Raw genomic sequence first — 112,074 nt, forward strand, 5'->3', positions numbered from 1 at the left:
CACAGACTCACTCAATCAATCACTGGCTCACACCCACAATAACCTGAGGCTTTAAAGAAGGCTCTCATAGTCATATAGTCATAAGATATGTTGCCACATGTTGCTAGTGCTGATGGCACTAATGATTTAAGCAGTAATGATTTAAAGACATCATTTTTCTTTTTTTAATATGGAAATGTATACTCCGCTCTTAATTTCTTCGGTATTATGCTGTCATCTGAAAACTGACAGGTTTAGTCAGGTAGTTTCCATATGCTGTAGAACCGGTAAAGCAGGTGAAGTGTGAAGTATGCTTTCACTCTAATTTTTCTTTCTGTTTATTTATTATAAATTAATTATACATTTACAGTATAATTCACCTCAATTTTGTCATTTTTAAAGCATCATAATAATGATGAGTTGTTTACAATGACAAGAGGGTGTGGCCTAGGTTATGGCAAATACGGTTTTTTTTTCAGTTTAGTCTTTTATCTGCTTATGAGATACATGGTGGTTGTTCAGCCTGGATACATTCATTAGCTAACACAATTTGAAATGTAAGTTCTTTTGCATTAATTGTATTACGGTAATATGATGTGAGGTCCAGTTACCAGCGTGACACTAAAACAAGTTGTAGTAATGGCTACTTTTTACTTGAACACGTCAGAGCCCATACTTTACTTTAACTTGGGTGAAAGAGTCTTTTTAAACACGAGTATCTGTACTTCTACTTGAGTGAAAGATGTGTGTACTTTTACCATCTCTGCAGCTGAGTTTATAAAAATGTAGGCCGAAAATTAGTATTTATTTACCGGGGTGAAAAAAACTTGACCAGCGTGGCTTTGAGGTAAGTCATGATGACCCATTTGTAATATTTCAAATAGGCTCTCTTGTGTATTATAACAATTGTCCATCAACCTATACAAAGCCCACAACAATAAGGCAACCAGTAGATAAGGCAATAGTCTTTCACTTTGTTGTGTTTTGTCGTGCTGTCATGCAAGCTATGTATACAAATGTTTTAACCAAATTTGACTATCTAGAAATATGATTTTTGGAGTACTGCTGTGTCATATTTTCGAATCTTCTTAAGATTGCACCCCTGTCTTATTTTTTAAATAAGTGTTTCAATTGTGACAATTCTGGAGAAAATGGGCCTGCTAGGGAAGGTCATTCCCTTGCAGGTCAATAAATAAAGATTAAAAATGAATGAATAGACAAATTAATAGACACATCTTTGCTGAAATTTATTTTGTAGTTATTGTTGTTAACAAAGAGCTTTATTTGCTCTGACTTAGGATTGCAAGTGTCTTGGGACAAGTGAGGGAGTAAGTGGGGAAACCTGGCTGTGGTTTGTTCTCATGGATGAGGTGTTGAGACAGAGGCATTCCAACAAACCCCCTGTCCTCATTGCCTCCATCCCTGAAGACACACCAGAGCCAAGTTCAGCAGTGGATGACCAAGATGAGGAGGAGCAGTGCCAGCACCAGCCAAGAGAAAAGGAGACAGACAGGATGTGCTGATCGAGCTAATAGGGAGGACATGAAGTTTCAGAGAGAGACAGAGGAGAGGAGATCACAGAAGAGAAGGGAGAGAATGGACAGATTGTTTTCTCTTCTTGAGAGATTAGTAGAGAAATACAATTTTGGTTATATAAATTAAACTTTGTAAATGAAACAAAATGGTTCTATACATTATTTACATTTTTAATGCAAGTTATAATTTGTAAATGAAAAAAAAAATCTGTGCATTGTTTGGTTTTAGTATGCAATTTATAATTAGTAAATTAAACTAAAATTGTTCTATACATTACTTGCAGTACTTTTTACAAGATTAGTAATGTTTAAAACAAAATCAAATTTTAAATTTAGAGTACATAACACAGATTGGAAGAAAAGATTTTCTGTAGACTTTTATTGAGCAGAGCAGGAGATCCTGGTGGTGCTGCTGGATCGGGACAGGCTCCACAATAGAGACCCTGGCAAGGCCTCTGCCGGTGTAACGCTTCTCATCCGACAGCACTCAAATCACAGGCGAACACGGAGAACTGCCTTTCATGCGTTGTTTACTGTAACACAACAATGAGAAACACATCCTCTGGCGACAGTGGGCATTTACACATATACACAGAAATGAGAGATTCATCTGTGTTTGATTAGAAAAGATGGCATCAGCATGCAACGCACATGTTGAGCAAATTGCATCTAAACTTCACAAAGTTTATCACACACAATCAACATCAGTTTACATATTGTTACATAACGTCCACAAACTTGAATCTTAATAATATTTGTGAAATTAACAAATATTTAATTACAAAAACACTAATTTCCCCGGAGCACATTTTACCTACCACCTCTTCAGCATCAGATAAACTTCTCTGCTGGGGGTGGGGGTGTGGTCTCACAGGTGAAAAGCCAAATGACCCACTAATTACTTATGTCACCACAAGGGGTCACCAAACAATTATTAAATGAACAAACCAGTAATTTTGGTGAAAGACAGGTGTTTGACTGTATATTTCCACTGTCCACTGCATTGTCTAACAACAGATATTGGTTCAACATTTATAGCAATCAACTATACCGTCCCATTTTACCGTCTCGATGCGTCCTTTGAAGGCCGCGCAGGGATAGAATTGGGACATAGCTATGGCCATGCATTTCCACTACTACTTTAAATATTGCCAGTCTATCACTGCTTTACTGAGCGTTTTTTCATTGCTTTTTCATTGTCTTCTTGTTATGACCATTTTGCTTGCCTTATTGGATTACCGTTTTTGCTCGGTTTGCCTGGTTGGACTGATGACTTGTCTGTTTACCCTGCCTGCCTTATTGACTACGTCTCTGTCTAGTCAGTGTATTGGATTTGTTGGCTGAGTTTAATAAAAATGACAGCATTTGGATTCTATTTTGCCTCAATGTCAAGTCCCTCACAACCGTCTCATTTAGCGTCATCAAACCCGAAATGAAGCTCTAGCGCAAGTTCTGCCGGGAAGACTCAATTGTTACGTAACTTATTACCTTCTCATCTATCCAATCACATCCTAATACTTTTGGTATAAAAGGTTGGTACTTACACACGTCTGAGTTCGCAGATGCTGTCGCTCCATTCACCTCCACCCTCCCCACCACCTCCAAGATGGGACCTTCCCTTCATCTTCCCTAACACCACACCAAGACGGGTCCTTCCCTCCATCCTCCACATAACACCAAGATGTCTTTCTCCTCCATCCACCCCACCACCACCAGATGGCCCCTTCCCTTACTTCACAGGGGGTCGGCTGCGCCCCTGCCTTCGTCTTCAGGCAGGATATGCAGAGTCCGAAACCTAGGATTGCAAGCTACGGACGGGGCCTACGCCAAAGAACTTGATTGCTTGCTGAGCTCTTAATAAATGTTAATAGTCACAGTATTTATTCTCCCGAGTCTTTCTGGTAGAACTATAGTTTAATTCAGTTTGATTTTGTGAACTGGCTCGATCGGTTCCCAACGAATCGGCTCAAAAAATAGCCTCGATATACATAAATAAAAATTAAAAATACAGTAAATAGTAAATTAGTAAATAAACCTTGACAGCATTGTATTTTACATATAGACTTTTCAAATATTGCGTTAAAAACTATCAATGCAGTATTACTGTAGTTACTTTCTGTGTCATGATTTTTAGAAAAATATTGTTCTAGAACTAAAAATATATCTAAAACAACAAGTCCTAAAAGTCAAATCAAACCAAACAAGGTCTTAATTTCTGAAATTACGTATCTGAAATGAAGTCTGACTACACTCTTTGTACAGTGTTGTAAACTGATTCAGAATGCTGACATAAATATATTTGTACATTACTCACATAACTTAAAAAGGTCACCTAATTCCCATAACATTCTTTGAACTCACAAAACCAGCTTCCATTTTCTAGAAACTATTCGAGCCTTAGGTTTTACATACATGATTCTGTAAATGTCCCTTAAGAGAAGATAAATAAATCCTATAAATATGCAATATTAAATGTCGAGGGGTGTAACAAATTACTGAAACTATACTTAAGTAAAAGCATCCGTATTGTGAAAAAGTGTGAAAAAATGTGTGAAAGTAAAATGTAACATTTAATTGTACTTAAGTATTCAAAAGTGGAAAAAAAAATGCTTTAATAGAATCAAATAGAATTTCCTGAAGTATGATGCACCTGTTTACCTGCAATTTCCTCAATGTCCTAACTACCTAGATCTGAAACCAATATCCTGAAATGTGAATTTGTTAAATTCTGAAACATTCGTTCTTTTTTTTAAATGCTGTGACGCTTGAACATAACTGATTAATGCTTGATCACCAATCGTGTTTTAATCAAGTCCTTCTTTAAAAGTTATTAAAACTTGTTGTTTTGGGTTAAATCAATTGTGGTGACTCAAGAGACATATCATTATAGGGTGAATAGAGTTACAATAATGTAAGTATTTAGTTTCAGCAGGAATTTAGAGTTTTTGCACACAAAACAAGTATTTAAAAGTTTTTGGTTTATGTGTTAAGTTATGAATTATGTATCGACCAGACTGAAAAAAGACCAGTACTGTGGCAAAGATAAAGGATGCAGAAGGGCAAGTAGGACAGGTTTCTGTCATCTCTTAAATGCCAAAGTTGTTGATATACTAGCAACACAGTTCCTTCTATTGAAATCATTAAAAGTTATATAAACCCTCTTCCCCCCTCCCCCATACAGTACAGTATAGTACAGTATAAATACTGACACTAACTGTGGATATCATTTGTTCCAAAAACTACAGGAGGGAATTCAGAAACATCATTTTTTGTTGTTGGACATTTTGGTAAGATTAATTTTCTCATAACAAATCAGAGCTCAGACCTTCTGCTTAATCAATATTAATGGTGTCTTTCAAGTTATCTCAAAAGATATTGCTATTGGTGTCACAGTTGTTAGCAGTGTTTAAGATTCTTTATTAATCTTTTTTTTCTACTTTAAAGAACACTTGTGACAACACTACAACAAAAAGGATGGGGAAACCCGTCCCATTATATGTTGTAACACTGCTGTTACTTCTTGCCAGTAAGTCAGAAATATTATTTTTATAAATGTTATAAATAAATGTACATTTATTTAAAAATAAAAATGTTAATATTAAATTCTCTCTGGTGAATAATAATATCAATAAAAAATCAATGATGATTGTTAATTATAACAATTGTTTGTTAATATAATTGTTGAAAAATATGTATAGGCTAACATTATAAATAAAATAAAATATCCTCTTTATAATGTAATTTAGAAAGTTACATTTGTTGTTAAGAAGTTTGATTTTAAAATTGAATTGTTAAAAAACATCATTATGCACTTTTAATAAGAATGTTCTGAAACAAAATTGTCTGTTTTCTTGCAGGTGAAATGACTAAGGCACAAGGTAAAGACAATATAATAATTAGTGGTACTTGTAAAGCAAATGATCCCTTCCTCTTCTTTTTCCTCCATAAAAATTTTGGCATCAAACCAGTCCAACACTGTTTTTTTTGTTTTGTTTTTTTACACCCATGAATAATATCTCAAATTGTTTGGCTTATTGAAGATAATTATTCTATGACTTTTATAAGCACTTTTTTTTTTTTTTTTTGCTGTTTCAGTTGTGTTTGATTAGGGTTGGAGCTAAACTCTGCATGGCAGTGGGTCCCCATGAGCAGGGTTGAAGAACTCTGCACTATACACTATTCTCTTAAACACTATGTACTCCTCCATGGAGTGTATGAATGTTATAAGGTTATTTTGTCATTCAACATCGGAGTCCTGTAGCCCTTCCCCCTCAACTACGTAATTAAAGCTGCAACAGTTGAGTTCATGAGGTGTCCAATATTCCACACTTCGTTTTTTCGGTTAATTAAGAGCATCATCCTAGCATTTAAAGTGTAGTTTTTCTATTTGGAATTTTTACTGTGAACTCTCTACTCAAACTATTTATACTACAAAACATCATAGAATAGTGCATAAGTATGAGAATCGGGATGCATCTATAGGGCCACAACTTTGGCCACTCCACTCATAATTGCAGTTTAATCTATTTTTTTTATTGACCATTTATATTATATTATATTGACCCACTTTATATTAGGTGTCTTTAACTATGTACTAATAATTAAATGAATGATTTGATACAATGCACTTATTGTGTACATACATGTTTTTACATTGTACTTACATTTAAAAAATCCTGCATGTAATTAGAGCTGTAATTGATTTTGGAAATGACAGCTATAATTACACTGTTGAGGCTTCCCTTACACCTTAAGCCAACCTTTTGAACCTAACCGTACCACTAAACCTGTCCCTAACTGTAACAAGGTTCGCACCGTTCTCTCACGTCCCTTGACCTCGCCCTGCTCGCCACGCTAACATTACCCTTATCACATGTTAAGGGCACCCTTAGCTCTGTTTTGAGTTGCACTTTTTTTTACAGTACGTGCACTTACGTGTACTTACAGTGTACTTGCCTAAGAAAGTACTGGGTAATAAAAGGTGACTACATGGGTTAAGGTTAGATTTAGGGGTAGGTTCAGGGTTAGTACCTAGTTATTACTTACTATAACAAAAACATACTATGTGCTTGGGGAACAGGGCTGTAAAATAAAGTGCTACCCATTAGTTTACAGTCCTGTTCCCCATGTACATACCATGTACTTGTTATAGTAATTACAATAAATGGGTAATAACAAGATATTAACCCTAAAGTGCTTCCCTGTTTTGCAATAGATTTAAAAGGCGCTTACTTCCATCCTTCCTCAACAAAGGAAGTTCCTGTGGTTTTCTTTTGGGGGCAAAGAATACCATTATCGGGTGCTTCCATCCGGTCTAGCTCTATCACCCCGCATGTTCACAAAGTGTGTAGATGCAGCTCTGGCCTGCCAGGCTGCAGGGCTACGCATTCTAAACTACATCGATGACTGGCTGATTCTGGCAGAATCAGAGCAGTTAGCGGTTCGGCATCGAGATGTCGTCCTCGCTCAAATGAAGAAATTGGGGTTGAGACTCAATGCCAAGAAGAGTGTGCTTTCTCCATTACAGAGAACCACTTTCCTTGGTGTGGTATGGGATTCAGTCACGATGCGAGCCACACTACTGCCCGTTCGTGTAGCTGCTGTCCTCACAACCACAAAAGAGTTGAAGCTAGGCCAGTCACGCACTGTGAAACAGTTCGAGAAACTGTTGGGCCTCATGACAGCAGCGTCCAATGTGAAACCCTTTGGCCTACTGTACATGAGACCCTTGCAGTGGTGGCTCAGAACCAGAGGGTGCTCCCCGAGGGGAAACCCACTTCGTACGATCAAGATCATGCGGCGGTGTCTCCGTGCCTTGGTTATATGGAGGAAATACTGGTTCTTTTTCCAGGTTCCGGTGTTGGGAGCTCTTTGCCATCGAGTTGCTATCTCGACAGGTGCTTCCCTCACCGGCTGGGGAGCGGTAATGGGAGGCCGCTCATCCCAGGGCCTGTGGAGGAGTCATCATCTTTTTTGGCACATAAATTGCCTGGAGATGATGGTCAGGTCCATGGAGGGGAACAGGAGCAAGGGGGAATGGCTTAAGCGGCGGCCAGGGCGAAACAGACAGTCCATCGGGCGGCCAGGGCGAAGCAGACAGTCCATCGAGTGGCCAGGGCGGAGACGACCCCTCGGGCGGCCACGGCGGTGAAGACCCCTCGGGCGGCCACGGCGGTGAAGATCCCTCGGGCGGCCACGGCGGAGACGACCAGGGTGAAGACGACCACTCGGGCGGCCATGGCGGTGAAGACCAAGGCGGGACAGGGACAGACCCTGGCTCAGGAACAGTCACAGACACCAGCGGCTCAGGAACTTAAACAGACACCAGCGGCTCAGGAACTGCAACAGACACCGCCGGCTCAGGAACTGCAACAGACACCGCCGGCTCAGGAACTGCTACAGTCACCACCGGCTCAGGAACTGCAACAGACACCACCGGCTCAGGAACTGCAACAGACACCACTGGCTCAGGAACTGCAACAGACACCACTGGCTCAGGAACAGCAACAGACACCGGCTCAGGAACAGCAACAGACACCGGCTCAGGAACAGCAACAGACACCGGCTCAGGAACAGCAACAGACAAGGCGGCCATCTTCTCCAAAGACCCTGGATCGGCAGACGCGCTGCGAACCGTCTCTGGATCGGCAGACCCGCAGGGGCACTGGGGTGGCGCCGGGAGGGCGAGACGCTGGGGTGGCGCCGGGAGGGCGAGACGCTGGGGCGGGGCCGGCAGGGCGAGCAGCTCGGGCGGGGCCGGGAGGGCGAGCAGCTCGGGCGGGGCCGGGAGGGCGAGCAGCTCGGGCGGGGCCGGGAGGGCGAGCAGCTCGGGCGGGGCCGGGAGGGCGAGCAGCTCGGGCGGGGCCGGGAGGGCGAGCAGCTTGGGCACAACCTCCGGGACGACAGCGGACTGCACGGGCACGGCCTCCGGGACGACAGCGGGCTGGTCGGAGGGGACGGCCTCCGGGACGACAGCGGGCTGGTCGGAGGGGACAGCCTCTGGGACGACAGCGGGCTGGTCGGAGGGGACGGCCTCCGGGACGACAGCGGACTGCTCGGAGGGGACGGTCTCCAGTTCTTGCCGAACGGTGAACGCCTGCTTTCTCCTCCTCCTCCGTTTATGATGGCAAGACGGTAGGATCGAGCTTACCGCCTCTGGGGGCTCTACGATCTCAGGAAAAGGCATGGCGGCCATCTTGTCTGGGACCACAGGCGTAGCTGGTGTATCCCACTGGCTACGATGCTGTAGATATAGGGTGAACCCCCAAAAGTCCAATATCTCCAGCCCCTTCATCTCCCACCGAGGCAAAGGCTCATCAAGGCAGTCATTAAAAAAATCTTTCAGTGCCGCCTCATTATAGCCCATGCCCCTAGAGAGAGTCCAAAAGGTCTGAGACAGACAACCCACCGACTGACCCTGCTGACGTAGGGACATTAAATTCTTGAGTCCTCCCCTCCTCTCCTTTTCAGTGGTGGGGGGAAGGATACGAAAACCCGTACTGCTGGATCTATACATGGTGGAATCCTTCTGTCACGACCAGTGTTGGGGGTAACGCGTTACAAGTAACGTGCGTTACGTAATAATATTACTTTCTGGAGTAACGAGTAAAGTAATGCATTACTTTAAAAATTTACACATTAATATTTCAGTTACTTTTTTAAAAAAGTAATGCGAGTTACTTTTCAGTTTAATTGATTTGCATAAAAAAAAAAAGTACTGAATTAAAATGAACGTAGTCACTGTAGGCTACGTGCGCGGGAACAGACGTTAGTCAGAAACGGAGATGGCGGGCCAGGGCGTTACATTGACGCGATGGAAGTATTCTCATTATTTCGAAATAGTAGAAGAAAAGGAGAAGGGAATAATTGTTAAGTGTAGATTATGTGTTGGTGAAAAGCTTTTGTCAACTGCAAAAAACACCACTTCAAATTTAAAAAAACATCTGCATGCAAAGCACAGCACTACGGAGTTGGAAGAGAGAGAGCCGAATGATACCTGCACCCCGCCTCAAGCTAAACAACAGAAGCTTGATTTCAGTTCACGATCACCAGCACCAGGTAAAACAATTAGTTCCACTGAACTCAACAGATTGGTTGCTGCGTTTATTGTTGAGGAAATGCAGCCGCTGTCCATTGTGGAGGCGCCCACATTTCGCAATATCATCAGCAAAATCTCCGTGACAGGCAAAAGGCCGGGAGCCGTGCTGCCCGATCGCAAAACTTTTACGAGCTTTTTGGACAAGGCATATATGGAAATGGAGACAGAACTGAAGAAAACTTTTGCCGACCTGGAATATGTTTCCACCACTGCAGATCTATGGACTGCTCAGAATAAAAGTTTTCTGGGAATTACTGTACACTGGATCGATCCTGCTACTCTGCAGCGCAAAAAAGCTGCAATCGCCTGCAGACGATTTCGTGGGAGACACACGTACGATGCCATCGCAGCGGAGTTAGAGCAAATTCACAGCTCATATGCTCTCTGTGGTAAGATAACTGCCACTGTCACGGACAATGGCTCTAACTTTGTAAAAGCATTCAGAATGTTTCAAGCTGATGATGAAAATGAAACGGAGAATGATGAAGACGAGGTCATATTTACGGACTTGCAAGAAGCTTTACGAGATGACATTGAGACCAGCGAAAGGTATGTTCTCCCTCCACATCACCGATGTGCGTCGCACACCCTTAACCTTATATGCACAAACGACATAGTTAAATTTTTGACGGCGAAGGCAGATTGCAAAGCAGTGTACAGAAGTGCAACTGGAAAATGTTCAGCCTTGTGGTCAAAAGTTAGTCGATCAACTGTGGCATCAGAGAGCTTGGAGGAATTCAGCAAACGAAAGTTGCTGGTCCCTTCAACTACAAGGTGGAACTCGTTTCATGATGCGCTTAGCAGAGTCACAGACATGCCCTTAGTGGACCTCAATCAACTTTGCACTCGCCTGGACATCAGATGCATTACGGAGAGAGAGTATCAGTTCCTTAAAGAATACTGCAAGGTTCTGAAGCCTGTCTGTATGGCACTGGATATACTTCAAGGTGAAGATGATTGTTTCTATGGTACCCTTCAACCTACCCTCGAAATCCTGATGGCCAAAATCTTGACACTGAAAGAGGGCCTCTCTCACATGATGGCTGACCTCCCAGACCTCATAGTTCAGGTAATTCTGTTCAAAATGGTCTTATTATAATTTTTTTAATTTTATTATTGTAGTTTTATTTTATGTCAAGTCAAGTCACTTTTATTTCTATAGCACTTTATACAATATAGATTGTTTCAAAGCAGGTTTACATGGATAACAGGAAAATAATGATTACATAATGAAAACAGAATTCAATTTAGCAGTAAAGCAGCTCTAAAAAGAAAATAGTAAACAGTCATTAGTAGTCAGTTCAAATCAGTTCAGTGTTTATTTCGTTTGCTTCAGTAATAGTTCAGTGTTTATTTCGTTTGCTTCAGTAATAGTTCAGTGTTTATTTCGTTTGCTTCAGTAATAGTTCAGTGTTTATTTCGTTTGCTTCAGTAATAGTTCAGTGTTTATTTCGTTTGCTTCAGTAATAGTTCAGTGTTTATTTCGTTTGCTTCAGTAATAGTTCAGTGTTTATTTCGTTTGCTTCAGTAATAGTGTAGTTCATCAACTTTGAAATGAGTTCACTATAGCTATAAAGCAGTTCTGGGGGGGGAAAAAACAGTTCAGTTCTCATTCAATAGTGTCAGTGCATTCAAGTCAATATGTTTACGTATCTGTTGTTAAGTTTAATTTAATTAAGTACGTTTAACTTACTTTTTTCCTGACATAAATTTTATTATTCTGGTATGAATTCATGTCTATTAGTTTATAAACTGTGTAACTTATCTAAAATTCTCTTGCAGGCTATTAAGACACGGTTTAGCTCCATCCTTGACAGCGATGAAGCTTTGATTGCTGCAGTAACCCTGCCAAAATTCAAGCTGCGGTGGCTGAGGGATGAAACAAGAAAAGACAACATCAAGATGATTCTGGCAGCACAGTGTCGTGCTCTCACCATTGAGATACCACAGAAAGAGCCACTGCAGTCTCCTGAAAGCAGAGACCATGAAGATGACTTCTTTGCATTTCCTGAAGAGGAGAATCAACATGACGAACAAGCAATTACTGTGGACATGGAGATATGTGAATACCTGAAATCAGCTAATATGGGAAATTTGCATGATTTCCCCAGGATTTTGAAGATCTTCTTAAAAGCCAACACAGCAACACCTTCCAGTGCACCAGTTGAGAGGCTGTTTAGTATTGGAAGTCTCATCCTCACCCCAAAAAGAAACCGTCTCACAGACCAGCGTTTTGAGAAACTACTCCTGCTGCGCTACAATCGTTACTTTGAAAATAAAACCAAGATGAAAGAGTGAACTCTTAGTATTAGTATTAGTCTTACTAATACTACTCTTAGTATTAAGTATTAAGAACTCTTAGTATTAAGATGACATTACATTAAGACAATACTTTTTTGCATTGCATTGCAGAAGTGATCTGTACTTTTTTTTTTGCATAAAACAAATTTAGTTTTGAGGACACTAATTTGAAAACTCAAGAGTTTTGGTCTACTTATACATTGGCCATGTGAAATCTTTCACAGCTGACAGATTTATGTTTAATTGGTGATGTTGTTTGTTCTCAATCATCATATTTTTCTCTAATAAGTCATTAAAACATTTTAAATGTTTAAGATATGTCTTTTGCCCAACTTATTTCATAATGGCAATTTGCTAGCCTATATTACACTCATTATTACAATGGATAGTGAATTTACTTTATGCAGTCCATAGTCTACCCACACTAAAAGTACAAAAGTAACAAACACATTACTTTCTATACAATAATCTGTAACGTTTATTGATCTTTTATATATAGCATGCATAGCTCTGGGATCAGGAAGTTCTCAGAATATAATATTATTCTATATTATTATTCAATATAAATGTGTTTTTAAAAGAAAATTAAGGTGTAGGATATATAGGCTGTTGTTGAATATATTACTGCTTTAAAGTACAATAACTTCTCAGTAAAAAAAAAACACCTGTAAGACCTGAGAGAGATCAAGCCTCAGCCAGGTAAGAAAAAGTAACTGAAAAGTAACGCAAAAGTAACGTAACGCATTACTTTCCATAAAAAGTAACTAAGTAACGCAATTAGTTACTTTTTTGGGGAGTAACTAAATATTGTAATGCATTACTTTTTAAAGTAACTTTCCCCAACACTGGTCACGACACACACACAAATGGGTGATAGTCCAAGCGCAGTTTATTAATGGGTAATCCGTACTCACAATACCAGGAACAGGCAAAGGTCAAGGTCCATGAAAGCAGTCCAAAAACACGAAATAAACACTTAAACAAACCGAGAACAGACTCTGGGAAGCGGGTGACAAATACAAGGATTCCACACCAAGTAATCAAACAGACAGGGTATAAATAGACAGACACTAACAAGGTGAGTGGGAACAGCTGAGTGTGATGATGACTAATGAGTCCAGTGATGGGGATTGTAGTCCAACAGTGACTGACACCTGTGGGGGAAGAGGACCTCTAGTGGACATACACAAACCCGACACTGTGACAGCCAGAGCCGGCCCGAGCCTTTTGGGGGCCCTAAGCAGAATTTGATTTTGGGGGCCCCTCCTACCACGCGGAGTCACCTGTGCTTGACGATTACTGACACAAATGTCACGCTATAATGCTACATTATAAATACAGTGAGGTTATGTGTTAATACAAAATAAATACTTAATAAAAAATAGATACTTAAATAAAAAGTTGTAACTTTTACTTTACTCTTTTACTAACTCATTGAAACTTCTGAAAACAAACTCTCACAAAACATAAATAAATTATTTGCAAATGTACAATAAATGTGCAATCTTCAACTACAAAATAAAACCAAAATAGACAAACATGGATATAATCAGAATGTTACAAAAAAAATAGATAGCTACTTAAATAATGAAAGTGCATACATTTTTCACTTTTGTTTTTAAAATGTTTAACTTTTACTTTACTCTTTTACTAACTCTCTCAATTATTTACATCATTTAAAATAATGACAAAACTGAGAAATCAGAAACATAATAACAGCAACAACAATGACAATATTATTGACGGTGTAACTGTCCTCAAAATATTTTTTTTTATATATAGATTATTATTGTAACAGACTTTGTTGGATTGTACATGCATCATGACAGAATCCAACAAAGTCTGTTACAATAATAATGATGTACTGGCGCTAGTTGTATATGTGTGCATGCAATGTATTTTTCCCCTCGGGGCTTGCCGTAGATGCGCACTTGGTACTGGAGTGTCGCGGGGTTTTGGAGTTAGTGATCTGATGTGTGGAATATAATAAAGTGGAGAAGACTTCAAACTGCTATCGTTTATTCTTTTCTTATTTCTGTTAGTGTTAGGTGAACCCTATACGAACGCTCGGTCACATTATTAAGATTATTAAAACCATATTAATAAAGTTGAAGTCTATTTTCATCACAGAAGTTTCCCCACCCACGAATTGTCTATGCACGCGAGGTGTCTAAATTATGCGCTTGACTCAAACGCTGGCAGACACAGCAGCAGTTGTAGGCAGGTATATTGATCATAAAATTAGAATTCGCTTGTCATGAATTATTCATTCATTCATTTATGTTACTTGTTTAAGTTATCTAATATGTGTAAAAAAATAAATTAAAAATAAAAACTCGATTGGGGGCCCCCTGGTGGCCAGGGGGCCCCATGCAGCCGCTTAGTTCGCTTATGCCTCGGGCCGGCCCTGGGTGGAGCACATTTGGGGGGTTTATGACCAGACACAAGTGGATCTCTTCGTGTCTCAGGATACGACGCATGGTCCACTTTGGTTTTCCCTCACACACCCAGCTCCCTTGGGGCTGGACGTTGTGGTATGGACATGGCCGAGGCTACGTCTGTACATCTTTCCCCGATTACTCTGCTCCCAGGAGTTCTGGACCCGGACCCGGTGTCTCTCCTCGACGGCTCTCCCTTGGAGATTCCAGTCAGGAGGGACCTTCGGTCTCAAGTGGATTGGGCGATCTTCACCCAGCCCAGAGATTTGGATCCCGTGGGTTTGGCCTCTGAGGGGGCCCAACTCATTGTCTTTGGTCTCTCCCGATTAGTACAGTGCTGGAGTTTCTGCTGGTTCGTTTTTCCGCAGGGTTATCCCCTTCCACACTGAAGGTGTATGTGGCGGCCTTAGTGCCTACCATGTCCCTTTTGGTGGTATTTCCCTAAGGGGGGGGAAACCTTTGGTTGTTTCCTCCGTGGTGCTTTTAGACCAGGACAGGAGTATGGCGGCTTGGAAGCCTTATTATATATGTAGATATCCCTGTAGGATGTGGTATGCGGCAGGCTGGTCCTCTCCGCTCACATTCGTAAGGTTTTGCAACTTCGACCTGGGCGCTTCCCCAGGTTCTCAAATGCTCTTGTCTTAGTTGCACAGTATTCACACAGACAGGTTCTGTTTCGTATGGCGTATTTGGTATTCTCGTTCCCAGAGTGTCATCGACGCATCGCAAGTTCCCTCGAAAGGGAACATCTCAGGTTACGACTGTAACTCTAGTTCCCTGAGAAGGGAACGAGACGATGCGTCACTTTGCCATACTTCCTACATCCCTGTGATCGACTTGCTTCGGCCCTTTTTGAAGCTAGCGCGGTTCTCAACCGGATGTCCTTTATCCTTTCCTGGTCGTCACGTCACCCACCCGTGACGCCCACTCTCGCCATTGGACTAGTTGACATAGGTGCTTCAGACGCAATCATGCAGAAGCGTTTCCAGAGCGTCATCGACGCATCGTCTCGTTCCCTTCTCAGGGAACTAGGGTTACAGTCGTAACCTGAGACGTACTCTAGGTTATTACGTGTGGAAGTTTTTTGTCCAATAATTAGAATCTCTGTTTTTTCAGAATTTAGTAGTAGGAAATTACTAGTCATCCAATTTTTTATATCAGCTATGCATTCCGTTAATTTTGTGAATTGGTAGGTTTCGTTAGGTTTTGAAGAAATATAGAGCTGAGTATCGTCGGCATAACAGTGAAAGCTAATTCCATGTTTTCTGATGATATCTCCTAATGGTAGCATGTACAGAGTGAACAGCAGCGGTCCTAATACTGAGCCTTGTTTTGGCTTTATAGTTATTATTTTATGTTATTTTCCAGCTAAAGTTAGTTTTGATTGATTCACTTCCGTCGAAAGGATAATTTGTTATTAAATTAGGGGCCGCTAAGACGTCACCATTCTCTCTCTACACAGACTTTAAACGCGAACCTGTGATAAACACTGATGGCGCTCACGTGCGCATCAAGAATTAATTCTATAGTTATGTGCGTTTGAATATATGTGCGCATGTTTGTAATTCTCTACAAATCAAGCCTTAAACTACTTGTCCTGCCTATAAATTTGATACATAATTTTATTTTATTTTATCACTACGGGGGAGATACGCAAATTTTCCACAATGCTTTATCTGTAGAGTGGTAAAGGGATCCTCCATAGGGAGAGGCTAGTTGGCACTTCAGCACTGCGTTGTCATCGTGTCCAGGTGACGGTCCTTCATCAGATCTGGATACGGCCTGGATCCGGCAGGCTGCGGGAAAACCTCAGGATAAACAATGACACTAAAATTAGCGTAGATGCCATTCTTCTTATGATGTAACGAGTACATCAAGATTTAAGAGAAGTGCTCCCAGTTCCGGCTGACCTAATCTATGCAGCCTAACATTGAGTTATAGAAGTCCATAATGCATTATGTGAATGCTAGGTCAAAGAGATGTGTCTTTAATCTAGCTTTGAACTGACAGAGTGTGTCTGCTTCCTGGACAATGGTAGGAAGACTGTTCCAAAGTTTTGGTGCTAAATAGGAAAAGGATCTACCGCCAGCAGTCGATTTTGATATTCTAGCTATTATTAACTGGCCGTAATTTTGAGATCGCAATAGACGTGAAGGACTATAATGCGTTAAGAGCTCTCTCAAGTACAGCAGAGCTAAACCATTTAGTGCTTTGTAAGTAATCAGCAATATTTTAAAATGTATACGATATTTAATAGGCAGCCAATGCAGTGTTGACAGAATGGGGCTAATATGGTCATACTTCCTGGTTCTGGTAAGAACTCGAGCTGCTGCGTTTTGAACTAGCTGTAGTTTGTTTGTTAAGCGTGCAGGGCAACCACCCAGTAGAGCAGGGGTGGGCAATTAATTTGCCCAAGGGGCCACATGAGAAACTGGGGCGGTTATAGAGGGCCGGACTCAGTTCTGCCCAATATATTACATCTCTCTCAAAAAAGAAAAACAGTAAATGAAATTAATTAAATTAACACAACACACAATTATATAACTATTTAATTAACATTCACAAAAACTTTCTTTTTTTAGCTGACATATTTAAGGGCTAACGGTAAACTCGCATTTCTTGAACGCTGTCCTGCATGAGCGCGAATACAGTTGAGTGAAGGTGCATGTCACACACACTGTGACTGACGTAAATAAAATAAACAAAATCAGTTGCCTTGACAGCAGTCCATAACTTTTGGCACTCTAGCGGTTATTAAACAGAACTGCATGCGTATTGCGGAAGATCATTGCAGCCGGAACTACTTCTCTCATGTCTATGACGAGTCACTCAGGGACAGTGTTACTCTGCAGCGGTGCCGACTCGACCGGCCTAAAATAGTCCGAATATAAACACTGATTATAGGTGTACCATAGTGATTCAGGATAAGACACAAACACGGTTTGGAACATTGATTCATGATGTATACACTCAATATCTAATTTTTTATATATTGAGAAAAAAAAAAAATTACGGACTCCAGCTTTTATTTACCAATTACATTACGTGGGCCGGTCAAGGATAGCCAGAGGGCCTGATGTGGCCCGGGGGCCGTACAATGCCCAGGTCTGCAGTAGAGCATTACAATAATCTAGCCTTGAGGTCATGAACGCATGAACTAATTGTTCCGCATTTGTCAATGAGAGCATATGGCGTAATTTAGATATATTTTTAAGATGGAAAAATGCGGTTTTACAGATACTAGACACGTGACTTTCAAATGAAAGATTGGTATCAAAGAGCACACCCAGGTTCCTAACCGACGACGAAGACTTAACAGAGCAGCCATCAGGTGTTAGACGGTACTCTAGGTTATTACGTGTGGAAGTTTTTTGTCCAATAATTAGAATCTCTGTTTTTTCTGAATTTAGTAGTAGGAAATTCCTAGTCATCCAATTTTTTTATATCACCTATGCATTCCGTTAATTTTGTGAATTGGTAGGTTTCGTTAGGTTTTGAAGAAATATACAGCTGAGTATCGTCGGCATAACAGTGAAAGCTAATTCCATGTTTCCTAATGATATCTCCTAATGGTAGCATGTACGAACACCACTAACCACTCGGTGAGTTTAACAATTTTGTAAACGAACATTATTGGCTGTTTTAATGACATTTTCGGACATGACCATTGACTCCAATGTTAAATGGGTCCATGGCCAATTCTATTATAGTCAAAAACTCGAGAGAGGAACCATTGTCAAAAAAATTTTGTCCACCAAAATTTCTTGTTCATCCAAAACAAACTACAATATAGACTCAAGGTGTTAAATACCGGAATTATCCTTTAAGGGCCTGAGTGTGCTCGTTGTGCCACGGCGTTGGACTATGTTCTTTAATCTTCTTTAAGCGCAACGGAGCAACTGTGTCTAAAGTGCTGGAAAAGACAGAGTTAAAAGTTTCTGTTGCAATATCAAGTTCTTCTAAGCTATCCGGGATGCTGAGATGATGAAACTGATTAGGAAGATTATTGATAAAGCAATCTTTAGTGGCAGAAGTGATAGGTCTAATATATTTATAACACGGAGTCGGCTTTGCAGCCTTGGCTAAATGTAATTTACATGAGACTAGATAATGATCTGAGATGTCATCGCTCTGCTGCAGTATTTCAACGGCATCAACATCTATTCCATGTGATAGTATTAGATCTAGAGTATTATTACAGCAATGAGTAGGTCCTGACACGTGTTGTCTAACTCCAATTGAGTTTACAATGTCTTTAAATGCCAATCCCAATGCATCTTTTTCATTATCTATGTGTATATTAAAATCACCAACAATAGGCCCTATGCACAGCTGCACTACTTCCTGAACTTGTGCAGGCTCCTTTGTTTCCTGTCTGCCAGGATTGGCCAAACTGATTAATCCAGGTGTGTCTGATTATTGTTGTTGTCTGGCAGACAGGAAACAAATGAGCCTGCACAAGTTCAGGAAGTAGTGCAGCGGTGCATAGGGCCTATTAGTACTTCATCTGCAGCCAATACTAATTCTGATAGAAAGTCCGCAAATTCTTTGATAAACTCTGTATGGTGCCCTGGTGGCCTGTATACAGTAGCCAGCACAAATCTCAAATGTGATTTATCGTTTACACTATATATTTTTACATTGAGCACCAACACTTCAAAAGAATTATATTTAAAGCTAGATTTCTTAGTGGTTTTGAAAATATTACTATAAATTACAGCAACACCTCCTCCTTTGCGTTTCAGACGAGGTTCATGTTTATAACCGTAATCTTGTGGGGTTGACTCATTTAAAGCAATGTAATCGTTTGGTTTTAGCCAGGTTTCTGTCAAACACAGCACATCTAGGTTATAATCTGTAAACATATCATTAACTATTAGCGCTTTTGAAGTAAGAGATCGAATATTCAGCAACCCAAGCTTTATCATTTGCTCATTTGTATTATATCTGTTTTTTATTTGTTGAACATCAATTACATTTTTAACCTTAGATGGGTTTGAAAGTTTTTTGGATTTCCAAGTTCGGGGAACAGACACAGTCTCTATATGATGATATCTAGGTGAAAGAGTCTCTATGTGATGGGATTTATCTGACCTTGGTGACGTGAGGCCGCTAGCAGACGGTCGGTTAAGCCAGTCTGCCTGCTTCCTGACCTGAGGCCCAGATTGTCATGTTTTATCTCTAAGACTATGAGCCAAATTACTAGAGAGAAGAGCAGCGCCATCCCAGGAGGGATGAATACCATCTCTTTTCAACAGGTCAGGTTTGCCCCAAAAACTTTTCCAATTGTCTATGAATTCTATATTATTTCGTGGACACCACCCAGACAGCCAGCCATTGAGTGAACACAATCTACTAACTATCTCATCACTCCTGCGAACAGGAAGGGGGCCAGAGCAAATTACAGTGCTTGACATCGTACTTGCAAGTTCACACACCTCTTTAATATTAATTTTGGTGATCTCCGACTGGCGTAGTCGAACATCATTAGTGCCGACGTGAATAATAATCTTAGAGAATTTACGTTTAGCATTAGCCAGCACTTTTAAATTTGCTTTGATGTCAGGCGCTCTGGCTCCCGGCAAACATGTGACTATGGTGGCTGGTGTCTCTATTTTCACGTTCCGTGTGATCGAATCACCAATAACCAGGGCACAATCAGAATAATTCTCAGTGGGTGTTTCACTGAGCGGGGCAAATCGATTTGTTATCGATTTGGAACGGAAAAGTGTTTTTTTGATCCGCGACTAGAGCGATCTCTCACTTCAGCCAGAACCGACTCATGTAAAGAGTTTACTAGGCTAGGCGTACCCAAAATACTATCTAAAGCTCTAGCAATCTTCTTACTATTCTCGATTAAAGTTTGGATGCGTGTCTCTAGTTCTGAAATCTTCTCCGTCAGCCTGACTGTCTCCTTGCATTCATCACATATAAATCCTATATTGCCGACAGAGAAGGCTATGGTAAACATGTGACATGAAGTGCAGGTGACAATAACAGGACAAGACATTACTCACCGTGTTTGTTGACTGATTCTTACTCACCTGGGCTTTTATGAACTCAAAGGCGCGGGCGCGCGAGAGAAAATAAATAACTGAGCGTACGGGTGGTGCGTTAAAAGGCTAGCGAGTTGGCGTGTTGTGCTGACAATAACGGAAGCTAGCAATGTCAGGTTAATCTGAGATGTTGGGTAAGCTGTATACTGAATATCTCATAAATGTATAGCATTGACTATGTGCAGCAGAACAAGCAGTGCCCTAGGCTGTCAGTCAGTAACTTGTGTGCGCGTGATGCGCAGTGGTCACACTTTGTGGTTTGTCAGAGCTGTGCGCTTTTATTGACTTGCGGAGTTTAATTCTCACACTTTAATAGTATAACTCCTACCTTAATATAACAACCTGTGTTACTATGAGGAATGATCACCTCAAAATGTAGATCTGTATGCAGGTACATCTGAATTAAATATATCTCTCACTTTTGCTCAAGTGCAACCAAAACCCTCAGTGTGCCAGTGGTGCCATGGTTGCCGACCCCTGCACTATACTAACATTCCACAATGTGAAAATTTATTTTCCTAGTGCCAGCTAATTTCCTGCCATTTGGGAATGGAGACGTAGTAAACCCCATTTCGGATGATGGAAGCTCAGAAGCCCTTTTCTTGCAGCAGCCTTTCAAATACTTTGGACGCGAATACAATCAGATCTATGTAAGCATTGGAATTTTTCTTTTTGGTTGAAGATGTTCTTTCATTTATTACATCAATTAATTATGTATCAATATCTCTTCAGTCAAGAGAGTTTTCTCCTGTTTAAGTGTACAAATGGATGTTTTTTAAGTGCCCCTATTATGCTATTTTAAAGGTTCCTAATTTTGTTTTGGAGGTCTCCTACAACAGGTTTACATGCATTAAAAGTAAAAAAAAAAAAAAAAAAACAGTTTAATTTTCTCATAATATTCATTGCACATCACCACATTTTTCAATGATTCTCAGACGACTCGATGGATGAATCTGTCTCTCCAAATCCCTCCTTTCCGAGAGCTTACTCTGCTCTGATTGGTCAGATGGCCTGTTGTGATTAATCTACTGCGTACAGCGCCTGTCGGAAGCTACACGCCCATTACCATAAGTGAACGTCAGCTCTGTCCAGAGGCTTCCTAAAGCTCAGCGATTAAACTGTAAAGACAGTAATGATTACATTAATTTTACCATATCAATCTGAGCGCGAGTCCAATGATGAAACATTGGAAGAACTAGTTATTCATCCCGAAACGCCATCAGGACGTTTCTCAGTGATACGCTACTCAGTTTGAGGTATAGTATGAGATGTTGCAACTGTAATTCTTCACCATCAGCATTAACAAGTGTATGTCCATCAACAAACCGATGTGTATATTTCTAATTTATTGCAGTGTACATGTGGGAACTATATCAATAACGGTGCATATGTTCGCCCAGCACTAACGTGAATGACTAATGTAACACATGTTTGTAAAACAAATCTTGCTCCATCTTTTATTTTTACTCAATGTAGTAAGAATGACATACAATCTGCATTAATAGGGAGTTTTAGGTAATAGTGGCCTATAGCTGCTTAGCAGAACTATTTCAGTAAGACAGTAAAAATGTAAGTTAGCCTGTTTGCCAGAAACTTACACAATATAAAACACAACACAAAACTAATAATTTTTTAACACATAGAACATATATACATTTAGAAAATATATACATTGATAATTATTCATACTTACAGGTTGTGATTCTGAGGAGCTGAATAAACTAGGTACTGACGAATATTTCAAGAGCGAGCGTTTTGCGAATCCAACGTTGAATTCAGAGAACTCAGAAATTTGAGAAGCAGTCGTCAGTAAAATTACATGTCTGAGGACTGGTCAAGTTGTTTGCGGACGGACAACGTACAACATGGGAGGGCATTATGCAAATGTATCTTCTAGTGACGTAGAACCATAAAGCAGTAGGATTCGAATGAAAATCGACTCTTATTGGCGGTTCAGAGTCGATTCTTTCTTACAATAACTTTATTTATCGTGCACTTTTGACTTTACAACTTTGCAGATCGTTTACATTCACAAACAGCTACTGTATATTACACACTGCATGAAAGGGAATATTCGAAAAACCATAGTAGGAGCACTTTAAATGTCTGTAAAATGAGTGATACTATTAAATGGTTGCAGATAATTCTACAGCAATTTGATCTGCATTTTAGGTGAACAACAATGGCCACTTGACATTTACTCAACCTCTATCTGCCTACGTCCCTTATCTGAACGCTGGAATAGACATCATTGCTCCTCTGTGGACTGACCTTTACAATGTAAATGGTGGAACGATCTCCTATAGAGAGGATACAAGCAGTGCTGTACTGGCACAAGTCACTGAAGCCGTTCACCAATATTTCCCCAACGTGCCGTTTACCGCTTCATCAGCCTTTGTGGCTACCTGGGACAGTGTGCCGTACATCACTGGTGGAGGGGTAAGACCTAATGTTTGATTTTTGATGAATGCTCTGTGTGCTCTATGCTCTCAATTGTTCAATGTTTGTTTTTTGTTTGATCATTGAAGTCGGTGACTTTCCAAGTGGTTTTAGCCTCCAATGGTGAACGCTCTTTCATCCTGATCAACTATGGTGATATTGCGGAAACAGGACAAGTTTGGCTGGTGAGTGGAATGAAGATACTAGCACATTTTACAAATAGCAGAAATTAATGACTAGATATTACTTATGGTCCAATTCATACCTTACTGATAAGCAAGAGATGGTTTATTTTGGAATAGGATTTGGTTGCAGTTTAAAATACTCTTTTTTACTTTTACAGGCTGGTTATGACACAGTGGACTCTGTCAATTCTTTCACAATTCCAGCAGCCAGTGCCCCAGAACTCTCGTCCAGCAGTAATATCAATGTGAATGGTCGCTGGTCTTTCCGTGTTGATGGATTGCCAATCTGTAAGCCAAACAGTTGCCTGTTTGTCAAGTCACCTTCATTTGTATAGTGCTTTTAACAATATAGATTGTTTCAAAGCAGCTTTACAGTGATAATAGGAAATTAAAGTAACCGAGATTGTTTGACTTTACAGCAGCTCTAGAATAAAGTTATTGTCCAGCTAAAGTTAGTTTTGATTGATTCACTTCCGTTGCAAAGATCACTAGTTATTAACTTAGGGGCCGCTAACACTACACCGCTCTAACAGAAAACTCTTAACACGCTCCGGCCCGCTCACCCGCACAAAACAGTGCCTGGTGGCTCGAGAAAGCAAACCCTGAAATAGGTTCCAAGGTGCAAGCCTTGAAAATTTTGTAAAAAAGGTTATCTCTGCGCAAACTTCAAAAACGCAAACCTGTGTAAACACTGGCAGCGTGCACATGCGTATTACGTGTTTAGTCTATAAGTATGCACGTTTGAATATATATATATATATATTTAATGTGCACAGGTGTGTAGTCTCTCCCTGCAAATTGACCTCAACAAACTACTTGTCTGGCCTCAAAAAATGATAATACAGAACTACTTTATCGCCTCCGCGTAGCCATGTGAACTGGAACTATTTTGACAACGTTTTATCTGTACAGAGGTAAAGGGAATTGAAGGAGGCCTTCACAGGGGAGAGACTAGTTGACACTTCAGGACTGCGTTGTCGTCGTGTCCAGGCGCATGTCCTTCATCAGATCTGGATACAGCCTAGATCCGGCAGACTGCGGTAAACCTCGGAATAAACAGAGAGACTAATATTAGGGTAGACGCCATCCTTCTTATGATGTAACGAGTACATCATGGTTTATGGAAAGTGTTCCCGGTCTCTCTGCAAATTTGTCTGGAAGTTTGTCTGCAACATGATCCTCAAGAATAATAACCAGTACCATTATTTATTTTAATTCCTTTAGAAGTACTAAACAATTCACTGGTGCTTATTTTCTTCTTAGTGCCAGCTAATTTCCTGCCATTTGGGGATGGAGACGTAGTAAACCCTGTTTCGGATGATGGAAGCTCTGAAGCCATTTACTTGCAGCAGCCTTTCAAATACTTTGGACGCATATACAATCAGATCTATGTAAGCATAAGACTTTTACTTTTTGGTTGAGGATGTTTTTCCATTTATTACATCATCAATTAATTATGCATCAATTTGATCTGCATTTTAGGTGAACAACAATGGTCACTTGACGTTTACTGAACCACTATATGCCTACGTCCCTTATCTGAACGCTGGAATAGACATCATTGCTCCTCTGTGGACTGACCTTAACAATGTAAATGGTGGAACGATCTCCTATAGAGAGGATACAAGCAGTGCTGTACTGGCACAAGTCACTGAAGCCGTTCACCAATATTTCCCCAACGTGCCGTTTACCGCTTCATCAGCCTTTGTGGCTACCTGGGACAGTGTGCCGTACATCACTGGTGGAGGGGTAAGACCTAATGTTTGATTTTTGATGAATGCTCTATGTGCTCTATGCTCTCGATTGTTCAATGTTTGTTTTTTGTTTGATCATTGAAGTCGGTGACTTTCCAAGTGGTTTTAGCCTCCAATGGTGAACGCTCTTTCATCCTGATCAACTATGGTGATATTGCGGAAACAGGACAAGTTTGGCTGGTGAGTGGAATGAAGATACTAGCACATTTTACAAATAGCAGAAATTAATGACTAGATATTACTTATGGTCCAATTCATACCTTACTGATAAGCAAGAGATGGTTTATTTTGGAATAGGATTTGGTTGCAGTTTAAAATACTCTTTTTTACTTTTACAGGCTGGTTATGACACAGTGGACTCTGTCAATTCTTTCACAATTCCAGCAGCCAGTGCCCCAGAACTCTCGTCCAGCAGTAATATCAATGTGAATGGTCGCTGGTCTTTCCGTGTTGATGGATTGCCAATCTGTAAGCCAAACAGTTGCCTGTTTGTCAAGTCACCTTCATTTGTATAGTGCTTTTAACAATATAGATTGTTTCAAAGCAGCTTTACAGTGATAATAGGAAATTAAAGTAACCGAGATTGTTTGACTTTACAGCAGCTCTAGAATAAAGTTATTGTCCAGCTAAAGTTAGTTTTGATTGATTCACTTTCGTTGCAAAGATCACTAGTTATTAACTTAGGGGCCGCTAACACTACACCGCTCTAACAGAAAACTCTTAACACGCTCCGGCCCGCTCACCCGCACAAAACAGTGCCTGGTGGCTCGAGAAAGCAAACCCTGAAATAGGTTCCAAGGTGCAAGCCTTGAAAATTTTGTAAAAAAGGTTATCTCTGCGCAAACTTCAAAAACGCAAACCTGTGTAAACACTGGCAGCGTGCACATGCGTATTACGTGTTTAGTCTATAAGTATGCACGTTTGAATATATATATATATATATTTAATGTGCACAGGTGTGTAGTCTCTCCCTGCAAATTGACCTCAACAAACTACTTGTCTGGCCTCAAAAAATGATAATACAGAACTACTTTATCGCCTCCGCGTAGCCATGTGAACTGGAACTATTTTGACAACGTTTTATCTGTACAGAGGTAAAGGGAATTGAAGGAGGCCTTCACAGGGGAGAGACTAGTTGACACTTCAGGACTGCGTTGTCGTCGTGTCCAGGCGCATGTCCTTCATCAGATCTGGATACAGCCTAGATCCGGCAGACTGCGGTAAACCTCGGAATAAACAGAGAGACTAATATTAGGGTAGACGCCATCCTTCTTATGATGTAACGAGTACATCATGGTTTATGGAAAGTGTTCCCGGTCTCTCTGCAAATTTGTCTGGAAGTTTGTCTGCAACATGATCCTCAAGAATAATAACCAGTACCATTATTTATTTTAATTCCTTTAGAAGTACTAAACAATTCACTGGTGCTTATTTTCTTCTTAGTGCCAGCTAATTTCCTGCCATTTGGGGATGGAGACGTAGTAAACCCTGTTTCGGATGATGGAAGCTCTGAAGCCATTTACTTGCAGCAGCCTTTCAAATACTTTGGACGCATATACAATCAGATCTATGTAAGCATAAGACTTTTACTTTTTGGTTGAGGATGTTTTTCCATTTATTACATCATCAATTAATTATGCATCAATTTGATCTGCATTTTAGGTGAACAACAATGGTCACTTGACGTTTACTGAACCACTATATGCCTACGTCCCTTATCTGAACGCTGGAATAGACATCATTGCTCCTCTGTGGACTGACCTTAACAATGTAAATGGTGGAACGATCTCCTATAGAGAGGATACAAGCAGTGCTGTACTGGCACAAGTCACTGAAGCCGTTCACCAATATTTCCCCAACGTGCCGTTTACCGCTTCATCAGCCTTTGTGGCTACCTGGGACAGTGTGCCGTACATCACTGGTGGAGGGGTAAGACCTAATGTTTGATTTTTGATGAATGCTCTATGTGCTCTATGCTCTCGATTGTTCAATGTTTGTTTTTTGTTTGATCATTGAAGTCGGTGACTTTCCAAGTGGTTTTAGCCTCCAATGGTGAACGCTCTTTCATCCTGATCAACTATGGTGATATTGCGGAAACAGGACAAGTTTGGCTGGTGAGTGGAATGAAGATACTAGCACATTTTACAAATAGCAAAAATGAATGACTAGATATTACTTATGGTCCAATTCATACCTTACTGATAAGCAAGAGATGGTTTATTTTGGAATAGGATTTGGTTGCAGTTTAAAATACTCTTTTTTACTTTTACAGGCTGGTTATGACACAGTGGACTCTGTCAATTCTTTCACAATTCCAGCAGCCAGTGCCCCAGAACTCTCGTCCAGCAGTAATATCAATGTGAATGGTCGCTGGTCTTTCCGTGTTGATGGATTGCCAATCTGTAAGCCAAACAGTTGCCTGTTTGTCAAGTCACCTTCATTTGTATAGCGCTTTTAACAATATAGATTGTTTCAAAGCAGCTTTACAGTGATAATAGGAAATTAAAGTAACCGAGATTGTTTGACTTTACAGCAGCTCTAGAATAAAGTTATTGTCCAGCTAAAGTTAGTTTTGATTGATTCACTTCCGTTGCAAAGATCACTAGTTATTAACTTAGGGGCCGCTAACACTACACCGCTCTAACAGAAAACTCTTAACACGCTCCGGCCCGCTCACCCGCACAAAACAGTGCCTGGTGGCTGGAGAACGCAAACCCTGAAATAGGTTCCAAGGTGCAAGCCTTGAAAATTTTGTAAAAAAGGTTATCTCTGCGCAAACTTCAAAAACGCAAACCTGTGTAAACACTGGCAGCGTGCACATGCGTATTACGTGTTTAGTCTATAAGTATGCACGTTTGAATATATATATATATATTTAATGTGCACAGGTGTGTAGTCTCTCCCTGCAAATTGACCTCAACAAACTACTTGTCTGGCCTCAAAAAATGATAATACAGAACTACTTTATCGCCTCCGCGTAGCCATGTGAACTGGAACTATTTTGACAACGTTTTATCTGTACAGAGGTAAAGGGAATTGAAGGAGGCCTTCACAGGGGAGAGACTAGTTGACACTTCAGGACTGCGTTGTCGTCGTGTCCAGGCGCATGTCCTTCATCAGATCTGGATACAGCCTAGATCCGGCAGACTGCGGTAAACCTCGGAATAAACAGAGAGACTAATATTAGGGTAGACGCCATCCTTCTTATGATGTAACGAGTACATCATGGTTAATGGAAAGTGTTCCCGGTCTCTCTGCAAATTTGTCTGGAAGTTTGTCTGCAACATGATCCTCAAGAATAATAACCAGTACCATTATTTATTTTAATTCCTTTAGAAGTACTAAACAATTCACTGGTGCTTATTTTCTTCTTAGTGCCAGCTAATTTCCTGCCATTTGGGGATGGAGACGTAGTAAACCCTGTTTCGGATGATGGAAGCTCTGAAGCCATTTACTTGCAGCAGCCTTTCAAATACTTTGGACGCATATACAATCAGATCTATGTAAGCATAAGACTTTTACTTTTTGGTTGAGGATGTTTTTCCATTTATTACATCATCAATTAATTATGCATCAATTTGATCTGCATTTTAGGTGAACAACAATGGTCACTTGACGTTTACTGAACCACTATATGCCTACGTCCCTTATCTGAACGCTGGAATAGACATCATTGCTCCTCTGTGGACTGACCTTAACAATGTAAATGGTGGAACGATCTCCTATAGAGAGGATACAAGCAGTGCTGTACTGGCACAAGTCACTGAAGCCGTTCACCAATATTTCCCCAACGTGCCGTTTACCGCTTCATCAGCCTTTGTGGCTACCTGGGACAGTGTGCCGTACATCACTGGTGGAGGGGTAAGACCTAATGTTTGATTTTTGATGAATGCTCTATGTGCTCTATGCTCTCGATTGTTCAATGTTTGTTTTTTGTTTGATCATTGAAGTCGGTGACTTTCCAAGTGGTTTTAGCCTCCAATGGTGAACGCTCTTTCATCCTGATCAACTATGGTGATATTGCGGAAACAGGACAAGTTTGGCTGGTGAGTGGAATGAAGATACTAGCACATTTTACAAATAGCAAAAATGAATGACTAGATATTACTTATGGTCCAATTCATACCTTACTGATAAGCAAGAGATGGTTTATTTTGGAATAGGATTTGGTTGCAGTTTAAAATACTCTTTTTTACTTTTACAGGCTGGTTATGACACAGTGGACTCTGTCAATTCTTTCACAATTCCAGCAGCCAGTGCCCCAGAACTCTCGTCCAGCAGTAATATCAATGTGAATGGTCGCTGGTCTTTCCGTGTTGATGGATTGCCAATCTGTAAGCCAAACAGTTGCCTGTTTGTCAAGTCACCTTCATTTGTATAGCGCTTTTAACAATATAGATTGTTTCAAAGCAGCTTTACAGTGATAATAGGAAATTAAAGTAACCGAGATTGTTTGACTTTACAGCAGCTCTAGAATAAAGTTATTGTCCAGCTAAAGTTAGTTTTGATTGATTCACTTCCGTTGCAAAGATCACTAGTTATTAACTTAGGGGCCGCTAACACTACACCGCTCTAACAGAAAACTCTTAACACGCTCCGGCCCGCTCACCCGCACAAAACAGTGCCTGGTGGCTCGAGAACGCAAACCCTGAAATAGTTTCCAAGGTGCAAGCCTTGAAAATTTTGTAAAAAAGGTTATCTCTGCGCAAACTTCAAAAACGCAAACCTGTGTAAACACTGGCAGCGTGCACATGCGTATTACGTGTTTAGTCTATAAGTATGCACGTTTGAATATATATATATATATTTAATGTGCACAGGTGTGTAGTCTCTCCCTGCAAATTGACCTCAACAAACTACTTGTCTGGCCTCAAAAAATGATAATACAGAACTACTTTATCGCCTCCGCGTAGCCATGTGAACTGGAACTATTTTGACAACGTTTTATCTGTACAGAGGTAAAGGGAATTGAAGGAGGCCTTCACAGGGGAGAGACTAGTTGACACTTCAGGACTGCGTTGTCGTCGTGTCCAGGCGCATGTCCTTCATCAGATCTGGATACAGCCTAGATCCGGCAGACTGCGGTAAACCTCGGAATAAACAGAGAGACTAATATTAGGGTAGACGCCATCCTTCTTATGATGTAACGAGTACATCATGGTTAATGGAAAGTGTTCCCGGTCTCTCTGCAAATTTGTCTGGAAGTTTGTCTGCAACATGATCCTCAAGAATAATAACCAGTACCATTATTTATTTTAATTCCTTTAGAAGTACTAAACAATTCACTGGTGCTTATTTTCTTCTTAGTGCCAGCTAATTTCCTGCCATTTGGGGATGGAGACGTAGTAAACCCTGTTTCGGATGATGGAAGCTCTGAAGCCATTTACTTGCAGCAGCCTTTCAAATACTTTGGACGCATATACAATCAGATCTATGTAAGCATAAGACTTTTACTTTTTGGTTGAGGATGTTTTTCCATTTATTACATCATCAATTAATTATGCATCAATTTGATCTGCATTTTAGGTGAACAACAATGGTCACTTGACGTTTACTGAACCACTATATGCCTACGTCCCTTATCTGAACGCTGGAATAGACATCATTGCTCCTCTGTGGACTGACCTTAACAATGTAAATGGTGGAACGATCTCCTATAGAGAGGATACAAGCAGTGCTGTACTGGCACAAGTCACTGAAGCCGTTCACCAATATTTCCCCAACGTGCCGTTTACCGCTTCATCAGCCTTTGTGGCTACCTGGGACAGTGTGCCGTACATCACTGGTGGAGGGGTAAGACCTAATGTTTGATTTTTGATGAATGCTCTATGTGCTCTATGCTCTCGATTGTTCAATGTTTGTTTTTTGTTTGATCATTGAAGTCGGTGACTTTCCAAGTGGTTTTAGCCTCCAATGGTGAACGCTCTTTCATCCTGATCAACTATGGTGATATTGCGGAAACAGGACAAGTTTGGCTGGTGAGTGGAATGAAGATACTAGCACATTTTACAAATAGCAAAAATGAATGACTAGATATTACTTATGGTCCAATTCATACCTTACTGATAAGCAAGAGATGGTTTATTTTGGAATAGGATTTGGTTGCAGTTTAAAATACTCTTTTTTACTTTTACAGGCTGGTTATGACACAGTGGACTCTGTCAATTCTTTCACAATTCCAGCAGCCAGTGCCCCAGAACTCTCGTCCAGCAGTAATATCAATGTGAATGGTCGCTGGTCTTTCCGTGTTGATGGATTGCCAATCTGTAAGCCAAACAGTTGCCTGTTTGTCAAGTCACCTTCATTTGTATAGCGCTTTTAACAATATAGATTGTTTCAAAGCAGCTTTACAGTGATAATAGGAAATTAAAGTAACCGAGATTGTTTGACTTTACAGCAGCTCTAGAATAAAGTTATTGTCCAGCTAAAGTTAGTTTTGATTGATTCACTTCCGTTGCAAAGATCACTAGTTATTAACTTAGGGGCCGCTAACACTACACCGCTCTAACAGAAAACTCTTAACACGCTCCGGCCCGCTCACCCGCACAAAACAGTGCCTGGTGGCTGGAGAACGCAAACCCTGAAATAGGTTCCAAGGTGCAAGCCTTGAAAATTTTGTAAAAAAGGTTATCTCTGCGCAAACTTCAAAAACGCAAACCTGTGTAAACACTGGCAGCGTGCACATGCGTATTACGTGTTTAGTCTATAAGTATGCACGTTTGAATATATATATATATATTTAATGTGCACAGGTGTGTAGTCTCTCCCTGCAAATTGACCTCAACAAACTACTTGTCTGGCCTCAAAAAATGATAATACAGAACTACTTTATCGCCTCCGCGTAGCCATGTGAACTGGAACTATTTTGACAACGTTTTATCTGTACAGAGGTAAAGGGAATTGAAGGAGGCCTTCACAGGGGAGAGACTAGTTGACACTTCAGGACTGCGTTGTCGTCGTGTCCAGGCGCATGTCCTTCATCAGATCTGGATACAGCCTAGATCCGGCAGACTGCGGTAAACCTCGGAATAAACAGAGAGACTAATATTAGGGTAGACGCCATCCTTCTTATGATGTAACGAGTACATCATGGTTTATGGAAAGTGTTCCCGGTCTCTCTGCAAATTTGTCTGGAAGTTTGTCTGCAACATGATCCTCAAGAATAATAACCAGTACCATTATTTATTTTAATTCCTTTAGAAGTACTAAACAATTCACTGGTGCTTATTTTCTTCTTAGTGCCAGCTAATTTCCTGCCATTTGGGGATGGAGACGTAGTAAACCCTGTTTCGGATGATGGAAGCTCTGAAGCCATTTACTTGCAGCAGCCTTTCAAATACTTTGGACGCATATACAATCAGATCTATGTAAGCATAAGACTTTTACTTTTTGGTTGAGGATGTTTTTCCATTTATTACATCATCAATTAATTATGCATCAATTTGATCTGCATTTTAGGTGAACAACAATGGTCACTTGACGTTTACTGAACCACTATATGCCTACGTCCCTTATCTGAACGCTGGAATAGACATCATTGCTCCTCTGTGGACTGACCTTAACAATGTAAATGGTGGAACGATCTCCTATAGAGAGGATACAAGCAGTGCTGTACTGGCACAAGTCACTGAAGCCGTTCACCAATATTTCCCCAACGTGCCGTTTACCGCTTCATCAGCCTTTGTGGCTACCTGGGACAGTGTGCCGTACATCACTGGTGGAGGGGTAAGACCTAATGTTTGATTTTTGATGAATGCTCTATGTGCTCTATGCTCTCGATTGTTCAATGTTTGTTTTTTGTTTGATCATTGAAGTCGGTGACTTTCCAAGTGGTTTTAGCCTCCAATGGTGAACGCTCTTTCATCCTGATCAACTATGGTGATATTGCGGAAACAGGACAAGTTTGGCTGGTGAGTGGAATGAAGATACTAGCACATTTTACAAATAGCAAAAATGAATGACTAGATATTACTTATGGTCCAATTCATACCTTACTGATAAGCAAGAGATGGTTTATTTTGGAATAGGATTTGGTTGCAGTTTAAAATACTCTTTTTTACTTTTACAGGCTGGTTATGACACAGTGGACTCTGTCAATTCTTTCACAATTCCAGCAGCCAGTGCCCCAGAACTCTCGTCCAGCAGTAATATCAATGTGAATGGTCGCTGGTCTTTCCGTGTTGATGGATTGCCAATCTGTAAGCCAAACAGTTGCCTGTTTGTCAAGTCACCTTCATTTGTATAGCGCTTTTAACAATATAGATTGTTTCAAAGCAGCTTTACAGTGATAATAGGAAATTAAAGTAACCGAGATTGTTTGACTTTACAGCAGCTCTAGAATAAAGTTATTGTCCAGCTAAAGTTAGTTTTGATTGATTCACTTCCGTTGCAAAGATCACTAGTTATTAACTTAGGGGCCGCTAACACTACACCGCTCTAACAGAAAACTCTTAACACGCTCCGGCCCGCTCACCCGCACAAAACAGTGCCTGGTGGCTGGAGAACGCAAACCCTGAAATAGGTTCCAAGGTGCAAGCCTTGAAAATTTTGTAAAAAAGGTTATCTCTGCGCAAACTTCAAAAACGCAAACCTGTGTAAACACTGGCAGCGTGCACATGCGTATTACGTGTTTAGTCTATAAGTATGCACGTTTGAATATATATATATATATTTAATGTGCACAGGTGTGTAGTCTCTCCCTGCAAATTGACCTCAACAAACTACTTGTCTGGCCTCAAAAAATGATAATACAGAACTACTTTATCGCCTCCGCGTAGCCATGTGAACTGGAACTATTTTGACAACGTTTTATCTGTACAGAGGTAAAGGGAATTGAAGGAGGCCTTCACAGGGGAGAGACTAGTTGACACTTCAGGACTGCGTTGTCGTCGTGTCCAGGCGCATGTCCTTCATCAGATCTGGATACAGCCTAGATCCGGCAGACTGCGGTAAACCTCGGAATAAACAGAGAGACTAATATTAGGGTAGACGCCATCCTTCTTATGATGTAACGAGTACATCATGGTTAATGGAAAGTGTTCCCGGTCTCTCTGCAAATTTGTCTGGAAGTTTGTCTGCAACATGATCCTCAAGAATAATAACCAGTACCATTATTTATTTTAATTCCTTTAGAAGTACTAAACAATTCACTGGTGCTTATTTTCTTCTTAGTGCCAGCTAATTTCCTGCCATTTGGGGATGGAGACGTAGTAAACCCTGTTTCGGATGATGGAAGCTCTGAAGCCATTTACTTGCAGCAGCCTTTCAAATACTTTGGACGCATATACAATCAGATCTATGTAAGCATAAGACTTTTACTTTTTGGTTGAGGATGTTTTTCCATTTATTACATCATCAATTAATTATGCATCAATTTGATCTGCATTTTAGGTGAACAACAATGGTCACTTGACGTTTACTGAACCACTATATGCCTACGTCCCTTATCTGAACGCTGGAATAGACATCATTGCTCCTCTGTGGACTGACCTTAACAATGTAAATGGTGGAACGATCTCCTATAGAGAGGATACAAGCAGTGCTGTACTGGCACAAGTCACTGAAGCCGTTCACCAATATTTCCCCAACGTGCCGTTTACCGCTTCATCAGCCTTTGTGGCTACCTGGGACAGTGTGCCGTACATCACTGGTGGAGGGGTAAGACCTAATGTTTGATTTTTGATGAATGCTCTATGTGCTCTATGCTCTCGATTGTTCAATGTTTGTTTTTTGTTTGATCATTGAAGTCGGTGACTTTCCAAGTGGTTTTAGCCTCCAATGGTGAACGCTCTTTCATCCTGATCAACTATGGTGATATTGCGGAAACAGGACAAGTTTGGCTGGTGAGTGGAATGAAGATACTAGCACATTTTACAAATAGCAAAAATGAATGACTAGATATTACTTATGGTCCAATTCATACCTTACTGATAAGCAAGAGATGGTTTATTTTGGAATAGGATTTGGTTGCAGTTTAAAATACTCTTTTTTACTTTTACAGGCTGGTTATGACACAGTGGACTCTGTCAATTCTTTCACAATTCCAGCAGCCAGTGCCCCAGAACTCTCGTCCAGCAGTAATATCAATGTGAATGGTCGCTGGTCTTTCCGTGTTGATGGATTGCCAATCTGTAAGCCAAACAGTTGCCTGTTTGTCAAGTCACCTTCATTTGTATAGCGCTTTTAACAATATAGATTGTTTCAAAGCAGCTTTACAGTGATAATAGGAAATTAAAGTAACCGAGATTGTTTGACTTTACAGCAGCTCTAGAATAAAGTTATTGTCCAGCTAAAGTTAGTTTTGATTGATTCACTTCCGTTGCAAAGATCACTAGTTATTAACTTAGGGGCCGCTAACACTACACCGCTCTAACAGAAAACTCTTAACACGCTCCGGCCCGCTCACCCGCACAAAACAGTGCCTGGTGGCTCGAGAACGCAAACCCTGAAATAGTTTCCAAGGTGCAAGCCTTGAAAATTTTGTAAAAAAGGTTATCTCTGCGCAAACTTCAAAAACGCAAACCTGTGTAAACACTGGCAGCGTGCACATGCGTATTACGTGTTTAGTCTATAAGTATGCACGTTTGAATATATATATATATTTAATGTGCACAGGTGTGTAGTCTCTCCCTGCAAATTGACCTCAACAAACTACTTGTCTGGCCTCAAAAAATGATAATACAGAACTACTTTATCGCCTCCGCGTAGCCATGTGAACTGGAACTATTTTGACAACGTTTTATCTGTACAGAGGTAAAGGGAATTGAAGGAGGCCTTCACAGGGGAGAGACTAGTTGACACTTCAGGACTGCGTTGTCGTCGTGTCCAGGCGCATGTCCTTCATCAGATCTGGATACAGCCTAGATCCGGCAGACTGCGGTAAACCTCGGAATAAACAGAGAGACTAATATTAGGGTAGACGCCATCCTTCTTATGATGTAACGAGTACATCATGGTTAATGGAAAGTGTTCCCGGTCTCTCTGCAAATTTGTCTGGAAGTTTGTCTGCAACATGATCCTCAAGAATAATAACCAGTACCATTATTTATTTTAATTCCTTTAGAAGTACTAAACAATTCACTGGTGCTTATTTTCTTCTTAGTGCCAGCTAATTTCCTGCCATTTGGGGATGGAGACGTAGTAAACCCTGTTTCGGATGATGGAAGCTCTGAAGCCATTTACTTGCAGCAGCCTTTCAAATACTTTGGACGCATATACAATCAGATCTATGTAAGCATAAGACTTTTACTTTTTGGTTGAGGATGTTTTTCCATTTATTACATCATCAATTAATTATGCATCAATTTGATCTGCATTTTAGGTGAACAACAATGGTCACTTGACGTTTACTGAACCACTATATGCCTACGTCCCTTATCTGAACGCTGGAATAGACATCATTGCTCCTCTGTGGACTGACCTTAACAATGTAAATGGTGGAACGATCTCCTATAGAGAGGATACAAGCAGTGCTGTACTGGCACAAGTCACTGAAGCCGTTCACCAATATTTCCCCAACGTGCCGTTTACCGCTTCATCAGCCTTTGTGGCTACCTGGGACAGTGTGCCGTACATCACTGGTGGAGGGGTAAGACCTAATGTTTGATTTTTGATGAATGCTCTATGTGCTCTATGCTCTCGATTGTTCAATGTTTGTTTTTTGTTTGATCATTGAAGTCGGTGACTTTCCAAGTGGTTTTAGCCTCCAATGGTGAACGCTCTTTCATCCTGATCAACTATGGTGATATTGCGGAAACAGGACAAGTTTGGCTGGTGAGTGGAATGAAGATACTAGCACATTTTACAAATAGCAAAAATGAATGACTAGATATTACTTATGGTCCAATTCATACCTTACTGATAAGCAAGAGATGGTTTATTTTGGAATAGGATTTGGTTGCAGTTTAAAATACTCTTTTTTACTTTTACAGGCTGGTTATGACACAGTGGACTCTGTCAATTCTTTCACAATTCCAGCAGCCAGTGCCCCAGAACTCTCGTCCAGCAGTAATATCAATGTGAATGGTCGCTGGTCTTTCCGTGTTGATGGATTGCCAATCTGTAAGCCAAACAGTTGCCTGTTTGTCAAGTCACCTTCATTTGTATAGCGCTTTTAACAATATAGATTGTTTCAAAGCAGCTTTACAGTGATAATAGGAAATTAAAGTAACCGAGATTGTTTGACTTTACAGCAGCTCTAGAATAAAGTTATTGTCCAGCTAAAGTTAGTTTTGATTGATTCACTTCCGTTGCAAAGATCACTAGTTATTAACTTAGGGGCCGCTAACACTACACCGCTCTAACAGAAAACTCTTAACACGCTCCGGCCCGCTCACCCGCACAAAACAGTGCCTGGTGGCTGGAGAACGCAAACCCTGAAATAGGTTCCAAGGTGCAAGCCTTGAAAATTTTGTAAAAAAGGTTATCTCTGCGCAAACTTCAAAAACGCAAACCTGTGTAAACACTGGCAGCGTGCACATGCGTATTACGTGTTTAGTCTATAAGTATGCACGTTTGAATATATATATATATATTTAATGTGCACAGGTGTGTAGTCTCTCCCTGCAAATTGACCTCAACAAACTACTTGTCTGGCCTCAAAAAATGATAATACAGAACTACTTTATCGCCTCCGCGTAGCCATGTGAACTGGAACTATTTTGACAACGTTTTATCTGTACAGAGGTAAAGGGAATTGAAGGAGGCCTTCACAGGGGAGAGACTAGTTGACACTTCAGGACTGCGTTGTCGTCGTGTCCAGGCGCATGTCCTTCATCAGATCTGGATACAGCCTAGATCCGGCAGACTGCGGTAAACCTCGGAATAAACAGAGAGACTAATATTAGGGTAGACGCCATCCTTCTTATGATGTAACGAGTACATCATGGTTTATGGAAAGTGTTCCCGGTCTCTCTGCAAATTTGTCTGGAAGTTTGTCTGCAACATGATCCTCAAGAATAATAACCAGTACCATTATTTATTTTAATTCCTTTAGAAGTACTAAACAATTCACTGGTGCTTATTTTCTTCTTAGTGCCAGCTAATTTCCTGCCATTTGGGGATGGAGACGTAGTAAACCCTGTTTCGGATGATGGAAGCTCTGAAGCCATTTACTTGCAGCAGCCTTTCAAATACTTTGGACGCATATACAATCAGATCTATGTAAGCATAAGACTTTTACTTTTTGGTTGAGGATGTTTTTCCATTTATTACATCATCAATTAATTATGCATCAATTTGATCTGCATTTTAGGTGAACAACAATGGTCACTTGACGTTTACTGAACCACTATATGCCTACGTCCCTTATCTGAACGCTGGAATAGACATCATTGCTCCTCTGTGGACTGACCTTAACAATGTAAATGGTGGAACGATCTCCTATAGAGAGGATACAAGCAGTGCTGTACTGGCACAAGTCACTGAAGCCGTTCACCAATATTTCCCCAACGTGCCGTTTACCGCTTCATCAGCCTTTGTGGCTACCTGGGACAGTGTGCCGTACATCACTGGTGGAGGGGTAAGACCTAATGTTTGATTTTTGATGAATGCTCTATGTGCTCTATGCTCTCGATTGTTCAATGTTTGTTTTTTGTTTGATCATTGAAGTCGGTGACTTTCCAAGTGGTTTTAGCCTCCAATGGTGAACGCTCTTTCATCCTGATCAACTATGGTGATATTGCGGAAACAGGACAAGTTTGGCTGGTGAGTGGAATGAAGATACTAGCACATTTTACAAATAGCAAAAATGAATGACTAGATATTACTTATGGTCCAATTCATACCTTACTGATAAGCAAGAGATGGTTTATTTTGGAATAGGATTTGGTTGCAGTTTAAAATACTCTTTTTTACTTTTACAGGCTGGTTATGACACAGTGGACTCTGTCAATTCTTTCACAATTCCAGCAGCCAGTGCCCCAGAACTCTCGTCCAGCAGTAATATCAATGTGAATGGTCGCTGGTCTTTCCGTGTTGATGGATTGCCAATCTGTAAGCCAAACAGTTGCCTGTTTGTCAAGTCACCTTCATTTGTATAGCGCTTTTAACAATATAGATTGTTTCAAAGCAGCTTTACAGTGATAATAGGAAATTAAAGTAACCGAGATTGTTTGACTTTACAGCAGCTCTAGAATAAAGTTATTGTCCAGCTAAAGTTAGTTTTGATTGATTCACTTCCGTTGCAAAGATCACTAGTTATTAACTTAGGGGCCGCTAACACTACACCGCTCTAACAGAAAACTCTTAACACGCTCCGGCCCGCTCACCCGCACAAAACAGTGCCTGGTGGCTGGAGAACGCAAACCCTGAAATAGGTTCCAAGGTGCAAGCCTTGAAAATTTTGTAAAAAAGGTTATCTCTGCGCAAACTTCAAAAACGCAAACCTGTGTAAACACTGGCAGCGTGCACATGCGTATTACGTGTTTAGTCTATAAGTATGCACGTTTGAATATATATATATATATTTAATGTGCACAGGTGTGTAGTCTCTCCCTGCAAATTGACCTCAACAAACTACTTGTCTGGCCTCAAAAAATGATAATACAGAACTACTTTATCGCCTCCGCGTAGCCATGTGAACTGGAACTATTTTGACAACGTTTTATCTGTACAGAGGTAAAGGGAATTGAAGGAGGCCTTCACAGGGGAGAGACTAGTTGACACTTCAGGACTGCGTTGTCGTCGTGTCCAGGCGCATGTCCTTCATCAGATCTGGATACAGCCTAGATCCGGCAGACTGCGGTAAACCTCGGAATAAACAGAGAGACTAATATTAGGGTAGACGCCATCCTTCTTATGATGTAACGAGTACATCATGGTTTATGGAAAGTGTTCCCGGTCTCTCTGCAAATTTGTCTGGAAGTTTGTCTGCAACATGATCCTCAAGAATAATAACCAGTACCATTATTTATTTTAATTCCTTTAGAAGTACTAAACAATTCACTGGTGCTTATTTTCTTCTTAGTGCCAGCTAATTTCCTGCCATTTGGGGATGGAGACGTAGTAAACCCTGTTTCGGATGATGGAAGCTCTGAAGCCATTTACTTGCAGCAGCCTTTCAAATACTTTGGACGCATATACAATCAGATCTATGTAAGCATAAGACTTTTACTTTTTGGTTGAGGATGTTTTTCCATTTATTACATCATCAATTAATTATGCATCAATTTGATCTGCATTTTAGGTGAACAACAATGGTCACTTGACGTTTACTGAACCACTATATGCCTACGTCCCTTATCTGAACGCTGGAATAGACATCATTGCTCCTCTGTGGACTGACCTTAACAATGTAAATGGTGGAACGATCTCCTATAGAGAGGATACAAGCAGTGCTGTACTGGCACAAGTCACTGAAGCCGTTCACCAATATTTCCCCAACGTGCCGTTTACCGCTTCATCAGCCTTTGTGGCTACCTGGGACAGTGTGCCGTACATCACTGGTGGAGGGGTAAGACCTAATGTTTGATTTTTGATGAATGCTCTATGTGCTCTATGCTCTCGATTGTTCAATGTTTGTTTTTTGTTTGATCATTGAAGTCGGTGACTTTCCAAGTGGTTTTAGCCTCCAATGGTGAACGCTCTTTCATCCTGATCAACTATGGTGATATTGCGGAAACAGGACAAGTTTGGCTGGTGAGTGGAATGAAGATACTAGCACATTTTACAAATAGCAGAAATTAATGACTAGATATTACTTATGGTCCAATTCATACCTTACTGATAAGCAAGAGATGGTTTATTTTGGAATAGGATTTGGTTGCAGTTTAAAATACTCTTTTTTACTTTTACAGGCTGGTTATGACACAGTGGACTCTGTCAATTCTTTCACAATTCCAGCAGCCAGTGCCCCAGAACTCTCGTCCAGCAGTAATATCAATGTGAATGGTCGCTGGTCTTTCCGTGTTGATGGATCGCCAAACTGTAAGCCAAACCGTTGCCTGTTTGTCAAGTCACCTTCATTTGTATAGCGCTTTTAACAATATAGATTGTTTCAAAGCAGCTTTACAGTGATAATAGGAAATTAAAGTAACCGAGATTGTTTGACTTCACAGCAGCTCTAGAATAAAGTTATTGTCCAGCTAAAGTTAGCTCTGATTGATTCACTTCCATTGCAAAGATCACTAGTTATTAACTTAGGGGCCGCTAACACTACACCGCTCTAACAGAAAACTCTTAACACGCTCCGGCCCGCTCACCCGCACAAAACAGTGCCTGGTGGCTCGAGAACGCAAACCCTGAAATAGGTTCCAAGGTGCAAGCCTTGAAAATTTTGTAAAAAAGGTTATCTCTGCGCAAACTTCAAAAACGCAAACCTGTGTAAACACTGGCAGCGTGCACATGCGTATTACGTGTTTAGTCTATAAGTATGCACGTTTGAATAAATATATATATTTAATGTGCACAGGTGTGTAGTCTCTCCCTGCAAATTGACCTCAACAAACTACTTGTCTGGCCTCAAAAAATGATAATACAGAACTATTTTATCGCCTCCGCGTAGCCATGTGAGCTGGAACTATTTTGACAACGTTTTATCTGTACAGAGGTAAAGGGAAGTGAAGGAGGCCTTCACAGGGGAGAGACTAGTTGACACTTCAGGACTGCGTTGTCGTCGTGTCCAGGCGCATGTCCTTCATCAGATCTGGATACGACGTAGATCCGGCAGACTGCGGTAAACCTCGGAATAAACAGAGAGACTAATATTAGCGTAGACGCCATCCTTCTTATGATGTAACGAGTACATCAGGGTTTATGGAAAGTGTTCCCGGTCTCTCTGCAAATTTGTCTGAAAGTTTGTCTGCAACTTGATCCTCAAAAATAATAATCAGTACCATTTTTTATTTTAATTCCTTTAGAAGTACTAAACAATTCACTGGTGCTTATTCTCTTCTTAGTGCCAGCTAATTTCCTGCCATTTGGGGATGGAGACGTAGTAAACCCTGTTTCGGATGATGGAAGCTCTGAAGCCATTTACTTGCAGCAGCCTTTCAAATACTTTGGACGCATATACAATCAGATCTATGTAAGCATAAGACTTTAACTTTTTGGTTGAGGATGTTTTTCCATTTATTACATCATCAATTAATTATGCATCAATTTGATCTGCATTTTAGGTGAACAACAATGGTCACTTGACGTTTACTGAACCGCTATTTGCCTACGTCCCTTATCTGAACGCTGGAATAGACATCATTGCTCCTCTGTGGACTGACCTTTACAATGTAAATGGTAGTACAATCTCCTATAGAGAGGATACAAGCAGTGCTGTACTGGCACAAGTCACAGATGCTGTTCACCAATATTTCCCCAACGTGCCTTTTACCGCTTCATCAGCCTTTGTGGCTACCTGGGACAGTGTGCCGTACATCACTGGTGGAGGGGTAAGACCTAATGTTTGATTTTTGATGAATGCTCTATGTGCTCTATGCTCTCAATTGTTCAATGTTTGTTTTTTGTTTGATCTTTGAAGTCGGTGACTTTCCAAGTGGTTTTAGCCTCCAATGGTGAACGCTCTTTCATCCTGATCAACTATGGTGATATTGCGGAAACAGGACAAGTTTGGCTGGTGAGTGGAATGAAGATACTAGCACATTTTACAAATAGCAGAAATTAATGACTAGATATTACTTATGGTCCAATTCATACCTTACTGATAAGCAAGAGATGGTTTATTTTGGAATAGGATTTGGTTGCAGTTTAAAATACTCTTTTTTACTTTTACAGGCTGGTTATGACACAGTGGACTCTGTCAATTCTTTCACAATTCCAGCAGCCAGTGCCCCAGAACTCTCGTCCAGCAGTAATATCAATGTGAATGGTCGCTGGTCTTTCCGTGTTGATGGATCGCCAATCTGTAAGCCAAACCGTTGCCTGTTTGTCAAGTCACCTTCATTTGTATAGCGCTTTTAACAATATAGATTGTTTCAAAGCAGATTTACAGTGATAATAGGAAATTAAAGTAACCGAGATTGTTTGACTTCACAGCAGCTCTAGAATAAAGTTATTGTCCAGCTAAAGTTAGCTCTGATTGATTCACTTCCATTGCAAAGATCACTAGTTATTAACTTAGGGGCCGCTAACACTACACCGCTCTAACAGAAAACTCTTAACACGCTCCGGCCCGCTCACCCGCACAAAACAGTGCCTGGTGGCTCGAGAACGCAAACCCTGAAATAGGTTCCAAGGTGCAAGCCTTGAAAATTTTGGAAAAAAAGTTATCTCTGCGCAAACTTCAAAAACGCAAACCTGTGTAAACACTGGCAGCGTGCACATGCGTATTACGTGTTTAGTCTATAAGTATGCACGTTTGAATATATATATATTTAATGTGCACAGGTGTGTAGTCTCTCCCTGCAAATTGACCTCAACAAACTACTTGTCTGGCCTCAAAAAATGATAATACAGAACTATTTTATCGCCTCCGCGTAGCCATGTGAGCTGGAACTATTTTGACAACGTTTTATCTGTACAGAGGTAAAGGGAAGTGAAGGAGGCCTTCACAGGGGAGAGACTAGTTGACACTTCAGGACTGCGTTGTCGTCGTGTCCAGGCGCATGTCCTTCATCAGATCTGGATACGGCGTAGATCCGGCAGACTGCGGTAAACCTCGGAATAAACAGAGAGACTAATATTAGCGTAGACGCCATCCTTCTTATGATGTAACGATTACATCAGGGTTTATGGAAAGTGTTCCCGATCTCTCTGCAAATTTGTCTGGAAGTTTGTCTGCAACATGATCCTCAAAAATAATAACCAGTACCATTTTTTTTATTTTAATTCCTTTAGAAGTACTAAACAATTCACTGGTGCTTATTTTCTTCTTAGTGCCAGCTAATTTCCTGCCATTTGGGGATGGAGACGTAGTAAACCCTGTTTCGGATGATGGAAGCTCTGAAGCCATTTACTTGCAGCAGCCTTTCAAATACTTTGGACGCGTATACAATCAGACCTATGTAAGCATAAGACCTTTACTTTTTGGTTGAGGATGTTTTTCCATTTATTTTTTTTAGGGCTGCACAATATATCGAATTTCTCGAAATATCGCAAATGTATATATCGCAATATGCATATCGCAATAATTTAAAATATCACATTTTAAATATATTTTAAATATAATTTAAGTTTATTTTACACAATTTAAGCATTATCGTATCGCATATCGAATATCGCATTATTTAAGGAGTTATCGCATATCGCATTTTTCTTCAATATCGCACAGCCCTAATTTTTTTTGTCAAACTCTCTTCTATCAAGAGAGTTCTCCTGTTTAAGTGTACGTTGTTAAATTAATGATACTTTTGACTACTGGCAGATAATTCTACAGCAATTTGATCTGAATTTTAGGTGAACAACAATGGTCACTTGACGTTTACTCAACCGCTATTTGCCTACATCCCTTATCTGAACGCTGGAATAGACATCATTGCTCCTCTGTGGACTGACCTTTACAATGTAAATGGTGGAACGATCTCCTATAGAGAGGATACAAGCAGTGCTGTACTGGCACAAGTCACTGAAGCCGTTCACCAATATTTCCCCAACGTGCCTTTTACCGCTTCATCAGCCTTTGTGGCTACCTGGGACAGTGTGCCGTACTACAGTGGTGAAGGGGTAAGACCTAAATCTCTAATTTTGGATGAATGTTCTATATGTGTTTTTGGTTACTAATGTTCTCAATTGTTCAATGTTTGTTTTTTGTTTGATTTTTTAAGTCGGTTACTTTCCAAGTTGTTTTAATCTCCAATGGTGATCGTTCTTTCATCCTGATCAACTATGGTGATATTGCAGAAACAGGACAATTTTGGCTGGTAATTTGTAAATTTGGTTATTATTCAAAATGATTTTAGTCTCCAAATTTTTCCAGTTTACATATAATATTTCTTTCAGGCTGGCTTTGACACAGTGGACTCTTCACACTCGTTTGCCATTTCATTATTGAGTGCTGCTGAACTGTCATTCAACAGCAATGTCAATGATAGCGGTCGTTGGGTTTTCCTTGTTGATGGAAGTCACAATGGTAATGGCTATTCTTTTTTCTTTGTTTCAACTCATTGTTTCAATGTGTAAATAATGGTTATAGTCTTCTTATATTCCGATACATATACTGTATACTGATATAATTTAACACTTTTGGGTAGGTCAAGATCCAAATGAATGATTGCTTTCATGTTGTTTTGTGAAATGTTCTTATTTTCTTTTTAGTTTGTGATACTTGCACTGAAAATGAGGCTTGTCAGGAGAGAGGTGGTGTCAATGGCTGTGCTTGCTTGGATGGACAAAATCCGAATCATGAAATCTTTGGTGAGTTCTTTCACAGTTGTTGTGCGTTCATGCATTTAACTAAAATGCTTCTTGTATTATTATTATAGTCAAACCTGAACACAGTGGATGTCTGAGTGGATGTGTCTATTTCACACTTTTTATATTTTACAGTTTAACCCCCTTCATTGCTGTGTGCTATTTTTTATTTATTTATTTACTACTGCATCCTGGCTGATTTGTGGACTGTACTCTTAAACTTAGTGGATTTAAATGAAGAAAAATTAGATGAGAGTAGTTAGATGGCTTGAATGAAGCCATTCAATCTTAAAGGCCCCCTGAAATCAAAATGTACGTTTTTTAGCTTTTAGTATGAATATTTTAGCCTTAAGGTTATGAATAAGCAGGTATGTTCCAAAACAATGACAAAATTCGCATTTAGGAGATATAAGCATTCAAAACTTACAGTCTTTCACTTCCGCTAAAACGGATCACGGATTGCTATGATATCCGCTGACTTCAGCTTCTCATCACATCTTCTGTCCAATCAAATTCTCTATAATCTAAAGTGTCCCGCCCCCTATGCTATAAATACCACCTGGTCAGAGCCATAGAGAGATATATGGCTCTGAACCTGGCCAAAGCGGGTCAACGTTTCCTGTACTTGACACGTCACGGAGCAATATGGGTTTTTGCCAGGGTCGATATTGTTCCGACCACTTTTTGAGTGGCACAGATGTACCTAATACAAATAAATTAAACATCCCCAGTTAACTAGCAGGGCATTCATTTAATTCGTTTGGTAAATAAGATGCGTTCTAGCGCTGAAAGGTATTGTTTTTTAAATCAAGCTGCTGAGTGCTCGTTGCCGGTGCTATCAGTTGCATGAAGTGTTCTCTTGTGGCTCGCACAGACTTCACTCGGACGTGCGCTTCAATCTATCGCTTAACGCCGTTGCGGAGACTCTATTCGTTCTGGTGAAATCACAAAACAAAATGCACACAAACGTGTCCCTGCTTGATATACAACCATTGATAAACATATTCGGTTTTGATGAGAAAAAAAACTATACGAGTGCGGACTAGAACTCAGAACCTCTGACATGCTTGGCAAAATTTCTACCACTAGACTATTACAGTACACAAGGTAAATTTGCGGATCTATTGATTTAAATGCCTGAAAATTCTCGGCACTAACAATATATATTATTAGATGTCATTAAATCAATTGGTGTATCGTCGGTGTATGAATGGGTGAATGTGAGGCAACATGTAAAGCGCTTTGATGGCCATTGGGTCTGTAAAAGCGCTATATAAATGCAGTCCATTTACCATTAAATGACAAATTAAACCCAACTGTACGTTGGTTAAGAATGAAATGGCTAAAATTTATTCACACCGCTACTATTGAATCCAACGTATCATCAGCGCTCGGATTCGCTTACATGGTGCTGTCAAGTACGATTTGTAGTCTGTGAAGTAAACTAAACTCTATTGGCTACTTGAAAAGGGGGAAGAGACATTTAATATGTCCCGCCTTAGCTTCCTGTTTCAGTGGAAATTACGTCAGCGCATCATATAAAGCTGCGCGTTCCAAGCCACTTCAATTGGCCTTTAACCCATTTTCATCTGATCTTGATCTGACTCTGTCTGAAGTTTAGTTTAAGTCTTGAGATTTTAAACCTGAGGTATCTGTCCAGCCCCCTGGAGGGGCCCTGACCAATTAGACCTCGTCTTCAGCTCAGAGGTGGCTGTTTCTCCTCTTGTAACAGGAATTACATGGTACCTGATGGTATTTTAACTTTCCGCTCTCAACAGAGAGTACAGTTTAGCAGGGCTGTAGTACTCGAGTCCGGTCTCGGACTTGTCTCAGTCTCGGCCACTGGTCTTGCCAAATATGGATTTTGGTCTTGACCGAGTCCAGGTGTCTTTATTATATTCCCAGTAACATATTATTGTAGTATGCACCCGCAGACTTCCGCAGATAGTAGTGCCCGTCATTGACAAGTACGACACGCGCGTTTGTGATTTATTTTCTACTATTTGCTACTGCAATACCGGCGCATAGCTGAAATAACAGATCTGTCTACAAAGGTGGTCTTTACTACAGCCCTACAGTTTAGACATAATTTCTATTATAAGAATACGATACGTTACACAGATTTCAATCAAGCCATCTTCTGAATTATGAACAGACGACAATATGGATAGGAAACAAGTAACACTTTTCAGTAAACCATTTAATAGATCACACATAATTCATGCATTTTTTATAACTAAGTATAATAGTCACATATATAGTTTGTAGACATGATATAGAATTATGCTGTTGAACGATGTTTGATTCTAAGTCCGTCGAGCATTGATTTGGGATCTGGGGCCGTATTCACAAAACATTTTATCTTACCACTAAGAGTTCTCCTTAATGGCAGTAAAAGTTCTTAGTTAAGAGTTAATTTTCTTTCATACGTCCTCCACCCCGTTCCTAACTCTTGGCTGAGGATACGGGGGAGAACTTTGGGTTTGGGCTAAATTCTAAGCTCGTAGCCCCCGATCCCTTGGACAGCATGCCAAATACATGCCAACATCTGTCAATGTACAGTACATAAAAAGGTGAGAAATCAGTCATAGTGAAACCTACTGGATGTGAGAATGTCAGGTTATTTTTATGGTAGCTATGTCATAAAGTGTTTATTTCTGAATGTCATGGTTGTTGGTACATTTTACCAGTATTTACTCTAAATACAAAAATATGCTATATGAAAATTATTTTCACATTAAGTATTTCCTTAAAAAGTATTTCCTGCTTCCTGTCTGCTCTCTTTACTGTCTTATATAAATACAGGCAAAAACCAACAAAAATAAATCTTAAAAATGATCTATGTTGAATGCTTTATCTACTCAGATGCTGTGGAGTCTTGTGCCAGCAGCACTGGGTCCATGTCTCTGTCCCGCTGCCAGCTCTTTGAATCTGGTTTTACTCCTGAAACCCTGCACTTAAATGATCCAAGCTGCCAAGGAACCATTGAGGATGGCAGACTTGTGTTTCAATTTGACAATGAAGGCCACATATGTGGTACCATTCTGATGGTAATGATCTTTCCATTTCTGTTTCATCACTAGAGCTGTAGAGATGTGAAAATGATTAATAAGTTGTCCTTGAAATAGAGATTGAGATTTGTCCCTGTCCTCACAGAGCAACCAGACTCACTTCATCTACCAAAACTCCATTCAGTCTAACTCAATCACTGGCTACAGCATCATTACAAGAGAGAGATGGCTGAACATTACATTTTCTTGTGCGTATCCTCTGATCCAAACCCTATCTATGCCCATGGCTATCCAAGCTGAAGGCGGGTAAGGGTACTCAATACCTTCTGTGTATAAGTGTGTAGTATTATGAAAATTAATAGTTTTTTTTTATTACAGTGAATGAGGCAAATCAGTACTGCAATTTAGGAAATCTTCAACTGTTTGGATTGACTTAATTTAATTTCCAATATTTAACTTGCCTGTCTAGAAAACATGAAAGAGGCTGCTTTTTACCTCATTTATGTCTTTCCAGAGAATTTACACCTGATTCAACATGGGTTAAGATTTTTGATCAATGTTACAGTGGTTATAAAACAGGCTGCAGCCTAAGTAAGTTTGTAGTTATTCGGTAACACTTTATAATAATATTCAGTTGTAAGTCATTTATAAGTGGTTAGTTAATGATGAACTAATCATTTACAAAACATTCATAAATGTTTTGCAAGTGATATACTAACATTTTATGTATGTTTTGTAAATTCCATTATAAGTCATTTACAAGTGATTAGTAAATGATTAACTAATTATTTACGAAACATCACTATGCGTCCATAAATTATTAATAAGTGATATATTAATTATTGTATGTTTTGTAGATTCAGTTATAAGTCATTTACAATTTATTAGTTAATGATTAAGTAATCATTTATAAAACATCAATATGCATTTCTAAAATGTTTAATAAATTATGTTTTTTTTTTTTGTATGTATGTAGCAATTAGGGTGCAGAAAATGTTGTAAATGCCTTGTATACACGTACAGATAATTTGTAACAGGTAAGTAACAGTGTTCAACACAATGAAGTGTAAATGCATGAATAAATTATTTACAACACTTTCTGCATCCTCTAATCTAAAGTGTAAACTATTCATCTCTTGTCATCTCTCATCATTCGTAGATAACATTCGTAGATCTTATGCCTTATTGATTCTTGAAGTGGTAATCTACGGATGATGTGTAACACATTTACAAGATATGGGGATGCTGAAAGTGTTGTAAATTATTTTTTCATGTGTTTACACATCATCTATAACAGGTGTTGAACACTAGTGTGTACTGCAGTGTAAGTGCTGACTGGTGAGGGTATAGACTATGTATATCTTCTCTGAGACACATGTCTGTGCACCTGATGTAAGCAAAACATACAAAAAAATGTAACATCAATTATTAAACATTTATGAAACGTGTAGTCATGTTTTGTAAATGATTAGTTAATCATTAACTAATCAATTGTAAATTACTTATAACTGAATCTACAAAACATACATAAAATAATGAACATATTACTTATTAATCATTTATGAACGCATAGTCATGTTTCGAAAATGATTAATTAAAGGATAATTCCGGTATTTAACACCTTGAGTCCATATTGTAGTTTGTTTTGGATGAACAAGAGTGGTGGACAACATTTTTTTGACAATGGTTCCTCTCTCGAGTTTTTGACTATAATAGAATTGCCCATGGACCCATTTAACATTGGAGTCAATGGGCATGTCCGAAAATGTCATTAAAACAACCTTTAACATTAGTTTTCAAAACTGTGCAACTCACCGAGTGATTAGTGATGTTTGTTAGTTGATGTTCCAGAAACAAAAAGTGTTGCGAAATACAGTTTCTGTCGTGTTTTATTCGTCATTTTGTAAAATCCCATTGAATTCTGTTGAAGGACTGAGTGCTCGTTAATATAAATGCGCTACCGGAAACGGAAAGGGGGCTGTTTACATTTGGTCGATGTAGTCTTTTTGCTCGCTTCCGTTTCTCATAAGGCTAGCGAGCAGAGCAACTGTGCTCCGGGAGAGTAAGCGAAATAAACAATAATTTTTTTAGGAACTTTACCGCAGTTTGTGACCGGACAAATTCTAACCATATTGAAAGACGTGACCACTGACCAGTGCAATATGAAGTTGAACTCGACTGTGACCGTGAGTGAACCCGCGAGACATAAACATTGGTTATCGCCATCAAGTGGTCGGGAGTGTGCTAACGCTTAAGATTCAAATATTGAGCGGAAGTTACACGGTTGTGAAGTGTCTGAAAAAATAGTTCCACTATAGCAAAATAAACGGATTGGGATCATATATTGCGACGATATATTGTTTATAATCATCAACGAACACCACTAACCACTCGGTGAGTTTAACAGTTTTGTAAACGAACATTATTGGCTGTTTTAATGACATTTTCGGACATGCCCATTGACTCCAATGTTAAATGGGTCCATGGGCAATTCTATTATAGTCAAAAACTCGAGAGAGGAACCATTGTCAAAAAAATGTTGTCCACCACTCTTGTTCATCCAAAACAAACTACAATATAGACTCAAGGTGTTAAATACCGGAATTATCCTTTAATCATTTACTAATCACTTGTAAATGACTTATAACGGAATTTACTAAACATATATAAAATGTTAGTATATCACTTGCTAATCATTTATGAATGTTTTGTAAATGATTGGTTCATCATTAACTAACCACTTATAAATGACTTACAACTGAATGTTATTATAATGTGTTACCAGTTATCCTTATCTTGTGTTGTGTCAGTGCCTAAGGCTCAGGACTGGTAAGTAAATGGTTGGTGGTTTGAGTCTAGTCAGACATGAGTTCTCAGCTATCAACTTGAGCCATGAGCTATCACCATTACAATTTACTTTTACAATTTATTTAAAAACATTTGCCCACAGTGAGATGCATCTGGAGCTTCCTGCTGGCCAGGGCACATACCGGATCCGCATGATTCCCTACCATGATGCACAGTTTACTAGCCCATTTGATGGGCAGGTGGAAATCCAGGTGAACCAGCAGATGTATGTGGCTGTTGAGGTGGAAGGAGTGGATAGAAATCAAATCGCAACGGTTCTAGACAACTGCTGGGCCACACCTGTTAATGATATTGACTATCATATTCGCTGGAGTCTAATTACTAGAGAGTGAGTGACTTGATGGTTACATTACTAAATATGTTGTAATCATAGAAAGTTAATACTACCAAATTGGGTAACACTTTATTTAAATGCTACACTTAAACATTCTACTCATTATAAAGTAACTTTGCAACTACGTCAACTAACTCTCATTTGAGTATTAGTAAACTGTAGTACACTGTTAGGTTAGTAGAATAAGTTGACTTGTATTTTCAAAGTTACTTACAGTCAATAGAATGACTATTGGGGGACCATTAAAAAAAAGTGTTTGCAGATATTAAGGAGACAATCGACTAATACTCTAATGAGAGTTAGTTAACATGCAATCGCAAAGTTACTTAATAGTGGAATGTCGAAAGTGGACCATTGAAATAAAATGTTACCCAAAATGTGTGTACCATATGCTTGGTTATGACCAAATACTTGGAGCCTATATTTTTTTTCCTTTACTGTCTTCTTTACTACCTTCCTAGATGCCCCAACCCTGAAGATGGCACAGTGGAGGTTCTTCAGAATGGTAATGATACGACAAGCCATTTCTCCTTCAGGATGTTCACCTTCTCAGGAATCTCTGACCGCATCTTCCTGCACTGTCAGGTTCATCTCTGCCTTATACAGAATGGCAGATGTGCACTGGTATGTTTGGACAGTATTTTTGAATGGTCCATCCACTGCATTATTTTTTATTTATTTACTTCAAGTAAATTATGAACCTTTTATGAAAGATCAGTTTAAAAGAAAACACATTCAACAGCCTTTGCATTGTAGAAGGCATGTATTTAATGATAAATGTATTTTCTTGTCTGTCATTTTCAGTCATGCGACCCTGGATATAGACGCAGAAAGCGCAGATCTTTGGATTTCCATCACTCTTCTGCGATCACCATGGGTCTTTAAGAAAGCTCAATAACCATGATGAATGAAAGATCCTTCATTTATATCAAAATACTTTGTGTGAATGATCTAAATATGAGATTTCTAAATATGAATTTGAAAGCACTTCCTTGTCTTTAAACATCTACATTTAAATCAGAGATATTTCAAATAAACATATCACCAACGAACACCAACTGCTAGGTGAAAAGGGATTTTTGGAAAACTACTTAATCTAACCCAGACATTGATGCACAGAAAAACAAAATCTCTGTAATAACTCTATTTGTGTATTGTTTTATTGTTATAGAAGAAGTGTTATTCAAATACAAAACTAAATTCTAGATTATTGGATGGGTATAACAAAATGTACCATTTATGGTACATTTCACTGTTAGTTTAATTAATGGAATATTAATGAATGAATTACCTTTCTGTCTTTCTCTTTGTTCAAGGAGTAATTTTGGAAACAATAGACCAGACTATCCTTGAATAAACCTGCTTAGCAATGAAGAAAAGACTTTGTGGTATTTTGTTTTTTCTTAAAGCTAATTTTTTTTCTTTTTTCTTAAAGCTTAGTTTCATGTTTAGAGTGAATAAAATGTAATGACTGTTACTACCAGAGTATGTAGTATTGCAGAGAATGAATAGTATTGCACTCAAAGGTAATACATCTACTATAAAATGTAACAATATAGTTCAGATATAGCCAGAACAATACTCTGCTTAGTTAATGGAAGTTAATATTCATAAGAGACAGATATTGTTACGGATATGCAGACACAGGAGAGGAAGGTGGATGGTGCACAGTGATTTATTGAATAACAAAGGTGCAGGGATGAGGTGAGCAGGGTAGTGGAGTCCAAATGGTGATTTTGGCAGAGACACAGAGGGGAGGAAGCCGCTGGAGACAAAGGGGAAGAGTCCACATACATCAAAAGAGGTCAGACAATGAAGTGTGCCGAGTAGTGTGCCTTTGTAGTGGCAGTGATGAGGGTGATGATGACATGCAGGTGTGTGTGATTAGAGATGACGTGCAGCTGGGGACCAAGAGGGATGCTGGGAAGTGTAGTGCAGAGGATGGTGGCTAGGTGGAAAGTGACAGATATGAGGTCTACTGTATGATGACATAAAAGGGATATGTTCAGATCACTTAGTTTGGACATGACAATGACATATTGGCTGCGTCCAAAAGCTTAGGCAGCTGACTTATTGCTTTTCTGCCTTATCAGGCAGTGACTTAGCAAGGAGCGTTTGCGCATGTACCTCACAAAATGATTTCGGACAGGCCTCTGAGGCAGAGTAATGATTTTGTGGTCGACAGCAAAATAGAGAAAGCGTTTGTGATAACTAAGCAAATAATTACTATAATAGTAACTTCTTGCTAAAAATAAGATCGAAAGTGAAACATTTTGGTCAAAAACGTACATTTACAAATAAACTGACCACCAACCACAACTTTCAGATGCCATCTTTATTTTTCAGCTAAACTTTCACAGAATGGAATGCACAGGATTATGGGATATCAAAGACAGCATAGGGTACATCTATGCTGCCTTCAAAAATTGATCAGATGAAGGTATCTCAGATGTTAATGACATGCTTTTTCTTATAGCCACAAATTTAATGCATAAATAAACTTGCAAGACCATAGAAACCTGGAGATGATCATAAATGACAATTAATAAATTTACTTTTTTATTTTTTAATTAAGAATGACAAAGACATGGCTATTTTATATTATAATATATTTAGGGTTGTAAATAGATTACTTTTTTTTTTAATTGCGATTAATCGGAGCGTTTTGTGTGATCAATCGCATATTTATCGTGAAATTAAGCATACATCATTAATCTTGTTAAATGCATTTTTGTCATCAGTTGCTACATCCAGCAAAGTAAACTATCAGTTTGAAGGATAATTCTCAACAAAATGTCTCCAGAGTGACCGTTGTCTAAAGTACCAAATTCAAATGTGACAATTACATTGGCCTGCGACAGCCCATGATGTCACAGAGTGACAGTTAGTATAAACTGTCAGTGACACTATTCCCTAAGGCCACCTTAGATCCATGCCCAATGTAAGGAAGAACTCGAGCGTAATTTGCTCCTTACCGGGGCGAGCGCACAGCTCCCCAAGAGCAAAGCCCAAGGTCTGCCTTTAAAGGAATACTGGCAAAGAAAAACGCAAGTTCTTTCATCTGTCACTATACTAGGGGGATCTGGCTGACCCTAAGTCAGCGTCTCTGGACCAATATTATCTAATAGGGCTCTAATCAAACGCTCTAATCAAAGACCGTCTTACCAAGGCAACAATCACTGTCTAACTGGAGCTCAGTTGAGCGGAGGCCTCAGCAAAACGACTCTCTAAAGCGAGAGGAGGCCAAACCTTCTCAACCTCAAAGACAGTTTATCAAGGCGACCTCACAGAGGGACGAACACTTGATATCACTGTCTAGGCAGAGCTCAGGTGAGCGGCGTCCTAGAAGAATGACTCTCTATAGCGAGAGGAGGCCAGCCATACTCAAACTCAAAGACAGTTTATCAAGGCGGTCTCACAGAGGGACGAACACTTGATGTCACATAACAAATCTGCTTCACAGGGAAAATAAAATGAGGGTAAAATCTAGAGTTTCACACACAGTTGAGATTGTTCTTCTTTTCTTGCATAGCTCTTCAAGCTCATCTTCAACCCCTTTTCTCTTGTTCATCTGTTTTGTCTTTTCCTTTTTCTTCCTCTCATCTTCCAAGAAGATCCTGTACCGGTTGTGTGCAGATGCACACTCATTTAGCAGCTCTTTAGTTAGTGGCACTTTGACCACTCCACCACACATCCTCACATAGTCGCAGATTAGTCTCTGTGACAAGCACATCTGTAATATATTCCAGTTAAAATTATATTTTGTGGAAATCACAAGAGATTTATTTTCACTATATAGATGCAAAATGGTAGATGCAAAATGCATCTCATATTTCCAACTATATTTCAATTATTATGTCTAAGAACATATATTAGGCCTACAGACATTTATTATAACTTATACTAGGCTGTATTTCCAATAAAATAAAATACAACTAAAAAAAATTAACTGCAAAATAGGCTAGTATAACTTGACATCTAAAATAAGAATCCCTTTGATAAACACTAGGCTAATTGTACACATTTCTGATATGTCTACAGATGTTACCCGCTGTGACTCCTCCTGACAGCTTCTTATCCTGCACAAATTTCATGATGAGGGCCTTAATTTTTTGCAGGCACATGTCTGGTTCACTGTGCATATTTTGGGGGTCCAGGCACATCATATTTCAGACAGAGGGGTACTTCAGGGGGCACTTCAATAGAATGTTCTGACAAATTTTTGACAGAGCACTTTGGCTGTCTTGCATGAACAGTAACACATCACACTCAGTTCCACCATTTATATAAAGACATTCCCTGACAAAAAAATAACAGTTAATTGTAATACTTAATTGTAATAAAATGTAATACCTATGAGAAAACGTGTCACATTTGAAATGTTTACATCCATAAACAAATATATCGTGGAATGTGTAGGAACCCTGTTAACATGAAATCCCTTTGATTGCTCTGGCCAAACTATGGCATCTTTTGAAAAGGTGCCCTTTTCAGTGCAGACTTGTGCTTGCACTGTGGGCAGACAGGCAAAACAATTTTATAATTGTTCTGAAGGTCTTTGTCCTTCTCGGCCCCAGGTGCTGCACAATATGCACATACATCCTTCCTAACTTTCAGGTTGTCTGAGGCATAGTAGGCAAACTCTATTGGATTTGAACACACCAGCTGCAACCTGATGAACACTATGCCATGCAGGGAATCTTCGCCTACAAGACAAGTGGATATCCTTCATTATTAACTGTTATCCTATAGTTTTGTTTTCTCCAGAGATCCTATAATTAATAGATAGATGATATATATAGATAGAGTGACAAAAGAACACCTCTGGAATATGACTACATGACGGAGTGCACATAACCTAAATGGACAGAGACTTGCCTTCTACAGTCAACATGGAACCACAGCTGTAGTCATGCTTGAAGAGCATTCTCTGGAGTGCCCGCTGATCACGAACTGTCAGTGACTTCTTGGCATAGATGCAACATGGTTTTCCACACTCATAACATTGGACTGTAGCTTGTGCATTCTGTCCCACAAGGAAACTGTTCTTGCATCTCTAAATCAGCCAAAGAACAACAATAAAGTTTGCTTACAAATGGCAGGATTGCTTATGTGATTTCATGGCACAAACACCACCACAACACTGTACATCAATTAAAACCTAAAGAGAACAGCAGATAACATGACAAAGTTCAGGAGTGTGTCAAATTCTTTAAATGATGTTTTATAAACAAAGTTCGGGAGGAGCACGTTCAAATAATTGATCCAATTATCACATCATTCCAACCAGCTGTCAACAATCAGTAATCAACATTTCTATCCAATCAGCATGAGTGGAGACCTATATACATACTCATTTGACTCACCAACGTTCCTCGACAGTTTTTCAGCATCCCTCCACCACCCCGTCTCCTCACACTCGCCTGGTTACTTCCTAAACCAGCAATACGGGGGGAGTACTCTGGGTTCGGGCCGAATACCGAGACCGGAGCCCTCTCCTCGGACAGCACGCCAAATATGCATACCATTTATTCCATCTGACTTATTTGTAAGTGTGAACTCGTGAAATGCATACCTGTTGTGTTTCTGTGACAGATGTCAGAGTTTGCTTGCTTCCACTTGGCATGTCTTTTTCAGATGTTTCTTGTCCAAATAAGGAATCAAAAGACTGAAAGTGGGCTCCATCTTCTGAAAGCAGAAGATCTGGTATCCAAGCTGGTAGGTCTCCCTCAACACTGCTTCTCAAGGGCTTACAACAAGCACGATCACCACATTTGCAAAATTGCACAATGTAATTTCTCTCCCTACTTTAGTATGTTTGGCCATGAAGGTTTTGTAGTTTTCCTTATTTGCAAGGTCTTTCTTATGGTACTTGCCGATCTCTATTGAAGCATTAATTATGCCAATAATATCAGCTTGGTTGCCAAATCAGATGCTGGTTCCAGAACTGTGAATGGCCTTCCTTTCAGCTGAACACGAGTGATGCATTAAATTAAATGAAATCTTTCATAGATTTGACAGATCCACTCCACTCATCTCTGAGCTTCTCCACCATATCGGCTTTCTTTCGAATATTCTGCATCCCACCACAGCTTCTCAAAACCTGTTAAACTTTTGCTGAACATTCCTGTCTGGACAGAGCAATGTTTTGGAAGGCAAGGTTTAGAACAGACATGATTCGCTCCACTGGATTCGCCCAGCTGTGTCCCACCGCTGTGCGCCCAGCCACAAGAATGTCCAAGTCTAGCGCCCTGAAAACAGCAGCCAGGGACAGTTTTACACCCTCCGTCAGAATAAATTATCAAGAAGGGCTTCACCTTGTCCATGTAATTTCCCAGAAGCCTCATCTCTGTTGCGTGCCGGAAGGAGCACAGTGACTTGACCCCTATAGAAGGAGTCGTCAACAGTCGCTGGTATCTCAACATTGAGGTACACAGATGGAGTAAATTACCCTTTCTTGGTCATGGTCGAAGGGCTCCGAGCAGATCACTTGAAGCTACTAAGGACTTTCCCCCCCGCACTCCAGATGACATGGCTAATCCTGGCTCTCCGAAATCTATTTTGGACTTATCATCTACACAGTGAAACGTTGTTAAAAATCTATGCTCGACTGCAAAGTACCACATGTACTTAAAGAGAGCTGCACAGTAATGGTCATCTGGGTGTGATGACCGTAGCTGTCGTCTGAACCTGAAATTTCATATATTTACTTTTGTACAACTTTGCCACATTGCTGTAAGCATTTTTGGGAACAAAGGCAAACAGTACAGTAGTCTCACTGGGGATCGGAGTGTTTGGTGGACACTTCTTGGATACTCTTTCAATTAGATCCCTCACAGAGATGAACTCGGAGAGGTGGGCAACCCCATGACGTCTTTCATCAGCTGCAGTTATCTGCTCAAGTTCCATGTTCAGCTTTTCAAAGAAAGTGTCAAAGGTGTCTTGGGGTCGGGGACGACCTTTATTTAGATGACGAAGGTCAGTGACAAGTTCAGGGTCCTCACCTAAGATTGCCTGTCTCACTCGTTCATCAACAGTCAGGTTTTGGTCAGCTGATGCGTCAGATAAGTATTCAGCGCAGATGTGACGTAGAACATGTTTCGGCATTGAGTTGTTTCTTGCTGACGATACGGTCTTGATGAAATCCTTTCCGCATTGCTCGTGTATGATAGACGGGCAACTTGGATTCCATTGTTTTCATTCCATTGTCCCCTCATCCAACACCATCATGCTGCAAACATACTTGCGGGAAGGATTAAAGTAAGTGGTTCACACCACACCTGAGAAGTTCCCACCTGAGAAGACAATGGCCCCCGCATAATGACCCCGCATAATGAGCTTGCATAATGAGCCTTTCATTCAGGTGTGTCACACAAGAAAGAATGTGAGGACAAAATAACTAATCACTAACTCTGTGTGGAGCTACTACCCTCAAACGCTATACCAGCTCGTTCCCTAAGTTGTTTTCTTCAAAATGAGATCATGCTCACATGTCTGTAATATGTCACCGATGTCCAGATCAAAACATGCGATGTAGGCAAATACTCTTATTCTCCTTAGATTTGATTGTCTTTGTTAGCCGCGATTTTGATGACGTCATCACGTATTGCGTCATATGTCAAGAAAGCTGGGACTCTCAGCAATCCAGAGGGAGGTCACTCATGCCTCTAGACCACTCAGAGCCCGAGATCTCTGTTTGAAAATTTGAGGAGGCGGGTCTTCTTCGGGATATTCCAGCGCTTCGGCAGAGCGCATCGCAGATGAGTAGGAGCTGAGTTGGGATAGTTGGATAGTTTGGACAGTTTGGACAGTGTTTTTTAGAGTTTTGTCTAAGGACAATGGCTTCTAAAAAGGTTTTTGTCGGCGTGGAGGCTGTTTTGGACGAGCTTGATCGACAGAGTGACACTGAAGCTTGCAGCAATGCAATGCCAAAGCAATGCCATATGTGTCTGTTAGACAAGCTGCTTATAATGCGGGCGATCCTGAATCCTGAATTTGAGTAAGTACACATTTTGAACTTATAAACGTTGTATTTATGTATTTCATGAACAAATGCATGCATAAATACAAAATATGCACGTAACAGACATCGAGAAATATCACAACCCATAGCTAATTCTATTAGCATGGGTGTTTTTGCTAAGCATGTGTGTTTTTTGTGTGCGCGTCTGTTGCCTGCATATTTGAGATTTTTTTTTGCACCTAAATAAATATTCAATAATAAACATGCAATAATGCAACATGCATTCATAATAAACGAGCACAACCCATGCATATTTTCATGCCATAGCAAAAGCTCCCAAGCTTATTTGAACAAACTTTTTGTGCTGTATGGCGCCCACATGTGCTAAAATAATTTTACATGCATATTTGTTTGTGCATCATTAGAATTGGTGTGTGTGTGTGTGTGTGTGTGTGTGTGTGTGGGTTTTTGTGATTTACGAGGACATTTTATATGAATACACGCCACACTACGAGGACATTTTGGATTATGAGGACAGTGTCAGTGTCCTCATAATTCAGACAACGTAGAAGTGCTTCTACATGTGGGAGGAGCTCAAATTCAAATTTTCTCCAAAAGTCCTTATAGTTCACAATCATCGGACTTTGTGTTAAGAGTGTGTATCGGAACTGCGCTCCTGCAGGTGGGTCTTGGTACTGCACCTCCTCATTAATATTCACACTTGTGAATGGAATCGCGGGTTTTGATTGGCTGAAAGGTGAGAAGTCCTTGTAAATTCGGGTTTTGTCTAACCACTGTGTTTTAGCCATTCACACAAAGGACAATAACGATAAAGATATGTTTGTAAAATAGATCTAAATATAAAGGAATAACAAAGTCCACACCACAACTATAAAAATAAAAACACAGAGAAGCAATATCATTGGAATCATTTTCCTCCCCTCCCCCACCTCCGACCGCGTCTCTTCCGGCTGAGATAATCAGCAAGTCACCCTGAAGCAAAGAGTATAGAAGAACAAGAGGCGAAACTCTGATGCTTTCTGGGTAACAGCCACTAGGTGGCGCGGCCGCCATTTTGGGGTGAAGATTCCAACTGGAGTTACTGGACAACAGCACAGATAACAGTTACCGTAACAGTTACACATAAACAAACAGAATGACAATGAAGTCCAAGTGGAATAAAAGAAAGCAGTGACTTGTCTAAGTCTGTGAAATAAACTGTTAAACGGGATTTGATGATCAGTGATTGTACGTTATTATATGTTGTCATCATTCAGTTAGGATTTGATCTTTAATGTACTTTTTATATATATAAAGCAGCTGATATTGCCATAGCGACAGCAAGAAGCTAGTGGATAGTGATGGGAAGTCCGGCTCTTTTCAAAGAATCGGCTCTTAGAGCCGGCTCCTTCGCGAACGACACATCACTAGTAGTGGACTGCCGAGTCGCTTTCACCCCAAAATGGCGGAAACGTAGGGCTGCTGCTGGGCGCTGGTGTTGCAATGGAACGTTCTATTGGCTTTCACTTCTTGTCAATATACGTTCTTTGCCTGAAGACACTTAAGGTAAGATTGATGATAAAACTCAATAAACAATAAAACAGTATATTATATTAGTTAACGTTATAAAACAGACTAGCTTTGGTCACGTTTGTAAGCTTTTATCTAGCGTTTCCTCACAAAATATAAGGAATATAAGGATATATAAGGAATTAACTATTGACTTACTAACGTTAGTCTGACAAATAAACAAGCAATAACTAAACCGCTTGTATTATGTATGTTTTGGGTTTAAAAGTTAATGGCTAATGGTTAAATAACTCATGATGCCAGATTGAGATCATATTTATTTTGCTATCTGGGCAGTTCAGTGTTGTGATAATGGGGTTAATCTATGAAAGGCCTAATGGACAAATATTGTAGTGTTTGATGTAGTAAATTGGAGTTTACTGCAGTATGTTAGTATAATAGTGATTACTACACTTTGTTAATGCACTTCAGTATCCTGTAATATTAGTGAATTGATAAACCATAGTATTCTTTAATTTTTACTATGGTAAGTTTAAAAAAACCTATTGTATCTAGGATTATTACTCTAGTTTACTATAGTACAGAAGTCTACTACAGTATTTTTCATATGGGAATGGTGAACTTGAGGTTTTTCAGGGCACACAGCTGTTTAGTTGTAAACTATTTGTGTGTCTGATCAGATCCTTTTAATAGAGCTCCGGGGGCTGACGTCATGCAATCTAAACTCCGCCATTTTGGCAGTCAACCAGGAGAGCACCAGAGCGGCTTTTGCGTTATCGATAGCGGTCGGGTCGAATACTAATTCAAAACAATTACTATTTCAACATGGTGGACAGCTGCTGTGCGCCTGGATTCCAGAACAGGTGGAGGAAAGCATTTAAAAGCATTTTAAATGCTTATGGAAAGTGTGTGAAAATTTTTTTTTTATGTTCAGTCACAATTGTGACCGGTGGGATAATGTGTAAACTAATATCAGTTTATGTTTATATATATATATATATATATATATATATATATATATATATATATATATATATATATATATATATATCAGATACATTATCCCACCGGTTTATGATTGGACATAAACTCACATTTTCACACACTGTCCATAAACATAAAAAAAAACAGGCTTTTGTAGGCCTTTAAAGAGTCTACGGAATAGGCCGAGGAAAAGTTAATGAAGTAACGTTAGTTATATAACGTTATATCAGGATACTGCAGTTCAGGAAAGCTATAAGTTCCTTTATTAATACACATGAAAAGCACCCCGGGGGCATTATAGGGATCTGTTATGTTTAATCTATTAAGTTTTGCTATGTACAGGTAGCCTGGCTAACGCCAGACCCAATTCTCGTTGAGACTTGGGTCTGGGAACCACATGCGCATTTTCTCGTATTTGAGGCGTGGTTTACGAATGCCCGGCGCCGTTTATTGGGTGCTTAGAATGTCTATCAAATGCACCTGTACGTAGCTCATAGCCAATCGTTTCCATTATACCAGATGACGTATGTAGAGACGCCAAAAGCTGACGCCAAAAGCTGCTCTTTTTTCGAAATAAACTTGCGTTCTAAACTACTTAGAACAATATCTAAGGCTGCATCAAAAGGTAGCTTCGCGTCTGCTGCCATGTTGAATCCATAAACAAACTGCTTAGTTGTGTCGTCATCGTCTTGCTGCTCCCTCCCCGTTCTGTGATTGGTTCCCTAAACGAGGCGAAAATCAGGTCCATGGTTTCCAGACTGCCTTTCAGCGAGAATAAAATCGCGCTACGCAAAGGCAGTATGGGGAAACCCAGATTAATGTACAGGTCTATATCTTTTTAATTAAAGTGCGCAGTGAACTCTGTTGCCTTAAAACTCATGCTGCCGTCATTCGTTCACGCTCGTCTCGTACGGCCTCTTTACTGCCAAAATGGCGGGGTAAACAGAATAGGTCACGTGGCGTCCGGAGCTCTATTGTTTACAGTTCTTTGTGAAGGTTATTCCTGTAATAGTACAGTAAGGGTAATCGGTGTTGTTTTATCAGACCTGCTGTTAGTTTTAACCTTGCTGTAGGTGTCTGTAGAGGTTTCATATACTGTATACAGGTCATTCTCAAAAAAATTAGCATATTGTGATAAAGTTCATTATTTTCCATAATGTAATGATAAAAATTACACTTTCATATATTTTAGATTTATTGCACACCAACTGAAATATTTCAGGTCTTTTATTGTTTTAATACTGATGATTTTGGCATACAGCTCATGAAAACCCAAAATTCCTATCTCAAAAAATTAGCATATTTCATCCGACCAATAAAAGAAAAGTGTTTTTAATAAAAAAAAAGTCAACCTTCAAATAATTATGTTCAGTTATGCACTCAATACTTGGTCGGGAAACCTTTTGCAGAAATGACAGCTTCAATGCGGCATGGCACAGAGGCAATCAGCCTGTGGCACTGCTGAGGTGTTATGGAGGCCCAGGATGCTTCGATAGCGGCCTTAAGCTCATCCAGAGTGTTGGGTCTTGCGTCTCTCAACTTTCTCTTCACAATATCCCACAGATTCTCTATGGGGTTCAGGTCAGGAGAGTTGGCAGGCCAATTGAGCACAGTAATACCATGGTCAGTAAACCATTTACCAGTGGTTTTGGCACTGTGAGCAGGTGCCAGGTCGTGCCGAAAAATGAAATCTTCATCTCCATAAAGCTTTTCAGCAGATGGAAGCATGAAGTGCTCCAAAATCTCCTGATAGCTAGCTGATGATCACTGACTGTGGGTACTTGACACTGGACTTCAGGCATTTTGGCATAATTTGCTTCTCCCCAGTCTTCCTCCAGACTCTGGCACCTTGATTTCCGAATGACATGCAAAATTTGAGCAACAGTCCAGTGCTGCTTCTCTGTAGCCCAGGTCAGGCGCTTCTGCCGCTGTTTCTGGTTCAAAAGTGGCTTGACCTGGGGAATGCGGCACCTGTAGCCCAGTTCCTGCACACGCCTGTGCACGGTGGCTCTGGATGTTTCTACTCCAGACTCAGTTCACTGCTTCCGCAGGTCCCCCAAGGTCTGGAATCGGTCCTTCTCCACAATCTTCCTCAGGGTCCGGTCACCTCTTCTCGTTGTGCAGCGTTTTTTGCCACACTTTTTCCTTCCCACAGACTTCCCACTGAGGTGCCTTGATACAGCACTCTGGGAACAGCCTATTCGTTCAGAAATTTCTTTCTGTGTCTTACCCTCTTGCTTGAGGGTGTCAATGATGGCCTTCTGGAGAGCAGTCAGGTCGGCAGTCTTACCCATGATTGCGGTTTTGAGTAATGAACCAGGCTGGGAGTTTTTAAATGCCTCAGGAATATTTTGCAGGTGTTTAGAGTTAATTAGTTGATTCAGATGATTAGGTTAATAGCTCGTTTAGAGAACCTTTTCATGAAATGCAAATTTTTTGAGATAGGAATTTTGGTTTTCATGAGCTGTATGCCAAAATCATCAGTATTAAAACAATAAAAGACCTGAAATATTTCAGTTGGTGTGCAATGAATCTAAAATATATGAAAGTTTAATTTTTATCATTACATTATGGAAAATAATGAACTTTATCACAATATGCTAATTTTTTGAGAAGGACCTGTAAAAGTCTGATAGCCATAATCATAATGTTTCTCTTTAGTGACAGTCACAGTGTAGTTGAGAAGGAGAAAAGCAGCATGTTTCAGATTGTTAAAAATACTAAACACATTTGTAAGGTCTAAGATGCTTTCCTGTTTCACTGGTGCTGTTTACTGACCTGCAAGTAGTACATAATGATCCCTATTGTTTATATTTAAGCCCTCTACAGCAAATAAAAGTATAAACTCATTGTTGATTAGGTCAGTGATGTCTAAAAAAAACATATAATTATTATAATTTCATCAAGTGACCAAATACATCATCTGGCTTTTGCAGGAAATGGCAGGAACAAGGTCCCGGAGGGCCAAACTAAAACCAAAGGATGAAGCTGCATATTTTTCTTCCATGCTCAAAGATAAGGATGGATTTGAAATAAAATACATAAATTCATTTAAAGGTGAGTAACACAATTGTCTATGTTTTAAGTATTGTTTTAACTTCTACCCTGACTGATCTGCTCTTGGTTAGGTCGAGGAGTGTTCAGCTGTCGCCACTTTCAAAAGGGAGATTTCCTCATTGAATATCGAGGGGAAATCATATCTAAAAAAGAATATGAAAGAAGGCACAGAGTATACCATGCTGCACTTGAAGTTTTTTTATTTGAATTTCGTTGTGATTAGGGCTGCACGATATGAGGAAAAGCTGCGATGTGCGATAACATTGTTTAATATTGCGATGACGATATGACTTGCGATAAATGTGATTGTTACTGTTCCCATGTCTTAGTGCTTTAATAGGTTCTTTGCGTGATAGGTCAAACGTTTATTACCTGCCTGGTTCAGAATACACGATTTTAGCGCGATTTTGGCACGATCCGTTTGACGTATGGGTGTCGTGGAGATTCGTAATAACGACAACGGGCGTCGGGACGCAAGAATCGATCGTTTCATCTCGTATAGTGTGTCATAGTGGGCGACAACCTACGTCGCGTCCGCGATGCTTCACGACAGAAAGACATAGCATGTTTAATTCTTTAACGGTCCTCCACGACGGGTTGAATATGTGAGCGAAACGAGAGTGAGTGAGAGTGCAACAGTGAGTGTGTGTGTGTGCGCGAGTGAGTGAGTGAGTGAGCGAGCGAGCGAGCGCGAGTGAGTGAGCGAGGGACAGTGAGTGTGTGTGTGTGTGTCTGTGCGTGCGAGTGAATGTTTGCGAGTGAATGTGTGTGTGTGACGGCACGCGATGACTGGTCGGAAAGCAACGTGCAGTCTGACATGTTTCTTGTCCACGACACGACAAGATTTTAGGAGTCAAAAACGTGTAATCTGAACCAGGCATTATTCATCGTGTCAGGCTGTCTGTTGCGATGTGTTCATCGCGGGAGTTCATATCGCGATGACGATGAAAATTCGATGTATCGTTCAGCCCTAGTTGTGATGGAAAACAGTTGTGGTATGTATAAACTTTGCATTTCCTGATGCAGCAGTGGTAAACTAGAATTAACTTTTTATTATTATTATTATTATTCTGTGAAACTTTCCTATTGTATGATTCAGTCAATATTACACCGTGGAGATAGCACTATGTTCTTGCTGTTTCAGGGTTGATGCTGCCAGAGAAGATGCTTCTTTAGGGAGAATCGTCAATGATGATCATGTGACCCCCAACAGCAAAATGAAAACAATCAGAGTGGACGGAAAGCCCCATCTGTGCTTATTTGCAGTAAAGGACATAAGTCCTGGGGAAGAGATAACGTATAACTATGGAGATTCTGACTGGCCATGGAGAAGAAAGGTATTAACAGATTGAAATAATCCTTTTACTTTAATTTAAAGACACAGTTTACAGTTACATGTGGAGAAGTGTTAGTATTTGATTTTGAACCCACACAGGTTTGTTCTGAGGTTGTACGAATTGATTTCTTTAAAATTTCCATAAAAAGTGTTTTATAACATAGTATAGTTGACCTTTTGTCAATCTGATTACACAGATCTTTCATATTTCACAGGTTTGTTCTGAGACCAAACAACAGGTGCATGCTTTGGTCAGCTGTGCAGCAGGAGACGGGTCAAAGGAGGTAAGTGTGTGTTTCTAATGCTCAACAGGTAGTTAAATCTCCATTAACTTTGGTAAGATGATGCAAAATCCTTATAAACTATTGATTTCTTTAAAATTTTCATAAAAAGTGTTTTATAGTATATTTGACCTTTTGTCAATCTGATTACACAAATCTTTCATATTTCACAGGTTTGTTCTGAGACCGAACAACAGGTGCATGCTTTGGTCAGCTGTGCAGCAGGAGATGGGTCAAAGGAGGTAAGTGTGTGTTTCTAATGCTCAACAGGTAGTTAAATCTCCATTAACTTTGTTAAGATGATGCAAAATCCTTATAAACTATTGATTTCTTTAACATTTTCATAAAAAGTGTTTTATAGCATAGTATATTTGACCTTTTGTCAATCTGATTACACAAATCTTTCATATTTCACAGGTTTGTTCTGAGATTGAACAACAGGTGCATGCTTTGGTCAGCTGTGCAGCAGGAGACGGGTCAAAGGAGGTAAGTGTGTGTTTCTAATGCTCAACAGGTAGTTAAATCTCCATTAACTTTGGTAAGATGATGTAGAATCATTACCTTAGCATTACAGACGATTAGGACTGTGTGCTGCAATGAATTCTCACATGCCCTGATTGTTTGATCGAAGAATTCACTTGTATTATGTCATTTTCACATTAGTTGTTTTGGATACTCAAAGCATCACCATGTACTGCCGTGTTATCCAAATTGAATGTTCAGTACTCAAACCTTTTCAGATCTCAACAACGTCTGATTCTCAGCTGACATGTCATGACAACACTCAACAGGTAATGTACTTTCCATTAAAAATGAGCATTTAATAAGCATTTATTTCTTAAATGTTCTTTAGTTGGCAACAACAGTGATTTTTAATTACAAACTTAAAGAATTAAAAAAGATAGTGATAGGCTGATGATACACAGGACAACATTTTGAGCAATCTTGCCAGGCAACTTTTTTTGAACAATGTTGCTTGGGCACTTTCCCAACTGAGAATGGGTAAAAAAAAAAATTTTCAGACTTTAAATCAGTCATGGGCCCTGTGTCTCTTCTGGTTGCCCACTGATGCCAACATTAACCCAAGTTGCCCCGCAACGTTGCTCATAAAGTTGCCCCATGTATCATCAGTCATAGGAATTGTTTAATTTACAATGGTATATGGATGATGGTTCATTCTGAGCTAGCATGTGTATCATATGTTGTATGTCCCCATACTTACTGCTTTTGTCATTTTGTGGGGGATGGGTAGAAGTTCAGGGTGTGTTTTGTCAAACTGCACAATGGTTTGTGTGTCGTATGTCCCCCATACTTACTGCTTTTGTCGTAAGTCCCCATACTTACTGCTTTTGTCATGTTGTGGGGGATGGGTATAAGTTCAGTGTGTGTTTTGTCAAACTGCACCATGGTTTGTGTATCGTATGTCCCCCATACTTACTGCTTTTGTCGTATGTCCCCATTTTGTCATGTTGTGGGGGATGGGTAGAAGTTCAGTGTGTGTTTTGTCAAACTGCACCATGGTTTGTGTATCGTATGTCCCCCATACTTACTGCTTTTGTCGTATGTCCCCATTTTGTCATGTTGTGGGGGATGGGTAGAAGTTCAGTGTGTGTTTTGTCAAACTGCACCATGGTTTGTGTATCGTATGTCCCCATACTTACTGCTTTTGTCGTATGTCCCCATACTTACTGCTTTTGTCATGTTGTGGGGGATGGGTAGAATTTCAGTGTGTGTTTTGTCAAACTGCACCATGGTTTGTGTATCGTATGTCCCCATACTTACTGCTTTTGTCGTATGTCCCCATACTTACTGCTTTTGTCATGTTGTGGGGGATGGGTAGAAGTTCAGTGTGTGTTTTGTCAAACTGCACCATGGTTTGTGTATCGTATGTCCCCCATACTTACTGCTTTTGTCATGTTGTGGGGGATGGGTAGAAGTTCAGTGTGTGTTTTGTCAAACTGCACCATGGTTTGTGTATCGTATGTCCCCCATACTTACTGCTTTTGTCATGTTGTGGGGGATGGGTAGAAGTTCAGTGTGTGTTTTGTCAAACTGCACCATGGTTTGTGTATCGTAAGTCCCCATACTTACTGCTTTTGTCATGTTGTGGGGGATGGGTAGAATTTCAGTGTGTGTTTTGTCAAACTGCACCATGGTTTGTGTATCGTATGTCCCCATACTTACTGCTTTTGTCGTATGTCCCCATACTTACTGCTTTTGTCATGTTGTGGGGGATGGGTAGAATTTCAGTGTGTGTTTTGTCAAACTGCACCATGGTTTGTGTATCGTATGTCCCCATACTTACTGCTTTTGTCGTATGTCCCCATACTTACTGCTTTTGTCATGTTGTGGGGGATGGGTAGAAGTTCAGTGTGTGTTTTGTCAAACTGCACCATGGTTTGTGTATCGTAAGTCCCCATACTTACTGCTTTTGTCATGTTGTGGGGGATGGGTAGAAGTTCAGTGTGTGTTTTGTCAAACTGCACCATGTCCCCATACTTACTGCTTTTGTCATGTTGTGGGGGATGGGTAGAAGTTCAGTGTGTGTTTTGTCAAACTGCACCATGGTTTGTGTATCGTATGTCCCCATACTTACTGCTTTTGTCATGTTGTGGGGGATGGGTAGAAGTTCAGGGTGTGTTTTGTCAAACTGCACCATGGTTTGTGTATCGTCGTATGTCACCATACTTACTGCTTTTGTCATGTTGTGGGGGATGGGTAGAAGTTCAGTGTGTGTTTTGTCAAACTGCACCATGGTTTGTGTGTCGTATGTCCCCATACTTACTGCTTTTGTCATGTTGTGGGGGATGGGTAGAAGTTCAGGGTGTGTTTTGTCAAACTGCACCATGGTTTGTGTATCGTATGTCCCCATACTTACTGCTTTTGTCATGTTGTGGGGGATGGGTAGAAGTTCAGTGTGTGTTTTGTCAAACTGCACCATGGTTTGTGTATCGTATGTCCCCCATACTTACTGCTTTTGTCGTATGTCCCCATTTTGTCATGTTGTGGGGGATGGGTAGAAGTTCAGTGTGTGTTTTGTCAAACTGCACCATGGTTTGTGTATCGTATGTCCCCCATACTTACTGCTTTTGTCGTATGTCCCCATACTTACTGCTTTTGTCATGTTGTGGGGGATGGGTAGAATTTCAGTGTGTGTTTTGTCAAACTGCACCATGGTTTGTGTATCGTATGTCCCCATACTTACTGCTTTTGTCGTATGTCCCCATACTTACTGCTTTTGTCATGTTGTGGGGGATGGGTAGAATTTCAGTGTGTGTTTTGTCAAACTGCACCATGGTTTGTGTATCGTATGTCCCCATACTTACTGCTTTTGTCGTATGTCCCCATACTTACTGCTTTTGTCATGTTGTGGGGGATGGGTAGAAGTTCAGTGTGTGTTTTGTCAAACTGCACCATGGTTTGTGTATCGTATGTCCCCCATACTTACTGCTTTTGTCGTATGTCCCCATTTTGTCATGTTGTGGGGGATGGGTAGAAGTTCAGTGTGTGTTTTGTCAAACTGCACCATGGTTTGTGTATCGTATGTCCCCCATACTTACTGCTTTTGTCGTATGTCCCCATACTTACTGCTTTTGTCATGTTGTGGGGGATGGGTAGAATTTCAGTGTGTGTTTTGTCAAACTGCACCATGGTTTGTGTATCGTATGTCCCCATACTTACTGCTTTTGTCGTATGTCCCCATACTTACTGCTTTTGTCATGTTGTGGGGGATGGGTAGAAGTTCAGTGTGTGTTTTGTCAAACTGCACCATGGTTTGTGTATCGTATGTCCCCCATACTTACTGCTTTTGTCGTATGTCCCCATACTTACTGCTTTTGTCATGTTGTGGGGGATGGGTAGAAGTTCAGGGTGTGTTTTGTCAAACTGCACCATGGTTTGTGTATCGTAAGTCCCCATACTTACTGCTTTTGTCATGTTGTGGGGGATGGGTAGAAGTTCAGTGTGTGTTTTGTCAAACTGCACCATGTCCCCATACTTACTGCTTTTGTCATGTTGTGGGGGATGGGTAGAAGTTCAGTGTGTGTTTTGTCAAACTGCACCATGGTTTGTGTATCGTATGTCCCCATACTTACTGCTTTTGTCATGTTGTGGGGGATGGGTAGAAGTTCAGGGTGTGTTTTGTCAAACTGCACCATGGTTTGTGTATCGTCGTATGTCCCCATACTTACTGCTTTTGTCATGTTGTGGGGGATGGGTAGAAGTTCAGTGTGTGTTTTGTCAAACTGCACCATGGTTTGTGTATCGTATGTCCCCATACTTACTGCTTTTGTCATGTTGTGGGGGATGGGTAGAAGTTCAGTGTGTGTTTTGTCAAACTGCACCATGGTTTGTGTGTCGTATGTCCCCATACTTACTGCTTTTGTCATGTTGTGGGGGATGGGTAGAAGTTCAGGGTGTGTTTTGTCAAACTGCACCATGGTTTGTGTATCGTATGTCCCCATACTTACTGCTTTTGTCATGTTGTGGGGGATGGGTAGAAGTTCAGTGTGTGTTTTGTCAAACTACACCATGGTTTGTGTGTCGTATGTCCCCATACTTACTGCTTTTGTCATGTTGTGGGGGATGGGTAGAAGTTCAGTGTGTGTTTTGTCAAACTGCACCATGTCCCCATACTTACTGCTTTTGTCATACTACAGTGCAGTACATTTGTGATATACATTTTGTTATTTGTGACATTAAAATAACTTGTTCAAACCTTAGCCCTATGTCTTAAAGGTGCCATATAATGAAAAACCTTGAAATTTACCTTGGCATTGTTGAATAATATGGAAAGATAAAACTGTTTCTAAATCATTTTTGCCCTTACCTAAGCCACATACCTTCTGTATAGATATCAGAGACCAATTTAAATATTGTATTAATGCATTTTATTGTGCCTTTAACACCTAACTATAGTAATACAGTATAATTTCCTCTAATCAATTATAACTTTTTTTTTTCAACAGAACTGTAAACATGTCATAATATCTACAGTAGTATCAAGCTTGAATAAATGTGATTGCTGTACTGGTCCTTATTCCGCTTTTAAGTGGGCTGGTGTGAGATGTAAGGGTAAGTATTTTGTTCAGACAATTTTAATACTTTTAAAAATGCTTTACCATTGAAACCCTAAAACTGTGTAATCTTGACGTTCTAAATGCATCTTTAAATTAGCTTGAAAAAGTTAACTTTTCATTCTTTCTTTCTGTCTTGCTCAGTCTGTCTGCCTGTGTAATTGTGTAATCGATTCATATTTATATTAGTCTTCTCCTTTCTCTGTTCTCTTCCATCTTATAGCCACACTTTCAAACACACTGATCATCTATCACTGCTTTATCTATCACTTTTTAAAGCATCTTTTCTTGAATCACCTTTTATTCAAATGAAACCAACCTTGTTTATTATATGCTCAATCTAGTTTGTTCCCGCTTCTGGCATAAAACTTGCTACGAGAAAAATGTGAAGCCCAAACCTGACCCCTCAACATCCGTAAGTATGATTTATTGAATAGTCAGATATGTTTTATTTTTCAGCAATTTTCTTCCTTGGAACTAAACTTTCTGAGTATGTACAAAAGATATGTTTACTATTTCAGGATTCCGAAGTAGAATTTTCCAGTGAGAACATGTCGGATGAGGACTATGTACCTAATTCTGTCTCAGAAGGTTCAGACGTAAGCATAGCGTCTCCAGAAAAACTCTTAAACATTAAAAATACTGAAGTGTTCTGCATCAAATCTACTGCAGAAATTCAAAATGGCAGACCATGCCAAGAAAGTGTCATAGGTTCACTCCCAAAAGTTCCAGTCTGCACAGCACAGCTTGAAATGCCTAGTAGGAAAGCCATACAAGTACAAATATCGAAAGTTCACAGCGATGGCAATACTGAAAGCACTGTTGAGGATATTACAGGCACAGGGGAAGATCCATCTTTACAATCTTCAAATATATCCTCTTCAGTAAGCAAGAAGAATTACTGCTACATTTGTGGAAAACCGCAGTCAAAATTTACACGCCACTTAAAAGTACATGAGAATTCAAACGTCGATGTTGCTCGGGCTTTGGCTCTACCAAAACATTCCAAAGAGCGTCAAAAACTTCTGAACAAACTGCGGAACAAAGGAAACTATGAACACAATGCAGATGTTTTAGCGAATGGGACTGGATTGTTAAAACTACGACGTAAGCCAAAGAAAAGATATGATTCAAAAGATTACGTGCACTGTATGTATTGCCATGCAATGTTTCTCCGAAGGGATCTCTGGAGACACGTTAGAAATTGTCTTTCCAAACCAGTGGAAGATCAGGCAGAGCCAGGAAGAACTAGGGTCTTGTCTTTGGCAACAATGTCTAATGCAGCCCTCTGCCAACAAATATCACAAGGTGTTTGGAAACTGCTAACTGTGATGAAAGACGATGACATCTCTGCTGCTGTGCGGAGTGACTTTTGTATTCTTCAGCTGGCCCAGTCATTTTACAATAAACATGGGCAAGATCCCACTAAATTTGACTATATTCGACAGAAGCTCCGGGAAGTTGGAAGACTTCTGCTGATTCTGAGAAAGGAATTTTCTGTACAGACTCTTGAAGATGCTGTGAGACCTGAAAATTTCAATGTGGTTATCCAGGCTGTCAAAAAGGTATCTGGGTTTGATGATGTAAAACACTCATTCCAGACTCCAAGCCTTGCCCTTAAGTTGGGCCACTCACTGAATAAGATATGTGACATTGTACATTGCCGAGCTCTAATGGCAGAAGATGGTGAGGGGATAAAGTCAACCCAAGCATTCAAAAAGCTGTATGATGCTAAATGGTCTGAACTCGTTTCCCACACAGCTTTGACCACCTTGAATGAGGGGCGCTTTAACAAGCCGTCTACCCTCCCTTTCACAGAGGATGTACAACTTCTTCACCAGCATCTTGAAAAGGTTGTTGATTTACGTTCTGAGAACTTGAAACAGATGCCATCAGCACAAGTCTATGGCGACCTATGCAAAGCAACTCTTGCAAAAATAATTGTGTTCAACCGGCGACGTGGAGGAGAGGTTGCAAAAATGCAACTCAAAGGTTTTCTTGAGAGGGATACAGCTCCCCTACACAAAGATGTTGCTGTTGGGCTAACAAAGTTTGAACAAAAACTTTGTACACATTTCAGTCGGGTGGAACTTAGGGGTAAAAGAGGGCGAAAAGTGGCAGTTTTGCTGTCACCAGAGATGGTTGATGCCTTAACCCTCCTCATAAGCAAAAGAAGGGAATGTGGAGTCCCTGAGGAAAACCAATTCCTGTTTGCTCGACCAAGCTGTTTGAGTTGTTATAGAGGACAAGACTGTCTGAGGATCTATGCACACGAGTGTGGTGCACAAAACCCGGAACTCCTCCGGTCGACCCAACTGCGCAAACATGTGGCAACTTTGTCGCAGGTGCTTAACCTGAAAAACCACGAGTTGGACCAAGTTGCGGACTTCTTGGGCCACGATATTCGTGTCCACAGAGAATTTTATCGACTTCCGGAGGCTACAACCCAGCTGGCCAAGATTTCAAAGTTACTCCTCGCTATGGAGAAAGATTCTCTTTCAAATCTCCACGGCAAAACCCTAGAAGAAATTGAAATTGAAGGTAATGCTACTAAAGTTGTTACAAATGACATTTTGAAGTTAACTAAGTATATTCATATCCTAAAGATAATCCCTAACGTAGATATTAATGTAATGTTCACCAGATATTAGAGTTATCACTATGTCTTCTATTTTTACTCTAACATTAGCAATGTTAAGCTTACTTGATACTCAATTTTTTTTTTAGACAAGTTAGACTTTTCTGATTCGGAAAATAGTGAAGACAGTGATGCTGAGGAGGCGCATCCACAGACACAAACAGAAACAGGTAAAAGCACATAAACATACAAACATCAAATCAGTAAAGTCAGTGTAAGAAGTGCACCATATGATGCACCAAAACATTATACAGTAGTTCAGAGATGTCACAGAAGCATAATTCATATAGACCAAGCGCCGCTGCTGTTTGTTATAGTATTTTATTTTTCTATTCACAGATACTGATCCTGCCTTAGGAGGCCCATCTAAAGGTATGACAATACTAAAACTTTTTTAACTTCAAACCCACATGTGTATATATACTTTTGAAACCAAAATGACTGTTAGAAATGTTTAAAATGCAGTTTAGGTTGCTTTTGATTGCTTAAATTATAACATTGTGTAAATGATGCAAGTTTTTGGGGAGCACTTTACAGTAGGGGTACATGAATTACCATGAATTAATGCATAAATTAATGAAGAATTATGAATTACTTCATCCATTAATATCTCAATTATCAGGAACTAGCATGAGTTCAAAATCTTTTATTCATGACCTCATAGATGAAAAACACCTTAAGACATTCACTAAGATGAATACATCATCATGATTAATAGGTTATTATGCATGATCTTGATGTTTTCTTTTTCACAGAAAACAAGATTTTTAATATCCATTATGGATAAAGCTATGCTTTTGGTACATGTACTAAAACATTTTTTTTCTCAAATAAGATTACTTGAATTATTATAATAATATATACAAAAATCTGCATTGCCTCATGCATGCATACAGGTTAGAACAGTATATCAGTTACAATAATTAATGTGAGAACTAATGTTTTTCATTAATTATGATGAGTTATCAAGCACGTATACAGTATGTCTTCTTCATAGCAGCCTGCATGTAAATGGACAGACCCCCAACACTGGCCAATCACAGCACAGAGTATGTGAATTCTGTTGACATCCAAATACAGTAGTCATCATTAACTAAGCATTAATTTCTTATGACCTCATCGTGTGTGAACCCTCAAGTAAAGTGGTAACTTGGTCTTCTGGAAATACTGATAAACAGTGTGTTATTAAAGCGATAGTTCACCCAGAAATGAAAATGTGAGGTTCAACTGCTAATCCCTAGGAGTCAGTGATGTAGATGACTTTGTTTCTTCAGTAGAACTCAAAGATTTTTAACTCAAACCGCTGCAGTCTTTCAGTCATATCCCTGATAGCGCACGTACATCTAGAAGATGTCTATTTGACGTCTGCATTTACATCTGCAAGATGTATTATTTAGGTTATTTGCTCATCTGCAATACGTCTATTGGATGTCTCTTTTTAGATGTCACATAGACGTCTGTTAGATGTCTTTAAGATGTTTATAATTTAGAATGTATGTAAAACTGACATCTGAAAGAAAGTTTTTAGACAGCGGATGTTTCCAGATCAAGAGATCTTTAACAGACATCTTGCAGACTTGCGTGTGTCATCTGGGATATAATGGCAGTCAATGGGTCCCAAACATGCACAGACTAAACCAAATACATGCTCTGGCATAGTCGTATTCTATCTTGTGTATAGGTCACTTATTTGTTTATACAGTGCAGAGTGATTGTGGTCACTACAGCTAATCAGAATGGTAATTACTTGTGCTTATCCTGATTGTTGCAACCGAATTTTGTTTAGCCGTTGTATTCACAATCTCTGCACTGTGTAAACAATGAGTGACATATACAGTCTGTATTTGGATGTAAGACTACTGTATTTGGATTTACATTTACATTTAGTAATTTGAAAGGAAAAGTAGAGAGGTAGGTCTGTAGTTCTCTACAAGTGATGTGTTAAGTGTTGATTTTTTCAGCAGTTGAGTTACCAGAGCCTGCTTGAATGCAGTAGGAAAAGTGCCAGTATGGAGGGATGAGTTAATGATGTGTGTGAGAGCTGGTAGAAGTGTGTGAGATATGGCTTGTAGAAGGTGTGAGGGGATGGGGTCAAGAGGGCAGGTGGTAGGATGACTGGAGAGGAGAAGTGTAGATACTTTTTCCTCGGTTAGCGGAGAGAAGGAGGAGAGAGGGTGATTGGCTGTGGAAGGGGTCGGTCTGTGCTCCTGTGTGTGAGGAGCTGAGAACTGACTGCTGATAGTTGTTGTCTTGTTGGTGAAGAAGTTCGCAAAATCGTCAGCAGTTAAAGAGGAGGTGGGTGGTGGTGGTGGAGGAGGACAGAGGAGAGAGTTGAATGTCTTGAAGAGTGATCGTGTGTTGGAGGAGCTGTTGATCTTGTTGTGGAAGTAGGAAGATTTTGCAGCATGAACATCAACGGAAAAGGAAGAGAGGAGAGATTGATACATACTCAGGTCAGATGTGTCTTTTGATTTGCGCCATTTCCTCTCTGCTGCCCTGAGTTCGGTCCGGTGTTCACGAAGAACCTCAGACAACCAGGGGTTAGAGGGAGTAGCGCGTGCTGGCCTGGAGGAAAGAGGGCAGATATTGTCTAGAGAAGAGGTTAGAGTGGAGCAGAAGGTATCCGTTGCGGTATTAACATCCAGAGATGAGAATTGTGGGGGTGAGGGAAGAGAAAATGACACGGCAGATGAAAGATGGGCGAGAGAAAGTGAGCGCAGGTTTCGCCTGAAAGTGACTGGTGGTGGGGTTGGTGGTGCAGGGGCAGAGAGTTGTAGACTGAAAGTGATGAGGAAATGATCTGAAACATGGAGAGGTCTCACCAAGATGTTGTCTGTGATGCAGTTGCGTGTGTAAACCAGATCCAGTTGGTTGCCTGATTTGTGAGTGCCTGTGGTGATGAATGGTTTGAGATGTCAACAAATTTTGCACACTGTGCTGTGATTGGCCAGTGTTGCGCTCTGTCCATATTCCTACAGGCTACTATGAAGAAGACATGAACATGCTTGATACCTCATCTTTAATGAAAAACATGAGTTCTGACATTAATTGATATACTCTTCTAGCCTGTATGCATGCATGAGGTAATATTTATTATTTTTCTATATTCCTTTTAATAATTCAAGTAGTCTTACATGCACAAAATGTTTTTTTTGTATTTTGAATCATGTGCCATGACTATAGGTTTATCTACAATGTATAGTAAATACCTTGTTTTTTGTGAACAATGAAAACATCATGATCATGCATAATAAACATAAATCATGATGATGTACTTGTCTTAATGTCTTAGGCTATGTTCACACTTAGTGTCTTTTTTGACAAGAAAAAGTTGACAATGCCGTTTTTTTAGCAAAAAAGAAAACGCTGGCAGTGTTCGGTTACAAATAGCAGCCGAGCGCGTCTTTTGTTGCTATAACAACAGCTGCAACAGTAGCCTAGTGCTGTGTGATGCAAAAAATGTTGAGAGAGAAAGTTGGCTCTTGCGTTGGCTTTTGAAGTTACCGGGGAGGAGAATGTCGGTTCACAAAGACGTTTGTGGGTGCACGACATTATACGGGAAAGGAAACTGTATGGAGCTCCTTGTGCTCCGAAACAAGGACGATACGTTTATCTACCGGCACCGTCTCCATTTTTTCTTGTTGTTATGGAAACGACAGGTCTCACTACTCGCTTGTCATTGGTCAGCTGTCAAAAAGGCGCTTGACGTAGGGCGTTCTTTTCATAAAAGTTGAACTTTTTTTCAACTTAAAAAGACGCTCTGAGCTGCAGAAAAAGACGCCGGCGGTGGCGTCTAAAAAAGCGCTCAGGACTTTTTTGAAAAAACGGTTTACTCCATAGGGTTATAATGTAGAACAGACGCTGGTAGTTCGAAAAAAGACGCTAAGTGTGAACATAGCCTTAAGGTGTTTTCATCCATGAAGTCATGAATGAAAGACTTTGAGCTTGTGTTAGTTCCTGATAATTCATGAGATTCACACTTGCCATAAAGTGTTACCATGTTTTGAATATGTGTTTTTTTTTTTTTTTTTTAAGATCATTGCATGAAGGACAAATATCACAGCAGGAGGGAGGAGCATGAACAACCTGGTAAAAGCACACAATCATATAAAGAAAGAACACTGTACTAGGGAATTCTCTAGATCAATCATTTTAGCTGGTTTTATAGTAAAGGAGGATTTTTTGCTAGAGATTTACAGTTTCCACTTAAATGTGTAGAATAATTTATGAAATGTTTGAGTATGTTCCATCAGAACCTTTATTCTGAGCCATTCTATTCATACCACAGGAATGAAGAAAGCTAGGCGGCCTGTTGTGAACCCTACAGGCACCTCAGATGGTATGAGCATCTACCTCACTCAGCCAGCATATCCATTAAGGTTTGATTCAATTCATGCAGACCAAGCAATACTACTGTTTGTTATAGTGTTTTATTTGTCTATTCACAGATATTGAGACTTCCTTTGGAGGCTCATCTCAAGGTATGATGAGAATACTACTAGTATAATGAGAACTACTTATCTATATTGGCCTGTCATGATAACTTTTTGTTGGTCGATATATTGCCCCTTAAAATAATTGTGATAAGTGATATTATTGTCATTTTAAGACCATTTTATGCCAGTGAATGTAAAATAATAATATAACAGCATAATAATGCAGGAAGGCCACACACTTTCTATTAATAAACAAACATTTAATTAGGGGCCAAGCACTGAAAGTGCGGAGGCACCTATTGTTTTCGTTCCGGTTCTTATTATTATTATTATTATTATTATTATTCTGCTTCTTCCGACTGGGCGTCTATGGCAGCCCATAGAAGCGTATGCGGGAAAGTTGTTCCGGTTTGACATTCTGATAGAGGACATTCCCAACAGTAATTGCACCAATTTTGGTGTCTCTAACTCATTCCCTCTAGCGCCACCACCTGTCCAAAGTTTCACTTATATTATGCTAATAACTTTTAAACCGTAAGGCCTATCAACAAAATTCTTTTTTCCTCTGATTCCTGAGCTCACGACGATTCGACTGGACCCTATGACGTCATTTTCCGTCATAAAAATATGGCCGCCATTTTGAATTGTCCAAAAAACCTTCTTTTGCGAACTCGTCCTGGACGGTTTGTCCGATTTGCACCAAAATTGCACCAGATCATCTTCAGGCTGTGGGGACAAAAAGTTATGGAATTCAAGTTGATTCGTCAAACCGTTTTCGATAAACGCGCAAACAAATTTTACGTAGCGCTTGCGAAAACAGACATAAGGCTGTATCTCCGCATCGCTTAATCGTATTCAAACCAAACTTCCTACATGTCATCACAAGCATGACTTGAGGCTACATGCTGCGTTTCGGCGCAGCGCCACCTACTGGTCTGGAGATATGAAAAAAGGCTATTTTTGCTTATAACTTCTGAACGGTTTGTCCAAAAATCACAAAAGTGGTCTCGATAGATTCAGGGCGTCATGTTGAGTTGACTGATATCCAATTTTTCCATATCGGCCATTTTGGCTGTCGGCCATTTTGAATTATGTGCTAAAATGCTGTATTTTATGAACGCATGAACGTATCGTTACGAAACTCAGTATGGGTCATCAGTACAAAGCCCTAAAGGTACTCAAAAGATTATGAGACAGCGCCACCTTTTGGTCAAAAGTTATAATGAAATTTCCAAAAATGCTAATAACTTTTGAATAAATTTGCCTATAGTAATGACACTGATCTCAATAGATTCCTTGGGTCATGCTGAAAACATAGATACCAATTTTGCCATAGTCAGCCAAACTTCCTGTCCGCCATCTTTATTTTCTTTTAAAACCTACTTTTTCGAACTCCTCCTAGACCGAACGTCCGATTTTCACCAAAATCGGATCGTGTCATCTCCAGACTGTGCCGAGTAAAAGTTATGGATTTCGTGTCGATAGACAAAACCGTTTTCGTATACCGCAGTGGCAAAGTTGAGGCATGATGCCAAAATGACTATTCAGGCTTTATATCTGCAATGCCTTGACATATTGACACCAAACTTTGTATGTGTCATTGTCACTTCACTCTGACCACATCACATCAGTTTCGTAACTGCGCCACCTATTGGTCGAAAGTGATAATCATATTTTTAGTTATTGTATGTGATTTTTCAACCATTTTGCCAAAATTCATCTTCAAATGTCTTTAATTGCTCCTTGCTGCAGTGGGTCTCACACTCCCAGCCACTTTGGCATGTCTTGTCGTCTTGCTTGCGCTTGGCCCCGGTGATTGCTGCTTGCAGCTATATTTCATAAATGATTTAGATCATCAAAAAAATCATTTTCTTACATAGAGAAAAAAGACAAATGGACGAAGAACTTTTATGGAGATTTTTCCATCTACAGATTTTTCCTGTTTTTATGTTTTATGTTATGTTTTATGTTATTGTGTTTTTTATGTAAATATAAATGGTGATGTATTGCATTGGCAAAAATTGAGATCATGTACATTTATTGTGCGATAAGTCGATATATTGATTATCGTGACAGGGTGGGATGCAGCGATTATAGATTTTGGCTGTACGATTATAGTCTGAGGAATAATCACGGTTTCACAGTTATCACAGTAATTATTATTCATTAATTCATTTCAAAACACTATTAGTTAAAACAAATAATAGTCCATTTCCTGTAATAATTTTACACTGAAAATATATAACAGAATAATGAATAAATAAATAAATAAAAATAAGAATAAAAAATAATAGTATTTGTCTATATAAAATCTTAGCTAAATATTAGTTAAGTATTTCCCTATTAAGGCGAGACACGGCAGGCAAAAACATCGTTTTTTTTTCACTGGTCAATTTTGAGATTTTAGGCTATTTGTCTTCAATAACATGTCTTCTTTCAGACTTGTGGTGAAAAAAAGTCCAAAATACACATTTAGGTCTTTATTTCACTACACTTTGTCTATTTGCGTCTATAGATTTCTCCGAAATTCAGCAAAAGTTGGCGTTCTAAATCAACGCGCTGCTCCGCGATCTCTGTGTTCTTCCTTTAATCACGCACACGTCTAAAAAGCTCTCTCTCTGCTGTACAATGCTGTCGGGTCCAAATATGGTCATTTCCTTTTAATCAGCAACCAATCGTGAAAGTAAAATGGGCATTTAACCCTAAAAGCGAAATCTCATTGGCTGATGTCAATTTCTGACAACGTGATTGGTTCAGATGCATCACGTGACGCGCTCTGACACTTAGATGTGTGTTTTTGACTGTTTTTCTGCTCAGTTAAAGGCCATAAATGCTGTGTTTATAAGTTTTGATGTGATTTAGGTGGTTTGTATTGTTGTTGCTAATTATTTGATAAGATATTGTGTCAGTAAATAGTTGTTTCTACTAAAAAAGTATGATTTTTTACATTACAAATCTTTAAATGCCTTTTTCTCAAAATGGGTTTTTTGTCATCCTCCAGTAGAAACATCTCAGCCTATGTAGCACCGATGTACACCAAATTTTCCAGTTATACACTTAGCAGTATTCTGAAGATATGTTCAGAGGGATTTGTTAATAAATCATTCCTGGCCTGATTTATGGGACATTTTAATCCCAAAAATATGGCGAAAATCGATTTTTTAAGGCTATGGACAGTATATTTTGATTTCCTAGGTAATGAAAGCATATATCCTGAAATCCCTCTGAACATCTTTTTTCATCTTGTGTGTAAACAAAATGAAAAAAGAATTTTGCACCTGGCTTTATCATATGTTCAGATCTATCTACCGAAAATATATGCAAAAGTGTGCATATTTAATGAGATAATACCTAATTTGCATAATTAAACATACAAATTTCAAAAACTTGTAATACATTTTTTTTATGAACTTGTGTAAGTAATCAACTGAGGAAGTGTCATGGTGATATCTATTATTAGGGGCCAAGCACTGAAGGTGCGGGCACCTATTGTATCTGTTCCCGTTCTTATTAGGGGCCAAGCACTGAAGGTGCGGGCACCTATTGTATCTGTTCCCGTTCTTATTAGGGGCCAAGCACTGAAAGTGCGGAGGCACCTATTGTTTTCGTTCCGGTTCTTATTATTATTATTAGGGGCCAAGCACTGAAAGTGCGGAGGCACCTATTGTTTTCGTTCCGGTTCTTATTATTAGGGGCCAAGCACTGAAAGTGCGGAGGCACCTATTGTTTTTGTTGGCGTTCTTATTATTATTATTCTTCCGTTTCTTCTTCTTCCGCCATTGAAGTCTATGGCAGCCCTATGAACCGCTTGCGGGAAAGTTGATTTTATTTGACATTCTGATAGAGGACAGTCCCAACATTAAATACACCAATTTTGGTGTCTCCAACTCATTCCCTCTAGCGCCACCAACAGTCCAAAGTTTCACTCATGTCTATGCTGATAACTTTTGAACCGTAAGGGCTGGAATCAAAATTCTTTTTTCCTCTGATTCCTGAGCTCACGACGATTCGATTGCACACTATGACGTCATTTTCCGTCATAATAGTTTTCCCGCCATTTTGAATTTTCCAAAAAACCTACTTTTTCGAACTCCTCCTAGGCCGTTGCTCCGAATTTCACGAAAAATGAACCAGATCATCTCCAGACTATGACGACCAAAAGTTATGGAATTCAAGTTGATTCGAATTACCGTTCTCGAATACCGCGCAAATAAATTTTACGTAGCGCTTGCAAAAACAGACGTAAGGCCGTATCTCCACAACGCTTTATCGGATTCAGACCAAATTTGGTACATGTCGTCACAAGCATGACCTGAGGTTACTTGCTGCGTTTCGGCGCAGCGCCACCTACTGGTCCGGAGATATGAATAATTTATGTTTTTGCTTATAACTTCTGAACGGTTTGTCCAAAAATCACAAAAGTGGTCTCGTTAGATTCAGGGCGTCGTGCTGAGTTGACTGATATTCAATTTTCCCATATCGGCCATTTTGGCTGTCGGCCATTTTGAATTATGTGCTAAAATGCTGTATTTTATGAACGCATGAACGTATCGTTACGAAACTCAGTATGGGTCATCAGTACAACGCCCTAAAAGTACTCAAAAATTTATGAGACAGCGCCACCTTTTGGTCAAAAGTTATAATGAAATTTCCAAAAATGCTAATAACTTTTGAATAAATTTGCCTATAGTAATGACACTGATCTCAATAGATTCCTTGGGTTATGCTGAAAACATAGATACCAATTTTGCCATAGTCAATCAAAGTTCCTGTCCGCCATCTTTATTTTCTTTTAAAACCTACTTTTTCGAACTCCTCCTAGACCGAACGTCCGATTTTCACCAAAATCGGATCGTGTCATCTCCAGACTGTGCCGAGTAAAAGTTATGGATTTCGTGTCGATAGACAAAACCGTTTTCGTATACCGCAGTGGCAAAGTTGAGGCATGATGCCAAAATGACTATTCAGGCTTTATATCTGCAATGCCTTGACATATTGACACCAAACTTTGTATGTGTCATTGTCACTTCACTCTGACCACATCACATCAGTTTCGTAACTGCGCCACCTATTGGTCGAAAGTGATAATCATATTTTTAGTTATTGTATGTGATTTTTCAACCATTTTGCCAAAATTCATCTTCAAATGTCTTTAATTGCTCCTTGCTGCAGTGGGTCTCACACTCCCAGCCACTTTGGCATGTCTTGTCGTCTTGCTTGCGCTTGGCCCCGGTGATTGCTGCTTGCAGCTATATTTAGGGGCCAAGCACTGAAGGTGCGGGCACCTATTGTATCTGTTCCCGTTCTTATTCTTCTTCTTTTTCTTTTTCTTCCGACTGGGCGTCTATGGCAGCCTATAGAACCGTTTGCGGGAAACTTATACAAATTGGCACAGTGATAGAGGACAGCCTGAACTATCACCATAGCAAATTTGGAGTCTCCAACTCATTCCCTCTAGCGCCACCAGCTGTCCAAAGTTTCAGTCATGTTTATGCTAATAACTTTTGAACCGTAAGGGCTAGAAACAAAATTCCTTTTTCCTCTGATTCCTGAGCTCATGACGATTCGACTGCACCCTATGACGTCATTTTCCGTCATAATAGTTTTCCCGCCATTTTGAATTTTCCGAAAAACCTACTTTTTCGAACTCCTCCTAGGCCGTTGCTCCGAATTTCACGAAAATTAAACCACATCATCTCCAGACCATGACGACAAAAAGTTATGGAAATCAAGTTGATTCGAATAACCGTTCTCGAATACCGCGCAAATAAATTTTACGTAGCGCTTGCGAAAACAGACGTAAGGCTGTATCTCCACAACGCTTTATCGGATTCAGACCAAATTTGGTACATGTCATCACAAGCATGACTTGAGGCTACATGCTGCGTTTCGGCGCAGCGCCACCTACTGGTCCGGAGATATGAAGAATTTATGTTTTTGCTAATAACTTCTGAACGGTTTGTCCAAAAATCACAAAAGTGGTCTCGTTAGGTTCAGGGCGTCATACTGAGTTGATTGATATCCAATTTTCCCATATCGGCCATTTTGGCTGTCGGCCATTTTTAATTATGTGCTAAAATGCTGTATTTTATGAACGCATGAACGTATCGTTACGAAACTCAGTATGGGTCATCAGTACAAGGCCCTAAAGGTACTCAAAAGATTATGAGACAGCGCCACCTTTTGGTCAAAAGTTATAATGAAATTTCCAAAAATGCTAATAACTTTTGAATAAATTTGCCTATAGTAATGACACTGATCTCAATAGATTCCTTGGGTTATGCTGAAAACATAGATACCAAATTTGCCATAGTCAGCCAAACTTCCTGTCCGCCATCTTTATTTTCTTTTAAAACCTACTTTTTCGAACTCCTCCTAGACCGAACGTCCGATTTTCACCAAAATCGGATCGTGTCATCTCCAGACCGTGCCGAGTAAAAGTTATGGATTTCGTGTCGATAGACGAAACCGTTTTCGTATACCGCAGTGGCAAAGTTGAGGCATGATGCCAAAATGACTATTCAGGCTTTATATCTGCAATGCCTTGACATATTGACACCAAACTTTGTATGTGTCATTGTCACTTCACTCTGACCACATCACATCAGTTTTGTAACTGCGCCACCTATTGGTCGAAAGTGATAATCATATTTTTAGTTATTGTATGTGATTTTTCAACCATTTTGCCAAAATTCATCTTCAAATGTCTTTAATTGCTCCTTGCTGCAGTTTGTCTCACACTTTCAGCCATGTAGGCATATCTCGTCGTCTGCTTTTGCGCTTGGCCCCGTAATGGCTGCTTGCAGCTATATTTATTATTATTATTAGGGGCCAAGCACTGAAAGTGCGGAGGCACCTATTGTTTTCGTTCCGGTTCTTATTATTATTATTATTATTAGGGGCCAAGCACTGAAGGTGCGGGCACCTATTGTATCTGTTCCCGTTCTTATTCTTCTTCTTTTTCTTTTTCTTCCGACTGGGCGTCTATGGCAGCCTATAGAACCGTTTGCGGGAAACTTATACAAATTGGCACAGTGATAGAGGACAGTCTGAACTATCACCATAGCAAATTTGGAGTCTCCAACTCATTCCCTCTAGCGCCACCAGCTGTCCAAAGTTTCACTCATGTTTATGCTAATAACTTTTGAACCACAAGGGCTAGAAACAACATTCTTTTTTCCTCTGATTCCTGAGCTCACGACGATTCGACTGCACCCTATGACGTCATTTTCCGTCATAATAGTTTTCCCGCCATTTTGAATTTTCCGAAAAACCTACTTTTTCGAACTCCTCCTAGGCCGTTGCTCCGAATTTCACGAAAAATGAACCAGATCATCTCCAGACTATGACGACCAAAAGTTATGGAATTCAAGTTGATTCGAATTACCGTTCTCGAATACCGCGCAAATAAATTTTACGTAGCGCTTGCAAAAACAGACGTAAGGCCGTATCTCCACAACGCTTTATCGGATTCAGACCAAATTTGGTACATGTCGTCACAAGCATGACCTGAGGTTACTTGCTGCGTTTCGGCGCAGCGCCACCTACTGGTCCGGAGATATGAATAATTTATGTTTTTGCTTATAACTTCTGAACGGTTTGTCCAAAAATCACAAAAGTGGTCTCGTTAGATTCAGGGCGTCGTGCTGAGTTGACTGATATTCAATTTTCCCATATCGGCCATTTTGGCTGTCGGCCATTTTGAATTATGTGCTAAAATGCTGTATTTTATGAACGCATGAACGTATCGTTACGAAACTCAGTATGGGTCATCAGTACAACGCCCTAAAAGTACTCAAAAATTTATGAGACAGCGCCACCTTTTGGTCAAAAGTTATAATGAAATTTCCAAAAATGCTAATAACTTTTGAATAAATTTGCCTATAGTAATGACACTGATCTCAATAGATTCCTTGGGTTATGCTGAAAACATAGATACCAATTTTGTCATAGTCAATCAAAGTTCCTGTCCGCCATCTTTATTTTCTTTTAAAACCTACTTTTTCGAACTCCTCCTAGACCGAACGTCCGATTTTCACCAAAATCGGATCGTGTCATCTCCAGACTGTGCCGAGTAAAAGTTATGGATTTCGTGTCGATAGACAAAACCGTTTTCGTATACCGCAGTGGCAAAGTTGAGGCATGATGCCAAAATGACTATTCAGGCTTTATATCTGCAATGCCTTGACATATTGACACCAAACTTTGTATGTGTCATTGTCACTTCACTCTGACCACATCACATCAGTTTCGTAACTGCGCCACCTATTGGTCGAAAGTGATAATCATATTTTTAGTTATTGTATGTGATTTTTCAACCATTTTGCCAAAATTCATCTTCAAATGTCTTTAATTGCTCCTTGCTGCAGTGGGTCTCACACTCCCAGCCACTTTGGCATGTCTTGTCGTCTTGCTTGCGCTTGGCCCCGGTGATTGCTGCTTGCAGCTATATTTATTATTCTGCTTCTTCCGACTGGGCGTCTATGGCAGCCCATAGAAGCGTATGCGGGAAAGTTGTTCCGGTTTGACATTCTGATAGAGGACATTCCCAACAGTAATTGCACCAATTTTGGTGTCTCTAACTCATTCCCTCTAGCGCCACCACCTGTCCAAAGTTTCACTTATATTATGCTAATAACTTTTAAACCGTAAGGCCTATCAACAAAATTCTTTTTTCCTCTGATTCCTGAGCTCACGACGATTCGACTGGACCCTATGACGTCATTTTCCGTCATAAAAATATGGCCGCCATTTTGAATTGTCCAAAAAACCTTCTTTTGCGAACTCGTCCTAGACGGTTTGTCCGATTTGCACCAAAATTGCACCATATCATCTTCAGGCTGTGGGGACAAAAAGTTATGGAATTCAAGTTGATTCGTCAAACCGTTTTCGATAAACGCGCAAACAAATTTTACGTAGCGCTTGCGAAAACAGACATAAGGCTGTATCTCCGCATCGCTTAATCGTATTCAAACCAAACTTCCTACATGTCATCACAAGCATGACCTGAGGCTACATGCTGCGTTTCGGCGCAGCGCCACCTACTGGTCTGGAGATATGAAAAAAGGCTATTTTTGCTTATAACTTCTGAACGGTTTGTCCAAAAATCACAAAAGTGGTCTCGATAGATTCAGGGCGTCATGTTGAGTTGACTGATATCCAATTTTTCCATATCGGCCATTTTGGCTGTCGGCCATTTTGAATTATGTGCTAAAATGCTGTATTTTATGAACGCATGAACGTATCGTTACGAAACTCAGTATGGGTCATCAGTACAAAGCCCTAAAGGTACTCAAAAGATTATGAGACAGCGCCACCTTTTGGTCAAAAGTTATAATGAAATTTCCAAAAATGCTAATAACTTTTGAATAAATTTGCCTATAGTAATGACACTGATCTCAATAGATTCCTTGGGTTATGCTGAAAACATAGATACCAATTTTGCCATAGTCAGCCAAACTTCCTGTCCGCCATCTTTATTTTCTTTTAAAACCTACTTTTTCGAACTCCTCCTAGACCGAACGTCCGATTTTCACCAAAATCGGATCGTGTCATCTCCAGACCATGCCGAGTAAAAGTTATGGATTTCGTGTCGATAGACAAAACCGTTTTCGTATACCGCAGTGGCAAAGTTGAGGCATGATGCCAAAATGACTATTCAGGCTTTATATCTGCAATGCCTTGACATATTGACACCAAACTTTGTATGTGTCATTGTCACTTCACTCTGACCACATCACATCAGTTTCGTAACTGCGCCACCTATTGGTCGAAAGTGATAATCATATTTTTAGTTATTGTATGTGATTTTTCAACCATTTTGCCAAAATTCATCTTCAAATGTCTTTAATTGCTCTTTGCTGCAGTGGGTCTCACACTCCCAGCCACTTTGGCATGTCTTGTCGTCTTGCTTGCGCTTGGCCCCGGTGATTGCTGCTTGCAGCTATATTTATTAGGGGCCAAGCACTGAAAGTGCGGAGGCACCTATTGTTTTCGTTCCGGTTCTTATTATTATTATTATTATTATTATTATTCTGCTTCTTCCGACTGGGCGTCTATGGCAGCCCATAGAAGCGTATGCGGGAAAGTTGTTCCGGTTTGACATTCTGATAGAGGACATTCCCAACAGTAATTGCACCAATTTTGGTGTCTCTAACTCATTCCCTCTAGCGCCACCACCTGTCCAAAGTTTCACTTATATTATGCTAATAACTTTTAAACCGTAAGGCCTATCAACAAAATTCTTTTTTCCTCTGATTCCTGAGCTCACGACGATTCGACTGGACCCTATGCCGTCATTTTCCGTCATAAAAATATGGCCGCCATTTTGAATTGTCCAAAAAACCTTCTTTTGCGAACTCGTCCTAGACGGTTTGTCCGATTTGCACCAAAATTGCACCAGATCATCTTCAGGCTGTGGGGACAAAAAGTTATGGAATTCAAGTTGATTCGTCAAACCGTTTTCGATAAACGCGCAAACAAATTTTACGTAGCGCTTGCGAAAACAGACATAAGGCTGTATCTCCGCATCGCTTAATCGTATTCAAACCAAACTTCCTACATGTCATCACAAGCATGACCTGAGGCTACATGCTGCGTTTCGGCGCAGCGCCACCTACTGGTCTGGAGATATGAAAAAAGGCTATTTTTGCTTATAACTTCTGAACGGTTTGTCCAAAAATCACAAAAGTGGTCTCGATAGATTCAGGGCGTCATGTTGAGTTGACTGATATCCAATTTTTCCATATCGGCCATTTTGGCTGTCGGCCATTTTGAATTATGTGCTAAAATGCTGTATTTTATGAACGCATGAACGTATCGTTACGAAACTCAGTATGGGTCATCAGTACAAAGCCCTAAAGGTACTCAAAAGATTATGAGACAGCGCCACCTTTTGGTCAAAAGTTATAATGAAATTTCCAAAAATGCTAATAACTTTTGAATAAATTTGCCTATAGTAATGACACTGATCTCAATAGATTCCTTGGGTTATGCTGAAAACATAGATACCAATTTTGCCATAGTCAGCCAAACTTCCTGTCCGCCATCTTTATTTTCTTTTAAAACCTACTTTTTCAAACTCCTCCTAGACCGAACGTCCGATTTTCACCAAAATCGGATCGTGTCATCTCCAGACCGTGCCGAGTAAAAGTTATGGATTTCGTGTCGATAGACGAAACCGTTTTCGTATACCGCAGTGGCAAAGTTGAGGCATGATGCCAAAATGACTATTCAGGCTTTATATCTGCAATGCCTTGACATATTGACACCAAACTTTGTATGTGTCATTGTCACTTCACTCTGACCACATCACATCAGTTTCGTAACTGCGCCACCTATTGGTCGAAAGTGATAATCATATTTTTAGTTATTGTATGTGATTTTTCAACCATTTTGCCCAAATTCATCTTCAAATGTCTTTAATTGCTCCTTGCTGCAGTGGGTCTCACACTCCCAGCCACTTTGGCATGTCTTGTCGTCTTGCTTGCGCTTGGCCCCGGTGATTGCTGCTTGCAGCTATATTTCTTTTTCTTTTTCTTCCGACTGGGCGTCTATGGCAGCCTATAGAACCGTTTGCGGGAAACTTATACAAATTGGCACAGTGATAGAGGACAGCCTGAACTATCACCATAGCGAATTTAGAGTCTCCAACTCATTCCCTCTAGCGCCACCAGCTGTCCAAAGTTTCACTCATGTTTATGCTAATAACTTTTGAACCACAAGGGCTAGAAACAAAATTCTTTTTTCCTCTGATTCCTGAGCTCACGACGATTCGACTGCACCCTATGACGTCATTTTCCGTCATAATAGTTTTCCCGCCATTTTGAATTTTCCGAAAAAACTACTTTTTCGAACTCCTCCTAGGCCGTTGCTCCGAATTTCACGAAAAATGAACCAGATCATCTCCAGACCTTGACGACCAAAAGTTATGGAATTCAAGTCGATTCGAAGTACCGTTCTCGAATACCGCGCAAATAAATTTTACGTAGCGCTTGCGAAAACAGACGTAAGGCCGTATCTCCACAACGCTTTGTTGGATTCAGACCAAATTTGGTACATGTCATCACAAGCATGACCTGAGGCTACATGCTGCGTTTCGGCGCAGCGCCACCTACTGGTCCGGAGATATGAAGAATTTATGTTTTTGCTTATAACTTCTGAACGGTTTGTCCAAAAATCACAAAAGTGGTCTCGTTAGATTCAGGGCGTCGTGTTGAGTTGACTGATATCCAATTTTCCCATATCGGCCATTTTGTCTGTCGGCCATTTTGAATTATGTGCTAAAATGCTGTATTTTATGAACGCATGAACGTATTGTTACGAAACTCAGTATGGGTCATCAGTACAACGCCCTAAAGGTACTCAAAAATTTATGAGACAGCGCCACCTTTTGGTCAAAAGTTATAATGAAATTTCCAAAAATGCTAATAACTTTTGAATAAATTTGCCTATAGTAATGACACTGATCTCAATAGATTCCTTGGGTTATGCTGAAAACATAGATACCAATTTTGCCATAGTCAGCCAAACTTCCTGTCCGCCATCTTTATTTTCTTTTAAAACCTACTTTTTCGAACTCCTCCTAGACCGAACGTCCGATTTTCACCAAAATCGGATCGTGTCATCTCCAGACCGTGCCGAGTGAAAGTTATGGATTTCGTGTCGATAGACGAAACCGTTTTCGTATACCGCAGTGGCAAATTTGAGGCATGATGCCAAAATGACTATTCAGGCTTTATATCTGCAATGCCTTGACATATTGACACCAAACTTTGTAAGTGTCATTGTCACTTCACTCTGACCACATCACATCAGTTTCGTAACTGCACCACCTATTGGTCGAAAGTGATAATCATATTTTTAGTTAATGTATGTGATTTTTCAACCATTTTGCCAAAATTCATCTTTAAATGTCTTCAATTGCTCCTTACTGCAGTTGGTCTCACACTCCCAGCCACTTTGGCATGTCTCGTCGTCTGCTTTTGCGCTTGGCCCCGTGATGGCTGCTTGCAGCTATATTTATTCTTCCGTTTCTTCTTCTTCTTCTTCCGCCATTGAAGTCTATGGCAGCCCTATGAACCGCTTGCGGGAAAGTTGATTTTATTTGACATTCTGATAGAGGACAGTCCCAACATTAAATACACCAATTTTGGTGTCTCCAACTCATTCCCTCTAGCGCCACCAACAGTCCAAAGTTTCACTCATGTCTATGCTGATAACTTTTGAACCGTAAGGGCTAGAAACAAAATTCTTTTTTCCTCTGATTCCTGAGCTCACGACGATTCGACTGCACCCTATGACGTCATTTTCCGTCATAATAGTTTTCCCGCCATTTTGAATTTTCCAAAAAACCTACTTTTTCGAACTCCTCCTAGGCCGTTGATCCGAATTTCACGAAAAATGAACCAGATCATCTCCAGACCTTGACGACCAAAAGTTATGGAATTCAAGTTTATTCGAATTACCGTTCTCGAATACCGCGCAAATAAATTTTACGTAGCGCTTGCGAAAACAGACGTAAGGCCGTATCTCCACAACGCTTTGTTGGATTCAGACCAAATTTGGTACATGTCATCACAAGCATGACCTGAGGCTACATGCTGCGTTTCGGCGCAGCGCCACCTACTGGTCCGGAGATATGAAGAATTTATGTTTTTGCTTATAACTTCTGAACGGTTTGTCCAAAAATCACAAAAGTGGTCTCGTTAGATTCAGGGCGTCGTGTTGAGTTGACTGATATCCAATTTTCCCATATCGGCCATTTTGGCTGTCGGCCATTTTGAATTATGTGCTAAAATGCTGTATTTTATGAACGCATGAACGTATCGTTACGAAACTCAGTATGGGTCATCAGTACAACGCCCTAAAGGTACTCAAAAATGTATGAGACAGCGCCACCTTTTGGTCAAAAGTTATAATGAAATTTCCAAAAATGCTAATAACTTTTGAATATATTTGCCTATAGTAATGACACTGATCTCAATAGATTCCTTGGGTTATGCTGAAAACATAGATACCAATTTTGCCATAGTCAGCCAAACTTCCTGTCCGCCATCTTTATTTTCTTTTAAAACCTACTTTTTCGAACTCCTCCTAGACCGAACGTCCGATTTTCACCAAAATTGGATCGTGTCATCTCCAGACCGTGCCGAGTAAAAGTTATGGATTTCGTGTCGATAGACGAAACCGTTTTCGTATACCGCAGTGGCAAAGTTGAGTCATGATGCCAAAATGACTATTCAGGCTTTATATCTGCAATGCCTTGACATATTGACACCAAACTTTGTATGTGTCATTGTCACTTCACTCTGACCACATCACATCAGTTTCGTAACTGCGCCACCTATTGGTCGAAAGTGATAATCATATTTTTAGTTATTGTATGTGATTTTTCAACCATTTTGCCAAAATTCATCTTCAAATGTCTTTAATTGCTCCTTGCTGCAGTGGGTCTCACACTCCCAGCCACTTTGGCATGTCTTGTCGTCTTGCTTGCGCTTGGCCCCGGTGATTGCTGCTTGCAGCTATATTTAGGGGCCAAGCACTGAAAGTGCGGAGGCACCTATTGTTTTTGTTGGCGTTCTTATTATTATTATTCTTCCGTTTCTTCTTCCGCCATTGAAGTCTATGGCAGCCCTATGAACCGCTTGCGGGAAAGTTGATTTTATTTGACATTCTGATAGAGGACAGTCCCAACATTAAATACACCAATTTTGGTGTCTCCAACTCATTCCCTCTAGCGCCACCAACAGTCCAAAGTTTCACTCATGTCTATGCTGATAACTTTTGAACCGTAAGGGCTAGAATCAAAATTCTTTTTTCCTCTGATTCCTGAGCTCACGACAATTCGATTGCACCCTATGACGTCATTTTCCGTCATAATAGTTTTCCCGCCATTTTGAATTTTCCAAAAAACCTACTTTTTCGAACTCCTCCTAGGCCGTTGCTCCGAATTTCACGAAAATTGAACCAGATCAACTCCAGACCATGACGACAAAAAGTTATGGAATTCAAGTTGATTCGAATTACCGTTCTCGAATACCGCGCAAATAAATTTTACGTAGCGCTTGCAAAAACAGACGTAAGGCCGTATCTCCACAACGCTTTATCGGATTCAGACCAAATTTGGTACATGTCATCACAAGCATGACCTGAGGCTACATGCTGCGTTTCGGCGCAGCGCCACCTACTGGTCCGGAGATATGAAGAATTTATATTTTTGCTTATAACTTCTGAACGGTTTGTCCAAAAATCACAAAAGTGGTCTCGTTAGATTCAGGGCATCGTGCTGAGTCGACTGATATCCAATTTTCCCATATCGGCCATTTTGGCTGTCGGCCATTTTGAATTATGTGCTAAAATGCTGTATTTTATGAACGCATGAACGTATCGTTACGAAACTCAGTATGGGTCATCAGTACAACGCCCTAAAAGTACTCAAAAATTTATGAGACAGCGCCACCTTTTGGTCAAAAGTTATAATGAAATTTCCAAAAATGCTAATAACTTTTGAATAAATTTGCCTATAGTAATGACACTGATCTCAATAGATTCCTTGGGTTATGCTGAAAACATAGATACCAATTTTGCCATAGTCAATCAAAGTTCCTGTCCGCCATCTTTATTTTCTTTTAAAACCTACTTTTTCGAACTCCTCCTAGACCGAACGTCCGATTTTCACCAAAATCGGATCGTGTCATCTCCAGACTGTGCCGAGTAAAAGTTATGGATTTCGTGTCGATAGACAAAACCGTTTTCGTATACCGCAGTGGCAAAGTTGAGGCATGATGCCAAAATGACTATTCAGGCTTTATATCTGCAATGCCTTGACATATTGACACCAAACTTTGTATGTGTCATTGTCACTTCACTCTGACCACATCACATCAGTTTCGTAACTGCGCCACCTATTGGTCGAAAGTGATAATCATATTTTTAGTTATTGTATGTGATTTTTCAACCATTTTGCCAAAATTCATCTTCAAATGTCTTTAATTGCTCCTTGCTGCAGTGGGTCTCACACTCCCAGCCACTTTGGCATGTCTTGTCGTCTTGCTTCCGCTTGGCCCCGGTGATTGCTGCTTGCAGCTATATTTATTATTATTATTCTGCTTCTTCCGACTGGGCGTCTATGGCAGCCCATAGAAGCGTATGCGGGAAAGTTGTTCCGGTTTGACATTCTGATAGAGGACATTCCCAACAGTAATTGCACCAATTTTGGTGTCTCTAACTCATTCCCTCTAGCGCCACCACCTGTCCAAAGTTTCACTTATATTATGCTAATAACTTTTAAACCGTAAGGCCTATCAACAAAATTCTTTTTTCCTCTGATTCCTGAGCTCACGACGATTCGACTGGACCCTATGACGTCATTTTCCGTCATAAAAATATGGCCGCCATTTTGAATTGTCCAAAAAACCTTCTTTTGCGAACTCGTCCTAGACGGTTTGTCCGATTTGCACCAAAATTGCACCAGATCATCTTCAGGCTGTGGGGACAAAAAGTTATGGAATTCAAGTTGATTCGTCAAACCGTTTTCGATAAACGCGCAAACAAATTTTACGTAGCGCTTGCGAAAACAGACATAAGGCTGTATCTCCGCATCGCTTAATCGTATTCAAACCAAACTTCCTACATGTCATCACAAGCATGACCTGAGGCTACATGCTGCGTTTCGGCGCAGCGCCACCTACTGGTCTGGAGATATGAAAAAAGGCTATTTTTGCTTATAACTTCTGAACGGTTTGTCCAAAAATCACAAAAGTGGTCTCGATAGATTCAGGGCGTCATGTTGAGTTGACTGATATCCAATTTTTCCATATCGGCCATTTTGGCTGTCGGCCATTTTGAATTATGTGCTAAAATGCTGTATTTTATGAACGCATGAACGTATCGTTACGAAACTCAGTATGGGTCATCAGTACAAAGCCCTAAAGGTACTCAAAAGATTATGAGACAGCGCCACCTTTTGGTCAAAAGTTATAATGAAATTTCCAAAAATGCTAATAACTTTTGAATAAATTTGCCTATAGTAATGACACTGATCTCAATAGATTCCTTGGGTCATGCTGAAAACATAGATACCAATTTTGCCATAGTCAGCCAAACTTCCTGTCCGCCATCTTTATTTTCTTTTAAAACCTACTTTTTCGAACTCCTCCTAGACCGAACTACCGATTTTCACCAAAATCGGATCGTGTCATCTCCAGACTGTGCCGAGTAAAAGTTATGGATTTCGTGTCGATAGACAAAACCGTTTTCGTATACCGCAGTGGCAAAGTTGAGGCATGATGCCAAAATGACTATTCAGGCTTTATATCTGCAATGCCTTGACATATTGACACCAAACTTTGTATGTGTCATTGTCACTTCACTCTGACCACATCACATCAGTTTCGTAACTGCGCCACCTATTGGTCGAAAGTGATAATCATATTTTTAGTTATTGTATGTGATTTTTCAACCATTTTGCCAAAATTCATCTTCAAATGTCTTTAATTGCTCCTTGCTGCAGTGGGTCTCACACTCCCAGCCACTTTGGCATGTCTTGTCGTCTTGCTTGCGCTTGGCCCCGGTGATTGCTGCTTGCAGCTATATTTAGGGGCCAAGCACTGAAGGTGCGGGCACCTATTGTATCTGTTCCCGTTCTTATTCTTCTTCTTTTTCTTTTTCTTCCGACTGGGCGTCTATGGCAGCCTATAGAACCGTTTGCGGGAAACTTATACAAATTGGCATAGTGATAGAGGACAGCCTGAACTATCACCATAGCAAATTTGGAGTCTCCAACTCATTCCCTCTAGCGCCACCAGCTGTCCAAAGTTTCACTCATGTTTATGCTAATAACTTTTGAACCACAAGGGCTAGAAACAAAATTCTTTTTTCCTCTGATTCCTGAGCTCATGACGATTCGACTGCACCCTATGACGTCATTTTCCGTCATAATAGTTTTCCCGCCATTTTGAATTTTCCGAAAAACCTATTTTTTCGAACTCCTCCTAGGCCGTTGCTCCGAATTTCACGAAAAATGAACCAGATCACCGCCAGACCTTGACAACCAAAAGTTATGGAATTCAAGTTGATTCGAATTACCGTTCTCGAATACCGCGCAAATAAATTTTACGTAGCGCTTGCGAAAACCGACGTAAGGCCGTATCTCCACAACGCTTTATCGGATTCAGACCAAATTTGGTACATGTTATCACAAGCATGACTTGAGGCTACATGCTGCGTTTCGGCGCAGCGCCACCTACTGGTCCGGAGATATGAAGAATTTATGTTTTTGCTTATAACTTCTGAACGGTTTGTCCAAAAATCACAAAAGTGGTCTCGTTAGATTCAGGGCGTCGTGCTGAGTTGACTGATATCCAATTTTCCCATATCGGCCATTTTGGCTGTCGGCCATTTTGAATTATGTGCTAAAATGCTGTATTTTATGAACGCTTGAACGTATCATTACGAAACTCAGTATGAGTCATCAGTACAACGCCCTAAAGGTACTCAAAAATTTATGAGACAGCGCCACCTTTTGGTCAAAAGTTATAATGAAATTTCCAAAAATGCTAATAACTTTTGAATACATTTGCCTATAGTAATGACACTGGTCTCAATAGATTCCTTGGGTTATGCTGAAAACATAGATACCAATTTTGCCATAGTCAGCCAAACTTCCTGTCCGCCATCTTTATTTTCTTTTAAAACCTACTTTTGCGAACTCCTCCTAGACCGAACGTCCGATTTTCACCAAAATCGGATCGTGTCATCTCCAGACCGTGCCGAGTAAAAGTTATGGATTTCGTGTCGATAGACAAAACCGTTTTCGTATACCGCAGTGGCAAAGTTGAGGCATGATGCCAAAATGACTATTCAGGCTTTATATCTGCAATGCCTTGACAGATTGACACCAAACTTTGTATGTGTCATTGTCACTTCACTCTGACCACATCACATCAGTTTCGTAACTGCGCCACCTATTGGTCGAAAGTGATAATCATATTTTTAGTTAATGTATGTGATTTTTCAACCATTTTGCCAAAATTCATCTTTAAATGTCTTCAATTGCTCCTTGCTGCAGTTGGCCTCACACTCCCAGCCACTTTAGCATGTCTCGTCGTCTGCTTTTGCGCTTGGCCCCGTGATGGCTGCTTGCAGCTATATTTATTATTATTATTATTCTGCTTCTTCCGACTGGGCGTCTATGGCAGCCCATAGAAGCGTATGCGGGAAAGTTGTTCCGGTTTGACATTCTGATAGAGGACATTCCCAACAGTAATTGCACCAATTTTGGTGTCTCTAACTCATTCCCTCTAGCGCCACCACCTGTCCAAAGTTTCACTTATATTATGCTAATAACTTTTAAACCGTAAGGCCTATCAACAAAATTATTTTTTCCTCTGATTCCTGAGCTCACGACGATTCGACTGGACCCTATGACGTCATTTTCCGTCATAAAAATATGGCCGCCATTTTGAATTGTCCAAAAAACCTTCTTTTGCGAACTCGTCCTAGACGGTTTGTCCGATTTGCACCAAAATTGCACCAGATCATCTTCAGGCTGTGGGGACAAAAAGTTATGGAATTCAAGTTGATTCGTCAAACCGTTTTCGATAAACGCGCAAACAAATTTTACGTAGCGCTTGCGAAAACAGACATAAGGCTGTATCTCCGCATCGCTTAATCGTATTCAAACCAAACTTCCTACATGTCATCACAAGCATGACCTGAGGCTACATGCTGCGTTTCGGCGCAGCGCCACCTACTGGTCTGGAGATATGAAAAAAGGCTATTTTTGCTTATAACTTCTGAACGGTTTGTCCAAAAATCACAAAAGTGGTCTCGATAGATTCAGGGCGTCATGTTGAGTTGACTGATATCCAATTTTTCCATATCGGCCATTTTGGCTGTCGGCCATTTTGAATTATGTGCTAAAATGCTGTATTTTATGAACGCATGAACGTATCATCACGAAACTCAGTATGGGTCATCAGTACAAAGCCCTAAAGGTACTCAAAAGATTATGAGACAGCGCCACCTTTTGGTCAAAAGTTATAATGAAATTTCCAAAAATGCTAATAACTTTTGAATAAATTTGCCTATAGTAATGACACTGATCTCAATAGATTCCTTGGGTTATGCTGAAAACATAGATACCAATTTTGCCATAGTCAGCCAAACTTCCTGTCCGCCATCTTTATTTTCTTTTAAAACCTACTTTTTCGAACTCCTCCTAGACCGAACGTCCGATTTTCACCAAAATCGGATCGTGTCATCTCCAGACCGTGCCGAGTAAAAGTTATGGATTTCGTGTCGATAGACGAAACCGTTTTCGTATACCGCAGTGGCAAAGTTGAGGCATGATGCCAAAATGACTATTCAGGCTTTATATCTGCAATGCCTTGACATATTGACACCAAACTTTGTATGTCATTGTCACTTCACTCTGACCACATCACATCAGTTTCGTAACTGCGCCACCTATTGGTCGAAAGTGATAATCATATTTTTAGTTATTGTATGTGATTTTTCAACCATTTTGCCCAAATTCATCTTCAAATGTCTTTAATTGCTCCTTGCTGCAGTGGGTCTCACACTCCCAGCCACTTTGGCATGTCTTGTCGTCTTGCTTGCGCTTGGCCCCGGTGATTGCTGCTTGCAGCTATATTTCTTCTTTTTCTTTTTCTTTTTCTTCCGACTGGGCGTCTATGGCAGCCTATAGAACCGTTTGCGGGAAACTTATGAAAATTGGCACAGTGATAGAGGACAGCCTGAACTATCACCATAGCAAATTTGGAGTCTCCAACTCATTCCCTCTAGCGCCACCAGCTGTCCAAAGTTTCACTCATGTTTATGCTAATAACTTTTGAACCACAAGGGCTAGAAACAAAATTATTTTTTCCTCTGATTCCTGAGCTCATGACGATTCGACTGCACCCTATGACGTCATTTTCCGTCATAATAGTTTTCCCGCCATTTTGAATTTTCCGAAAAAACTACTTTTTCGAACTCCTCCTAGGCCGTTGCTCCGAATTTCACGAAAAATGAACCAGGTCATCTCCAGACCTTGACGACCAAAAGTTATGGAATTCAAGTTGATTCGAATTACCGTTCTCGAATACCGCGCAAATAAATTTTACGTAACGCTTGCGAAAACAGACGTAAGGCCGTATCTCCACAACGCTTTATCGGATTCAGACCAAATTTGGTACATGTCATCACAAGCATGACTTGAGGCTACATGCTGCGTTTCGGCGCAGCGCCACCTACTGGTCCAGAGATATGAAGAATTTATGTTTTTGTTTATAACTTCTGAACGGTTTGTCCAAAAATCATAAAAGTGGTCTCGTTAGATTCAGGAAGTCATGCTGAGTTGACTGATATCCAATTTTCCCATATCGGCCATTTTGGCTGTCGGCCATTTTGAATTATGTGCTAAAATGCTGTATTTTATGAACGCATGAACGTATCGTTACGAAACTCAGTATGGGTCATCAGTACAAGGCCCTAAAGGTACTCAAAAATTTATGAGACAGCGCCACCTTTTGGTCAAAAGTTATAATAAAATTTCCAAAAATGCTAATAACTTTTGAATAAATTTGCCTATAGTAATGACACTGATCTCAATAGATTCCTTGGGTTATGCTGAAAACATAGATACCAATTTTGCCCTAGTCAGCCAAACTTCCTGTCCGCCATCTTTATTTTCTTTTAAAACCTACTTTTTCGAACTCCTCCTAGACCGAACGTCCGATTTTCACCAAAATCGGATTGTGTCATCTCCAGACCGTGCCGAGTAAAAGTTATGGATTTCGTGTCGATAGACGAAACCGTTTTCGTATACCGCAGTGGCAAAGTTGAGGCATGATGCCAAAATGACTATTCAGGCTTTACATCTGCAATGCCTTGACATATTGACACCAAACTTTGTATGTGTCGTCGTCACTTCACTCTGACCACATCACAACAGTTTTGTAACTGCGCCACCTATTGGTCGAAAGTGATAATCTATTAAATCATATTTTTAAGTTAATGCATGTGATTTTTCAACCATTTTGCCAAAATTCATCTTTAAATGTCTTCAATTGCTCCTTGCTGCAGTTGATATCTCACTCCCAGCCACTTTGGCACATCTTGTCGTCTTGTTCTTTTTCTTTTTCTTCTTCCGACTGGGCGTCTATGGCAGCCTATAGAACCGTTTGCGGGAAACTTATGAAAATTGGCACAGTGATAGAGGACAGCCTGAACTATCACCATAGCAAATTTGGAGTCTCCAACTCATTCCCTCTAGCGCCACCAGCTGTCCAAAGTTTTACTCATGTTTATGCCAATAACTTTTGAACCACAAGGGCTAGAAACAAAATTCTTTTTTCCTCTGATTCCTGAGCTCATGACGATTCGACTGCACCATATGACGTCATTTTCCGTCATAATAGTTTTCCCGCCATTTTGAATTTTCCGAAAAACCTACTTTTTCGAACTCCTCCTAGGCCGTTGCTCCGAATTTCACGAAAAATGAACCAGATCATCTCCAGACCTTGACGACCAAAAGTTATGGAATTCAAGTTGAATCGAATTACCGTTTTTGAATACCGTGCAAATAAATTTTACGTAGCGCTTGCAAAAACAGACGTAAGGCTGTATCTCCACAACGCTTTATCGGATTCAGACCAAATTTGGTACATGTCATCACAAGCATGACCTGAGGCTACATGCTGCGTTTCGGCGCAGCGCCACCTACTGGTCCGGAGATATGAAGAATTTATGTTTTTGCTTATAACTTCTGAACGGTTTGTCCAAAAATCACAAAAGTGGTCTCGTTAGATTCAGGGCGTCGTGCTGAGTTGACTGATATCCAATTTTTCCATATCGGCCATTTTGGCTGTCGGCCATTTTGAATTATGTGCTAAAATGCTGTATTTTATGAACGCATGAACGAATCGTTACGAAACTCAGTATGAGTCATCAGTACAACGCCCTAAAGGTACTCAAAAATTTATGAGACAGCGCCACCTTTTGGTCAAAAGTTATAATGAAATTTCCAAAAATGCTAATAACTTTTGAATAAATTTGCCTATAGTAATGACACTGATCTCAATAGATTCCTTGGGTTATGCTGAAAACATAGATACCAATTTTGCCATAGTCAGCCAAACTTCCGGTCCGCCATATTTATTTTCTTTTAAAACCTACTTTTTCGAACTCCTCCTAGACCGAACGTCCAATTTTCACCAAAATCGGATCGTGTCATCTCCAGACCATGCCGAGTAAAAGTTATGGATTTCGTGTTGATAGACGAAACCGTTTTTGTATACCGCAGTGGCAAAGTTGAGGCATGATGCCAAAATGACTATTCAGGCTTTATATCTGCAATGCCTTGACATATTGACACCAAACTTTGTAAGTGTCATTGTCACTTCACTCTGACCACATCACATTAGTTTCGTAATTGCGCCACCTATTGGTCGAAAGTGATAATCCATTAAATCATATTTGTAGTTACTGTATGTGATTTTTCAACAATTTTGCCAAAATTCATCTTTAAATGTCTTCAATTGCTTCTTGCTGCAGTTGGTCTCACGCTCCTAGCCACTTTGGCATGTGTTGTCGTCTTGCTTGCGCTTGGCCCCGGTGATTGCTGCTTGCAGCTATATTTTTTAAATTGTACCCTATTCACCTGTAGTGTCTCGCCTTAAAGAGGACAAATGTAGTTAAATGCACTTTAAGTTGTGATCAACTATATTACAAATATTTTTGGTATTTTCATTTTTTTTGGACCAGAGTAGAAACATTGAAAATAAAAAAGCTCTAACTGGCTTTTGACTTAACAATATAGCCTCCTTTTGAAAATGAATAATGCAGTACAGTGAAAATAAATAAAAAGAAACACATCTCTGGTATTGAATATTAGCAAGCTATACATATCCTTTTGGAACAAAACAAGGAGTCAAAAGCTGCAGGACCCACATACAACATGGCCCTCAAATTGCACACTTATCTTCAGTCCTTTCTGTTCATATTATAGTGCAGAAATGTAAGCATGTTCACATTCTCAGTGCTCAGTCTTGACCTCTGAACTTTAAGCTAGCGCACAGTTGGAAAAACTTTTAGTTGCAGCAGTTTTATTCCGTGCAGAAGAAACGCTGTGTTGAGAAGCCTTAACGATTAATTAACCGTGACGAATTAAAGCACGGTTAATAGTGAAATCAGTTTATCGTTGCATCCCTAGTGACAGGCCTAAATCTATATTAGGAAATAAGCAACCATGTAGTCAGGTCTTTAATTTTATTCTTTTATTTACAATTTGATATTTGATGTATGAGGAATGTAACATTGGGCCAACAGTTAAAACCAATTTTACTCTTACGGATTAGTGACCTATACAACAAGACTTGACTAAAGACAAGGGTTGGTAAGAGTGTGGCTGGTTGGGAGAAGAGGGAGAGGAGCTCTGGCCATCATAGTGTTCAACCCAGGGTTCAGGAACCTGTTTTCCTCTTTTGTAGGGAATCATGAAAATCCTGCTGAAAAAAATCTGGATGATGCTAAAAGGAAGCAGAAACAAGCCTGGTCTCCAACTGAAATTGCAGCAGTACAGAGGCATTTCCGCGACCACATAGCAAGGGGTAAACTCGCCACTAAAATTGAATGCCAGCAGTGCAAGAATGCTGAGCATCCAGCTTTGGCTACTCGCACGCTCCAAAACATTAGGGATTTTGTCAGGAATCGCGGCTTAACCCTAAAAAAGAAACAGTCTCATTAGGTGTTTTTGTTTTTTACTTTTTGTTTATATGTAAGCAGAATATTCTTCTGCTGTTAAAGTTTGTTCATGGATTCAGTATGCTTTCAGCAATGTTTAGTTTAGCTGTTATGCTTAGGAACAGTTAAAATATTTAAGTTGTTCTCTTTACACTTACAGTAAGAGCGTTTGTTTTTTCATTACACACAGTACACACAGGATGTTTCTTGATACACAAAATGATCTTGTGATGTAAAATATTAAGGGCAACTACAGTAATTTTGCTGTAAACAAGAACAAAATAAACTTTGCTCTTTGTTCACAGAATGTGCATACTGTTATGTCTGCACCGCTTGTTTGAATGTTGTTTCTTCGCTTAAATATGATCACCCACTCTGGGTTTTTCTGCAAACAACCGGCTAGATTTACATTATGTGTATAGATAGATAGACAGACAGACAGACAGACAGACAGACAGACAGACAATCCCTTATGTCACTCCCAAATAGTACATCCTTGAATACACACTATAAAAGGTAAGGTAGCATATTTACAGCACTATACAAAAATATTTTACATACTTGCACAATGCGTGCACCATGTTCTGAGTCTGATCATTGGTCCTCAAATATCAGGTATGTCCCTTTAATACACAGTACTATTGTGTATGTGTTAAACCATTAGTCCTTATATATCAGGTATGTCCCTTTAATACACAGTCTTTACTATTGTGTATGTGTTAAACCATTAGTCCTTATATATCAGGTATGTCCCTTTAATACACAGTCTTTACTATTGTGTGTTAAGCCATTAGTCCTCATATATCAGATATGTCCCTTTAATACACAGTCTTTACTATTGTGTATGTGTTAAACCATTAGTCCTCATATATCAGGTATGTCCCTTTAATACACAGTCTTTACTATTGTGTATGTGTTAAACCATTAGTCCTCATATATCAGATATGTCCCTTTAATACACAGTCTTTACTATTGTGTATGTGTTAAACCATTAGTCCTCATATATCAGATATGTCCCTTTAATACACAGTCTTTACTATTGTGTATGTGTTAAGCCATTAGTCCTCATATATCAGGTATGTCCCTTTAATACACTCAAATGACACTTTTGTGTGTTGTATATCTAGTGTCCTCAGAAATCACTTTAGTCCTTATAATAACGTTTTGTGTCATAGGTGGGGCTTGTGTATCAAATTATAAATTGTCCTCATAATTGTGTATATTTTCAGGTTGTTACATTATAGATTGTGTTTTGTGTAAACAAACGCTAAAGTGAAATCTGTGTTGTATGGGTCAAAATAGATTTTTTGATCTTCACCACATCTCTGTACAGCAAGTGGAAAGGGGTGTCCCCCTAATACACCAACACACCTGTTTGGGCTGCAGTGTCCTGGTAATTCACAAAAACGTGTGTGTGTGTGTGTGTGTGTGTGTGTGTGTGTGTGTGTGTGTGTGTGTGTGTGTGTGTGTGTGTGTGTGTGTGTGTGTGTGTGTGTGTGTGTGTGTGTGTGTGTGTGTGTGTGTGTGTGTGTGTGTGTGTGTGTGTGTGTGTGTGTGTGTGTGTGATCACAAGATTCCGGAAATCAGTCCGCAGAGGGGCTTAATTTATCTTTATTCTTCAACCTCATTGAGGTTTATGATCGCCAAGGAGCTCCAGAACAACCTCCTGGTAGGAGGCATGAGGGGAACAACATTCTTTAGGATCTCTGTCTTCTTGGCCTCCTCCACACCCCAGTCTTGCAGCCTCAAGGTGCTTGGTATACAGGGATTGAACTTCTTCTGCAGGAAGTCCAGCTCTATGAAGTCCTCCTCCCCATGGGATTTATTCACGAACATGGACCTTGACCCACGCAGTTGCACCACTTTGAGTTCAGCCAGCCTGGGCATTTTTTTATTCAAGGCTGCAGAATGAGGCTCCATCCATGCCCTGATGTTATCATTCTTCAATTCCACCACCTCCACTTTCCTAGAGTTGGAATTGGCCACCACTGACAAAAAGTCATCAAAATCAAAAACCACTCCTCCAGATCTGTGCCTCATTTCTTGTTCCACACCATGGTGGAAGCTGTCGGCGCTCATGAAGGTGTGCCCCGGCTCGAAAAACTTCAAAGTGACATCTTCAGCTGATATTGTTTCAGAATTTACCAATGTCAGCAGTGAAAAAAACAGACACCAGTTTTTATTTTGGGCACAATTATCCACCCAGTATATAACATGCCTGATGTCCCGCTCTCTTTCTAGTGCTGCTGCATACGCCGATGTGATTTCTTTGGCAATTCCCTCATGCCAGACAACAGAGATGGTTTTTCTTTTGTTTAGTTTTTTTGCCCATTGACGCGAAGGTCTCATGGTATGTGAATATTCGTCGGGTGAACACTGCCGACTTCACACCTGGCATGCGTGGGAGCATAATGACTTTCTGCAGGTCAACGCTTCTGACAGATGTGTCATCAGGTCAGTCCTTGTCTGCATCCGACCTGTAGTGCAGTCGGGTCTCAGCTGCTTCGGTTTGGTGTTTATGCCACCTCTCGCACTGAGGGCAATTTTCTGCAGCCTCTGCTTGGTGATCAGCCCTCACAAGCTGGTCCTGGAGCAAACAGCACTCGCACTCCTCTTCTCCAAGCTTGGTAAAGCTTATGTTCTTCGACTTCACTGTTTTACGGTAAGTCTCATAAGAGCAGCGGTTCTCTTTTTCAATGAAGTCGGCAAACATGTTGACCGTGACATCATTTGGGAGATAGTAGCGGAATGGTGCTTGCTCCCTCCGGTAGTGGCTGACTGATGGGTGGAAGGATTAAATGTGGTCAATCAATGGTTGCAAGTCCAGCTTGTTGTTAGCCTTGTGTCTCCCTCTCATGTCGTTAGATGGAGCTAGATCAGTTTTTATTGCTTTGCCCATGACTGAGAGAACTAGGCTATTATTGGTGGGATGATAGCCTAGTGTGGAAAGATAGAATAGCTTGCACACCTGCTGCGGGGTCTTCTGGGTATCCTGCAGGCTGTCGACAAACGACCTGCTCCGCTGCCGACTGGGATTGGCAGAGACCTTTTCCGATTGGACCCTGGCTGACTGAGGCAAAGATAATGGCCCGTTTCTGTGCATACGTCATAATACATTACTCAGACCAGATTTCTAGCCGCCTGTCTTCTGAAAAATTTCCAGAGCACTGCCGTCGGCATTTAGCTCCACATGGTCCCCTCATTGGTAGTCTATTTGTGGGCTCTGATGGAGGAGCAGGAGAGTGTGCTTGACCGTTTGGAACAAGGACAGACAGTGGTGGGTTCTCTGGAGCTGAGGCTGGTGTGACTGGTGGAAGAACTGGGTCTGGGGCCGTGACATGGACAATCACAGGCTCTGGTGCCATTAGCAGTGTTGGGGGTAACGCGTTACAAGTAACGTGCGTTACGTAATAATATTACTTTCTGGAGTAACGAGTAAAGTAATGCATTACTTTAAAAATTTACACATTAATATTTCAGTTACTTTTTAAAAAAAGTAATGCGAGTTACTTTTCAGTTTAATTGATTTGCATTAAAAAAAAAAAAAAAAAGTACTGAATTAAAATGAACGTAGTCACTGTAGGCTACGTGCGCGGGAACAGACGTTAGTCAGAAACGGAGATGGCGGGCCAGGGCGTTACATTGCTGCGATGGAAGTATTCTCATTATTTCGAAATAGTAGAAGAAAAGGAGAAGGGAATAATTGTTAAGTGTAGATTATGTGTTGGTGAAAAGCTTTTGTCAACTGCAAAAAACACCACTTCAAATAAAAAAAAACATCTGCATGCAAAGCACAGCACTACGGAGTTGGAAGAGAGAGAGCCGAATGATACCTGCACCCCGCCTCAAGCTAAACAACAGAAGCTTGATTTCAGTTCACGTTCACCAGCACCAGGTAAAACAATTAGTTCCACTGAACTCAACAGATTGGTTGCTGCGTTTATTGTTGAGGAAATGCAGCCGCTGTCCACTGTGGAGGCGCCCACATTTCGCAATATCATCAGCAAAATCTCTGTGACAGGGAAAAGGCCGGGAGCCGTGCTGCCTGATCGCAAAACTTTTACAAGCTTTTTGGACAAGGCATATATGGAAACGGAGACAGAACTGAAGAAAACTTTTGCCAACCTGGAATATGTTTCCACCACTGCAGATCTATGGACTGCTCAGAATAAAAGTTTTTTTGTACACTGGATCGATCCTGCTACTCTGCAGCGCAAAAAAGCTGCAATCGCCTGCAGACGATTTCGTGGGAGACACACGTACGATGCCATCGCAGCAGAGTTAGAGCAAATTCACAGCTCATATGCTCTTTGTGGTAAGATAACTGCCACGGTCACTGACAATGGCTCGAACTTTGTAAAAGCATTCAGAATGTTTCAAGCTGATGATGAAAATGAAACGGAGAATGATGAAGACGAGGTCATATTTACGGACTTGCAAGAAGCTTTACGAGATGACATTGAGACCAGCGAAAGGTATGTTCTCCCTCCACATCACCGATGTGCGTCGCACACCCTTAACCTTATATGCACAAACGACATAGTTAAATTTTTGACGGCGAAGGCAGATTGCAAAGCAGTGTACAGAAGTGCAACTGGAAAATGTTCAGCCTTGTGGTCAAAAGTTAGTCGATCAACTGTGGCATCAGAGAGCTTGGAGGAATTCAGCAAACGAAAGTTGCTGGTCCCTTCAACTACAAGGTGTTCAGTTCTCATTCAATAGTGTCAGTGCATTCAAGTCAATATGTTTACGTATCTGTTGTTAAGTTTAATTTAATTAAGTACGTTTAACTTACTTTTTTCCTGACATAAATTTTATTATTCTGGTATGAATTCATGTCTATTAGTTTATAAACTGTGTAACTTATCTAAAATTCTCTTGCAGGCTATTAAGACACGGTTTAGCTCCATCCTTGACAGCGATGAAGCTTTGCTTGCTGCAGTAACCCTGCCAAAATTCAAGCTGCGGTGGCTGAGGGATGAAACAAGAAAAGACAACATCAAGATGATTCTGGCAGCACAGTGTCGTGCTCTCACCATTGAGATACCACAGAAAGAGCCAAGAGCCACTTTTTTCCTGAAAGCAGAGACCATGAAGATGACTTCTTTGCATTTCCTGAAGAGGAGAATCAACATGACGAACAAGCAATTACTGTGGACATGGAGATATGTGAATACCTGAAATCAGCTAATATGGGAAATTTTCATGATTTCCCCAGGATTTTGAAGATCTTCTTAAAAGCCAACACAGCAACACCTTCCAGTGCACCAGTTGAGAGGCTGTTTAGTATTGGAAGTCTCATCCTCACCCCAAAAAGAAACCGTCTCACAGACCAGCGTTTTGAGAAACTACTCCTGCTGCGCTACAATCGTTACTTTGAAAATAAAACCTAGATGAAAGAGTGAACTCTTAGTATTAGTATTAGTCTTACTAATACTACTCTTAGTATTAAGTATTAAGAACTCTTAGTATTAAGATGACATTACATTAAGACAATACTTTTTTGCATTGCATTGCAGAAGTGATCTGTACTTTTTTTTTTGCATAAAACAAATTTTGTTTTGAGGACACTAATTTGAAAACTCAAGTTTTGGTCTACTTATACATTGGCCATGTGAAATCTTTCACAGCTGACAGATTTATGTTTAATTGGTGATGTTGTGTGTTCTCATCATCATATTTTTCTCTAATAAGTCATTAAAACATTTTAAATGTTTAAGATATGTCTTTTGCCCAACTTATTTCATAATGGCAATTTGCTAGCCTATATTACACTCATTATTACAATGGATAGTGAATTTGCTTTATGCAGTCCATAGTCTACCCACACTAAAAGTACAAAAGTAACAAACACATTACTTTCTATACAATAATCTGTAACGTTTATTGATCTTTTATATATAGCATGCATAGCTCTGGGATCAGGAAGTTCTCAGAATATAATATTATTCTATATTATTATTCAATATAAATGTGTTTTTAAAAGAAAATTAAGGTGTAGGATATATAGGCTGTTGTTGAATATATTACTGCTTTACAGTACAATAACTTCTCAGTAAAAAAAAAAACACCTGTAAGACCTGAGAGAGATCAAGCCTCAGCCAGGTAAGAAAAAGTAACTGAAAAGTAACGCAAAAGTAACGTAACGCATTACTTTCCATAAAAAGTAACGCAATTAGTTACTTTTTTGGGGAGTAACTAAATATTGTAATGCATTACTTTTTAAAGTAACTTTCCCCAACACTGGTCATTAGTGGCAGAGGAGTGGGGTCTGGTGTGTTCATGGTGAACAGCTCATCTGCTCCACAAAACAGATCATCGCTGAATCCACTGATGTCGAGATAACTGTGAAGAATTGTCCACTCATTTGCCTCTAGTTTCGCGGGGGGCATGCTCTCTCCCAGGAATGGACTTGGAAGAAACTGAAATGTAGAAAAGAAAATTAATTAGACACATACAGCTAATGAATATCATTATAGACAAGATGGTGTCTTTACATCTGATCAATTTTCTTTAGAAGTACATAATTCAGTAACCCAAGTTACAGTGTAGGCTTAATAACTCATATGAAACAATTTGAACCCCCTGTCCATATACTTATTTTTAGTAACATTTAATACAGGTGCAATTTGTACATTAAATGTTAAAACTAATTTAAATGAATGTTAAAATTAAATGACTTATAAAACATAAATTATTTAAATTTAATAATTCTCACAATTTTTTAAAGCTATAAATATATGATAACCCTTTAGAACCTGAAGCTAAAATGGGTGTTTTTCACATATTTTGATTTTTTGACTGTAAAATTCTAATACAATGTGCTATCTTCATGTGGAAGGTGTCATCTTTTTCAGAAAAAGATTAGCTTTCAACAAATTACAGTTATTGACCATTATTGTGTGTGGTGAGTTTGTAAATAGAATTTAAATAGACAAAAATAAAAAAAACAAGAATAATTTTTCCGGTTTTTATTTAGAAAAAAAAAAAACAGAAAAATCACGAACGAAAGAAACTAACACTTTAAAGTTGAAAAATGAAGTATAATACAACTATACAATTCTTTTTTTTGTGACATTGGGTTGCACAGTTTTCATTTAGGACACTTTTTTCCATACACACACACATACAAATGCGTCCATTCATATTAGGCACACACACATACACAAGCATACACCTCATGATAAGTGAAAAATCCGCCTCCCAATTTTCATTAAAAATCATCCCAATCCCCTCTTCTGCTGTCTACCACTTCTTTCACCATGTATTTGTTCGTGTCTTTTATTATTTTATGCAATCCAAAACACTCTTAACCAGCGGCTTCGCCATGTCCCACCGGATCCTCTGCGACGCGGCTCGTCGGCTCTCCGGCTCCACCCTGGTCTCCTCTCCCACCTGCTTCGCCCTCGTCAGTCGGCCCCCTGGAGTCGTCAGCCCTGCCTCCACCATGGCTCCTCCCTCAATCAGCTCTGCCCTGGCCGCCTGCTCCGCCCTGGAGCAAATCCTTTTATTTGAATCTGCTTTATCGTCATCTTCATTTGGGAAGCGTGACAGCAGGAAATAGCTAATTTTCCTTTTCATGTTTTCACGATTTCATATTGTGTGTCTAGATAATGATCGCAGCCCCTTAGATGCGCCATGGTGAGGAGCAGAGAGTTCGTTCAGAGCGCGTCTCAGGTGCTGCGGTTATCACTCCGCCCAAGTAGCAGTGCTTCGCCTTCAGAGAATATAGTTCCCAGTATTTATACAGTTAAAATATGTCTGTCTCATGTGACTTTGTTTTTTGTACACTCTGTGACTATACAAATCACAACATGTAAATAGGAAAATGTTTGCGTTATTTTGTCACTTATTTGGATTAGTATGCTAGCTGCAACCATTTACATCCAGTCTTTGTGCTAAGCTAGGCTAGCGGTGGGTGCGTCAAACAGACTTATAGCACGCACGGAAATGAAAAAGGTATGTATGGACTTATCTAACTCTGGGGGATAAGTTGAATAGGCTAAAGTCCCAAAAAGTCGGAGTGTTCCTTTAACATAAACATTAAAATAATAACATTAAAAATAATGGCCAGATTTTAAAAGTCTCTTTCAACATGTCATCTACTAACATGTGCAAGTTCAAATAAAGTTTTGAAAAAAGTTTTATAAAAAGATAAACCTCACATATTTTAGCCTTTAAATACATTTTTATAAAAAAGAATGAGTCAAAAAAGATAAATTACTGACATTTACCTCTCATTAAGAAACCACAATTAGGTCCAAATAACCTAGCAAATTACAGACCCATTTCAAATCTTCCATTTATGTCTAAAATACTAGAAAAAGTTGTGTCCGCTCAATTGTGCTCTTTCTTGCAAGAAAACGATATCTATGAATAAACAAATTTCAGTCAGGATTCAGGCCACATCATAGCACAGAAACTGTGCTCGTTAAAATTACAAATGATTTACTTTTAGCTTCTGACCAAGGGTGTATCTCAATACTAGTTTTAGTGTGCGCACCCCTGCCCCACATGCTCACCGGTAAAACGCGTTTGCTCAAATTCCACTCTGACATTAAATTTCTCTGTACTGTAGGCCTACGTCTTCTAACCATTAGAAGAAAACATTTAGTTTCATATTTATGTTTAAATAATATTAGTTTTTAAGTTCATCTATGTTGATTATATGAAAAGTGAACAGCCTAATCATAAGATGTGCAGCATATCGGGTGACATGATTTTGACC

The 112,074-nt window shown here is 40.0% G+C and overlaps 2 protein-coding genes across 3 annotated transcripts; both read left to right on the forward strand.

The window, feature by feature from the left end:
• The first annotated feature begins 4,752 nt into the window (after positions 1-4,752).
• On the forward strand, positions 4,753-52,668 carry LOC307003809 (uncharacterized protein). The gene is made up of 57 exons (XM_079622625.1): positions 4,753-4,801; positions 4,959-5,040; positions 5,372-5,392; positions 20,930-21,057; positions 22,580-22,846; positions 22,936-23,031; positions 23,190-23,319; positions 24,295-24,422; positions 24,514-24,780; positions 24,870-24,965; positions 25,124-25,253; positions 26,229-26,356; positions 26,448-26,714; positions 26,804-26,899; positions 27,058-27,187; positions 28,161-28,288; positions 28,380-28,646; positions 28,736-28,831; positions 28,990-29,119; positions 30,093-30,220; positions 30,312-30,578; positions 30,668-30,763; positions 30,922-31,051; positions 32,025-32,152; positions 32,244-32,510; positions 32,600-32,695; positions 32,854-32,983; positions 33,957-34,084; positions 34,176-34,442; positions 34,532-34,627; positions 34,786-34,915; positions 35,887-36,014; positions 36,106-36,372; positions 36,462-36,557; positions 36,716-36,845; positions 37,819-37,946; positions 38,038-38,304; positions 38,394-38,489; positions 38,648-38,777; positions 39,751-39,878; positions 39,970-40,236; positions 40,326-40,421; positions 40,580-40,709; positions 41,681-41,808; positions 41,900-42,166; positions 42,256-42,351; positions 42,510-42,639; positions 43,611-43,738; positions 44,130-44,396; positions 44,498-44,593; positions 44,673-44,802; positions 44,988-45,086; positions 47,949-48,133; positions 48,240-48,400; positions 51,045-51,290; positions 51,758-51,920; positions 52,101-52,668. Exons 2-57 carry the CDS (start codon positions 4,989-4,991, stop codon positions 52,179-52,181), a joined length of 8,460 nt encoding a protein of 2,819 aa, XP_079478751.1. The 5' UTR covers positions 4,753-4,801; positions 4,959-4,988; the 3' UTR covers positions 52,182-52,668.
• Positions 52,669-60,270: 7,602 nt separating this feature from the next.
• On the forward strand, positions 60,271-78,825 carry LOC307003810 (uncharacterized protein). 2 transcript variants are annotated; one of them, XM_079622626.1, is made up of 15 exons: positions 60,271-60,825; positions 64,710-64,830; positions 65,975-66,167; positions 66,382-66,450; positions 66,621-66,689; positions 66,865-66,933; positions 67,188-67,238; positions 71,415-71,520; positions 71,867-71,937; positions 72,044-74,063; positions 74,250-74,330; positions 74,500-74,532; positions 78,196-78,249; positions 78,449-78,499; positions 78,609-78,825. In XM_079622626.1, exons 3-15 carry the CDS (start codon positions 66,048-66,050, stop codon positions 78,665-78,667), a joined length of 2,853 nt encoding a protein of 950 aa, XP_079478752.1. In that variant the 5' UTR covers positions 60,271-60,825; positions 64,710-64,830; positions 65,975-66,047; the 3' UTR covers positions 78,668-78,825. The 2 variants fall into 2 exon arrangements, with proteins under 2 accessions (XP_079478752.1, XP_079478753.1); XM_079622627.1 differs by lacking the exons at positions 60,271-60,825; positions 64,710-64,830; positions 66,382-66,450; positions 66,621-66,689 and having other exon boundaries at positions 65,811-66,167.
• Positions 78,826-112,074: the final 33,249 nt, after the last annotated feature.

This window comes from Phoxinus phoxinus (genome assembly GCF_949152265.1).
Source record: "Phoxinus phoxinus genome assembly, chromosome: 9".
In the NCBI taxonomy this organism is placed as follows: Eukaryota; Metazoa; Chordata; class Actinopteri; order Cypriniformes; family Leuciscidae; genus Phoxinus; species Phoxinus phoxinus.

Coding starts and splice junctions, on each gene's coding strand:
- LOC307003809 (XM_079622625.1), top strand. CDS start 4,989: ATGGGGAAACCCGTCCCATTATATGTTGTAACACTGCTGTTACTTCTT. Junction 31,052..32,024: donor TGTTGATGGATTGCCAATCT/GTAAGCCAAACA, acceptor TTTTCTTCTTAG/TGCCAGCTAATTTCCTGCCA. Junction 42,352..42,509: donor AAACAGGACAAGTTTGGCTG/GTGAGTGGAATG, acceptor TTACTTTTACAG/GCTGGTTATGACACAGTGGA.
- LOC307003810 (XM_079622626.1), top strand. CDS start 66,048: ATGAAAACAATCAGAGTGGACGGAAAGCCCCATCTGTGCTTATTTGCA. Junction 66,690..66,864: donor CAGGAGATGGGTCAAAGGAG/GTAAGTGTGTGT, acceptor CATATTTCACAG/GTTTGTTCTGAGATTGAACA. Junction 78,500..78,608: donor CCCTACAGGCACCTCAGATG/GTATGAGCATCT, acceptor GTCTATTCACAG/ATATTGAGACTTCCTTTGGA.